Source organism: Pelmatolapia mariae, linkage group LG9 (assembly GCF_036321145.2).
Source record: "Pelmatolapia mariae isolate MD_Pm_ZW linkage group LG9, Pm_UMD_F_2, whole genome shotgun sequence".
Taxonomy (NCBI): domain Eukaryota; kingdom Metazoa; phylum Chordata; class Actinopteri; order Cichliformes; family Cichlidae; genus Pelmatolapia; species Pelmatolapia mariae.
In genome coordinates this window covers 31,575,673-31,719,833 of record NC_086235.1, presented here as the reverse complement: position 1 = coordinate 31,719,833, position 144,161 = coordinate 31,575,673, and the positions used below count along the sequence as shown (strand labels likewise).

Below are 144,161 nucleotides of genomic sequence, written 5' to 3'. Positions count from 1 at the left end.
AGTGCAGGTATTTTTATACCTGCACTGCTGCAGCATGCAGATGATAACCGTTGTAAGAGATGTACTTGAATACCAGTTGCCACAGTAGATCTTCACTGTTAGTGGGCTCATGCATGATCGGGGAGGGGAGGGGGTTAAACTAAGTTCAATGAAAATGACTTATAGAGGAAAATAAACCAAAAAGGTTTTGCTGATGCTATCGCGCTGACCTTTATTACATTAAAACTCAGCATAGATCATTTTTTATTGTTAATGACTGATAACAAATGTTGGGTGAGGTCATGTAATGAAAACTCAGAGGAACTTTGCTGGGACAGAAGGTGACTGAAGTCCAATTCATCAGTTTCTCCTTCCTCTTCCTGAGCTAACAACAAAGCGGTATGGCAAGAGGTCCAAATTTCTTTATAGCAACCACCAAAGTTTTTTGGGGGGTGAGAGCTTCCCTGAGCCACTCAACCTCCAGTCTGATCTTGCTGTTGAGTGTTGTTCTTAGAACCGCCACCCCTGTGTGTGCAAAAGACTGAAATATGCCAGCAGCTCCTTGAGCTTTGAGCTTACACTTGCTTTGATGGCTGCTATTCTTCCTCATAAACTAAAGACTAAAGGCCTTTACACACCAGAATATATAAAATTCATACAAATATGTTGTGTGTTAAAAATATTTTTTGGACCCACCTGTTCTTTATGCAGCTGTTCATACCTACCAGACAGATTTATTTTCTGGGATCATGCTCGGTTTTTTCAATTTTCCTGATTTGTCACATCTGAACAAATGATCTAGTAAGACTAGTCTTGTAGAGCATTTTTGAGGACAAATTTTTTGCAAAATTGCAATGCAATTAATAATATTACACAAATTTGCATCTGACAAATTTGAAATTTCATGGTGTCTTTTTGGCTCGGTGTTTAAAAAAAAAAAAAAAAAAAAAAAAAAGACCTTTAATTACTATTAGGAATTATTAGATCAGGTGCTGTAGGCAGTTTCAGATTTGCTAAACTACCCAACAGACATACAAAACCCTACAAAGTTTACTTTGCCTATATATTCCTTTTTGTCTTGCTTTACTAAGGAAGGAAATGATAGCATCTGATTTTGACTTTCACTCTAAGGCAGTTCAAAAAACAAAACAAAAAAGCCCAACAACAGTGACTGCTCTTTCTTGAGCTATCCAGTGTAGCTAGGCTGAACTAAGTAGGGCTAAAAACCTTTATATTGTGACACAAGCAGCATATTTGGATTGCCTTCATTTCTGGAGGGGTTTGTTTCCATTATGCTTTTCTTCTCCACTGTTCATGTACTCAGTTACAACATAGATTTGAATCTTTAATCCCTCAGGATGCAAACCACAGATGTATTGGATAAGTACAGTATAGAGCAACTCTGCTTAAAGGCTTTAGTTTTCTTTTGGAACACGGGTTCTGATGCTAAAAGTAAAAATGTGTGACATTCATCCAGATTCGGAAAACTACTGATGTTCCCTGCCTCCAGTAACATGTTGCTCCGACACAAAGTTTCATGATATGGAGGCAACCTTCTTGTATATTTCCCAACCTATCAGTCGATGAGTGGTATTCCTAACACTGATACGTGTTTCAGTCCTCATAGCTGACTGTCAGTACTGCCTATGGTTATTTTACTTGTCATTTCTACGTGTCACGTGTCACTGGAATTCCATGGTGTCTGGTCAATACTGCTAGTCTTTTCCTTTGTGTACTTCCCTCTTAGCTCGTTGATCTGATGTATGAGAGATTCAGGGGTATCACTTTCCTTCTAGTGGAGTTAGCCACCTTAAGACCCATTAATGCTGCAATCTTCTTCTGAAATCCAATTTTTTTTTTTTTCCTGCTCAGAGTTCAGTAACTAAATGTAGAACTTGCCCAACTCTCCTATTCCATTACCAGTCTGGATCCAATAGTCTCATACTCTTCAGCAGGAGAGATGACTGCACAGCGTATCAAGCCAAACCAAAAATATGCTTTTGATTTGTAGAAGAGACATTATTCTGCCAGAGAGGCAGGGTTAGCCAGCCTTTCTGACTGCATGTAGTTTGGTCCAGAAACTGTCTACACGAAGGATGGACAGCTCATAAAGTTTTAAGAAATCTCTAGCCTCCCTGTACATTCCCTTCTTTAGAAATACAGGACCTTTCCCTCCATGATTTACATACACGCTACCTGGACTTCAAGACAGGCTTCTTTTCGGGATAACAAATGCATGTTATTGCAACTTTGAACTCAGCAGGCATTTCATTAATGTCTGCAGAGGAAGCACAACACACTACTCAGTGCTATATCCCTACATAGCGGGTCTATCTGGTCACTAACTTCCAAATGTGGGACACTTTATTCCAGCATGGAGCTGATTGGAAACCATATTGGTGACATTGCTCCAAGTGAGTCCACCTCTACTTTTCCATGTCGCTTCGATGGGGAATCCGCTAGGGGGATTCTACTCATTGCCTCTTGGTCCAGATGGTCAAGAGCTCCCAGTGTTCGGCAGGGTAGGCGGCATTCGCCCAGGGGGACTTGTGCCATCTGTTCTGATCCTCCCCTATCTTCTCATATAACTCCAACTCTCTAGGCCTCAACGCAGTGAATGTAAAGACTCAGATAAAGGATAAAGGTCAGATTCCGTCCCATCTAGTATTTTTCCATGGTTGTCTTTATACTGTAACAATATGCCTTTTTTTACCTGTGTCTTATCCTCATTTCTCACCCTCACATCAGCTTCTATTTCTGCTATGTGAGTGTGTGGCAGAGTTAAGTGTGTGCATCCGAAAGGATTCAAACAAGACACAGAGCATCTTTCTGGAGTCATCTTAGCTCCAGGGAATGTGGCGAAACAACCGGATGCTAATGCTGCTCTTTGCCTTTGGGGAATTATGTTTGCCTGAGCTGTAACCTACATTTACTGAGCATTCTTACACATAAGGTAAATGAATCAGGGCTTTATATGAGCACGCACACACAGATACAACAATCATCAATACAAACATTCCAGACGCACACACTCAAACAAGGAGGACTCTGTTTGCTGGAGCGCAAAAGCTAACAAGGTTAGCGAGTAAGCAGGCATCTGAATCTGTAATGAATTTATTTAGTCTGGCTCCAAGGAGCCGTGGGCGTGGGCTAATAAGAGGAAGGGGGTTCTTCTGCAGAGTGTCGTGCATGTGAGGAAAAGAGAAATTTTGCTTTAGAGCTATCATCCTCACATTGTTTTTATTCTGTCCTGCCTACAGTTAAGATAGGTAAGAACAAGAAATGGGAAAATCTGCATTACTGACCTGATAGGTTGATTAGCTCAAGCATATGTAATGTAATATGCATTTGGCTTGATTAAAGAAGGTGGCATTAAACATTAAGAGGAAAGCAAGTGTTGTATTGTAGGTGAAGTGACTTCCAAATCAACAATCTGTGTAGAAAACACACACCTCCACCTCCTCTCCAGCTCCATCCCCTCGTCCCCAGCTCCACATTGAAGACTATGTCTGGGATCTGCTCACCGTCTCCCCCTTGGGGTGGAGCGCCGTCTGACTCGGGTCGTCAGAATCAATTATCCTCAGCTCCCTTTTTCCTCCTCAGCAGCGTTTACATGACTCACATTTTTCAGACCCCATCTAGAGCATCTACTTCCATTCTTTCTTAACAGCGTCCACCCCCATCCACCACCCTGAGGCCCCCCATCCTGTCAGGGCCGAGGAATAATTCCCCTGCTTTTCCAACGCTTTTGGGAGGAAAACGGCACAAGGTGATAAATCTGCAGTGATGTACTGTAGAAAAAAATTAAATGAAGGAGAAGAGAAAGGAAGCCGGGAGGCTCTGTGCTACTGCCTGCCTGCTCAGCACAATGGGGGAAAAAACCACAGGCTTTCGCAGAAGGATGGAGATGGGGAGCAGGATGGGGAGTGGGGGTGGTTAGGTGTGGCAGAGTGAAACAGGACAGTAAAAGAGAGTTACTCACCTTGGACACTGGATGCACGATCCTAAAGGCAGCTGAGTTTGCTCACAGGGTATCATACAGCTGGAAGCCCTCAGCACGCCCCTTGAGCAAGAACTGTAAAAACATCTTTCAACATCAATGCAAAGCAGCATCACCTTAGACATGCTAAGCTCTGCTGCTGAAATAAATACTCAGGTATTACAGGTCTTGTAGAGAAGAAAACAACAGAAATGTGACCTGGGGCTGATATGTGGGAGGGTTTGTGTCCATCAAGATAATCAATACCATGTTATTCTCTAGAGCAGAGCCAAGAAGGGGTTCTGGTGCTCCCTACATTTCTCATATTTAATGCCTGGCTGATTTTAATAGCTTACACTCCTCGTGGGCAGGGGGGGAGGGAGGAGGGGTCTGATATCAGCTGGCATCTGTCGACACCTAAAATACCTCAGAAGCAAACCTGGAGTGTTTACCTGCCCCGATGAGTAACATAAAATACAAACAATGCAAGGTGTAATTGGCACTGATGCGCTTTAAAAGCCCTCCTCCTCCTCCTGCTCTCCAAACACCTGCAGCCCATGAAGCTGGGCGGCCCCCTGGGAAATCACACATTAGCATTTAGCCGTTTCATCTGCTGCACTAATCAGAGCCAAACGTTTCAATAATACAACACAAGAGCTGTTACGCAACCCAAAGAAAGGGTTGAGAGGGAGAGAAGGAGCACTCAGTGAAAAGGTATTTCCAGAGGTTGCGAAGCATTTGGCACCCGAGTCAAGTAGCTGGATAGATCTGGGTGGGGTTTAGGGTTAGCAAGTGACCTAAACTGACCCTCAGAGTTGTTTTTCATGGAATAACAGTGTGTTGTAATCTATGAATTTAACAATTTGCTCAGCTGCTCCAAAAGCAACGGCAGTATGTTAACTACTTCCAACCAATCCCAGGTCGAAGAAGGACCACTGGGCTCTGTAAGGCTGTGATGTGACGCTGTGACATCTTTTCTGTTAGCATGTTAAAGAGGTGATTAACATGTATTATTTATCACCGAGTTTAGCTTCTTATGGCTGATAGAGGGGCTAAAGCAGGGCTGCCACAATACCCTACTTTCATTATACCATTATAACAGCCAAAATAATACACAATAACTATACTGTTCTGTGATTCATAGAAAACCTTTAAAAAAAGAACATTGTTTATTGTCAGTTTTGTGTCTCATTGTGGAGGTAACTTTTTTCTTCGATAGCAGTAGCTAGCTATCCGCCTTTTTCTTCTTTCTCTGTTTTACAGTCAACCATATAATGTTGAAAGCTGGATGACACCCAGTCATTTTTAAACACCTCAGACTTCATGGTCATTGCCTTCTTGATTTTCTGGAGCCAGAGGGCTGCCATATTTAGTGCTAATTTAGCAACTAACGCTAGCAAGCTTGATTAGCAGGCTGCATCCATAAGCTGCAATGCACATTAATGTTAAATAGCAGACTAATAAAAAGTTAGTCTGTTAATTAACTTATTCTGTTTCAACAGTTTCACTCTCTAGTCCAGAGCCCATGTGGATTGACTAACCTTTCAAGCCAACCTCATGAAGACTGGAAATGCAGTTTTACAGCAAAGATTTCACTAGTAACCAACCACCAGCTAACAGTCTTTTCTTGACATACCATCTTGATTCAAATAAATGTAGTGTCAGCATAAAAAATGTAACGTTTTGTATTTGTTGGACAGCCATCTTTTACACTGCCAGGATCTCTTTCTAGTGAGAGAAATTTTGATTTCAGTAACAATTTTATCAATCAAAACAAAACATAACAAACAAAGCATTTTTGCTTGTGAGAAGAATGAAAAACTTGTGTAAAGATAATCCACTGCAAAGGAATTTCTATTTGTTACCCATGGCAACTTAGCAAATGTATTTAAACGTATTATTTTATTAAATAATCACACCCATTCACACCAATTTTTGTAAGCTTAAGTGTTTTCTGTCTAATAGCCCTAAGTTGTTCTTCAGTGGATGCATCAGAAGATATTTGAAATGCTGACTGGAGCAGCCAGGGATCTAACCTTCAGATCTCCTGAGCTACAGCCACCCCAATAACATAAAAAACGCACATGTATTGAATTTCTTATTTGCAGTAATCGCAATAATAGTGGGTAGCACAGTGGTAAGGTGTTTAGCACTGTTGCCTCACAGCAGCAAGGTCCTGGATTCAAATGCAAAACTGTCCAGGGCTTTTTCTTTGTGAGGATTGGATGCTCTCCCCATATCTACTGGGCTTCTTCCAACATGTATTTAGTGGGGTTAGTTGATCCCAATTTGGCTATAGGTGTAAAAGTGTGTGCAAATGGTTAACTGTCTGTTAGCCCTGCAATAGAGCAGTAATTGAATAAGTGGAAGAAGAAAAACTCTTTCTACAGGACTGTCTGTCTGAACCTCTACTAGCTTAACTTTTCAGGTACTCAGTATTTCAGTGCTAGGATTATTACTGCCGTTGGATTATTTTTATTTTTTTAAATGGGCATTAATAAAATAAAGATCGGCACTTCAGTTTTTAAAACGCATTGTCAAAAACTGTACAATTGTGAAACACCCAATTACAAGCCTATCGTGAATATCTAAACAAACTTCATGCTCATGTATCTAACAGAAAACTACAAATATTAGGGGAACTTTTGCTTGTGGGTGGCACAAGAAGATGAGGTCACCTAAGTCATTAGGTGTTATACTCATTGTACTTTGTTCGATCTCACACCACTTTATAAGTTGGAGTTGTTGAGACATTTTTCCCTGGGCTGCCCCCCCACAAAAGAAAGAAAAAAATACTACTGGCAGTTAAGTTTTGGACACATGTTTCTATTCAAGTCATACCTGAACTACACTCAGGCTGTTCTTACTCACAGTAACTGGCAGGTTAGTTCTGCTTGCACCTACTCTGGAACCACCTACCTAACAATTCATCAACTTCATACATTTCCCCCCTTTAGACGCCAACCTCTCTTGCAGTCTGTGCTCCCTTCCTGGAGCTTGGCAGCCTCTGATCAGCCTCTCTGGCCTGCAGCGAGCAGGAAATGACCTATTGTTCTGAGATAATGTGAAATATAATGTTCCCCTGCACTCTTGGAAGGCATTCTGCCCTGACAGCCTCATTGCTGTGGGCAACAGTAGGCGCCAAGTATATGAGCACCTGCCAAACAGAGACGTCCATCAGCGGTGCGGTGATGCTGGTTTACAGCAGAGAGATGAGAGGGGAATCCCCTGGAGACTTGAGGGAAAACAAGCACTTCTCACACAGCCGTTTCACGAAAACTCACCTCCGCCCACTCGATACAACCTGGGAGATTTTCTATCATCTTTTCGAAGCACATGTAAAAAAAAAAAAAAAAAACACCTCTGAGTGCATATGAGGCGATGCAGAAAGTGAGGGTGAAACTAACATGATGAGTGAAAGCTTCTTCATCGCTCCCACTGGAAAGAACCCGAGTCAAACACTTACATCACTGAAGCATCTCGGCTTTGCGGATTCATTCCCTTAAAATCAGTTCATCAATCCCTAAGATAAAAGCTGCAGCAGGCAAGCCAGCAAGAATCACAGTTTGTCAATTCACACCCTGGTAGACACATGTAAGAAATCAGAGGGTTTCCAAACACGACCACACGAGCCATGTTTTGGAGGGGCCTCGCAGCCCAGCTCCTACATGACGAGGCCTTGGGTTTGGTCAGAAACCCTCATTGATCATTACAGTACGCTGTCGAGCTGCACTTTCCCTGCTGTGGAAACAGTGAGGGAGTTTGTTTATTTGAATGCATCACCGGCCAAAAACTCATAAATATCCTTGGCAATGGTGCAGATTAACAAATCAGTCCGCAGAACAAGAACAGCAGAGACAGAGAGAAGGACGATCCGTGTTGTGTAATGGAAACGCAAGATCTAAACACCCGCACGAAGGGGTCCACGAACACAATTTGTCACTCTCTCATATTCCTTATGCAGGTTATTACTGTCATCTTCCCTAAAGTCACGATATTAGCTCAGCTGAAGGATACTATAATTATAGGTCTTGCATTTCAGTTCCTTGTGAAATAATAACTGTATCCAGGAAACTTTATTTAGGACTGCGCTTTAGCAGCCTTCATGACCGAAAGTTCAAAGTCAGTTTCACCTTTCTTCTTCAGAGCCTATTCAGCTGTTGTTTGAGATAACACGTTCTCAGAAACCATGAAGAAATGCTCCTACAACTTAAACATTCTCAAACAGGATTCTCCATGAGGTGAAAGATGTAGAGGGCGGCATATTCAGGTAATAAAAGGGTGTAAATCTGTCAGATTAGTGACAAAATGAGAGTGTGTGGGATTAAGGTAAAGCATGGATGCGGCTTCTTTTTGCTTTATTACTCATCTCACATTCAAGGCATCTTTTTTGGAGGAGGTACGCACCTAAATGGATTAAAGTCACAATTCAGTCCTTGTATAAACAGACATTTAGGCATATATCCTCTTCACTGTATCTTTGTGACTGGATGCTTTGATGTTCAACCAGCCGCCCACTGTGACTTTCTTCCAGCTGCTGAATTGTCTGTTCAGCATAGCTTAGGCTCAGACGTTTGGAGGTGCCTAAGACTGCCACCTATTGTTCTTCCTCTAAAGGCTCTGTGCTTCTGCAGAACTATTGGTAGTGCATTGTTTTTACAGATTAAAAGAGGCTGTCCACGAGGCCTCACAGCTCAGGGTATATGTTTTGTAAAAGTGCTTTTGTTTGACACGACACCTCATATGGGTCTTAAAGTTTTTCTTTTCTTTCTTGTTCCTGGGAGTTTAGGATTTTATGAGTTTCTTATTATATTTTTTTTATTTTGCATACATTACAGGCTCCTGTAAATGTCAAGTTATCTCCAAAATGCAACGTTTGAAAGAAACATTTTTATAAAGATGTAGTTTTCATTTCCACACTGAAAAAAAGGCCATGTTGGATTTACTTGATTCAATAGTGGACATTGGTTGCACACAAATGTTTTGCTTTGGCAGAAACTTAAACAACTGAGTTAAATCAACACAACTTATTCATAGTCGATAAACCTGTGCATTTTGTGTTCATAAAACGTGATTGAAACATGTTTAGATGAAGTAAGTTGAGCTCTTGGAATATTTTAATCCTTCACAATTTTGTCATTTTATTTCAACACTATTCAATAACCTTTACCACAGTACTACTTGATCACTTAAATACTACATGTTGTCTTCATATTACATAATGTTCAACAAAGTCTAGAGTCTGGTTAACATAAAAGTTGAATGGATCTACAACAACTAACATCCTCCTATCTTTATCCTGGTTGCAGGGGGGCTAGGTTACGAGGCAGGGTACACACTGGACAGCTCACCAGTCAATCACATAGAGACAAACAACCATTTGAATTCACGGTGAATCACCAATCAATAATAACTACCTGACTTTTAACTGTAGGAGGACACCAGAATACCCAGAGAGAAACCAGTGCAAACTAGCCATATTGTGGATTTGAACCCAGGACCTTCTTACTGTGAGGCAACAGCGCTAATGACCATGTCACCAATCCAGGGTTGACAAAAGTAGGAAAGCTATGATTTCAAGGCTTGATGCAGAATTTTCTGTACGTTTTTGTCCTTGACAGGTTAAACCACAATAAAAAGCAATAGCATACACGTTGTGTGTGTGTGTGTAGTGACCTGCCTCTTATAACTCTAGTGATTTTCCTGCAGTTTGAAATCTCATGTGATCTTGTTAATTTCATGAGTCCAGCAACTAACCACTCCTACTAGATTGTATCATGTCATCTCAACAAGAACAAATTAAGTTGTTGAATTTCATACAGATCCTACATGATTTCATTCTGTTCAAGATAGAAACATGAAAATTTTGTGTTCAAATTACAAGGTAGACTTTTTTAATGTAACAACCACCCAATTTACTTCTTTCGGTATACCAAAAAAAGTAGAGGCGGCTGTTCGACTTGACTGAGATGGATCCCTTCCTCAAATCACGATCCAAAGCATGCGAGACTGAAATCCCGTGCAGTGTCGCGAGATTTAACATTGCTATATCATTGACTTACTTCAATCGAACATGATATGAACAACTTAATCTACCCGCTCTGCATATTATGTAGTTTCTACACTATATAGTTACACTTAACTTTAAACCATGAGGCAATTGTGTTACATGCACGCAAGATGCTTACATAAATCCAAGAGCTGGCCGATCCCTTTTTTTCAGTGTACCTGTTGCTTGGTCTATACTTGGTCTTTGCTGTGTTTAAAAAATGGTGGGCTCAATTCTTGTGAAGGAGTCACTCTTATGACTCATCTAGTGACGCCACTTCATGGGCTATCAGCGGCATCCAGTCTATTGACGTAACATTTTCAACCCACCTTAGCTTGCTTGGAACCCACACTCAAAAAATGAAACTTGGGTGGTTGTTACATTTACAAGGTTTGAAGTTGTAATTTGAACAAAATAATTTCATGTTTCTATGGTGGACATAATTAAATCATGTAGGATCTGCATAAAATTGGGCAACTTAATTCATTCTTGTTGAGATAACATGATACAATCTAGTAAGAGTGGACTAACAAAATTCACAAGATCACACAAGATTTTAAACCACAGGGGTTATAAGAGGCAGACAGCCACACACACACACAATATGCTGTTGCTATTCATTGTGGTTTAACCTGTCAAAGACAAAAACGTACAGAAAAGTCTGTATAAAGCCTTGTAATCATAACTTTCCTACTTTTTTAAACCTGTATTGACAGCTTGGTGGTGCAGTGGTTAGCACTGTTCCCTCACAGCAAGCTGTTCCTGGGTTCAAATCTGTAACATGGCTAAGTTTGCAGTGGATTCTTTCTGGGTACTCTGGTTTCCTCCCACAGTTTAAAGTCATACAGTTATTAGGGTTAGGTTAACTGGTGTTTAAATTACCCGTGAGTGCAAATGGTTGTCTGTCTCTCTGTTAGTCCTGCGATAGACTGGCAAACTGTTCAGGGTGCATCATGTCTGGGATAGGCCCCAACCTCCCTGCAACCATGGTAAGGGTATTTTTATGTTAACCAGACTCTACACTTTGTTGAACACTCAAAAAAATAACTCTTTAAATCATTGCCTGACCTCACTAATAATAGTGCTTTTGACTTCAAAACGCTTCCACACATTAGGTCTGTATTCTTTCCTTGTCTGATGTCGTGATTTTCTTTTCAACCAAAAGAAAAGTAACTTTCAGGTTATGATATAGTTCAATGTGCATATTTAAATACAAAAGAGGTATTTCACAAATCAGCATTTGGGGTGAAATAAAAATTCAGTTAAATTCAGTTCAGGGTCACAGGTTCTGCACGACATTATAAACAGTAACGAACAAGTTACTGTTCTTGTTCGTTAAAATATACAGAATCTCATCTTTTCCTAACATTAACACAGCGTTTACACCCTCTTACTCCTTGGAAGGCATACAGTTACTCCTACAAGAATGAATGTAAAAAGGGCCCCATGTCTGCACAGTGGAGCGAGTGAAAGCAGAAACAGGCCTATAAAATGGTAAGCAGGCATAAACAACAAAGCTGTGCCTGTCGCTGAGCCTCTCTCAGCCTCACACTGTTAACTCGACTATAATTACTGCACCGTGCAGCAGGCTATCTGAGATTACAGAAGTGAGTTACACCTGATGCCAATGGAAAGTACTCCATACTTTAAATATTTAATCAGCCCCTTCACCGTGAAGCAAATGAGGCGAGGTAAAAGTTGCCGAGTGGTTGGAGGAGAGGAGTGACGGAGGGGGGCTGCCCCGGCTGCATTTTGTGCACATGTGAAATATGAGTGAGTTCACACGAGAATGTGCCAGCACACACACTCACACAGACACACACATAGCTGCACACAGGGGAGTTAAGTATGTCATTACCTTGTGATTTTTCTGTTGATAGATCTTTTGCCAGTCTCTTATTTCAGGGCAACTTGAGCACCTCTAAAGTGAATACGTACAGCATGTGTGCATGTGTAGTAGGTGTGTGAATAAGTGTGTGACTGTGGAGGGTTGGGTTGGGCAGCCTACACACCTGTCCAGGGTCAGAGTTGAGTCTCAGTAGGTCTCAGCTACATCCAGCCGCCAGGCGTGAGGAGACAAAGGAGAAATTCTCCTCCATGTTAAGCCGGTTAGAGCTCAACCTGCTTCAGTTGAGCAACACGGGAAGTGACACAATCGGGCGCTAAACCCTGCATGCCTTGTATGTTCAAGTGACCATGAAATGAACCATCCGCAGAGGTATATTTAAAGCGACACCTGATATGCTCAAAGAGAGAGCCCATCCACGAGGTGCAGCCTGATATTAGCAGTAACTACAAACCGAAGGTATCTGCTTTGTTTATTGGCACAAAAGCCATATTTAATTTATTTTACAGATTTTGAAAGGTGCTGGTTTATGTAGTTGGTACTGGGATAGCCTTCCAAAAGAGCTACTGTCATGTTAAATGTGTGATTTGGATAAATGTGTGCAAATTAATTAAACAGTATATTTTTTGGTCTAATTTAGAAGGAGACTGGTTACTGAGACTGTCCATCGCCAGAAAATGAACAGACAGGTTGTATGTGCAAGCAGCTGTTACAACAAACTATAGTTTCATTCTAAAGTTAAGGGATCTCCAACACTCGCATGTAATGTGTCCTTTGCTGTCATCACCTGTAGGTGGGGTGGAACCCAGGAAAGCTGGAGGGTGGTGCTTTTTAATCATGTCAACATTGTAAAAGAATGTACTTTAACCCAAAACATAATCTTTTCTTAACCTTGTCCAAATCGTCTTTGTGCCTAAAGCACAAGTAAACAGTGATTGAAAGTGAAAGTTAAAGTGAAACCACATGTGACTCAGACTGCAGTTTCCCACCCAAAAAGAGGGTGTTTTTTCTTCATAATCTCTCTGTAAGGCTGCATAGTATCAATTATGGCCTGGATGACATAAAGGAGGTCTGATTTAAGTTTAAAATGAAAATTGGCATTGTGTATGACAGCTGATTGTTTTATCTCCCATAGTTTATCCTAATGGACATCTGGAACACCTAATGTTTGATGGGTGTGTCTTCAACAATATGAGCACTGGACCAGCTGTTGAAAGACTGGTGAAGGGCCATATATTGGATCACTGAGTCACCCCAACCAGAGCCTCATTCTGGTGGAGGTTTCTTCCTGTTAAAAGGGAGTTTTTCCTTCCCACTGTTGCCAAGTGCTTGCTCATAAGAGATTGTTGGGGTCTTCTCTCTGTTATTGTAGAATATTGTACAATATAAAGCGCCTTGAGGATTGTTGTTGTTCATCCATCTGGGAGGGGCTGAGAGTAGAGCTGCTTCTCCTCCACATTGAAAGGAGCCACTTGAGGTGGTTCGGGTATCTAATAAGGATGCCCCCTGGGCACCTCCTGGGTGAGGTGTTCCGGGTCTGTCCCACCGGGAGGAGGCCCCAGGGCAGACCCAGGACACGCTGGAGAGATTATGTCTCTCGGGTGGCCTGGGAACACCTTGGACAAGCTGGAGGAGGTGGCTGGGGAGATTCAGGTCTGGGCTTCTCTGCTTAGGCTGCTGCCCCTGCGACCCGGCCCCGGATAAGCGGAAGATGGATGGATGGATGGAAATATTAATAACAACCTTTGCACTATGTTCCAGTGCAAAGGTTGGTGATCAAACATGTTGCATTGGAATCAAGTTAAATAGAAGTTCAGCCTCACTGCAGTCATTTATCTAGTTATTTCTTGGTACAATTTGGGTGTGTATGTAGGGGTGAAGGTGGAGGTCTTTTTACAACTCCACAACCACTTAAACAGGTGGGTGTGAAGATATTTACATCATGTGTTTCCAAGGTTTACTCCATTTTTCTGTGACGTTCCACAGCGCTCAGTCACGCCAGGGCCGTGCCCACATCATGATTTCATCACACGCTGACATCAACCTTGCACCTCTGTCATCCGAGAGTGATGCGTCCGAGGTCTGACGCCATCTCTGCCGTGTTTACTGGACTGCTCTGTCTGTCAGGATGACATCAGCACAGCTTTGCCTCCCTGAAAATGGTGAGTCAGCCGCTCCTGTCCGCTTGACAGAGAGGAGGGAGAGGAAAAGCAGAAGATGAAGAAGAGGAGGAACAACTAAGATGCAAATATGTGTGCCCTTTAGAAATGCTTTCAAGCTCGGTGAGATTGAACACTGGATGTTTTTCGCTGCACCCTCACTTTGAATTCAGGAGTATTTTAATAATTTAAATAAAGTTGATCAGAATTGAAAATGTGTACAATTAGTCCTTTCCCTCATTCTCTTTCCTGCAAGATAAAGATTACTGTGGCTGATCAAACTAAAGGTAGAAGATCAAAGAGACTGATCCTAGAAAAAGGAGCTCGGCAGGGGACCTCACCACCATAGACAAAAAGGTGATTCCACTTGTTTTTTATCTTAATCAAAGCCCTTTAAGGGAAAGACAGCATTTAGGCAGTTTGTCAGACTGTGTGGTCACATAGAATCGTCTACGAAGGGCTTGTCATTTGGTGGTTTGTAATCCTTGCTGGGCTTTACTTCTCCTGGCCCTTCCCCAGAGAGAATAAGTAGAGATGGCTGGAGGAGAGTGATGCTCTTTAGACGATGGATCTTTTAGAAAGCTGAGCAGGCAGAGCCTGTGATAGATGCTGCTCCCTGGGATAGCAGTGGAACTGATCTTTAGGGAGAGGAGGGAAAGAAAGAATAGGAGGTGAAGAAAAAGAAAAAACAGGCATCTGAAGAGTTTCCTCTCCTGAGATTTTCCTCCGCTGCTTTCAGAAGTGGCTCTGGGTGACGTTGCACTCTTTATTAATGCGTGGCAATTTACTGGGGGGGAGTGAAGTTGCAGGCAACATGATGTCAGGTACAGTATGATCAAAGAAAAAGTCAGTGAGTGTGAACTCGGAAAGGCAGGCTTTTTCTCTCATGCCTTTGCCTCTTTTTCCTTTGTTTTCCTTAACGTTCTTATTTGTGCCAGTGTGTGTGTGTCAGGAGGAAGAAAGGGTTTGTTTCCGTACAGAAACTCTGTATGATTCATGTTTCCTCTGCTTTGATCTGTGAGCTGTGCACAGCCCCAGGATAAACCATTTCAGGTTGTCTAAACAATTTCCAATCACTGTTTCCATATTTAGGTTCTTATAAGGAGGAGAGAAGAGAGGGTCTTGCATGCTAACATACTCCTCTCTGAGCAGCGGAGAGGAGAGGAGAACCTTGTTCTAGCCATTTAGAATGAGGCCAGATGGAACAAACATACATATGGACACACACACACACACACACACACACACACACACACACACACACACACACACACACACACACACACACACACACACACACACACACACACATCTGCAGAGCCATATGCCCTGTGAGGTCAGCTTACTGGTACCCACCTCAAAAGTTCATCTCTTTTTCCAAACACACATCTGCCCCCCATCTCTGTGAAATCAACCCAGGCCCACCCCCGCTTACTCTGCTCACCTTTCCAATTGCCCAACATCCCACTCTGCAAAACAGAACCCTTCAAATCCGAATCCAGCGCTTGATTTAACAAGAAAAAAAAAAATGCTTGTGCATGACATCATTCAGCTGTTCCTCTGGGCAGGACTTCATCCAACTAAATAATCCAGGCCAGCTCCATAAAGCAGGGAGTGCCGCCACATTACCCCAGCCATGAAATATCATGTGGTATTAAGTCACCGTAACTGTCAGCCTTCTTCCTTCCTTTCCCCTGCACTCACACATTAGCATGCACACTTCATTTACTTCAATTCAACTGCCATTTGCTGCATGCAAACTGTAAAGAAATCCAGCAGCACACGCAATTTTTTTCCCTCGTCTTTCTCTGTTTGCAGGACAGTATCAGATGTGCACAAGTACTTGCAGCAGGTGGCTCCACATTAACCCTCGCCCCGTAGTCTGAGGAGCGCAGCAAAAGCACAGTGCAAGGATCTGGTTTCATCCCCCCCTCACCTCACCTCACTCTTCCCTCCATCCCTCTATTCCTGCATCCCTGTGGACTCCCATTATACATGACATCAGAGCCTCTTGACAGCCGTGCACAGCTGTGGCCAGAGTGGAGCTGAGCAACACCCAGGATCCACCCCATCCATGCTGTCCCCAAACATCAGTGGAGCTGATTTAAACCCTTGTTTTCTGACTTTTTGTGTAATCAAAGCAGTTCTTTAACATGTTTTGAAAAACAAAAATGCATTTCAGGTAAATGCTGGCTTTTAAAAGAGTGAGTAAATGGTTGCATTCTGCTTGGCTGAAAACTGCCGATTAGCTAATCCTGCTGTTTTTGGCTGAAGGAGGCTGTCCAGTCTTGAAAGATCAAATTTAACAGTGTAAGCCAATCAGGAACCTTTTTAGTGACCAAAGTAAACTCAGTTGTAACAGGTTTCAAGAGGTTTTAAAAAAAATTCTCATAACAACTTTTCTTTAATTGGATTTGTGGAATTTCACTTCCTGTGTGAAACATTTGTATTTCATCGCAGTGTCTTTTTTCACAACTGCTGAGGAATGCTAACAGGTGCTAGCTCTGCTTTCAATCTGCGTAATGGGACAAAAGAACAACTGGCGTGAGCACCTGTTTTCTACCAGGCTGGGAAACTGGATCTCATTCCCAAATCACACTTGAGAATCAAAAACAAAGCACCTCTATCCCTGGCCTTTTTTTCTTTTGTCGCAGCCCCAAGATAAGTACATACAGTTTTCATCCAGTTAACCCTTTGTGTTCTGTTTGATGGACAGCCTGTTAGCTGTGATGACGAAGACTACAGTTGGCCTCTTCAGGCTGCACCACAGAGACACCCTGTGGAGGCGATGCACAAGTATGTTTAGTAAAATATATTTACAAAGCATATCCAGTTCTCTCTAATTAAGCCACAGCCCCATATTATAAATTATCTTTGATTTTTTTTGTATTGAATTAGAAGAAGGCATCTGTGCTTTGGAAACTGGAATGTTTTGAGTGAATCTTACTTTTTGTTAAATCATGCTGGTCTGCCAGCACCTGAAAAAGATGAAAGATGTTGGTTATAATGCATGAAGTGATGGAAAGATCCCAACATTGAGCTCGTTAGGTGTCAACTTGTGTTATGTAGATATTAGCACCAATACACATCATAAGTCAGTGAACAAGCACTTGGCGACAGTGGCAAGGAAAAACTCCCTCTTAATAGGAAAAGAGCTCCGGCAGAACGATGCTCAGGGAGGGGTAGCCATCTAATGTGACTGATCTGCAGACTATGTAATTTTTATTTCTCAAACCAGCTAGAAAGGTGGATTAGTTCTGCAAAAAGGTCCATTACAGAACTGGTTATGCACTCACTCAGACCAGTGCAAAAAATGGTAACACACTGGTGAACCCTTTGTTTCCAGGCCCTGGCTTTCCTCCTTCTTTCTCTGTGTCTTATAGGTATCATCTGATCCAGCTGTCCTGAGAGGTGCTGCTGATCCACAGTGAAGTCTTCCCCAGGGCTATTCATTTATTTGTCTGCCACCATTTCCATCTTAAAAAACATTGTTTAAACATGGCTGGGGGTTGTGGCCCTTGCTCATGAATGTATACACACAGTGCACATTTATCTATACTAGTACACTGTATACTGTGGGCAGCAGACTGCTGCTTTTACTGTGCAACTTGTGTTTCATGCTTAACTTAAAAAAAGAAAAGAAAAAGGGGTAACAGCTTCAATCACCCTGCAGAGGGAAGTGATGACAAAATTGAGCTGAAGCCACCTGAAAGGCATAAGGTCAGCCATTACCCAGAGCACTCTGCAGAAGACAGCTGTTACAGTTAGTCTGTTTGCACACACACACACACACACACACACACACACAGACTCAGGAAGTCATGATGGCTGGCTGTGTCTTCTACGGGGTCATAGGTGTTTTATGGAGCCATATGGTCGTCGTGGATCACCACCTCCACTCAGGGTTCAGAGGGGCCTCATTTCTCATTAACATTAGATTAGACACATTTAGCAAGCTTTAACCAGACACACCCTACCCTGCTCCCATCCCACTGTCAGTATACAGCGCGCTTTGATTTGACTGCACTATTTATTGTAACGTTCAGAGACTACAGCCAAAAGGAGTGCGTGTCAAACGAGCTTTCAAAAGGCTCGGAGAAAAGCCTTCTTTGCCACCATCCAGGAAATTTGACTTGCTGCAAAGAGAAAGGTAAAGTCTTCCAGAAGATTGATGCAAATGAGACTTAGAAGCTAAAGCTCTTTTGTGTGTGTGTTACTGCCTCTGTGTGATGCGGTGAGAGCTGGCAGAACATGCCCCTCTGAGGTTAGACACGCTACATGGAAAATACCCCTCAAACACCTCCAAAATAATTCAACAGCCTCTCCTTCGTCTCCTTTTCTGCACTATCTTTGATCTCTCCAACCCAAGGCTTCTCCTCTTCCCGATTCATCTGTCTGTACCTGCCTCTTCACGGCACCACCCTCGTGCTGACTCTGTCTCTTTTCACTGAAATTGGATTCAGAGGCTGCTTTATTCAGAGGGATCTACTTCAGCATAAGTCATGCCCCCTTCCTCTACAGGCAATAGCACAGTGAGAGGAGGATAGCAAAGAGAGAGAGTTAGAGAAAGAGAGGCCTCTCCAGGATTGTATCTTCATCAGCATGGTCTGGTGCTGTTGCTGCGGCTCTGTTGGCAATACTGAAAACAAGCTTTGTGAATAAAAATGCACCCTCAGTGCGTTCTTCCATGTCTCCTTACCTTAGGGAGTCTGCGGGGAAAAAAGACACATCGGACAAAAGCATGGGCGCTGTATGTTTCTCTGAGACCTCTTGGGTGGGGTGGGGGGTGTTCCTGATTGGAGATGATTGAGTGGCACCCTTGGGCAAGGCTTTGCATCTCCTGAAGTGGGCCCCATCTCGCCACTTCTCACCTGAGTAAATGGCCTCTTGTCTGCCAGCAGCTCGTGATTACCACCCTTCATCCGAGATGGCGAGGAGAATGGATCGAAGGCAAAGAAGAGGGAGCTGCATGAGAGTGCCTGGAATAATTAAAACCAGAAGGTGCAAAGAGGCATCTGCAGCAGACGTTCCCTCCTTATGACTGGCCTGCCAAAGCCAGACAAGTTTGTTAGCTGTTTTTTTTTTCTTTTCGCAGCAATATAGCAATAAAAATATAGTTATAATGAATGATTCATTTCAATTAAATTTTATTTGTGTAGCGCCAAATCACAACAGCCGCCTTGAGGTTCTTTATATTGTAAGGTAAACACCCTACAACAATAGAGAGGAAAAAGCCAACAATCATATGACCCCCTATGAGCAAGCACTTTGGCAACAGTGGGAAGGACAAACTCCCTTTTAACAGGAAGAAACCTTCAACAGAACCTGGATCAGGGTAAGAGGAGAATGAAGAAGAAACACTCAGTGCATTACAGGAAGCCTAGGCCTATTGCAGCATCGCTAAAGGAGAGTTCAGGGTCACCTGATTCAGTCCGAACTATAAGCTTGATCAAGTAAGCCTGCAGTCTGAAAGCGAAGGGCTCCATTGGGGTGATACAGTATTATGAGGGCTTTAACATTAGGTGACATCTGATTATTCAAGCCATGAATGATATATATATATATATATATATATATATATATATATATATAAATAAAAGCCTCACATCAATTTATTCCCAAAAAGTCATTTTATTTCTCATTACTTATAGGTCTCATGTTAGTATCCATTTGTGTAGGTGTGTGTGTGTGTGTGTGTGTGTGTGTGTGTGTGTGTGTGTGTGTGTGTGTGTGTGTGTGTGTGTGTGTGTGTGTGTGTGTGTGTGTGTGTGTGTGTGGCAGAGAGAGCAGAACTGTGGGGAATCAACCCACACAAAGGCTACAGAGTCACAATTGCAGTCCTCCATCAAGCCAGCAGTGTGTAGACTATGATGACACCATGCAAAGGTAGAATACTTAGTGGTGAAAAAGTTGGCTTGAACAATGATGGGAAGCAGAGTTCACATGCCCAAAGATCAAATAAGCACAGATGTGAAGCACAGATGAGGTCTTCATTGAAGTGAAGAATACTTCTGTCTGTAATTTTTACAATAGAAAAAGCCCCTGAACGTGTCTGGTTGTTGGTGGGAACCCCTGCTGAGTCTAATTTAGATGGTAAATGGTACTTTTCTACACACTTTTTACTACAAGTCTCATTCATATTCATACAAGCACTTTTTTCTATACCCAAGTGCTTTTACAAACACACACACTTCGATGGATGCATAGTGGGCAATTGAGGTTTCAGCATCTTGTCCTGACTGGTGAACCACCAGTTCGTCTTAGTTTTTGATGGATCATTTTTCAGCTTCAACTTATTTTAGGTAGACTCACAAATACATTATGGTTAAGATCTTTAGCTATTTGTTTTTCTTTTCGTGATATTCAAGTCAGAGGACTGTGGAGGTCATTCCAGATACTTCATCTTGTGTTGTTGTGGGAGTAGTTGATGGTGCATTTCAAAGCCTGCTTTGGATCATTTTCGTGTTGCAGAAGCCAACCCTTCTTTTCAGTTTCACTTTCTTGGCTGACTACGTGATGTTCACAGACATTTCCAGATTTTTTGATATGTAGTGCAAGTAGTGAAGGGAAATGTAGGAGTGAAGATATAATCTTTGGAACAGCAAGAAAGTTTGTATCTGCTTGGCAGAAAGGTGGAAAACCCTGAATATGACTGCAGAGGAGCTGCACGAAGGTTCAGCTGACACAGGAGTAGAGGTTCCACTGCGCAGCACTGATGGACCAAGAGGGTCTACATGGAAAAGTTATTACATAGAAATTTTACCTGGTTTTTTGGCTTCTAGCGCCAAATAGTGATCTAAGGGCAAATCTCAAAGTCCACCTTCTGCTATTTCCAGAAACACATGCCCCTGAAGCTTTTGCTGTGTCCCTCACTGTCCCCTGAGTGTCCATGGGTATTAGCAAGTTCAAGTTCAGATTTTTACAAGGTCTTAAGGCTAAACTTGTCATAGAAATAGACATCAAAACTGTTACCTGTTGAAGTTCAGAGTCTGCCTGCTGCAAACTGTTACCTGCTGAAGGAGTCAGACTGCAGCTTCTGTTTCTACTTGTTCATATTTCTAAAGTAGAATTGCCGTGGCGACCGCTTTAAAGTCTCTTTGTGCTGGTTTTCCTGTTTCCTTTGTCCCGTCAGCTTTGTATTGATATATATAAATACTAACCTCGCATGCACATCTTCATGCCATGCAGGCACAGGGAGAACATGCAAAACCCACACAGAGCGCCGCATAAAAACAGTCCAAGTAGGATTAAAACCCAGGACTGTCTTGCTGTGAGGAAGAGTGTATAAAGATGTAGATATGTAGTTGAAGTAACACGAGTAAGAACATTTAGGACCTGTCTAAAATTAATTTAAAGGAGCTCCGCCTAACCTCAAACAACCACTGCTGTTAATGATTTCAGCTGCTTTGTTGCTAACGTTTGGAACAAACTTATTTATGCTAACTGTTGTCGCTGGAAGTGGAGGACAGATGTCGAGGGAATGCAACGGGGAACAAGCTCAGTCGTCACATCCTGTGGATTTTGGCAGACAAAGTATTTTCATGGGGTTTTAGAGCCCAAGCAAACATTTCAGTGTTTGTACCCTCCCCTGGTGGTCTTTTTCTCTACATTTTCAGTCATAGTTGAGCTAATTAGCTTCATGTTTGGCTAGTGCCATCACTGGGTTTATGATGCTGACATCAGGAACGGAGAAGCAATATTTATAACAGTCTGACAATAAAGTTCACCATATAAACAAATGAGAATTCTAGATATACATAAATGTAAATGGCTTAAAAGTGCTGGTTATTGTTTTACAAACAGGTTTGGGTATGTGGAGAAGCCTCAGTGAGGCTGCCTGTTCATGCCTGTTTGGGGTGGTTTTGGCTCGGGAGGTACAGAGTATCTGCTATTTACGAATAGTTGCTCCAGTCTGCATGTGCGAGTGGGCAAGACACTGAACCCTAGGTTGCTTTCTAATGTGGAGTGTGAATGTTAAACATAAACATGTACTGATCAAAAGACAGATGAATTGAGTTTCTTCAGTGTAATAATCTGATCTGTATCTCTCACTTTGTAAGAGCCACTCTAGCCTATGTATAGACAATGTCAACATCATAATGCTTTCATTGGTAAATATGTATTATAAAAATTTCAGTACAGTCTGTGCTGTTCTTTTTCTATGGCTGGATTTTGTCTGACAAACACTTCACAGAAAACCCAACATCACAGTACCCTTGGTGTGTGTTTGCTGCAGACCTTGTATTTATTCCTTTTTGCTTTAAAAATCTACACCTAGGGGTGTCCAAGCATTTGGAGGATTTGTCAGTTTAAAAAAAGAAGAGAAAAAGGAAACAGCACTGTTCTCAGTCAGTATTGCACCCGAGCTCTCAGATTCCCATGTTTTGGCCATCTGACAACAGCTAAAATAAACCTCCAGCTTCCATTTATCTCCTGCAGCACTCACCTAGCTCCCAACTTCCTTCCTCAGTCGTCTAATCACTCGGTGCACTTTGTTCCAAACTCCTGTAGAGATAAGTTATGCAGCAGCTGCTACATTTTAACTTGATAGTCTGCATTCAAAACAGGAAGAAAAAAAAATCTGAAAGACAGCACACACCTGGGCAGGCGTTTCTTTTTAGAGTGCGTCTGAATAAGATCTGTGCTCTGTATAATGGATTCATGGGCTACCTGTGTGTGCTGATAAACTCCAGAACACACAGGAAACGCAGCGGCGGCAGACCGTCAACTCCAACCCGCTCGCAATGCCGACCGGCCTCCATCTGTTGCCACTTTTGAAAAGAGCGGCTGAAAACACGTTTGTGTAATTTGGCATGTTCTTTCAAATGGAAATAATCCGCCTGTTTTTCCTTCCGAGGGGAGGCTCCCCTCTGTCGTGGCTTTCAAGGTAAGATTAAGAGGACGTTTTTATCGTGCAGGATTTAGCTCTCTCTTCCTCTGGTGATTTCACTGCCTTCAGTCTGGCTGTTTGAAACGCACAGGAGGCTTCTGTGAGCGGCACTCCAAGCCCACTATCAACCGGCGAGAAGGGAAGTGCGAATGTAAAAACAATTTTATCTTAAAAAAAGAGAAATGAATAAAATTAGATTGTAAGATTTAATATGAGAATCAGAAGAAAATATAAAGCAGCTCTCAACTTGGTCGGTAACTATTTGTATGTTGTGAAAAGCAGTTGCTGCTAAGAGTGACATGGTACACAAAACTGAATGGAAACACTACATCTATAGCACGGAGACAAATAAAAATGACACAAATACATCCTTCCAGTGTGTATTTGTGTCATTTCAGATACATTCAATTACACAGTTCACCCAGTATTTACACTCAGGTTTGAGGATGCTCTTTATTAAATTCATATACAGTAGATGTACCATTATTATTATTATTATTATTTGGTGTCTTCTAAAGTCTGAAATCATAGCTGTTAAATAATATCTGCCACAGCCTCTCATGCACATGAAATTAATTCTGAGAAACATGTAGTGTTGATCAGCAAGCATTAGTTTCACCTTCTGGCCTGAGAATGGGTCGAACAGATTGGAGATCTGCGACTCTGTCCAAATGACCAGCAGTGCAAACAAGCATGACTCAGATGGAAGCATATGATAAGCGGTCTGATCCTGCTGATGAGGAGACTGGAGGTCAACTTCTGTGTTTTCTATGCATGAAAACCCAGGCAAGGAAACTGCTTTCAACAGTAAGTGAATGTGGCCCTTTTGCTTCTCATTAGAGGCTCACAGTGCTGAGGGCTCATGGGCATTTTTTACTGCTTAACCCTGTTTGAGATGTCTACATGATCAGTGTGATTTTTTTATAACCCCCTTTTAATTAACTGGCACAAAATGTCAGATGTAGCAAAAATTAAAACTCATATGTTGCAAACTGATGTTTAATTTATTGCTTTTAAAAAAATTCTCAGATTATTTCACCTTTCAGGCTTTATGGCATATTAGCCTGCATATAGCACAGTAGGACAAACAAGGATTCACCATAGCCCCACGATGCTGTTTAAGAGTCTGCAACATGCTATAGTTGAGTCTTGCTATATTATTACCTCTGCAGACTCTTTAATTGTTCAGTTCAGTGAATCTGAGCCCAGTTTATGTACCGTTTCACTCAGATCCAGCCCCCTGTTCTCCAAGAGATCTGTATCTGGATATGGATGAGGTAAAACACATGGGATAGTGTGGGATGGTAGCCAGCGTAAATGCAATGTGTGTGTGGCATTAAAAAAAACAAAAAAACAATCTACCCAGCGGGTTCATGAATACAAGCTCACCTCCAGGAAGACTTTGCAGCACTTTTGGCCCAGCATTGAAATCATGATGCGACATTTCCCCCGACAAAGATTCACCTTTAGTTTAAAAAATCAAAAAGAGGGACTGTTTTTTTTTTTCTTTTTGTCCTAATACGTGTACTTTTGTTGTTTGGCCTTGGGACAGAGCTTAACGTTTTGGCCCCTCCGAGTGCATCCAGAGCAACTGATGTAGGAGGGGTCAAATAAACTGCAACTTTATAAAAAAAAAAAATGCTGCAAAAGCACAAAAAACAAAACAGAAGTAGGAAAAAACTCACAAAACACAGGAGACGCGTGTTTTTGACAGAACAGCTGCGTGAGTGACAAAAACCAGAACATGCAGAGGATTGCACTGAGTCATCTGTGTTGTGTAAAATACTGTAGATACGTATTTGCAGTCAGCTGTTTACTATTAGCTTGTCACTTTCTCAGCTGGTCAATCACTTTACAGTCTTTGTGAGCTTTTGTGGCATTTTGTTTTTAATTTCTATTGTGTTTTATTCAACTTCCACTCTATCTTGTGTGAAGCATTTTTCTATTTGCTGCTGTTTTCTTAAGTTGCAGTGCATTTGACCTTTCAGGGCCACCGTACGTACTTGGAAAAAAGAGGCAAAGCATCAAACACTAACCCTCAAAGTTCTAATGCAGGCTACAAACTGGGACGTCAGCTCCCCGTTAGAGTAAACTGACTTTAACTTGTTGTATTTTTTTTTTTCATTTATTTATTCAGAAGTAACCTGTAACTAGTCCTTGTCACATTTGTGCTACAGCAGTGTAATTTTCGTCAGTCGGCATCAAATCATTGGCCAACTGTATCCCTGCCAGTCAGATGGTTTGGAGTGCAGGTGGTGTTCGCTGCTGTCTGCAATCCGCCAGCTGCTGACATTTAGCAGCAAACATCACATGTTAGAATGTTCACACAAATGTAAACACGCACAAGAAAGCATTCAAGCATAGACAAACACGGGCTCTCTGTGTTCCACCTCTGCATCGCAACCACATCACACACTAAAGCCAAGATAAAACTACCGCAAGGATTGTAGTGGAACGGCGCACACTCACGCTATGCTTTTCAGGCTCTTGGAAGAGAACCTGGGCTCCAGCCTAACCCGGTCCGCCGGTTCTGAACATGCTGTTGGAGGAAGACGGAGAAACGGCAACACAACTGGCTGTCATGGCTCCTAGACTGGATGCCCGAGAAGGGGTGATGAAAGGCATCTGAAAGGTATCCAGCGTGCAGCTACACACCAATGGAAGGATGCAAAGTTTTCAGTCAGCCAGTCATGCCTCAGGCGTATTGTTCTGTTTTAGTTCTGTTTTGTAATACACCCAGAGAAAACATAACGTTACTCTGAGTGACGTGTAACTCGTTCACCTCTGTGAGTCAGTTCAATCCTGCTGACCGACGGTGACTAAGGCACAGTAGACTTTATTTATTTACGTTCATGTGTGTTACAAAGAGCTCCGAAAGGTGAAGATGATTGAGAGAATTAGTGGTTGAGACTGTAGCTGGACCTCAAATGATAAATATATTTCAGGGGAATGTTTTGTTTGGTTTAGATGTCTAGGTGTTTTTCTTTTTTTCTTCTCATTTCTAAACCAATACAAAATACTGTTAGGCTTACTTCTTTCTTATTTCTGAGAAAAGCTGATAGTGAAACTGTGCTGGCCTCAACCTGAAACTGCAGATTGGATGAAAATGTATTTCTATCCACTTTGTGTTTTATCTGACACTAGGACATGATAACCATTCAGGTTTCTGTGTGCACTAAGACAACCAGTTCTCCAATGTGCTGCATTGGAGAACTGGTTGTGCAAATTGCAAAACAACATGTTTTCTATCTAAAGCCATCCAGGTTTAGTTCTCCTGTTTCTGCTGTCATTGCTCAGGCCTATGCATTCAATTCAATTTTAGTTACAACAAATCACAGCAAAAGTTGCCTCAAGGCACTTTACATTGTAGGGTAAAGATCCTACAATAATACAAGTCTGTGTATAGGTACAGGTTAGTCCCCAACCTTTTTTGCGCCACGGACCGGTTTATGTCCGACAATATTTTCACGGACCGGCCTTTAAGGTGTCGCAGATAAATACAACAATAAAGGTAAATATAAGTACATAGAGTACATGTTTTCAAAGTGCCATTTAAATACTGGGCAGGATGTTTGCACTGGAATGAGTACACTTCTTAACTATGAACAAAACTTTCACTGGATTGGATTATTAAGGCTTTTATTTATTTCCTAGTTAATTATTCGTCAGGAGATACATTAGCAAGGCCTCGGTACAAAAGTAGCAGTAATTCATTAAGGTTTAAACCCTGGTGGACTCTTACAATTCCCTTCTTTTCCCCTTTATAATTAATGTTTAAAATGTGTTTAATAGGATGCAACTTTAGCTCACTGGTTGAGTGGGTGTCCATGTGCCACATGGCTGAAGTACAGCAGCCAAGGTTTGAGTCTAAAGTGTGGTGCTGGGCTCTGTGTCTTCTACTGCTCTCTCCCTCTCATTCCTGTCTGCTCTTCATTATCAAACAGTAGAATAAAAGGAAAATGCCCCCAAAATAAACTTAACACCAAAGAAACAATACATCATTATTTGGCGCAGCACGGTGGTGCGATTATGAACTGTTGCCTCACAGCAAGAAGGTCCCGAGTTTGATTCCACCACCTGGTGGGGCCTTTCTGTGTGGAGGTTGCATGTTCTCCCCGTGTTTGTGTGGGTTCTCTCCGGGTACTCTGGCTTCCTCCCACAGTCCAAATACATGCAGTTAGTGGGGATAAGTTCATTGGTAATAGGTGCGAATGGTTGTCTGTCTCTATGTCTTAGCCCCGTGACAGACTGGCGACCTGTCCAGAATGTACCCTGCCTCTCGCTCTATGGTAGCTGGGGTAGGATCCAGTCCCCCTGCAACCCTGACGAGGATAACTGGAAGAGGACGGATGGACACCATTATTTGTTTCTCCATTCAAAACGGCCCCATGCTGTTGCTAAATTACACAGGTGTGGGATGTGTTATGCACAAATTTTTGTAATTTTTAAAACTTTAGCTCCATACCCATTAACCATGAGATTATGCAAGAGGGAGTTGTAGTCCTTTGAGAATGAGTCCTACTGATTTTGAAGGCTTTTTTAAAAAAAATGTCCATGAGGCTAACAAAGGTTACTTTGGTGCTTGATTAGCTAAATTAATGCCATTCATCAGGTTGGGAAGATTGTAACTTCTGCCTGTGCTTGTATGAGTTTCCACCCACAGTACAAAAGCATACATCTTAGGTCAACTGGTGAGTCTACATTGAGTGTAGCTAAGGATGTGAGAGTGTGGGGCCATGTGTCTTGATTTCTTAGATCCGTGACGGGCTGGCGACTTGTCGCAGGTGTACTCTGCCTCTCGCTCTATGACAACAGGGACAGACTCCAGCCACCCACACTCTAAGCTGGATAAGCTTTTAAGAAAACTGATTCTTATTAACATTCTGTTCTCATCAACCTCTGCTGTACTTTGTTTTCAGCACTCGCTATAGCAAAATAACTCATTCAACAGGTGCTTCATGTTGGTGTTATCAGCTGTGTCAGCTGGTGTAACTGTACACTCTATCATTGCTTTTGCTTTTTGCTCCTGCCTGCCAAAAAACATGTAACTTGTGAACTTAACAGCCAACAACAAGAGTATGTTAGTCGGCTCAAAGCAAACAGAGCCTGCTCGAAATCACTATTTTAATCCGTTTTTCAGGTTTTCTATCTGTTTCCTGGGAGTTTGCGGAGGCTTTGCAAATACTGGTTGTATCTGCCTGATGTTAGACGACAGCTTCTCAAGTTGAGTGATGGGGGCGGGGTACGGGTGTCTTTAACAAGTGGACACATGCTCAGACGATGTAAACAAGCTTCATGCATACTCGAGTTGTCACACACATATAAGCATGCTCGCACGCTCCTCACCTCTGTTACGGCTCACCTTCTGGTGCCTGCAGGACAGTTGGATGTGAGCCTTCATCTTCATCTAGTAAACATACACTCTCACTGTCGGGATGACATGCTTTCCAAAATGCATGCTGAGTCTGAACGAATGCGCGTGGACCCACAAATGAACGCTCGCGACACCCCACAGACAGGCGTACAAGCGCGCACACGCGCGACCCCCACAGAGGAAGTGAGATTAGCTTTTTTGCTGCTGCTGTAATTCAGTTACCCCTCACTGCCGGAGGCCAAATGGCGAGCAGGGAGTAGGATTCTGCTGTGTCTGTACTTTGTGTGGCTGTCGGCTTGCTTATCCCTGCCATACACAGGTGAGTGTCTTTTTGCATGCCTGTCTACTCAACCCCTCCACATCCCCCCTCCCTGTCTCCACACAGCCTCGACACAACCTGGGTGCCCCCTCGCTGCTAAGCTACCGCCTTAAATCCAGTATTGTGACGGGTAATGTGTGACACGCTTCCCCTTAGGAATATTACCATTGGCATCAGGGTGAAATCTCAAACCCTACAAAAGTGTTTGTATTCATAAAAACACCCTAAAAAGGCTCTATTACTACCTAAATTATCCAACTTTATTTAAAAATTACGACAGAGTCGAGCAAACTGCTTTCCAGTTAACAGACAGCAGTAAAATACAAAAACACATTAATACTATGGAAGCAGTACTGAACAAATTGGGGAAAACATTGTCCTTCTCTGTTAACTCCTTTGTTCTTCAGCTCACTAATGGTTTCTTTTTTTTTAAAGCTTTTTTTTCCCTGTGTGGCTTTCAATCGTATATTAATTCCTTACATGACAACCTCCCGTCAAAGGGTTTACTTTGCATGTCAAACAGAGCCTGATTTTAGAACAGCTAGAGTAGCTTTGCATGATTCCCAGTTCAGAATAATCCTGCCTTATACTGTTCTTTGGTCTAGGCCTTTCAATTTAAATTTAAAACATGCCATTTTAGCTTCTCTCCCTCTGCTTCGCTCTCTAGTTACGCCAGCTTTAATCTTTATTCTGATTGGTAGGGGTTCTGTACTCCCAGTTCTGAACTATTGGTTTGTTCCAGTTCCTGGTCGGAATTTTCATCTGGAAAGCCCCTTCAACTAGGAATTTGTACTCGGAAAGCCAAAAGAAAACCCACCAATCCTGAGTTAACAATTCAATCCAAGATGGGGGCAGTGAATGTAAACAGTAGTAAAATTGTAAAACTCATAATCTATTTGTGACTCACTATAAATAAGCCATAAACAAAGCACTGATCAGGCTCTGTCCATGCATGTGCTACATTGACTTGTTCCTAATATTATAATATGTCCCTGAGACGACCATATTGGGAATATCTCCTGTCTATAACATCACAAAGGTGTATAGTGACACCAGTGAGGAAGTGCAGTATCCTGGATTCTTTCTAATTACGAGTACTGTGAAAGATGTCTGGATGTTTAGAAGTCTGTGGGAAAAGCTCGTGTCTCTTTTGATTCATGATCTCAGTAAACACTTTCCTGATGAGTTTATGGTCTCAATCACTAGTTTCAGTTCCTATTAAACATGATGTTCTTTTGGGAACGATTGTATTCCTGAGCGCTTCGGTGACTTATTTTGGCACATCATTATTTTATCCATTCGGTTGATTAGACCTGTCATTGCTGCTGACCTGTTTCAAATTAACTTTAAAGCATATTAACTTTCTGGCTCCTAATCACACTATACTGGGACTTCTTGATGCCGTGCGAGACTTTAAAAAAAAAAAGAGTAGTTTTATGATCTCAGACAGTGAAAGAAGGGCTGAGAGGGAGAAACTCGGGATGCAACAGTGGAGACAGAATCAAAGAGTGAGTTAATAAGGTGCAAATGAGTGAAGGTTTAAAGAAAAAGATGAAGGCGAAAAAGAGACAGAAACTGATTAGGAGTGGGTCGGAATTCAGCTTGAGAGAGACGAGCACAAAGTCTGAGAAAAAAGAAACTGCTCAGGTCTGACTTATCCATTTTTTAAGACGTAGAGTAAATGAGGCCTAGTTCAGAACAGGGTCTTTTCATATAGGGATTTACAATGTGTAACAGCAATATTAATGTATTGTCATTTTACTGTTTAAGTAAGCTTTGTAGACACAGCAATAAAATGTTGATTTTTTTTTTTTCATCAGCAAGTCAAACTGATCAAATTTCTATGAAGTTACGATAAATAAATTACCCATCAACTTTGAGGTCGGCTGGTCCTTGTGTCCACCTTGATACACCGTAGTAGCCGATGCAAGGGAGGGTTCGGCCACCTGTTATTGTACCCCTACAGCCGTGATCTATGTGGTGTGTTCACTCTCGCCAACTCTGCCCCCAAACAAGCTCAGTAAAAGCTGAAACCTAGTGTATGTTGGCACGGAGGAGGGATTTTTGAGCTGAGATTGTGGTGGCGACACCAACGGGGCCAACCAACAGATCACAGACGAGCGGTGGAGCCAGTGAGCGGCTGGCGTGCCAGAACCAACGTCACTGAGCTGCAATGTTGCAGTGCACACATACCTTGCATGTAGTGAGTCATGAGTGCGCACACGCATGTATTCACATGGTGGGAGGCAGCTGTCTGGCACAGGTTCACCACAATCCGGGGCTCTGCCTCCCCTCCACCGCGGACCCCTTGCCAGGCCAGGCTTGGAAAGAGGTCACATTCTCCAAGGTGTGTCTAAACAGAAATGACATGTGGATGTGCTGGCACGAGACGCCGCTCTCGGCTCTCTACCACCGCATCTCATGCCCCTGCCAGAAAAGCAGCCGTGGTTGTTTTCTTTCCCCCTCTTTTCTCTTCTCTTTTTCTTCTCCCTCCCTGTGAAATGCAGCCCGGTGCCAGAGAAAACAGAATCAGTGTTTGTTTTAATGGTTGTTCCATTCCTCAGGTTTATCCTGACTTAAAAATACCAGTAAAGTCGGGAGCGAGCTTGACAACTGGAATGATGCTTATGTTAATTTGGGTATGCTATTGCTTCTTTTGCCTGAGGAGTTCTCTCTGTCATCTTTCATTAAACAGCTTTTCTACTGACTGACATGTTTGTGGAAATGTATCCCCGTGACTTATTCCCTTCATAACATGACAGCATAGTATTTATGGTATACGATGTATCATCAGATCTTTCTCAGGGCTAACGTCCAATTACACACTGATGGACAGCTCTAATAACAAATGCATGAATTAGTAGAAGGTGTCAAAACACACGTATACACACTGTTTTACAGAAAGAGTAAGATTCAAAAAAAAAAGGGGAAAAAAAGAAGATCTGTTCTGGAGGATGCTGGTGCTGGCCCGATTCCTGATTACTGCAAGCTGTATAATTTGTGAGTGACACCTTCCTGTGAAACAGGATGTCTCCATTTAGACTGAGGTGAGCGGCGCGCATTAAAGATCCCCTCCAGACATCTTTTAAAACATTTAAAAATACTTTGCTTTGAACAATAATCTGTCCGATATGGTATCAGTAGGTGGATGTGTCGCTGGGAGTTTATTTAAGTTGCTTTCTGGATTACGACTGGCTTCCAAGCTAGCTGTGATGTTATAAAATTGGACTTGTACATGCATGTGTTCAGCTCAGACTTGAAGTAAAGTTTTACAGATGCAAATGAAAACAAAAAAATGTAAAGCTTAGATTTTAAAAACTGTCCTTATAGTAAGCGCTGGGTGTGATCATCATGTGTTGTGCTTTTGTCTGTTTGTCTTTGAGGAAGAAACACCATGCTGGATTATTCTTTGGGAAACCACACAAGTGAGCACTCACATTGACGGAGCATGTGCTCTCTGGGCAGTCTTCTAGTTAGACATAACATGATGCCCTATGCCTAATATTTTGTTGGTTCCCCTTTTGTTGCCAAAACAGCCCTGACCCATCGAGGCATGGACTCCACTAGACCCCTGAAGGTGTGCTGTGGTATCTGCACCAAGATGTTTGCGACAGATCCTTTAAGTCCTGTAAGTTGTGAGGTGGGGTCTCCATGTTTGTCCAGCACAGTCCCACAGTTACTTGATTGGGTTGAGATCTGGGGAATTTGGAGCCAAGTCCACACTTCAAACTCATTGTTGTGCTTCTCAAACCAATTCTGAACCCTTTTTGTTTTGCAGCAGGCTGCATTATCCTGCTGGAAGAGGCCACAACCATCAGTGAGTACTGTTTCCATGAAAGGGTGTACATGATTTGCAACAATGCTTCGGCAAGTGGTACGTGTCAAAGTAACATAGATGGCAGGACCCAAGGTTTCCCAGAATCGCCCAAAGCATCACGCTGCCTCTGCCAACTGCCTTCTTCCTGCAGTGCATCCTGAGGCCGGGTGTTCTCCAGTAAGCAACACACCAGAAAAAGAAGAAAGAAAGTGTGATTCGTCAGACCAGGATACCTTCTTTTATTGCTCTGTGGTCCTGTCCTGATGCTCGCATGCACATTGTTGGTCATTTTTAGTGGAAGAAGGGGGTCAGCATGGGCACCCTGACTGGTCTGCAGCTATGCAGCCCCCTACACAACAAACTGTGATGCACAGTGTATTCTGACACTTTTCTAAGGGCAACTAAACCTCCTGTGTGGCTTTGAATTATAAATGGGAAGAGTCCCATAATATAACCACAACATTACAGGACACTGCGATGTCAGTGCATCTCAAAGAAGGACAGTATTTGATGCAGTAGGTCAGTGATTAATAAAGAAATATTTTTTTTAAAAAACAAGATAACATGACTAATGTGTTTGAAAACGGTTTCATGCTTGCACATTTAGCAGACTTGAGCGATGTTTCAGTGCTTCACTGGTAAAATAAAGTCAAATATATGAAATATTTAAAAATAAGCTCTGGTATAGTTTCGTAAAATTCCTGAAAAGAATCCAAAAACAGCTGCCTTTTGATTTCAGGGGCTTGATGTTCTTCAATTTCAATTTCAATTTGATTCAATTTTATTTTAAAAACACCAAATAAATAAAGGTGCTTTATATTTTAAGGTAAAGACCCTACAACCATAGAGTGACAACCCCAACAATGAGATTACCCTCTATGTCCAACTCCAGGCCTCGAGGGGCCGATGTCCTGCAGGTTTTAGATCTCACCCTGGGACTGAATCAAATGATTTGTTCATTACCAGGCCTCTGGAGAACTTCAAGACATGTTGATGAGGTAATTTAACCATTTAAATCAGATGTGTTGGATCAAGGACATATCTAAAACCTGCAGGACACTGGCCCTCGGGGCCTGGAGTTGGACACCCCTGCTCTATAGGCAACCACTTGGCGACAGTGGGAAGGAAAAACTCCCTTTTAACAGGAAGAAACCTCTGAGAGGACTAGACTCAGAGAGGGGCAACTATCTGCCATGAGCAGTTGGGAGTGATGGGCTGTGGAAGCTGGAAAAGAGCCAGAGAAAAATAATAACCAATGATTAAATGCAGAGTGGTGGTAGAGAGTGAAAAGAAAAGAGTCCTGGCATAAGGGAGGAGTCAGGGTCACCTGATCCTCCTCTAATAATAGGAATGTTTAAAGCCTAATCTTAAAAGCAGGATGTTAGATATTATCAATATTAATATTGTGATATTCATATAAATCATTAATATCATTAAATATGGGATATTTATGGAAATTAGAAGTGGCATGAACCAAAACAGTAAAGCTGTAATCCTGACAATCAAAATAATGAGCTGAAAAAATGTATCCATCGTTAACAGATTTTTTGAAAACGAGACATACAAAAACTCTTGCAGGTTTAAAAATCTAACACCAACAGAGTTTAATGTGTTTCTGGATAAAATATTCCTGCTTTGAGATTTTAAAATGGTAAAAAATGTCAGGAATATCAAGTCAACCTCAAATTTGGAAGCCTAAAAGAAGCAATCCTGCTTTTCAGGGAACAAATTAACTGCTTCGAGAAAAAACATTCAGTACAATTAAAATAAGTAACATCTTAATTCGAAGTCGCTCAAGTCCAACGCTGCTGCTGTGCTTTCCCTGCTGATAAGCTTTTTAAAGCTGACAGCGCAGGATCACAGCTATCTGGTGAATGGAAATGCGATGAAAGCTACCCACACTCAGCGGATTGCTTTGGCTTGCATCATTCTGCATCCCTGGCTGAATTAGTGCTTACTAGGTGGTAATAAAACAACTCTAAGCTGCAACATTGAGTTCAGGTCGAAAATGGCACAGTACAGTGCGCTGTGAAACTACACTTCTAAGTCTGAGGCGTGTCCGCCGGTCCGGGCCAGGACCTGAGTGGGTGTCGGGTTTGTCGCAGAGCTGATTAAACTCAAACGTCCTGTTTTTGATCGACTGCCGCCCTGGAAGAGAGCGTGGAACATCACCTGGATCTAGTTTGCACTGACAAATCAAACCCATTTGTGGTGGGTGGGCAGGGAGTTAACCAAAACAGGGACTTTAATCATTTTTATGTATGGTAGGAGTTTATAGGTTTTAAATATACATTTATGTGTTCTGGCCCTTATAACTGAGGATAAATCACAGCAGTGATCAGGCTGTGGAAAGGACACAGACACACACTGAACACAGCAGGCACGCTGAGCTCAACACAAAGAACAGGGATGAGGTCCCTGGGGACAACATGGAAGTGGACAGGATCAGGTTTGCAATGGACTTACAGTATGTGTTTCAGAGGATTGCAATGCACGCACAAACTGAAAGGTGAGATGTCATTTGATGCCAGACTATAAATATGATGCAGTTTTTATAGGCAGTATGGTAACATTAAATAGCGCGTGATTGCTAGTTTAATCAGAACATGATGGAATAAACTCTGTAGAGCAGTTATGGATTTAAAGATTTCATTTGGCAGCTGCACAGTCACTGAATTAGTTTTTAAATACACAGTCATATTGTTTATCTGTTTGGGACAGCTGTACTGTCCACCTGCAGATTATCCCCTGAGTCCATTAGCTGTATGTATGGACCCGAGACAGAGAAGCTGCACATTTGTGAGGTTGTGTCAGTATCTCATAATAACCGCACCATTAAAAGTGCACCCTGATGAGACCCAAAAACCAAACATTCAAGCATCACCAGCCCCATCAAGATCACCTGAGTCACTGGAACACAAACATTATAACAAAGAGCGTTGATGAGATGATGAGAACTCGTGAGCCCAGAATCCCTAGTCTGGAAAACAATAGTAAAGACCAATAAGCCGAGAACATCAGTGTGCTGTGTGAGAAACATGTATGAAAGTCTGCACGGAGATCTAGTGTCCACCAGCACAGCATCACAGATGTTGTAAGGACACCCAGAGAGAAGGGCCCAGAACACTGCAGAAGCCGAGGGACACCGAACAGACCCGAAGCCCAAGCGGGGCACCGGCCAGCACGACCCAGGCGCCACAGCCCACCCCCAAAGGCCTCAGACCCCGACCAATCTTGGAAGCGAGAGGCACCCACCCCAACCCAGTGAGCTGGGTGAAGGGACGGGGCAGTGGGCACGGAGGGAATGCATCACACAGGCCAACACAATACATGGGAGGCAGATCAAGGAAAAGAGAAGGGAAGGGCGGGGAGCCAGAGTGCCAAGTCAGAAAGAACTGGCAGGATCTGGCAGTCTCCCCTGACATATCCTGCATTAATCCAGCCCCGCCCGGGTGGTCGACGCAGCCCCCACCCCCAGGACTCACACCAAGCCGGACCAACCCAAAAGCTGTTTTTTAGTTTTTTTAAAAATTGGATAAATATATATTTAAATCATGTATGTTATCCAGCTTCCTGATTGGGGACATCTATAAATTCTTAAAGTTAATTAAGTACATTTTCCTCATGCCTGATTGGTGTGAGCCCCACCTATTAGTGCACCTATAAGAGGTTTAGTGAGTTGCATTAAAATTGATGGCAGGTGGAACAGGAGAAAACGAGCCAGTCACAGATAGTCCGACCACCATCCCAGCCTACCCTCACCACTTACAGTGAGTCGTATTCTGCTCTGCATCAGTACAGTTATGACTCGTATGTGTCAGTGCACTAGTGCTGTGGATTAAAAGAAGCGAGACAGGTGAGGTCAAACCAACCCGTTGAGAGATACTGAAGAAGAGGCAGAGTCATCAACCCCCCACCCTCCCGCAGACCCACAGATCCGGCACCCAGAGGAGTCTCTAGCCCACCCCCACCAGCAGAAGAAAGAGGGCAGCCCAGAGCATCCACCCGGGAATCTCCAGAGAGACAGAAAGTAACCGATGAATTATGACCGGCGGTGCGGCGGGCTCCTACATCTCCTGCAGTAGTTGCGGTCACAGAGGCGAGGCAGAGGAAAGCAACCAGAAAGGGGTGGAGCTACAGAGAAATCAGGGAGGGGGTGAAAACAAGCCCACCAGACCCACGGCTGGGCCCGTACGTGCAAACTACAGTCGGCCAAATCAAACGTAATAAATTTTTTAAGGAGGCAGATACTCTTTTCACTAATATTTCTTCAATTGGGATTATCCAACCAGTGATTAATGCTAAGTGATTGTTTAATTTTCTAATTAATAAGTATTATTTTCTTGGCAATGGCTGAAGCAGTGAGTGTGGGTTTAGCTTGTTTGGTTGGAAGACTAATTGCGGTTCTCTCACTGAGGAAGCACAAATGATGAGATAGAGGAAAGCTTTTGAGTTGTTTCAAGCCACGGGTGAACACACTCATGGCTCACAGACATATGTGTCTGTAAGGTGGTAGAGAATATTTAAGCTGTCTAATCCAAATCTTTGGAACAGATTAGAGGCTGACATGAACTTTTTATCATGAAAGATGTGATGAAGACGTGAGATTCCTTTCTGCTCCCATGTTGTAAAGTGAAGTGTTGCTCTGTTAAACTGAAAATCTGGATTGTCCCACATAAGAGAGAAAGCACAGGGTTCCATTAAGGAACTGTATCCACACAATGGCTAAAAAAGGAATTAGGTTACTACGTTTGTCCTGGAATACTAACTCTAAATAGTTCACCGAGTCATTCACTTTGTTTTTTCTGTAGTCGTATCACCAAAAAGTTCACATAAAGCTCTCTGGTACAGGAAAAAGTCTGTGTAAAACTCACATTCACCCACTAACTCTACAATTATGTCATCAACCTGTCTTTTCAGGAAAATTTTGGCCTTTTAAATTTCAATTTTATTTAATTTGAAACGATGCACCTTCTGTTTTCTTCACCACTTACGGTCATCACAGTGGAGCTATTTAGCCACGATCTTCAACTAGGCCATCACAGATAAATGGTTTAACTGTTCTGACTGTGAGGCTAGTGTAGTAGCCTCACAGTGTAGTGTCCACTCTATGGACAAAGACTTAACCCTTTTTTAACATTTAAAAAAACATGTTAATTATCTTCCTGTTTCATTATGTGATGTATGGCAAAGTTATTTTCAAAGGACCTGGACTGTTTTTTTTTTGGTAAATAAAGGCCATGACCTGCTGAGCAGGTGCATAAAAGAAGTGTACAGACTTCATAAGACACAAACGCTAACCTGCTGGTGGCAAAGCTGAGGGATGACATGTCCTCGGAGTAGAAGTGGCTGACCAATCAACTGCCAGCAGCATGGCTAAAGTCATCCAGAGAATGATATGAAACCTGCATTGCGGACTGCATTCTTTCTGCCAAAACATAACATTTTATTTTGAGTCCCTGGACAGAGAAAGTTTGGAGCAGCTTTGGAGGACAGGTGTAGGTCAAACATTTTATCAGTCAGATCAGACCGCCAGTCTGTCGATGTCCTCCTCCTCTGACTGATTTTGTTCAGCTGTTCACTACTCAAAGTAAGTCCTTATTAGCCTCTTTTATTAAATGCTAATTACGCTTCAGACATCAGCCAGATGTTTGCACACTGCAGCTCTCGTGCTCTCCAGATAGCAGCTGTATGTGTGTGTTTGCGTGTGTGTGTGTGTGTGAGAGAGAGAGAGAGAAGGTGGGATATTAAATGAGTCTCTTAGTCACCTGAGATTGAACTGTGCCATAACAGTGATGGAAATGTGCTGTTAGGGGCCTCAGAGCTTTCAGCTTGTCTCCTCATCACTCTGCAGCGTGGCTGAGGACTTGGACAGGGATTACACACTTCAATATTTGGAGATGAACTAAAGAGAAGAGTGAGGTGTTTTTGTTTCCCCAGCTTTGGGGTTTGGAGAGCCCAACACTGAGGCAGCGAGTCCTGAGGCTGAGTCACTCGCTCCCCTTGGTTACACTGCTTTGTGTTTGTGTTTGGGTCCCTGTTTGTCTCAAATTACACACCTGACCCCCTCCCCCCCACCCCTTCCCTTCAAAAAAGAAAAAATTTCTGACCAGCACGTGTTTTCTTTATGACACAAGCAACCTCTTCCTGCTGCGTAAATCCAAAAATCCACCTCTGGCTTACAAGTGTAGCAGAAAATAACTTGTGCAGTGAGCTGCTGAACAGAAAGCAGGCACAGCCATTGTGTATGTCAGTGGAACTGAGCTGGAATTTTGCGAACTCCCCTTCACTAAACTCTACCACCACCCAGCATGCAGCCAGCTCTGCTTTCATCATCACCCACCTGGTTAGCAGCACCCACCCCCGCCCCTTCAACCATCAACTAGTCTGCTCTCCACAGCAGGCTGCCAGGCCCGGGGCTGGGCCACAGGATGGAGAGGCTGCGGATGGAGGAGCAGGAGGAGGATGGGAGTGTGTTTGTTGGTGCTGATTAGAGGATCAGATCTCTAATGATGCCAAGTGGTGGTGGTGGTGGGAGGGCAGTCTCTTGACTCCGGTCCAAAGGCTTTCGATTTGAAGGTGTGCTGAACACTTGGAAAAGCGCACACACGAATACACGTAATGACGAAGAGCGTGGTAGGGGAGCGGCTTTAAAAAGATACTTTTGATTGATTGGCAGATTCTTCACGCAGCAGCTACACTTCTTTACCCTGGGAATAAGTTGACCTAGACTTGTGCTTTGAGCCTTCAATTGCAGAGGGAAAAGAAATTATACACAGGATGTAGCATACACAAGCTGGAGCCACATAAGAGGGAAATGAATGCCAACATCTCACCAAGCACCACGTAAGTTGTTTTTTTGGGTTAAATCTGGAGTCAGCCAGTCATCAACCTTTATTCTACCCAAAAACTGATTTTTGAATTTTGATATATAATGTAGAGCATGAGAAGTGCAAATGAGTCATCCATGACTTGTTATAACAGCAAACAAAAGTGTGTAGCTGTAGAGCAGCCAAATCTATATGCCACACAATGTGACGCGAACAAATCACCTAGGTACTGTTATACATGTGCTGGTGGTCAGAAAGTAGAGGTTAATATGTAGAAGGTGGTTGGCAGTAGTGGAGGTACAGGTTGGTAGAGGTCAATCCCTGGCTGCTCCAGTGTGCATGCCAAAGTATCCTTGGGCAGGAAACTGAGCCCCAAGTTGCATCCATCGGTGTGCGAGTGCAAGCTAAAGCTCTGAGGTGTAGAGTTAAAAAGGACCTAAGTGAATGAGGCGTATGAACCATGTGTTTTGGTACAAACCAGCCAAGTGTCCCAAGTAGCTGGCATCCTGCACTTCAACAATACTGAAGACAGACAGAAAGAAAAAGCTGATCCTCTCCACAAAATCAAACCATTTAACTACTCACCTCACCTCTAAAATGGTCATCCACATGGTCCCAGTGGGGAAGTGGATGGTTGTCAACAAAAAAAAAGAAATGAAAGAAAGATAAGGAATATCGGCTACCAATGAATATGGGCTAGCTGGCTCTGACGGTGTCCCACTCAGACCACTGAGCCACCAAATGTGGAAGAAAGTAGCAATCTTGCCTCCTGCCTGGCTTTAGTCAACTGGTGCACAAGTGTCAACTTCAACAGGGACTTCATTACACTGTTACTGTTTGTGGCAACAGATGGGCAATGCTGAAATGAAGAAAGAAGGACGTGGTTCTTTAGAGCAAAAGATTGCTGATTGGAGAAACCAATCTGCACATTGTGAAATGGTATCATAACCACTCAGTGACTCCTCTAAGGAACTACTTTGGAGTACCGAGTCAGTGATGCTGAGAGGTGGGACAGCAAGCAAAGGGTAATCACCTGGTTTCCCTGCCCTGCTGTGATTAGGTGGTGGGGATCTGCTTGATTCCTTGATTGCACTGTGGCTGATATTCCACTTGCTGGATATGACCGTTGTGATAGAGGGGCTGATAATACACTACCCCCTTGGTAATTTCTCACACTTGAATGTTTCAGATCATCAAAATAATTGTATTATTAGACAAAAATAACCCAAGAAATACAAATTGCAGTTTTTAAATCATGATTTCATTTGTTAAGGGGAAAAAATATCAAAATTTAATAACTTTTTGTGTAACCCTGTTAATCACAGTTAATTCATAACTTAATATATCAACATGGACCCCAAAGCTCCCAAAAAGTACCCCTCACCCCCAAACGGTTGTGGCAGATGGCTACCCCTGAGCCTGGTTCTGCTGGAGGCTTCTTCCTGTTAAAAGGGAGTTTTCCCTTCCCACTGTCACCAAAGTGCTTGCTATTAGGAGGGTCATCTGACCATTTAAGTTTTGTCTGTATTATTCTAAGGGCTTTACATTACAATATAAAGCACCCTGAGGCAACTGTTGTTGAGATTTGGCACTACATAGAGAAAACTGAACTGAAAAAAATGTAACCAAATAGAGCATAATGTATCGCAGAATATATGGTCACATCCTACCTAGCAAAAACTCACTGAAAAACACTTATAATGTTGATGTGGGCATTTACACCCAGATGTTCTTAAAAACTTTGTGAACTCCTGATGTAAATAATGACTTTTGGTAAACAAGAAAACTTAATGGGGGAATCTTCAAATGAAGGACTTCAGTTATGTAAAGTCCTTGTTCACACACTTCCTCCAGGAAATTGTGACGCGTATTTAGGCCCGATTCAGTTTTGTCAGTCTCTTCAATTCATCTTCCAAGTAGCTGATATTGCTGAACAGCTGAATTTACTCTTTCATTAATACTATAAAGTGTGCAGTAGGGGAGCAGTGAGTATTTCAGAATAAAACTTGTCAAGTCTCTTCTTTTTTAGAAAGATTTTCACCATCAAACTGAAAAAAACAAGCTTATTATTACCCACATATGCCTGTCTGTGTCTGATGTCCCATCTATTACTCAGAACGTGTGCAGAGGAAGTCTAAACCTGTGGAATGAAGTCTAAACTCCTGTAGATCTCATAATGTGGTGTGCGGTCCCCTTCTTTCTTCTCCTCCAGCTGTGGAGCCTCAGGTAGTACAGAGCCTCCATCCAAGCCTTTAAAAGAGATTGTCCAGGTCTGGACAGGAGACAGGGAATGGACAGGAGACAGGGAAGAGACGCAATGAGTGAGGGCGACCTGAGGCACGTGGCTACGCTCCACATTATATAAATCCACAGCACTTTTATGGGCTCCATCAGGGTTGAGATCTAAATCTGGGTTAACAAGCAGAGCTTACCGCTAAGAGCCCAGGGCACGAGAAAAGAGAGAAAAAGTCTCCTGTCTGAAACTCATTTCCCATAAATCATCTCGGCTCACACTCTTTGAAGTGGCTTTCTTAGAGTTTGGACAGGAAGTGTCGGGCTTAGGGGTTTTTTTCCAACCCAAAGACAGAGAGGAGAGGAATGAGGAAAGGAAAGGCAAGGAAAGGAAAAACAAGAGAGGAGATGAGAGGAGGAACACATATGTGCTGTGATGCTCAGAGCAAGTAGTAATCCACACATAAATAGAAACGCCGCGCAGCATGCAGAAGAATATGTGCTAAGCCCGGTTTGGACTCTCATTGTTTGCTGCTTGTCATCTTCTGTGGATGCAGGAGAGGAGGAGGAGAGGGGAGGAGTGGCGCGGTGTAGGCTCCCTGCCAAATGCAAATATTGTGGAATAAATGGCGGTAAAGCTCAACCGTTGCCACTTTGCACCTAAGCCTGTGTTGAATTAACACCGTTATCATAAACAAAACATTATGTTAACGCGGCAGCGGGCTGAGCATCGACAGATGGGTAAGAGCATTAGGGAGATACCCGCCAAAGGGTGCTTTTCACCCCCTGTTTGGGCTATTACAATTCACAGGCGAGTCATGGCTGCAAAAGCGCCCATGGCATATGGCCCAGTAAATATTGACTGATATTTTAATTACCCTCTGCATAATCTAATAATTAATCACAAACATTACAGTTTCACCTTTACCCGGTGCCGCTTTTAAACAGGCACAGTCACTTTCTGTGGATTAAGAGTTTTTCATATTTTTAATATGGCAGCATGGAGCAACACTCTCTCCTAATGAAATGCCTTCCGGTGCTTTCATTGAATATGTTTTTCTCAGCAAATGTTTCTCTCATCATCTAATCAAATGTTTTCTTTTCTATCACAGTCTACATCTGAACACATATTTGTGGATTTTAGGGCACATTTTACAAATCTGACTGGCTTTCACATGCTTGAAAATAATATTCCCCCGAATTGTATATCCAGGCTGGAGAGACTGGAATTGGACCCAGGACCCAACCTGTGGACCTTCTTCAAAGCGGCCTAAAAGGGAAGCAAACCAGCTCCTAATGACAGACTGCATTATGTTGATGAACCCCAAAGAGAGCCTCCATTGCTTTGCAAGTCTATTAGAGAGAGCTCTACATTTCTGCCTTTTCTGTACTGAACCGCAACAGGTTTCAGGTCATGACTGCAGACTGTATATAAAAGATGGAAGTAGCACCCATTGATTTTGCAATTCCACATTTAAAAAAGTCAACACTACCACCATGATTTTATTATTACTGTCTTTTCAACGCTGGAGTTTATTTAAATAAATCCTGCATGTGTATCCTGCAGTCTGGAGACTGACTTGCGTTTAGAGCCAGGGCCAAGTGGCCACCTGAGGAACTGCACAGATGTAGCTGCAGATCTGCATCTTGGACAATTAGCAAAATGTAGGCTCATTTAAAGGCTGGCACAACATTTGAGCGTATTATTTTATGAAAGTAATATTTTCTTTGTAACTGCAGAGATGCATAAAGTTGAAAACAACAGTTTTTTTAAACAGATATTTCTTGTTTTCTGAAACAAGCACACAAGCTTACTCTATCTACACTGCTGCGAAACAGTCTTTGGCCCACCTTAAAACATAAATTAATTGCCATTAATCACTTCTTTTCTGTTGAATCAATAAATATAACTTTTTGTGATAGCTTAAATCATCATTTAGAAAAGAACATTTTCTATTTACTCAGGCTATTTTGGATTAATATTAAAATTTGAAGGAATGCTTTTTCCCAGCACTGTTAGACAGCATTGCCCTCTGGGTAAAACGCTGCCTATGAAATGTGCTCAAAATCCCCAGACTTAGCAGCAGGGTTTTTTTTTATTGAGTTTACTGTGACACATAAATGTTTAACGGGGCTTTTGGAACATTTCAGTCCAAATGAAAACATTTAACACACGTCACAGGAAGCTGATGAATGATGATGTAAGGTGGGAAAATGTTCTAGTGCAGAAAATCATCAGGAGGCAAGAAAAGTCTAAATATTTGGCCAATCAGGAAAGAGAAAATACAGGAGTTTCAAACACTGACACTGCACTCGTTTTTCCGCAGTACAACAGGAGCATCTGAGTGTGCTGCATTCATGTCTTGCATTCTGTAAAGGGGTCGTATGCAAAGAAAAGCTGGTGGAGCTAAGCTCAGAAACTGGGCTTGGAGTCAAAAAACGAGATAAAACACACTCGTGCACACACACACACACACACACACACCTGCAGGGTTCACAGCAGCATCCCACTGTCTTCCTGGAGACACAGAGGGGAGGGATGTGGAGGAGCGGGTGGGTGGATATGCACCGGGTCGCCACATCAAACTCCTCGCAGGCCAGAGGAGTTCAGAGCAGGCATGTGTAACACAACGATCCAGCATCCAGCAACTTAGCATGCAAGAGAGGGCGAGCAGATGAAAACCAGCGAGAAGCACACAGAGCCTTGCCAATCTTTTCGGAGAAGGCGGCAGCTTCTTCTTCTTCTTCTCCTCGCTCTTGTTGCTGTTTCTAGGCAGGCTGTTAAAACATTGAGTAACACATTTGAGCAACAGTTGGATGGGTGGAAACCTGCTGTGTATATTGTTCTACTGTGATTGCATGAAATTCCCCTCTAATTGCTCTTGTTCCTCCACACAGGCCAACAGCTGATATTGAGAACATCTGAGAGCTCTTAGTGTAAATGTGTGTGTGTGTGTGTGTGTGTGTGTGTGTGTGTGTGTGTGTGTGTGTGTGTGTGTGTGTGTGTGTGTTAATGTGTAGAGTTGGAGGACAGCCTGGAAAATTAGGCAGCGATGTTTGACAGGTTGGACGGCTGATTGTAGCTTTCACCTGCGACTCGGTGTAGGTGGGCATAGAGGGGTCCATAAAGCTGCCATATGGAGACCATACAGACCAAAAGTGACAGGAGCCTCTGACAGACGTGCCCCTGACTTCATTTAAAGACATACATCTGATCTTTTTCTTCTGAACAATGCTGTGCTGAGGATTATCATCTTCGTAGTTTTGGAACGTTTCCTCTTAATTTGCCTTTGGAAGCTGAAAAAAGTAAAAGCCTGAAAAGAAACGCAAAGACTTAGTTTGGCATGAGGGTGGTGCGGTGGTTAGTGCTGCACCACCCACAGAAAGCAGGTCCTGGGTTTGAGTCCCCCATCTGGTCTCTGTGTAGAACGACATAGAGTTTGACAACTCTAAATCATCTCTCTCTGCGACAGGCTAGAACCGTTCCAGGTCGCCCTCTGTGTCAGGATAGGGTCCGTCCACCCCCCCCCCCCCAAAGACCCTGAACTGGATAAGAGTTACAAAAAATATAATGCATAATTTTTTCCCTCCTGTTTCTAATAATCTTCCATTGTGCGCATGACATAATCTATGTTAAATGTTCCTCTGTGTCGAGTTGTCATTGTGTAAGCAGCTCTATTTAGGTGAAAGTAGCATCACCAGACTGCAAACAATACTGGTTTAGGATTCTGAGGCAGAACCTTCAGAATCTTTAGCTTCAGTGTCCTCAGTCAGTCTCAGCCCTCTAATAATATTAACAGAAACTAAGGTGACAACACTAATTTAGGGCTGGCTGTGGCTCGGGAGGTAGAGCAGGTCACTTGCTAAACTGAAGGTTGGTGATTTGATCCTTGGCTGCTCTCTGATGTGTTCATCAGAGCAGGAAAGTTAGATAGAAAGCACTCAGGTGTAGGAAAAAAGTGCTCAGTAAGACTAGAGCTATATGCAAGCACATTACATGATGTAGCACAAGACCATTTTGCTTCCATTTAAACTCAAACTGTGACAGCTGACTGAACCTTCAGCAACAGCTGAGGCCAAAGAGCATTAGGAACGCCTCACTCTGTTGTTAGAAAACTATAAAATGGCAGAAAAACTGTCTGAAAGGAAGAAATAATAACTTCAATTGCCGTCCTCTGATCAGACAAATGACTGGACGAGCCACAGCTGGCTTTAAAACTTCGGGAACCTCTTCTTTAACTCCTTTCTATAATATTTAAGCACACCCAAGTCTTCAGTCGTGTGTCATATTTTTCTTTTTGCATTTTGCATCAAAGGTCCTGTAACTACACATGTCCAAAAAATAAACTAATAATAATGGGGATTCAGAAGAAAAAGAAGCATAAAAAAGCAGCATTCCAAATTCATGTTTTTAATGATAATACTCTGCTTGTTTCTCTCAAAGTGGAGCTTTCCTCAGAACACTCTTTGACACGTCCATCCATCCATTCGCTGCTACTTATCCTTTTCAGGGTCACGGGGAGTGCTGGAGTTTATCCCAGCTGTCACAGGGCACACCCTGGACAGGTTGCCAGTCTAACACACAGGGACAGACAACCATTCACTCACTTTCACACCTATGGGTAATTTAGATTTTTCAATTAACCTATCCCCACTAACTGCATGTCTAACCCACACAAACACGGGGAGAACATGCAAATTCCACACAGAGAGACCGCGGCCTGATGGTGGAATTGAACTCAGGACCTTCTTGCTGTGAGGCAAGAGTGCTAACCAGCGTGAACTGTGTAATGAAGGATGTCTGAATTTCAGGGCCCTGCTGCCTCTCTGGGATGCATGAATAGGATGGAGTCACCATTAATGTTAACAGTGGCACCTTTGCTTACCCAGCCATGACGAGAGCGCTGTGAAAAAGACCTGTGAGGTACTTTTAGTCAGCTTTTGTTCTGCTTCGTGTTTCAGTGCATGCTGACGCAGACAGAGGTGACAGCTGACACGCTCGCCTTAAGATCTCTGGTAAAATATGACAAGTGCATCCTCCACTTTTACTGACTTTAAACAGAAAGTATACAGAAGATATAAATTATTTTCCCTTTATTTGAAAAAAGAAGCCTTGCAATGAGAAAAGACCTGACTTTGTGCTTCTTTCCCATTTTAATAATCATGTGCTGAGTGCGACTCCCCGAGGTTCACTTTTTGTGCACTATGAGAGGAGTCTGCAGACCCCAGAGTTTCTGTACTCATAGAAACTTGTATTTCACTGCCCTCTGCTGGTTGATTAAGAAGGGTTGACACTCTGGTCTCACACAGTCCAACACCACTCTGAGTTTTGATTTAAGAGTCTTAGCTTGGTATTCATGACACTTTTGAGACCTCTTCTGAAAGAAGACATGACACCAGAGGTCAGTTAATAAACAATAATATTTAACAGAAACAATTCATTTTTCTTTGAAAATATTCCTTTTGAAATTTACTATTTAATGATGGCGGAAGTGGGTCCTTGGTTCAAATCCACCTACTGGCTGGGATTTGTCTGTGTTCTCTCTGGCTTCCTCCCATAGATGTGTATTTAGTGAACTTGGTGCTTTTACATTGTGGATAGGTGTAAATGGTAAATGGACTGATTCTTATATAGCGCTTTTCTACTCTCCCAGAATACTCAAAGCGCTGTATACAACATGCCACATTCACCCAATCACACCCATTCTCACAAGCACTTTCTCTGTACTTAGGGCTTTCTAACTACATTCACACACATTCATACTCCGATGGATGCATCGGAGAGCAACTTGGGGTTAGTATCTTGCCCAAGGATACTTGACATGCAGACTGGAGGAGCCAAGGATCGAACCACCAGTTGTCTCTGTGTTAGCCCTGTGTCACATCGGAAACCTGTCCAGTGTGTTCCCCACCGTTCATCCTATGGCAGCTGGATCAGGCTTCACCTGACACAGACTATACGCAGTCCTGTGAAAAAGTAATTTCCAAAGATCATAGTAATTTGATCTTTTTTTTAACAAGCAATAAGTGGTAATCACTGTGATGAAATCAGTTCACTATAACAATCAAATGATGGAAACTAGTTGGAACTAAACTGACTTCTCAGCTAAAATGCTTTTATTTATTTTTTTTTAAATCACAGTTTACTGAAAATGCATGAAGGAAGGTCCTCTTTGTTCAAACAGAGAGGCTGTGAGCTTCAGAGAAAGCATGGAAACAAGCTGCACCCAGCAGGTGAGAAGCTCCATAGAGCAGGTACTCCTCACATGACCACTGGTCAGTGCTGGGCCCAGATACAGGCATGAATCGATGCCCAGCTTTAAATCCAAAAACTGCAGATGCACAGACACCACCTTATGAAGAGGTAGAGGTGGTAATTCTAGATTAGCAGTCAGCTTCTATTGGCTCCCAGGGCACCATCATCCTGTGGGATGTTTGTACTCCCACTGAGCCAAAACTCAGGTCCAGTGCCCCACACCCTCACTCCATCCCTACCACCATCACCACACAAAAGTGTAAGAGCTCTCCCTGTGATGTCAGTGAACCTCATGGGAGTAGGTCAGATCTTACATAGACAAATGGATAAATCAGAACTTTAATGTTTACGCGAGACAAATCATTTTCACTATCAAAGAAGGACATGGTCACTGCGACATCAGCCGCATGAGTTGAGGATCACTCCAAAAACACACAAGAGTTTGACAGGAAACTGGAGTGTATGTAGTATGTGTGTTTGGTCAGCTGAAAAAGATGAAAGAAAAATGAAAAAACCCAGAATGTTCAGATATCAAACTTTCCAGGTTTATTTCTAGAATACATCTTTATATCACAAAACAGTCTCCAAAATGCAGACTAGAATCTGTATATAAACTGTACACAAAAGCAAGGCACTATACACTGAAAGAATTAAAAATCAAACATTTCATCATCATTCTTTTTTTGCTTTTAATCAAGTCTCTATCTGTCCCACAGTAATTATACCGTCATTCATATCAAGAGCTTCATTTGATCAGTAAACAGCAAACGGTGATCTGTACAGCTGGAACATGAGACGCAAACCTCTGCAACATTTATTATACACTTTATTTTGTTAGGTTTTCAATATCTGTTGAGATTTTCCTTTTTTAAAAAAAATTCTACATGGATTTAATATAAATATAATTTATTTTTAATGCACAAACATACATAGCAGAGCGTATCATGTGGAGGGAGTTCAGCAGGCTGACAGACCTGCCGACACCAACATGGCTGCAAGGCTGACAGTGTAAGGTGCTCCTGCTCAAAGTACACAAGTACATACATTAACAGAGTGGGAATTTACATGACTGCCATTAAAACATGCATCCACTCACAATCCTCTCCTACAACCAAAACACTGGAGTATCTTTTCCCCACACATCCACAGCTCCTCTCATCCATCCTCATCTGCTCAAGGGTCAACTCAGAAGAGGCAGCCCCACCCTTGGAGTCTGAGTTTTCTCTGATGACATCAGCAGCGCCCAGTTTTTCATCATTCAGAAAAGTCCTTTGGCTTTCTTCAAGTTCATCTGCTTCCAGCCGGGCAGAGCGCCGAACTCCTCTTTGCTCATCTCCAGGGCTCTCTGTGGGATCAGTCACACTCAGAATCAAACAGACACGACGCTCTGCTGCACACACTGATCGCAAACTCAAAGTACTCAGTCCTGTTGCCTGCACTCTGAGTGACAAACATCTGAACACATTCATGCATCAGTGAAGTTAAAGACACATTCGAGTTTCCAAAGTGCTCACATCTCCAGGATTCAGTTCACACGCGTGTGAGTTGTGAGTGAACAGCCTGTAACCAAACATGCTATAGTAGAAACACGGTGTTAGAAAGGAGAGAAAATAGGTGATAATGCTGAACAAGGAGTGAACATCCCAAATCAGACAACTCACCTTCCCATAAGCCCCCACACCCTGGAGGATGGAATCAGTGAAATAGGTAAGTTCATGAAGGGACAAAAGGAGCAAGACATGACACCATTAAAGACAAATAGAAGAAGTTGGAGAGTGAGAAGGAATGAAAGGAGGAATAAACAAGAGAAAATCCTTAAAAAACAAACAGAAGTGAGAAGTAACGTTTGACTCATACATTGACTTTTTTCAAACAGCTGGACAAACTACACACTGGCTGCAAAGATGCATGACCTCCGCTGAGAGTCACAGATAAGGAAAAGACAAACAGAGAGGATAAGATGGAGAATCAAAAGGTGCAACAGCAGTACTCATGCTCTGGGAAAGGTTGCTAACATTCTGGGTCATTAAACCAAACCAATGACTTGAAAGACAATTTCCCTGAAGTGCTGACTGAGCTGCAAAATTAGGGGGCGATCCTGTCTTGGTTCACCACAACAAGCAACTACTTAATGTACTGTATGCAGCACTTCAGTAGAGGTTGTACTACTTTTTGTTGCCTATGTATGAATGAACTTAAAACAACTTAAAAACAAACAAACTGAGGTTCCTTCCTGGTGCTTCCTCACCTCCTATGACAGATTTTCTGGAACATTCAAAGGCAGCTCCTGAGCGCCTTCCCTAAGTGCCTGTCTTGTGCTGTCTTGCAGTGTTTTACAGTAGTGAATACTAACATTAGCCAGAGTATTCTAAAACTACAGACTACAGTCGATGTAGTCAATCTATGTTGTGACCGGCACAACAGAGTCCAGAGAAACTCTATGAGGACACAAACTTATGTGGCTTCAGAGCGGTTAGCTCGTAATGCCCAAGTTACCAGGTAAATTAATGCTGACCATCATTAGATGGAGGGAAGCTCGAGCTAACAAAGCCCTTCTGGCCAAATTTAAAAGTGGAGGGCTGACATCGGCAAGTTATTTGATTCATGGTGGTGACCTAAATCGATCCAAGGCTGTTGTTCTTCTGACTGAAATAAGCCAACTCTAACTCACAAGCCAACACAGACCAACTTTACAAAAAAAGGTTGTTGTCAGCTTAGTTGGAAAATGTTTTCTTAGAGACTTTTTGACAAGTCATTCATCAGTTCTAAAACGAAGCAACCTTTAAAATAAAATCACAGGCTCTTCACACTGGACATTCTTACCTGGAAGTCTTCATCAGACAAGTAGACCTCCAGGCGGAGGGGATCCACTCCCTCAGGCAGCGGCCGTGCTAGGAGATCTGCCAGTGGATATGTGGTCTTACAGAGCCGGGCCAACACATCCTCCACCAGAATAATCTGATGATAAATTTCTGCCTCCTAGAAACCAAAACAATACAACATAATTTTTTTGAGCTGATATCCAGACGGACCTGTATGCGAGTCTTTGACTTGTGCACTATTTATTTGTGCTTCATATGTTGATATTAGTACGTTTGGTCCACGCACCCTCTCAGTGATCTCAGCGATGTCCTCTCTGTGCTCCCAGCTGGGGAACATGTTTGTGAAGGTGAGTGGCTCCAGACCAGCGTGGATCAAATATGCTTTGGGAGGCTTCTTCTCATTCTTTTCTGAGGAGAAAAAGCAAGAAATGCATTTTAAAACAAGCAAACATCCTTCATTAACATCCAAGATTTCATTTATTTATCTGGGTTCCAAGATCCTGGGGCTGGTTTAGCAAAAATGTCCACAACTACTGGATGGATTTTATATTTATTAGGAAGAAAGTGGAATACCTCTGCAGTACTGCAGAACTGTCTCCATGGCACACTTCCTGTCCGAGTCCCAGCGCATTCGGGCAGAGCCAGTGCTTTCACTGTCCTGAGGCCACCAGCCCTGCCACAGGTACACCTCATGGTGGTTGTCCACCAGGAACAGAGCTGATAAATAAGTGGGGAAAAAAAACAAGACGATCACATCTGGTATGCATCATTATCAGATTTTCAAGTGTTCAGTTAAGTGGTCGTTTTTGTTCAGTGTAGCGCTGGACATGACTGATGGATTTGTCCTAACAGTTGAAAACCTAGACAGAAATCCTTCCTGCTGGTTCTGGTGAAAACTCTCACCACACACTGAAGTTGTCATTCCTAGCATTCATTTCAATGTGTCATTATGGGATGTGCCTCAATCTGTACCCCTTCACAAGCATTTATGTCCTCATGCAACTCTTGATTGGCTGGTGATTGCAATGACCATGTTGGACAGAACCATCCACCAACTAACCTTTAATAGCGTGCGCTACTACGCTGTTATTATTCAAACAACTCTTCTTGTTTTGGATCATCTCCCAACTGAGGGCTAAACAGGCTAGTTAGCTTAACTCTCTACAGACAGCTGCATGGTAAGGTAGTTTTAAAATGCCAGGTATCACATACAGTCCTCCTTGTTATCACTCCAGCTAGCAGTGACGGAACCCTCTTTCCTCTGGGCTCAACTGTGCGTTGGAACAAAGTATCGAGTAAAGACACCAGGGCTGCTTCTTTTGCTTGAAAAGTCTCCAGTGATGGGACGTTTCTGCTCCAAGTGTAGCCTCAAGCAATGCTGAGGTCTGGGCCCTTACTGCTACTACTGAGATAAGCTTTTCTGGCAAAAACAAACAGCAACTAGAAAGCGAAAATTTCAGAAGAAATTTTAAGTGTGCCTATGCCGCTGGTAAACAGTGTAGTTTGCCATTCATACAGCTACAGAGAGCAAAACTCAGCAGAGCAGCCATTCTCCACCATGAACTATGGTAAAAACAAACACCGCTCGCACCTCACAGATGACAGCTTACAATTTTGGGTAAAGATGAAGTGACTTTGTACAGCCCCGATTTGCAGACGCTGTGCACATAGTTTCATGAGCAGAAGTCCCATTGTACCACGGCAGACCCGACAATGTTTGCATGAACACGCTTTGAAGCATTACGTTATGGACCACTTTTCACACATGGTTGGTGTACCCACACAGCCGGCTGTAGCTTTTCAACTCACAGCCTGACACACACCCAAAAAACAGCCGAGAGAGCACAGACTACGCCAGAGAGGCGTGATTGCAGATGCCGCTCAGGTGGGTCCACCTCCCCTGCAGCGGCACTGCAGACCACGCCCCGCCACACACATCAATCACGTAAAATAAATATTTATGCACTTTTGCATTCACTTTTTGTTTTTTGTTATTTTTACACAGTGTTCTGAATGATTAACAATGGTCTACAGCCAATCTTGTGTATTATTATACAAACTTTGGTTGTAAGATGCCCTACCTGGCCCCCTGGCAAAAGCTTTGCTAGATCCGCCCCTGCACAGTTACCAGCTGTCAGCTAAATAAAAAAGGAGCTTGGTGTTTATTTCTCTCAGAAACAGTTCATAACTTCCCTTCAACTCATTCATGTCACCTAAAAAAAAGGTAAACCTGTTTCTCCATCACCAGTTCAGCTCTGATGATTCGGTAAGGTCATCTCCTGGTTTCCACCAAACTACACCTAAACTCGGTTTATATCTGACCCAAATAGAGTGCAGTTCATAACTTCTTACCTGAAATTCAGTTCACCTCACGCTCTGACCGGCAGCCGTCTGCTTCTCCTGCCTTCGGTTTCCCTGATCCACGATCTACCACCGGTTGATCGGCGGTCGCCTCGCCGCCTCGTTCCCTGCATGCTCTGTCTGACACACACCGGTGGATAGCTGCCCTCGGTTGTAGCTCCGCGTCAGCGACCACCAAACAACTCAGTTATTTTTTCCACATCGACCAGCATCTGGACAATCCACCGCCTTTCACTGTTTGTACCGTTACTAAAAAAAACCCCTCATCGGCTCATAAAAACGAAAAATAAGTCCAGCTATGACCCTGAGTCAAAAAGACAGCCAGTTAGCTAGCTAGCTGTCTAGCTCTTTGCAGGCACCGAAACCATCAGAGCTAATATGGGATGTCTTGGTAACACGAGCACATATTTGAAGTTTACATCTGGCCAATCCACCACCTTTCACTGTTTATACCGTTACTAAAATGAATAAATAAATAAATCATTTATTTATTTAAAATAAGTCCAGCTGTGACCACGAGACTTTACGAAGGACCGGGTGTGAAACCAGAGTAAGCCGCTCTCACTGTCATCCAGGCCGGCTGTAGCTTGTTAGCAAAGCCGCGCTAGCCACACTAGCCAGCTAGCCTCAAGCAGAAACGACATCGTCAGAACATTGTCGCTAATATGGGATGTTTTGACAAAATGAGCAGATATTTGAAGTTTACACACCTATATTCTCGCCTGAAAATATCTTAAAAGTTTATTTTGTGACCTAGAAACAGTATTAAGAGGAAAATAAAAACTAAGTGATGGCCGCCATTGTTTGACTCGGCAGAGGCGTGCTATGAATTGTGGGATATTGAGTTTTCCACCAAGCATTACCGTAACTTTTGAATGATTTGCGCAACCTTAAAAATTCCAATGGCTCCTGAAAGCAGCGACGCTGTGCGCACCGTTGATATTGTCATCATTACGGTAATCCAAATAAGGGTAGACAGGCCGTACTACTCCCGGCATACCACTAGAGAGAGCCAACACACCACAAATGAAGTTTGAAATTTGTATCAGTGGGACCAAAAGATGGAGCCAACACACCACAAATGAAGTCTGTTTCTATGGCGCCAAAAGAAGAATCTTTCTAAATTTGCACTAAAATATTAATATTTAAAAAACTATAAAAGTCATAAACACCAAAAGTGTATACCATACTAGTCCAGCTCCAGCCGCACAAAATGATCTAACATATGTAACCCTATTGTCAAAACTGTTTGGCAGAGAAGCGCGGGAAAATTTTCACTAAAATATTAATATTTAAAAAACTATAATAGTCATAAACACCAAAAGTCATAGCACACCATTCCTGATCCAGCCGCACAAAATGAGGTAACATATATGAAGCTTGTCTCAAAACTGCGAGGCGAGATTCGCTGCAAAATTTCAGGCGGAAACTGAAGAATAATAATAATAATAATAATAATAATAATAATAAATCCGACGAATAGTAATATGTGTGCCTCTTGGCATAGGCACACATAATAATAATAATAATAATAATAATAATAAATCCGACGAATAGTAATATGTGTGCCTCTTGGCATAGGCACACATAATAACTAGAAAGCGAAAATTTCAGAAGAAATTTTAAGTGTGCCTATGCCGCTGGTAAACAGTGTAGTTTGCCATTCATACAGCTACAGAGAGCAAAACTCAGCAGAGCAGCCATTCTCCACCATGAACTATGGTAAAAACAAACACCGCTCGCACCTCACAGATGACAGCTTACAATTTTGGGTAAAGATGAAGTGACTTTGTACAGCCCCGATTTGCAGACGCTGTGCACATAGTTTCATGAGCAGAAGTCCCATTGTACCACGGCAGACCCGACAATGTTTGCATGAACACGCTTTGAAGCATTACGTTATGGACCACTTTTCACACATGGTTGGTGTACCCACACAGCCGGCTGTAGCTTTTCAACTCACAGCCTGACACACACCCAAAAAACAGCCGAGAGAGCACAGACTACGCCAGAGAGGCGTGATTGCAGATGCCGCTCAGGTGGGTCCACCTCCCCTGCAGCGGCACTGCAGACCACGCCCCGCCACACACATCAATCACGTAAAATAAATATTTATGCACTTTTGCATTCACTTTTTGTTTTTTGTTATTTTTACACAGTGTTCTGAATGATTAACAATGGTCTACAGCCAATCTTGTGTATTATTATACAAACTTTGGTTGTAAGATGCCCTACCTGGCCCCCTGGCAAAAGCTTTGCTAGATCCGCCCCTGCACAGTTACCAGCTGTCAGCTAAATAAAAAAGGAGCTTGGTGTTTATTTCTCTCAGAAACAGTTCATAACTTCCCTTCAACTCATTCATGTCACCTAAAAAAAAGGTAAACCTGTTTCTCCATCACCAGTTCAGCTCTGATGATTCGGTAAGGTCATCTCCTGGTTTCCACCAAACTACACCTAAACTCGGTTTATATCTGACCCAAATAGAGTGCAGTTCATAACTTCTTACCTGAAATTCAGTTCACCTCACGCTCTGACCGGCAGCCGTCTGCTTCTCCTGCCTTCGGTTTCCCTGATCCACGATCTACCACCGGTTGATCGGCGGTCGCCTCGCCGCCTCGTTCCCTGCATGCTCTGTCTGACACACACCGGTGGATAGCTGCCCTCGGTTGTAGCTCCGCGTCAGCGACCACCAAACAACTCAGTTATTTTTTCCACATCGACCAGCATCTGGACAATCCACCGCCTTTCACTGTTTGTACCGTTACTAAAAAAAACCCCTCATCGGCTCATAAAAACGAAAAATAAGTCCAGCTATGACCCTGAGTCAAAAAGACAGCCAGTTAGCTAGCTAGCTGTCTAGCTCTTTGCAGGCACCGAAACCATCAGAGCTAATATGGGATGTCTTGGTAACACGAGCACATATTTGAAGTTTACATCTGGCCAATCCACCACCTTTCACTGTTTATACCGTTACTAAAATGAATAAATAAATAAATCATTTATTTATTTAAAATAAGTCCAGCTGTGACCACGAGACTTTACGAAGGACCGGGTGTGAAACCAGAGTAAGCCGCTCTCACTGTCATCCAGGCCGGCTGTAGCTTGTTAGCAAAGCCGCGCTAGCCACACTAGCCAGCTAGCCTCAAGCAGAAACGACATCGTCAGAACATTGTCGCTAATATGGGATGTTTTGACAAAATGAGCAGATATTTGAAGTTTACACACCTATATTCTCGCCTGAAAATATCTTAAAAGTTTATTTTGTGACCTAGAAACAGTATTAAGAGGAAAATAAAAACTAAGTGATGGCCGCCATTGTTTGACTCGGCAGAGGCGTGCTATGAATTGTGGGATATTGAGTTTTCCACCAAGCATTACCGTAACTTTTGAATGATTTGCGCAACCTTAAAAATTCCAATGGCTCCTGAAAGCAGCGACGCTGTGCGCACCGTTGATATTGTCATCATTACGGTAATCCAAATAAGGGTAGACAGGCCGTACTACTCCCGGCATACCACTAGAGAGAGCCAACACACCACAAATGAAGTTTGAAATTTGTATCAGTGGGACCAAAAGATGGAGCCAACACACCACAAATGAAGTCTGTTTCTATGGCGCCAAAAGAAGAATCTTTCTAAATTTGCACTAAAATATTAATATTTAAAAAACTATAAAAGTCATAAACACCAAAAGTGTATACCATACTAGTCCAGCTCCAGCCGCACAAAATGATCTAACATATGTAACCCTATTGTCAAAACTGTTTGGCAGAGAAGCGCGGGAAAATTTTCACTAAAATATTAATATTTAAAAAACTATAATAGTCATAAACACCAAAAGTCATAGCACACCATTCCTGATCCAGCCGCACAAAATGAGGTAACATATATGAAGCTTGTCTCAAAACTGCGAGGCGAGATTCGCTGCAAAATTTCAGGCGGAAACTGAAGAATAATAATAATAATAATAATAATAATAATAATAATAATAATAAATCCGACGAATAGTAATATGTGTGCCTCTTGGCATAGGCACACATAATAATAATAATAATAAATCCGACGAATAGTAATATGTGTGCCTCTTGGCATAGGCACACATAATAATACACAGAGAACCCCAACAAGAAGACAACCTCCTTTGAGCAAGCCAAGCCATCTGCTGTAACCAACTGGAGGTGAGGGGAGGAGGACAGGAAAAAAGATACAAAAAAGACAAAAGAAGTGCTTACCCTGAATAATGACTGCATAGCAGTGCAAGCTACTTAATGGTAGTTTGTTCTGCCCGACATGGTTATTGTGGTCACCAACCAATCAGCAGCCAATTATAAGATAAATGGTTTATGTGAACCATGCAAGGAGTCGCACCCCATAGTGAGGGATCTCATGCATGTCATTCTGAGAACTGGAGTTATGGAAGTAACTTTAAGTTATAGGGAAGTGATTCTGGCAGGATACCCAGACATTACAAACATTTAATCTCTCCTTAATCACACAGCCCTTTGAGATTCTACTTCTTTTTCAGTTATTAAAAATATTTGGTCTTCTCTGCTGAGTTTAGCTGAATTTCTAAAGCTGTTTTCATATTAAAAAAACTTTATCAACCATGTCCAAAGTGGGCCCTTACTTGTAGCACTCTGGATGCAGCTGATGACATCAGCAAACTTAAAATCCTGAGCACGAGATGACTGTCACATCCCTCAATAGACAAATAAATTTAGAAAGTTGTTGTTCAGCCTGAAAATCTGTTTCAAGAAAACTCTGGACTTGTGTTAAGAGATTAAAGCTGCTTCAAAATGAGTGCAGACACCGTGTGTGTCTACTGTACCTGGTTGGGAAGCTGCATACAGGTCCTCCTGTAGGAAGGGCATGGAGTTGACCTGCTTGGGGTCTCTGGCGGGATAGAGAAACTCCACAGCTGCAAACTCTCCTGAACTGCTGCTCAGCTGGTACAGATGAGGTGTGAAATTAAACCTGCCTGGATCTGAGGGTCAGAGGGAGAAACAGACAATGAAATGACAAATTTACAGCTGAAATAAAATAAATTATAATTAATAAGTACAGTTACTTAAGTGCTGTGTGTTTGTTGTATACTGTACTAATACACAGAGCTTAAATATGTTTTTTCTACCACATTCTAAAATCTGAATTATATAAACAGCTGTGAAATCACAGCAATTCATGTGGGGGTTTTTTTAATACCTGGATAAATTCAATTTTTGTTTACAAATATATTGGTCAAAAAATAAATGCATAAAACGAATACTTTGAAATCACATCAGATTTGATCATATCCCGATACAACCTAGGTTACGTATTAGGAACAAAAGGATGTCACATCCTTTGATGGAAACGAAAATTACAATATCAACCTACACACAGCTGAAATCAAAGACAGCCTGAAAATGAAAGTGAAAAAATGATGCAGCAAGCCTGTCCATTTAGCTGAAATTTCATTGGAGCAACTCAAAAATAGTACTCAGTAGTTTGTATGACTCCTACATGCTAGTATGCATGCCTGACAACGTTGGAGCATGTGGCTAATAAGACAATGGATGGTGTCCTGGGGGATCTCCTCCCAGATCTGGCCCAGGCTCTCACTGAGCTCCTGGACAGTCTGAGGTTCAACCTGGTGGCGTCAGATAGACCACAACATAATGTCCCACAGATGTTCTATTGGATTTAGCTCAGGCGAGCATGGGGGCCAGTCAATGTGTCAATTCCTTTATCCTCCAGGAACTGCCTGCATACTCTCACCACATGAGGCCCAGGACTACCTGCACCAGCGCAGGGTCTGACAATGGGTCCAAGAATCTCATCCTGATACTTAGTAGCAGTCAGGGTGCCGTTGCCATTTTGTTACCGTTTTATGGTATCATGTGACAGGAAGATGATTTCATTGCCACAATAAATGTCATGTTTAACAATATTATCCGTATTCTCCATCAGAACAGGACAATAAAGAAGCAATATTATGTGAGGCTGCAGTGTTTGGACTTGCAGGCACAGATGAAAGAAATAAGTCCATGGATCTGCACTAAGTGTTTAGCTTGTGATATTTTCTTAACATAAAGATGACTTCTAGTTTTTATTATTAAATGGCCTGTATTTGTATAGCGCTTTACTAGTCCCTAAGGACCCCAAAGCGCTTTACACGTTCAGTTTTTTACAGTTACACGTTTTTTACACGTTCAGTTATTACAACATGACATGCATTTTTGGAGGTATGATGTAAAATAATTCTGCCCTCTCACACAAATTAAATTCTTCCCAAAGCTTCCCAGATCTGGATCCGTATTATCTGTACACATTATTTTGTCTTTATACTTTTCTAAGTATTAAAACTGCTATAGATGATCAAGATTTACGCTTGACTGCTGAAATTACTCTTTTTTTTTGGTCGTACTAAGTAATAAAACTCTTCACTTAATTAAAAACACTAAAAATATCTCTCAGGGGAATAACCTCTGAGCAGATATGATATTTACTAGTTCAGTGAAGATGAATATTGAGTTCATGTGCTCAGTAATTCCAGGAACAGGATATTTCTGACAAAACACAAAATCAGCACTTTTGCCTTTAATAATTTATTTACTGATGTTTTAGAGGTCCCTTAGAAGTAATCAGGAACAAATTTTGGGCTTAAAAGACTGAAAATCTAATCTCTGCTGTCGTGAGTTGAAAAAGCATTATATATTATAATGCTAGTCTGCATTATTTTATGCTAAAGTGTGATTTAAAATCCTGCTTTGAACACTGACCACCACAGCTTAAGCTTAGAATATCATATTTACTAGTGATACTATTCAGAAATGCCTGAAATTACTGAAGTACTTTCACTACAATTGTGAATGCAGGACTTTTACTTGGAAAGGAGAATTTTGACAAGTGTTCCCACCTTGCAGCATGCAGTCGTAGGCTTTCCTGTCCCGCCTCCCGAGGGCTTCCCAGAAGCCCGTGGGCTCTGCTCCCTCATCACATTCCTGGATGGTGACCTTGCTGCTGCTGTGAAGGCCGGCTTCCAGAGGACAACTGCAAAAAACCAGAGTGTGTCAGACTACGGGGTCACAACTGAACTCCTGACAAGAGGAAAACAGAGGTTTGCACTCACTGTTCTTTGATCTTATTGGCAGCAGTGCGTGCCACATCCCGCGTGTGCAACTGAGACTTGCAGCCATGCCACAGGTAGATGAGGGCCTGGCTGACGCTCAGCAGCACCATAGAGACTCTTGAGCGCAGGCTGCTGCAGTGACAGGCGACCTCCAGCAGATGGCCCTCTACCTCCACCTCCCCACGCACACAGTACAGACGCCAATCATCTGAGACAAAGAGGGCAGACGAACAGAAGTGAAGGAGATGGCCAAGTTATTTGGAGGTGTTTAAAACGAAGAAATTAAAAAGCTGTCCACTATAGTAGGCTTACTCTGCGAATTTTCCTCCTCCTCTTCCCTCTTTCCTGAGTGGATGACCATCCCTCCCTTGAAGCACTGCAGGAAACATGGAGGCTCCTTTCCCTGCTGGACTTGAACCTAAACAAAAAAAAAAAAAAGATGTCAAAGCAATCATACTCACACAAAATGAAACTGTAGACTAAGAAAGGCAGGAAACAAATTTCTATTCCATGCAAACTTGGTCTTTCAGACACTCTTGTTGTACCTGTGCTCCACGCTCTTCATCCAGCTCCACCGTCATGAGTGCTGATGTTCCTTTCTCGCTGACGGTGGAGTTGCGGCCCTGCCAGAAGAAGTAGCAGCACTTCTCCTTCCCCGCTCCTGTCGTCTTCAGCTGCTCCGGGTTCTGTCTCTTCCCAACTGTAAGGGAGACATTCATCTGAGGTCTGTGTTTGCACACGGCCACAAAACCACGATTCATGAACATACATGCTGCCCCTCAGCGTCCTAGTAGACGCACCTGTGATATAAATGTGAAAATCCTAGGTCCTCTGACCTTGAGGGTAAAGTCATCAGGATTCAAACTCGCCTGAGAATTTTAGTAGATCCATCTACGGTATGAATTTAAAAAAAAATCCTGTTCGAGTTATGAAGATCCGAAATGATTGTCATCTCTTCTGAGCTGATGAGAGGTTTTTGTATCTGCAGGCATGAAACTGATGCACAATGAACAAATGAGCTCTCTAATAAATCGATAAATGTCTGATCTGCTTCGAACTTGGCAAGTTTTCTGCAGAGTCTAATTTTAGGTCATTCGGGTAATGTGTGGTCTCAATCTTTTCAATGTTGCTAGGCAATAACCACAAAGAATATAGAAGATTATGTAACAGAATAACAAATCAAATTTAAATGTCTGTTTCTGTATCGATTTTCAGTCAATGCCCTTTTCCAAAACTCTTTGACAGAGACCTGGTGCTCGTGAATCGACATCTGGGGGGAATTCCACAACAGCAATGATACTGCTGGAAGTACAACTTCCAGGAGAACAAAGCTTCTTAAAACCCTGTTCTGAGGCAAAGGCAGCCAAGCAGCCTTTAATCAGATGTGACTGGTGATTTTATACATCTGGTTTTTATGTTTTGGTGGACGTTTAAATTAGAGTTCATTTAGATGCTGCTTCAACATAACCGCTCAAATATGCTTCTGAGGTATTTCAAGAAGGCTGTGCAGCAGTGAGACTGATTTATAGACGTTTGATCAAAGCCAAAGATATCACAAAGTGACTGTCACATAATTCTTCTGATCTTGGAATAGAGTATAGACCATAGTTAGACCCACCTACAAAGCACAGACTGATTGTATGAGAGATTAAGACCATCACCTTTGCTACTGCTTATATTCTGAAAAAGGTCCCCATAAACAAACTAAATCTCATACCATTCTCACATGCTAACAGCATGTTAGTGTGGAATTTTGGATGTAGCTTACAGGATAATATTAGTAATAATATACAAGTAGTATTACAGAATTGACAGAACAGAATTTGAGTATTGGGAAAACAGTAGTGTACCACCATGGCACCAGACACAGCACTACTCAATTAAAACACAGCAGACAGGTCCAGCATAACCACTGATTTTCTGTGGCTGCGTCTAAAACTGATCACAGCAGTGGTGAAACCAACTATTTCTTTCCTCCTTGTACTCTCCCCCTCTTGTATTCTAACAAGCATTTAGTTTGTCTAATCTGTAACATAAAACTGGAGTTTGTGGTATTCTGCTTCGCAAGTCAAGAGCAGCGGCAGAAGCTGAGCCAGCTTCACTGAATCTGCAGACATTTGGCTGCGTGGTACAAAACTGATTTCACCAACAGTCCTCTCCAAAGGTGCATTTTGGTATTCTTGGAAGTACTCGGAGTGAGTCAGAGAGGATGTGCTATGTGGTTAAATTGGCCTAGATCTGCAGTAACAGACATAAAATCAAGGATCCTGTGGTTCTGTGGTTTAGGTAAATTGGAAATAAATGTATTAGTATTGTAGTCAATACTACAACTCACTCAATAAGACAGGGTTAGGGTTAGGGTTAGAAAAAGCAAAACATTATGTGCAAACTCTGCATACAAATGAAGAAATTATAATAAACATGACAGATATACTGTCTCCATCACTCCATCTGCTGGCCGGTTTGAATGATTGACTCTTCTAAACACATCCCTGCACAAGTGGTAGATTGGACACAATAAGGGACTTAGCTAGCCCACAATTGTTACTCCCTCTGCAAGCCACTTTGTTACCCACCTCCACCTTGGCATCTCCATCTCGTGCTATCAATGTCTGCTGTCATTGTTCTGTTCAGTGAGGGTCTGCTGATCTCTGAACTCATACCACTAAATGTTACTGCAGAGGCAATAATGAGTCTGTTTTGACTAAAGTCGTCCTTTAGGAATGCAGTTCATCAACTACTGCAAAATTACAAGGTTTACATGAAGGTGTAATCTATGTGCTCAGTACGCACCAGCAGTGCTGACCATGTATTTCCACTTCACTACATAGGTGTCACCCTCGTGGAACTGGCCAATGCTCTGGCGCGGCAGGCGGCTGTAGTCGAACTCCAGGATGTGCCACACCTCCACTGCCAGAGTGCTGATCTCGTAGCTGCGCCACTCCTCTGCCTCCACCAGGCCGTAGCCCCGGCCCACATTGAAGCCATCCAGGATGGTGCAGACGGGTGTCTGATGGAGGGTCAGCATCAGTGAGGCATTGCATGCACTGAGCTGATCAATGGTGGGCTGCTCCTGGTGAGGATTGAAGTAGAAGAAAGAAATAAGTGTGCTGAATCTGCTGAAGCATGTAACTCCCACAAAAACAAAGAATGAGGACGTTGGTAGAATAAAGTGTTTGCTGATACCTTTTGATCAGTACTGTGATCGCTGCTGTTTTTTGTAGGACTGGGAGTTTTCCTGGAGTCGCTCCAGTCCAGGAACTTTTCTTTGAACAGGGTGGTTTCATTGTGTTGAGTCAGTCTGCCAAACACTGCCCAGTCAGGGCGACCCTGGCCTTTTCTACATGTGAAGCGGACACAATGTATAGATGATGCATTATTATTAAAACCAGTGAAGATGCCTGGAACACACTCCTGCAATGTCGGTTAATTTCTGAAGCGTTACTTAGACCAGAAAGTAAAATTGGACGACAAAGAGAAAACATGACCGTCTCTTTCAGGTTATCTGATATCAGTGTATTCTTTAACCTCCTAGGACCTGGCGTCCACATATGTGGACATCACATTTTGGGTTATTTAGACCAAAATACTCAATTTTGCTCTACATGGGCCTGATAGAACAATGTCCTTGTAAGTGGCTATCAAAATTTTAAACAAATATCCTCATATGTGGCTCTTATTTTTCTTACAAACAAAAATGAGGTAAAAAAAAAAAAAATCTGGTAATTCTTTGTTTTTACATTCATCGGACCCCAATATGCCCAAATATCAAAGAGAAATTAAAAATGCATGCCGTGGAAGAGTTCAGGTCTTAGGAGGTTAAAGATCTCTGCACAAAGGGCAAAAACACCATGTGTATGCAGGCTTCCTGTGATTGACATTCTCATTATCTGTACATAACCATGCATCTAAGCTGTAGTATGTGTTTCCATACTTGGGTATGAGTGGGTTACACTCTCCTGGGTCCAGTGGGTTGATGTCACAGTTTGTATAGTCAAAGGTGCCATTCCACAAGTGCTTCGCCAGCTGGAAAGCCACCTTCCTCTGCGCCAAAGTCACTTCCTTCCCGTGCCAAATGTACATCTCACTGCCAAAGTCAAAAACCAGAACCTGCAGAAAACAGAGACGGTGGTGTTTTCTCCAGAGCATTTATATCAGCACTAGAGGGAGCCAAAAGTTATTTTAAATCTTACATGCTTGCATATGATTTTAAAACTTTATTTTAGATTTGAGATGGATTTACAGTTTGCAACAGTTTTAACTTAATTTGTCTCACCTCCTTAGGATTGAGCAGACAACAGCGAGGCATCTTGGCCCAAAAATCATCATCTGGGACCAGTTTGTCATCCATCAGGCGATAAATGCAGTTGGTCTCCACAATGGCGCCCTCGTACAGCTCATCTTCATCTGGCGTTCCTGCAGCTGCAAGAGCAAACACGGAGGCATTGGATTTCATTTTATTGAAACAGTTTCTTGGAGTTTTTTACATTTGAATCCTTACACTGATAACTCGACTGCCCCCCCAGGATCTTCCAGAACTCCTTGACAGCATGGTTTATTGTGTTAATGCCCTCTTCAATGACTTGGACATAGTTGGCTCGACAACCCAAATCTCTTTTGCTCTGGATGAAATTGGCCAACTCTGAAGCCTGAAAGACACACACACACACACACACACACACACACACACACACACACACACACACACACACACACACACACACACACACAGTCATAAAAAACACAAAACAAAAAAGTAGAAACACTTCCATCTCATTTCTAGTCAAAATTATCTCATTACACTTAAAATAAGACAAAATCAGCTACAAAGCAACATTCCAGTAAGATATACAGTGGCTTGCAAAAGTATTCGGCCCCCTTGAACTTTTCCACATTTTGTCACATTACAGCCACAAACATGAATCAATTTTCTTGGAATTCCACATGAAAGACCAATACAAAGTGGTGTACACGTGAGAAGTGGAACGAAAATCATACATGATTCCAAACATTTTTTACAAATAAATAACTGAAAAGTGGGGAGTGCGTAATTATTCAGCCCCCTTTGGTCTGAGTGCAGTCAGTTGCCCATTGACATTGCCTGATGAGTGCTAATGACTAAATAGAGTGCACCTGTGTGTAATCTAATGTCAGTACAAATACAGCTGCTCTGTGACGGCCTCAGAGGTTGTCTAAGAGAATATTGGGAGCAGCAACACCATGAAGTCCAAAGAACACACCAGACAGGTCAGGGATAAAGTTATTGAGAAATTTAAAGCAGGCTTAGGCTACAAAAAGATTTCCCAAACCTTGAACATCCCACGGAGCACTGTTCAAGCCATCATTCAGAAATGGAAGGAGTATGGCACAACTGTAAACCTACCAAGACAAGGCCGTCCACCTAAACTCACAGGCTGAACAAGGAGAGCGCTGATCAGAAATGCAGCCAAGAGGCCCATGGTGACTCTGGACGAGCTGCAGAGATCTATAGCTCAGGTGGGGGAATCTGTCCATAGGACAACTATTAGTTGTGCACTGCACAAAGTTGGCCTTTATGAAAGAGTGGCAAGAAGAAAGCCATTGTTAACGGAAAACCATAAGAAGTCCCATTTGCAGTTTGCCACAAGCCATGTGGGGGACACAGCAAACATGTGGAAGAAGGTGCTCTGGTCAGATGAGACCAAAATGGAACTTTTTGGCCAAAATGCAAAACGCTATGTGTGGCGGAAAACTAACACTGCACATCACTCTGAACACACCATCCCCACTGTCAAATATGGTGGTGGCAGCATCATGCTCTGGGGGTGCTTCTCTTCAGCAGGGACAGGGAAGATGGTCAGAGTTGATGGGAAGATGGATGGAGCCAAATACAGGGCACTCTTGGAAGAAAACCTCTTGGAGTCTGCAAAAGACTTGAGACTGGGGCGGAGGTTCACCTTCCAGCAGGACAACGACCCTGAACATAAAGCCAGGGCAACAATGGAATGGTTTAAAACAAAACATATCCATGTGTTAGAATGGCCCAGTCAAAGTCCAGATCTAAATCCGATCGAGAATCTGTGGCAAGATCTGAAAACTGCTGTTCACAAACGCTGTCCATCTAATCTGACTGAGCTGGAGCTGTTTTGCAAAGGAGAATGGGCAAGGATTTCAGTCTCTAGATGTGCAAAGCTGGTAGAGACATACCCTAAAAGACTGGCAGCTGTAATTGCAGCAAAAGGTGCTTCTACAAAGTATTGACTCAGGGGGCTGAATAATTACGCACACCCCACTTTTCAGTTATTTATTTGTAAAAAATGTTTGGAATCATGTATGATTTTTGTTCCACTTCTCAAGTGTACACCACTTTGTATTGGTCTTTCACGTGGAATTCCAAGAAAATTGATTCATGTTTGTGGCTGTAATGTGACAAAATGTGGGAAAGTTCAAGGGGGCCGAATACTTTTGCAAGGCACTGTAGGAACTTGTTTCAAGACAGTGAATCTTGAGAAAAACTAGAGAATTTTCACTTGTTCCATTGGCAGATTTTTTTCACTTATTTCAAGGTAAAATATCTTGTATTAACACACGAAATAACTGTTAGAATATAAAGTACCAAAGTTCATGACGTGAACTAGAATGACCCCATGAAAGCTGTGGACACTGGCTCACAACAGTCCTTTGTGTCAGATTTAGGTCACTAGTTTATTCAGCTAAAAGGTCATCAGAACACACACACACCTTCCTGAGCTATGCCACTGTTGCTTCCTCCTAACACTGTTTACATCCTGCACTTGAAGCCCGTCCCACATGCAGCAGTGAGACTCTTATACCACATGATTTTAGTTCTTAGAGGGCTGTAAATTCCCAAACAGCAAGTATACTGTACTCAAATCTAAGCATACCAACAATAAGCCGTTTTGTAATCACTGTTTTGCAGCGCTCTGAGTTGTAACCCACCTTGCTCTTCTCAATGACATTGGCAAACTCTCCGATCCAGATGAAGCAGTGTTGTGGCGTGATGAGCAGGAAACAGTCGCCGCTATTCAGGGAGGATGCTCGCGGCTCCACCAGTCGGGTCTGGATGTGCCGGCGGCCTGGTTTCACACAGACAGGTAGTCTGATTGTCACACTATTGTACTTGCAGTAACAGGGCAAGCATCTGCGAGTCTCACCACTTCACCAAGTATGTTATCTACATTAACTTCTAATTGTCCTTATGCAAATAAATAAGGGCAGCAAAACAAATATTTGTTAGAGTTTTATGATTTTAGGACGCTTTTGGCTTATAAGAAACTAGCAATGCTTAAGCATACCTGTCTACCAACCATCAGGTTGGGACAGCTAACCTCCAAACAAAACAGTAACCCCAGTGTTGAGGATTTACTCTGAATTACAGACAGCAGGCTTTAGAGGAGTGGATCAGCCTGGGGCAGTGTGAGGCACCCCGGGGAGAATGATTTGGAACCACAGCTGTCACCAACAGACATAAGGAGGAGATGCACAGACACCAGGAATAGACCAACTCTCATCTCCAGTTTTAGATATCCTCTGGTCCTCTGGAAAGGACACCCTTGAAGAAGCATCCTCCAGAGCTTTGTGTGAACTGGTTTTTGTTTTTCTGTTCCTTAAACGATTAATTGTAGCAGCTGCTAAAGACTCACTGACTGCAATTTAAAAATACTGAGCACACACAGTTTATTAACTTGTTATTCGGTACTACAAATTATTGCCTTGAATTTTTTTCCACTCTACACTAGCTGCACTGTTTTTATTTTATTTTATTATTTTTCTTTGGCCAAATAACATTCAGCAGGCAGCACAGAGTTAAATGTGGGATTAATGGAAATAAACCTGCATGAGTGCTAAGCCTAAAATGTGAACCTGAATTAAAACAATGCAGAATCACAGCACATTAATCAAAGAATTTCTGAAAAACTGCAAAAGCCGAAGAGCTATTGTCCTCGCTTTTAACAAAATTATGTAAGTATGGTGCGGTGGACTGAATAAAATGAGAAGTAGAAGTATTCCTGTTGTGAGGGTAGGTGTTTCTGTACATTTAGTGCAGTGTTTCCAGTATCTTTAACTGACCTTTGACCTGCAACAGCATTAGTTTCTTGTAAGGCACAGCGCTGTTGTTGGACATCTGCTCTGAGATGTTGACGCTGCGCAGGTTGACACTGCTGAAGTTCTCCTTGCTGGCCAGACCGGCGAGAGCCACTTCAGAGAAGCCAGAGTTCTTATTCACTGCAGGAAAAAGAGCAGAGCACAGAGAACTGACATTAGACTGCAAGAAATACACACAACAATTTTAATTTATTACTCTTCATTCTTATACAGCAAAGACACATCCACCCAGTACACACAGTCATGACCACAAAGCTCTACTGTGTCTCACTACAGCAGGTACTAAAGGTTTAATGCTATGAGAGGAGGTGAAGGAGGAAGTTACACATCAAAGAGTGTGGGTTCTTTGTCTTCACAGTCAAAACAAGCTGCTGAGCACGTGCAGCTCGTAAACAAAGCTGACTTTTCCGAGGACTGCTCGGCACAATAACAGGAAAGGGACACGCATGCAGGTCTGCTCACATCCCAAAGCGGTGTGCGTGGGTTCATTCAAAGCAGGTGGAGAAGCTTTTAGAGTGCATGATACAAGTGAGCCTTTCTATATGAGAGTGATGCTATATTGCCCTCTTTTTCCATAGAAACACTGACTCAATTGGTCAATACATCTCTCTGTCAATATAAGGGGCAAGATATTTGCATTTGCTGATAACATGAATGCACACATCACAGGGAAGAAGAGAGAAGAGATTTTTGGCCTCTTTGTGCATCTGTCAATTTCACCAGTCTCCCACAACACGGCACAGTTTGACACTTAAAGTAGGAATGGCAGTGTCAAATGCGCCTGGCAACAACCGCAGGAATGATAAATTACAACAACCTGTTGGTGCTTGGACAAATAGAGCATCGTCAAGGAGACTGTATATTATTTTAAACAGCTGCTCCTCATCCATCCTCACTCACTCTTCTCAGCCTTCATCCTTTTGCTCTCCAGCAGGCCGATGTTGAGCCTCTGCTCCGTGTACTCGTGTCTGATGTCCTCCCTGGCAGCCAGCATCTTCAGAGGGTTCCTGGATGACTGGACGTTACGTGCTGGGCGCACCGCCCGCTTGTGCTGTACCATCTCTGAGGTCAGTCTGCAGAGAGGTCAGCGGTAAAGGGTCACAGTTAACAGGAACAAGTCTCACCCTCAGTGATGAGTCAAAACTACATCAGGCATCGAGAGCTTACTTTGGCACCTGGGGACCGAAGATGGCATCAAAGTCGTCATCTATCTCCAGCTTGTTGGTGATGGAAGGGAGTTCCTCCACTTGGCGGTAGAACTTGGAAAAAGTTTCATCTTCGAGGGTCATCACTTCCTTTACCTTCTTTTCCGTCACTGTGATGGTTGCTTCTGGCAGTCCAGACACTGAGGACAGACAGAAAGAGGCGACTCTTTAAAAACCACAAAAATACAGATTCTTTTTGACAGAAAATGGAAATTATTCACTTTCTTTGTGACTTTTAACTGGTGTTTTAACTAGCCCCACTAATAACAACCAACCATTCTGTGTGAGGGCTTTATCTAACACATAATTACACAAATTGACTTTCATTTATCTTAGGTGTCTAACATGATGCTATGGACACAGTCCGCAGTACATGGTTTAGCTGTGGCCTACTGTCTTCTATTACAGGTAGCATGCTGACCTGCACTGGATGAATATGGATCAGATTGTCACACAAGCCCACTCAGAAACATCTGAGTGAAAAGATCAAAATTTACCTGGTTCTTCAAAATTTAAAAAGAACAGTTTTGCAGCAGCTCCTGAAAAGAAAACCAACTGCTCCATGTCAAATGTTGCTTTTGTAGAAAATAGTTTGATATCACTTGCACCGTCTAATGATATCAAGAAAAGATAGTTTCTGCAGCTATCAGCTTCCATACCTACATGTAAGCATGCACCATTAATGCTCATGTGTCTGTGAAGGACTCACTTTTATTGTTGAGCTTGCCCAGGAATGACTCCAATTTATCCAGCTTCATGTCTGACTCCAGGTTCAGATCTGGCATGGCCTTGATTTCTGCACACACACACACGCACACATGACAGAGCCAACAAAGTGTTTGATTTTAGGTGAAAAGGAAAGCGACGTGAGGTTCTGCTCGTACATGTCACGACTGTTGTTTCTGTTGACTGAATAATGAGTATGATGGAAAGTTACAGTCACAATGTCGTGAATCTAAACATGGTCACAAGCACTTCCAAGGCCACTGAATGTGAACTCTTCAGCACCTCAGACTCATGCACATTAATCCAGGTGACTGCCTTCCCCTGGGCTACGTTCTATTAGGCTTTACAAGCCAATAGAAGTCTCACAGCAACACAAGTCACATTAGTGTTGGTGATATTGGTGGTTTGGATGAGCAGCGTGATAAATGGCAAAAAAGACAAAAAGAGTAAACCTTCAGTATCAGACATCTGTTCCATGTCTTTGGAAAGAAAAGCAAAAACAGAATAACACAAAAGTATACATTTAGCACCTATGCAACATGAGCTCAGAGGCTAACGAGGTAACAAAGTCGTGTCATTAATTTAAATCAGATTTAAGCAATGGCTGAACCTTTAAAGTCCTGAAAAACCCCCCTGAAACCATCTGTTAACATGAAAGCAGGGTGACATGCTCTAACAGGGAAACACAGAAATGAAGTGCAACTGACCATCCTGTGGTTTAGAGATGGCAATGTTGCCATTCTTGGGTTTGGATGGCACAGGATTCTGAAGAGCAGCAGGGGAGGCCAGACCTGCAGGAACAGAGACGTACATATACATGTGATGACTCAGGTACAATCTGAAGGGGAAGGGCTATTTGTGACTTTAATAAAAACACAAATTCATTTGTTTTCATAGTCTCACAGGCAGATGCAGTACTATCAGTTTGTAGGTTCACACAGAAAGCAACAGGTGTGGGTGTCTTTGCATGTGTTGTATGTTACAGAGCTCTGGAATAATAAGCAGGAATAGTTAATGAAACTGTCCATCGTTTGCCACGTCAGGGTAAGTGCACAGCTAATGCGGAAAACTCCAACCATTAAATCATTTTCTGCTTCAGCGAAGGCCTTGGAGCAGCTACTCTGGCCTGATGGAGGGAAAACGAGAGTCATTCTCCCAAAGCTGCTAGCTGTGGAGCAAGCTTTTTTTAAGCATTCAGGACACAGATCTGAGGCTGACGTTAACTCTTTATTGCTCTGCAGCAGTGCATAACGAGCACAGGTATGCCAGTGGAAAGCGAGTGTGTTTTGCCCTCTGACCTTTCTTCACCATTCGTGCAGCTACAGTGAACTGGGTCGAGTCATTGGCAGCTCCGTGGCCTTTGGACTTCCAGGCTTCCTCTCGGGTCACGATCAGCTGCTTCCTCTCCTCAATGGACATGTGAGCCTCGATCCTCTGAGACTCCATCTCTGCCTCTGCTAACCTCTGAGAAAAGAGGGAGGACAAGTCAGTGTCAAGTGTAAGAGAACACTTCTCAGGTGCCTTACTGCATTCATTTGTAATGTGCGATGCATTCCAGGGAGCATTTTGTGAATGGGTAACCCATCACATCCCTGCATTTATTTAAATGTCCTTCATAAAAGTGCTTGCTATACAAACTCAAAGCCCACAGGACAAATATGGCCCTTTACAAATTGTCATGTGGCCACAAAATCTTTTTAGACTATTTATAAATTTTACCCTGCTTAGCTGAAGCTGCACAACGATCATTAAGCACCACATTTGGTGTCACACGCCAAATTAAACAGCGTTTCCTGTACTTTCATGGAAGTAAACAGACTGTTGATAACAAGGTCAGAAAGTCTCCAGAGGCGTGGGAGACCAAATGCTTCTTGGCATCGACCCACGGATCCATTTGCTGAGATATAAACTCAGTTTATCAAAGAACGGCCTCTAATTCTATTCTGCACGCCAGCAGAGGTTTGGAGTCGTAGAGGCGCTGCAGAAAGCTACTGAACTGTAACGCAAAATACGTGTTGGATCCAAATGGCAATGAAGAAGGACGAAAACTGCAGAGAAGCTGCAGTTTATTCACAGCTTTCAGGCATTTATGCACAGAAACTTGATGCCAGAAGATTCGGCTGTACAGTGCAGCTAACTAGCTCTGTTAAAGCTGTAATGTAAAGACGATGATTTTATAAACACCTCCAGTCTCCTAGTAGCTGTAATATTCAGGCTTTTTATTAACGCTGTGGTCAGCAGGGCTGTGAGGTGAGGAAGCGAGGTTGTTGGGCTAAATGGCACGGCCATTAAGATAACTTTTTATGGACTTCTTAATGCCTGGATGTGGGTTTTATCTGGACAAAAATCAACATTTTGGGGAAATGCCAGATGTGATTCTCATTTTCGAGTGTGGCCTTTGAGTTTGACACCCCTGTTCAAACTGCACTCATCACTAAAATCTACCCATCAAAATGGACACAGTACTGCATCTTTTGCAGAGTCCCTGTGTTTAAATGTTTCTCACATTCATAAACAACAAAGTGCCCAAATACACAAAGAATACACACAGAGAAAATGAGAAAATCTTTGCCTCACACAGCGCTAAAGTCATTCACCTCTATTTGAACAATATTAAGAAATGACACATGACTGTGTGGGTGTTTAAAGTAACTCGTGACAGTAAAATGGAAGAAGTCTATTGAATATAGCAGACTGCAACTCATGGTGCCGATCGTGACTGGAGCTTTGATTGCTGTGTTTGTGTGGAGGCTGCCAGCGGTGAGTGGGAGGGGGAGGAATTGCCCAGAAAGCCGTGTATAGCTTCGAAAGGGTCACCTTTCGTCTCCAGGGGTGTTTTTCATCCACCTGCACAGGTCTGCGAGATCTGATGGCCTTCACAACCAGAGGGATGGATGAGGAAGGTAAGAAAAGATGAGGATTATGGATGAAAAGACGGAAGAAAAGATCCAAGCTCTGCACAAGCACGAGAAGCTGCAGGGGCTGCCATGCTGGCCCTGTGCTGATAACGATGTGTGACTTATATCAATATCAGTGTGCTAGTGCCTGAATGGTTTTGCCTCCCATACACCACAGTGGATTTTAAATCAAAAAAGTGCAGACTTCAGCTCTAATTCACTAATTACCAGGTCATTAATTAACCATTAAGGACATTTTTATACAGTGTCAGTTTTTCAGAAACTCAAAAGTAAATGGTGGTGTACAGAGGCAAAAATTAAAAAAATTCCACCACTGTCCAAATATTTATGAACCTGAGAATAGAAGGAACACATTAATAGTGCATATTAACCACAGTGATGTGGCTAAGGAGCAAAGTTGTAGAGTAGGGTTTGTAATGTGTGAGTTTAGTGAAGCAGGTGTGTGAGCAAGTACAACAAGCAATGCAAGGCAGCAAGACCTGTTGACACGTCCTACCTGGCTGGCTGATTCAGTTGCATTGTAAGGAGGCTCAGGAGGAGTAGAGAAAGTAGCAGCAAACACTGGCTCCTATGGAAGCCACAGAAATAGGAAATGTACACATACACATGAAGGGGATGATCAGGAGTATAGCAGCTGCAGGGGTGTCGCTGGGATTTTAGAAACACTGGCATCATGCGAAACAAGGCTTTAATGTATCAGTTTTCTAGTTACATGTAGTGTGAGACTCTTTGCAAAAACAACTGTACAATGAACTCTGCAGCTCTGGAGATTTTTCAACGGGTTTCAGGAAATAACAAGTTGTGTCACAGATGAGGCATTGGGATGATCTCAGTTTGGGGTTAGAGGCTCCAAACTTACAACAGAAAGTTTTCATTCCAGAGTGTGGTGACCAACAAGGGAGGGGCTGATGAGGAGCTTGACTTGCATTAGTAAGTAAAGGTCAGGGTATTCTAGCCTGTGTCATATTCAGGGGAGTGTAACAATAAAAACAAAAAAGATAATCTAATTTAAAGTGCAGTTCAGTTACTTTGCAGAAACCTTGTTTTGCTGTAACATTACAACAAAATGCAACAGCAGTTATTTTGACTCAAACCTGTCAGGTATGTCATCTACCACTACCATTCATTCAGTCTGGTTCAAGTGTTGCGGGTGAGCATTGTATATAAGACAAAATGATCTCATTTGGTTGAATGGTTCTCATTAATTACCAAAACGCTGTTGCCTCAGTAGTGTTTCCACAAGACGTACAGCTGCCTGCTCTACTCTGTATGCGCATGTGCACAATCATGCTCGCTTAGCTGGTTAACTTCACAGTGAGGGTTTAAAAAAGATTCACAATATGGTTCTCATGGACATTTTGTTTACTTTTTCCACTGATGTACCATAAGCTGAATTTAAAGAATTATGTCATGTTTGTGTTTTTAGAATTTAAACATTTCCCCGTTAGTGGTTATTGATGGTTTTCCTCACTTTCAATCATTTATATTCTTTCTTGTTACTTGTATCCACCAATGTAACAAACACATTGTGCAAACAATACACATTAATAATAAATTAATAAAAAATCCCTGCAGCCACATTAATATTACCAAGGACATGCCCAGCCACAGCCCTGAACCACTGGAACAGAGATGAAACTGGAAGCAGATTGAAGCACGCCAAACTGACTCTTGAGATTTTAGACCAACTTTCAGACAAATCTTACGCCACAAGAAAGATTTGTCATAAATGTGAGTCGATTAGAGAAGCAGAGGTTGCGTGCCAAAGTCAATATGATAAATGGGAAATTTTAAACTCAATTAAATTAGATTCATAGTGTAAGACAGAACAGGAAATTCTAACACAATTATAAATCTGAAACCTGATGAGCAGTGGTGGGATGAGGAACACAGCATAATTACAACAATCAGAATGATTATTAATACAATTTGTCTTTAAGACACACCCACACGGAGTTCCACCACCAGTACCACCACAAACAGACACACACAAATGTAGCTCTGTGTGTTCCACCAAGGCTAAGAGTTTTCAACAGGAAACAAAGTTAAAGATGGAAAAATGAAAACTAAATGCATTTGACAAATACGTGCACACACGTTTGGTTTCTGCACGGGCCTTACCCAAAGCTGGTCGGACACAGCAAACTCGTCAATCATCATCATCGCTTCATCATCCTACAGACGAGCAGCCAAAGAAAAAGGGACAGTTCCCAGCATTCATTTCACACACAGGCCAAAGCACATTACTCCCGCTCCCTGCGAGTCTTTACAGATTCTATACTCCAGGTATGACATTTATCACATGGGCGAATGGTTAATTTCTAGATAAATATCAAGTTTGTAGTATGTAAAGTAAAAAGAAAAAGTCCATCAAAAAGCAAAGTTGTCCAAACAGCCTTTATTCTGTTCTACTTGCTGTTTTTCTGTGACTCGGTTCTGTATCTGCTTTATCTGTAGTTTTGCACTTCTTCGATTCAAAACAGGAAACCTGATGAATCATATCTACTCGCTCGGATGAATTGGAGGATGGAAACAAGATGAAAAACATCAACTGCCCTTCCCCTTGACCTGGACCCAGCCATCACTTCAAATTGATTAGGTCTTGAAAGATTTCCCTGATTTGATTAAGACGACATATCTTTAAAAAAAACAAAACAAACAAACAAAAAAAAAAATAGAAAAAGCTCCTCAATCAGTGTCTGATTGCACACGATGAATCAAAGCTACGTAGGTAAAGTACTTCCTGACCTTAAATAAACTAACCCAAAATGAAAATATGTATGTGTAAAGCTGTCGAGCTGAGCAAACCTTGATAAGCTGCTGGAAACAAAAACAGCTGTGCCACGGCAGCTGAATATGTCTAAACAGAGAGGTTTGTGTCCTGTGCCTGACCTAACCCTTCCTTCAAAAATAGAAACGCAGTCAACATGCAGAGGAAAGAAATCAGGTTTATTTTTTTATTTAAAAAAAGAAAAAGTAAAGGACATGCAAACAGAGACAAACAGAAGAGTGAAAGTTTACATGTAACATGCAGTTAGACAGAAACAAAGGCCTAGCATGACTAAACACAGAGGCTACATTTTACAGTTCAGTTAGTACAACACTCACATGTAGCTGACAGTTTGAATACTTTTCAACTCTCAGAGAAAAGTTAAAAACTCTACAAAGTGCTCTCAGCTTTTCTCTGGAGGGGAAAACCATCTCAGTATGTGAGTCATTCAGGCAACAAATAGGATTCAAATCCAACTTAATTAAGCTTCTTTAATCTTCATAACAAGTATAAAACATACATGAGACAAAACTTCAAAATTTGGAAGTCAAAGGCTGCAAATACTGATGTTCAACCATGTGTTCCAAGTTTTTATGAGTGACTGGCTACTGTTTCCAAGATGTTCAAGTTTTTTTTACATTCTACATTTACCCTTCAAATGAGATTTAATCATGACTGATTAATTTTCATGTTTGTTCTATTAATATTTTATCTTCATACTGCAAAATAAAACTCTTAAACAGCAGGATTATTCTATGTCAGCTCCCCCCAAAACTTATTTAGAGACTTGAGAGGATGTTATGACTTACAAAAATATCCATTTCAAGTACCAGGTATACTATCACAAGTACAGTTATGTATAGTTTATTACATAGCTAAATGTAGTAATTATTAATACATTAATTTAGCCCCGCACGAATGAATCAGAATTAAGTGAATAGCTTAGGATGAGTGGCCCTATGAATATTATAGCCTGCGTGCTTTCACTTTTGCTACTCCAGAAATGATTCATCACAACGCAAAACTGCATTTGTGATTGTCAGCCTTGGGATTATATTACTATTATATAAATAGGGTTTCACTATCTATTAGAAATCTGATAAGCTAAAATGTTGGGATAATGTAAAAGTTACCCAAGTATTTGAACTGCGTGCATTTAATTTCACTGCATTTATGCATTTTCGGCCTAAAATCAAATTGGATTTTAAAGGTTTGACGTATGAAAAAAAAATTAGTATCCTAAAAAGAAAGGAAAGAAAAGAAAAAAATGTTCATGATTGAATAGTGGCAGCCGCAGGCTTCCATATTTAGGAAATAAAAACAGCATGCCCCATGAAGTATTGTGTGACTGATCCAGACACCACAGTATGTATTCTACTGCCAGGATGGAAGACATGCAGATTATCTCTTGATACAGTCCAAGAACAAAAACATGCAACAGCTGCTTGAGACAGAACAGAGAAAAGAAAAAGATCAAAAGACACAGACACGGACAAAAACACGACCTCTCTGTTTAGAGATATTGAAAATTGTTACCATGTTCCTTGTAGCTCTGTTCTACAGAAGTGATTGTTTAAAGGGTATCAGTCTTTGATCAGATTTTTCTTTCTGTACACGTCAGCAATAGAAGATCGAGAACACCTACTGAGCAGCATGATCTCAGAGGCTGACACAGGAAATACTTGCTTTCATAATGCGACACAGTCGATCAAATCAAATTAACCAACTCACTGCATCACTTCTGCATTCAGGTCTCGTGGACATAAAGTAGCAGAGTCAGTCATGAATGCATGCTGCTATGACTACGTGCAAAAACATGAGCGATACAAGGGACAACCTCAGGCTTCTCTGTTGAAGTGCTAATTCAGCAGTGAGTGCTCACGTCAGGTGGTTACCTTCTTGAAGCTCTGCTCCACCTCCCAGAGTTGAGCGTTCTGCTCTGCTGCAGCAATCTTCACCACATCCTGCTTCTTATTGATCCTGTTCCTCCAGTCCTCCTCGCCACTCTTCTTTAACAAGGCGACTCTGAGTGGGGAAGGGGAGAGGATCATGGGCTGTAGCATACAAATAATGTTTTTCAGTTGAGTTTTTTGTAGTTAGAGGACACGTTTCAAAACAAAAAACCGCAACAAATCCTTATTTTGGCTAGGCTTTCAAATTTAATCCAGAGCATTTATGGAAAACTTGAGCAATTTGTTTAATAGGTGAGTTTTATGAAGATGATTTTGAGACACTTTGTCAAATGTGACATGACAAACTGTATGTTAAGGATGGCACAAAAACAACTACACGCTGTGGTTTTAATGAAGAGCCACTGAGTTTGCAGCTGCAGGCAGCCTCTTTATTTCCACATGTGCCGAAGAAACACAAAACCTTACTTCCCCAGAGCTTTTAGCCCAACCTGTCACAACAGTAAAGCCAACAAAAAGCAGCCATGCTCCTGTACATTTATGAATGAGAAGACAGCAGACATTAAACAGAGGCAGCGAGCATGTCGTTTAGGAGCTGCAGAAGTAAACAGTGTACAGACAGAGCAATGACAGCTCTGATCCAATTACACATAAACATTGATTAGAGAAGCCAGTCAGTGTAACAGGAGCTGGGAAAGCAACTCAAACCTCAACCCTGAATTTTTCATCTTTTTAATAAGGAAAACTGGGATTAGGTTTAAAGTACTCGACAAGTCTAAAAACCTAAACGTGAGCAAGAACAGATGTTCAATTATTGAACTCTCATCTGTGAGCTGGGGCAGACAGGACCAATATAGGCAAGAGGTCAGGGTCCTGGCTGTGCCCCACCTGCCCTCCATCACAAGCACCCCTCTGTGACCCAGCGAGGAAATGTCCTGTTCTGCCCCCAGGGCTACACAGCAAATGCAAAAACAGGATGAAAGCGGCACTCAGTCCAACTTGCAAGCTGTATCTGGGATACAGACCCTTGCTCCAGAGAAATGCTTTGAACGTGGGAACGACACAAATTAGTCAAGACATGGTCAAAGAGTCAGATTTACGAGACGCACAATAACTGGTACAGACTCCACAGGCTTTAACACCAGTTTACATGCAACTTTATTATATCAACAGTCAGTTTAGAGCATGATTAGTGTCCTATGTCTGCCAGTCAACTAGCACGAACAGCTCAATTATCCCAGTATGACATAACAGGACTTATGTAAGGATTTGCTCAGGAATCCAATACTCAGCTTTAGTTTTGTTATATAACAACAATGAAATGTAATGAAACTCATTCAATAGAAAAAAAAAATCTATAATTTCTTTATCATAGCCAGCATTTTGCTTCTGTTAATACTCCAGACTTCATCCCAGGAAGCTCAACAGTAAAGACTAAGAAAAAAAACCCTCTAATACCCTAAAAACTCCTCCCTCTTTGCCCTCATGATGTAATTTTCAGTCATCACATTTTATCCATTCTTAATTTAAAAGTAAAAGAGCTGATCACAAATGTGCTACGACTGATGACCATTCATGAATAATGAAACCATTGGTCCTAAGTCATTTAGCATTTTTATGCACCGAAGCCCGTTTTCAGTGACCACGGCATTTTGTCTCGAAATAAATGTCTTTTCTTTAAAAAACAAAGACATTTAAACTTATTTTTATTGTTAATGAATAAAAAAAAATAACATGTAGCTAGCAGATCAAACCGTGATTTCTTTTGCTTTGCTCTTGTAGGATTAATTTACCGAGAAACAGGTAAATGGTATTCTGCAATACGTGAATATGGTCAGACATGCAGTAAATATATATTAAATCCTATCCTAGCACACTTCAATGCTCACCTCTCTTTGATGGACATGTGTCGGGCCATCATCCTGTCACTCAGTTCGTCTCCCTGCTCAGGTTGAACCGGGCCAGCAGGGTGTGCGTTGCTGTCTGTGTGCGGGTCTGTTGCTTCGGGGAAGCCAGACGCTGCTCTGGATGTTACCACAGTGGATTCCAGCGGGTCTGTGAGTGTGAGCACACAGAAATAGTGAGAGGAGAGGGGGAGAGAAAATAAATAAATAAATAAAAATCAGTAACTCAGCAGCAACTCCATAAACATTAACTGTGACCGCTTGTATGATCTTTTGAGGAAAATACATTAACTAAGAATCGCTGTGTAGGGTGTAAACCCTTTAACATAACAGTCATCAGAGGTGTCACAGTGCAGACTCAGCATCTCAAAGCAGCATCGCAGCAATCATCTTTCATGCTCACCGAAATAATCCCATCCACCTCGTGAGAAGCAGCAAAGACACTTTTCACAGCTTTAAACATCTCTGTAATCAAATAACCCACACTGGAGACTCAGGTCAACGCACTATTCCTTCCCCCTGCCCCGAAACAAGTTCCACAGTTCCAGTTTGACTGATTTCTATTTTCTGACAAGCCACGTGCTGACACAGAGACAGTGAATGGCCCGGTGTTACTGCAGTGCTCAGATACAAAGGAAGCCTGAAAACCACAGTCTGAACTCAACATTTTCACTCAGACACACAGGAAGTGGGGTTGGATTAGAACTTGTTGACGGAAACTGATACCAACTGTTAGCAGAGTTTGCTCTTTAAATATTTAAAACCTATTTTAGTCTTCTGATTAGCTTCACTTTTTTCATTTATTTTATTTCTGTTAAACTCCAGTGTTCTACCCAGAAACACTAACTCTGCATGCTAACCAAAATAAGCTTCCCATTTAACACCAAATTAAGTTGCAGGTGCACCTTACTAACCAAGATAACAACCTATTGCTAGCTTTAACCTACAAGTCCAAAGCACTACCCTCTGATCCAAATATTTCCAGTTACTAAAAAAAGGAAATATGCATCTATCCATTCATCCATCCTCTTCTCCTCTTCAGGGTCTATAACACATATCGCTGTTGAATGCTAATATAGACAAGTTACAGTTATCATTCTCCCCAAATCTTAATGTAAACTTGGCAAGTTTATAAACTTCAGTAAAGACAGAACAAACAGCAGAGTAGTTCAGGCAATAAAAAGCAGACTGATACTTTTGAGCTCCTCCTCCTGCTGTTTTCTTACCTCCGCTGGTGGCCCTGCTCTTCTGGCTTTGCTCCTGGCTGTCCTGGAGCCTGTGGCGCTCTGAGCTCCACAGCACTTCCTCTTCTATCGCTCTGTCCGGCCGCTGCTGCAGCTGCTCCTCCTCTGCTTCTTCCTCCTCTTCTCTCCTTTCTCTTCCACTCTGGGGCTGGGGCAGTGCGGTCTGCCTGACTGCTCTCTCAGGAGACGGCAACTTCCTCTTCCCCCCTCCAAGATCAATCTGGTCTTCCCCTTGGGGCAAAATGTGATGCCTATGGTGATCTGAGGATCCCTGGGACCCCCCGACTGGGCCGTCTGGTTGGCGAGGGGGCAGAGACCTGTCAGAGCTGGGATAGGTGGGCTCCACGCAGGCTGCCGTGGATATGTGGATGTCTCCGGCGTGGTCACTGGACACCGTCCTGCCTGCTCTGAGTGCAGAGGAAGACGAGGAAGATAGGTGGTGTCCAAACCGAGAGCCTGTGCCGTTTTGAAGCTGTGTAATGCAGACAGACAAAGAAGTGGGTCAGTTTGCTACAGAGGCTGAGAAACGGCTCGGGCAAAGTGCACACACAAACAATCGAGAGAATAACGCTGACTAATCACAGTCTGCCTGACTCAGTGCACTTCCTGGGCATCACACAGCAGCCTCTCTTAATGGTCAGCCCACATCACAAAGCCATGCCAGCAGCCGCCGACGCACAACGCATGACAAACACTTTCAGTTTATAACAACTAGGTTCATAATCCATAGAGGAGAACTAACCTGGCACTTCTGCTGAGGAACAAATGACAAGCAACAGAAAGCAGCCATGTCAAGGAAACTTGCAACATGTATCCATCCATTAACTCGCTTTTGCTTCAAATTTCTCTCTCATACTTCCCCCACAATCAAACTTTCAACCCCTGTGGCTGTAGATGGGAGTTGAACTGCTTTTGGTTTCCCTCTTCTTTGTCACAGAGACATATTTTAAAGCCCGCAGACTCGCTGATATGTGTGCTTCATCCATCCACGCCTCTTTATTGAACTGGGGATGATGACTCGGAGCTTTATCACAAGCTGGGCCATGCAACGTACATTCAGAATGAAATCACACCAATGTGGAGATGAGCCAAAAAAGAAAAAAGCCACACAGAGCGTGTTGTTCACAGAAATGGACGGTCATTTCTGAGAAGAGTGCTCCCGCTGTGTCAGCCTCCACTGATGCAGGCAAGTGGTGGTCGGTGACTGTTCAGAGGAAGCTTACTTGTAGGTCTTCTACCAGACTGTCACACAGCTCCTGCTCATCCCTGAGGTCTACGTCTGAGAGCTCCTGGAGCAGAAACACCAGCATGCTGCAGTTCTTGTTTCATGGATTTTCTACTTTAGTAGCAGGAGTTTAATTATAACCCCTGCAAACCCACTGACTAACAGATAACATGTCATCATTGCAACTTCTCAATTTTTCCACCTTTAAATGTTTTTTTCCCTTTTCCATATATCATCACTTCAGTGCTCTCACATTTCTTCAATTTTCAATGAACACTAGAATAATTCTGTCATATGATTCCATCCATGCCCACTTGAAACTCTGTTAACATTCATTACCCTTAAACAGCAATCTGCTCCCAGAGCTGGACAGCAGCTGTTTAGTTACATCATTTATATTCATTAACAGAATTTTCACTTTTCCTCTTGTTTTTAAAATGTGTTCTCTAAAAATATTAATTCACGTACTCTGTGCATAAGACACTGGATTGACCGAGTAAGTCATGACACATTATTACTACATTTATACTCCATCTTTGTATTGTGTTCCCCCCTGTAAATACCTCTATTGCTCCTGCTGAGGATTTTTTGCTCTTTCCTCATTTGATTTCCCTGCAAACTCTTTCTTTACATGTGTATTATGTGATTTACCAAGCACTAACATTGAGAGTGAATGTGTACAGTAAGAAACTAAAGTTAAGAGGTCTTCTCCCAGTGAACCGAAGCACTGGAGAAACAGACCTTGCTGCTTCCCCACCTGTTCCATATCTCCCAGTGTGATGGGCTGTGTCTGGTAGCGAGCGTTGGCCCTCCGCTGCCGCGTGTCCCCTCTTGTGTGGGTGACCCTGGTTGGGGGCTGAGCCAGCCGGTTGAACAGCGCCATCTTTTCAGCCAGGCTGAGGGTGCAGAGGTCAGGCTCCTCCTGAGTCTCGCTCTGCTTTGTATCTTTTTCTTTTAGTGATGACGTCTGCGTCGGGCCCCGGATCTCCTTGGTATCCTGCGCCCGCTGGGCCTCCCTCACTTGCTCATGGGCAACAGCACTTTGCTGTGAGGATGCCTGCAGGCTGAGGAGGGGAGAAGACATCCAAGAGACAAAGAGGGAGAAGAAAACGGAGACTTCTGTAAGCTTGTGGGGAGTTCATGCAAGCCAGCGAGTGGCATGTCACAGAGAGGATTGCAGGTCTGTGTGCATTTTCTGACAGCCAATAAAAGTTGCCAACACAGAGCTAAAAAGGTTTGCTACACATGCAGGGTGAGTCATGCTCACCAAGCAGTGAGTTAAAATCCCAGAGGTCCTATCTTAGCAATTAATTCATGTAGTTTCCCCCGATCACACATGAGGGCACCAAACCTTAAAACTGTGCATTAGAACTTTACCAGCAACTCAATCCTATAGGTTTAAAACACAGTGAACGAAGAAAAATTGCATAGCAGCCAAGACTCAAACGTGTTAGTCAAACACCGCACTTCGATGTGAGCATACATATCTGTGCACACACGTCTGCTGTGTACCTGTATGGTGGGACAGTGCTGTAAACTAGGGTGGGGCTAGGGACGCGTGCTACGGCAGCGTGAGCGGACACCATTTGTGGCACGTGAGATGGGGCGCTGCAGTGGTCAAGGACAGGGACACAGTCATACACACACAGAGGACAGAGAAGACAGGAAGGTGCAAACATGAAGACTAGGATGGTGGTTAAAGTTTCATGTAGATGTGAGGACAGTGAAAAAGTCAGAGGCACAGCTTTCTTTAAGAAACAATTTCATGCAGAAAGAAAAGTTTAAATCTACAAAAACTGGTAACACCCTGGAATAAAAAGTCTTAGTTGCTGATATGGTCTTACTTATTCTTCATACATTTACACTAAAGTGCGACCCAAATATAATGAAGGCGAGTGGAATTTCACAGCAGTGCTTACAGTATGGAAAAATTCTTTACTTCATTTTCACAGCAAGGTCTCTCTGCAGATGGATGCCTACACACAAGTGCACAGTTGAGTTTGTTCCGCTTTGATAATCTAGGAGAACTTCCCTTTAGAGCACTTTTCGAATAGAACAGATGTGCATGTATTTACTTTAATGCACTTAAAGATTTTACACCTCTGATTTATTGACCTGATATGTGCTGTCAGGAACACACAGATCTGTAGATGGAGTCTTAGTGGTCATTCCCCGGCCACAGCTTGTGACAAAAAGGGGAGGAGGGTTGAGGTTTTGCTATTATAGCCCCGGAACTATGCAATTCTCATCATACTGAGCGATTAAAATTTTTGCTCCTTTTAGATAGTCTCCAGAAACATTTCTTTGTGAAAGGTTTTGAAAATGTTTCACATGTGGGTTTTTATTCTCATTACTTTAATTTTTATTACTATAATGGTACTCATTTTCAAGTAAAAAGTCATAAGGTTCTTAGTAAAAGGACCAGACGTACTTTTTTCTTGTGTCACATTTGAACTCACCATGGGCTCATTTTCAAGCTTACATTTATTTAGTCATTCTTCCTAATAGAACTACAGTCAGGTCCATAAATATTGGGACATCGACACAACTCTAACATTTTTGGCTCTATACACCACCACAATGGATTCCAAATGAAACGAACAAGACATGCTTTAACTGCAGACTGTCAGCTTTTATTTGAGGGTATTTACATCCAAATCAGGTGAACAGTATAGGAATTATGACAGTTTGTATATGTGCCTCCCACTTCTTAAGGGACCAAAAGTAATGGGACAATTGGCTTCTCAGCTGTTCCATGGCCAGGTGTGTGTTATTCCCTCATTACCCCAATTACAATGAACAAATAAAAGGTCCAGAGTTCATTTCAAGTGTGCTGTTTGCTTTTTGAACCTGTTGCTGTCAACTGCCAGGATGAGATCCAAAGAGCTGTCACTACCAGTGAAGCAAGCCATCATTAGGCTGAAAAAAACAAAACAAACCCATCAGAGAGATTGCAAAAACATCAGGCGTGGCCAAAACAACTGTTTAGAACATTCCCAAAAAGAAGGAACGCACTGGTGAGCTCAGCAACACCAAAAGACTAGGAAGACCACGGGACACAACTGTGGTGGATGACCAAAGAATCCTTTCCCTGGTGAAGAAAACCCTTCACAACAGTTGGCCAGATCAAGAACACTCTCTAGGAGGCAGGTGTATGTGCGTCAGAGTCAACAATCAAGAGAAGACTCCACCAGTGTGAATACAGAGGGTTCACCACAAGATGTAAACCTTTGGTGAGCCCCAAAAACAGGCAGGCCAGATTAGAGTTTGCCAAACGACATCTGAAAAAGCCGTCGCAGTTCTGGAACAACATCCTATGGACAGATGAGACCAACATCAACTTGTACCAGAGTGATGGGAAGAGAAGAGTATGGAGAAGGAAAGGAACTGCTCATGATCCTAAGCATACCACCTCATCAGTGAAGCATTGTGGTGGAAGTGTCATGGCGTGGGCATGTATGGCTGCCAGTGGAACTGGTTCTCTTGTATTTATTGATGATGTGACTGCTGACAAAAGCAGCACAATGAATTCTGAAGTGTTTCGGGCAATATTATCTGCTCATATTCAGACAAATGCTTCAAAACTCATTGGACGGCGCTTCACAGTGCAGGTGGACAACGACCCAAAGCATACTGCAAAAGCAACCAAAGAGTTTTTGAAGGGAAAGAAGTGGACTGTTTTGCAATGGCCAAGTCAATCACCTGACCTGAATCCGATTGAGCATGTATTTCACTTGCTGAAGACAAAACTGAAGGGAAAATGCCCCAAGAACAAGCAGGAACTGAAGAGTGTTGCAGTAGAGGCCTGGCAGAGCATCACCAGGGATGAAACCCGGCGTCTGGTGATGTCTATGTGTTCCAGACTTCAGGCTGTGATTGACTGTAAAGGATTTGCAACCAAGTATTAAAAAATGAATGTTTGATTTATGGTTCTTATTCTGTCCCATTACTTTTGGTCCCTCAAGAAGTGGGAGGCACATTTGCAAACTGTTGTAATTCCTACACCGTTCACCTGATTTGGATGTAAATACCCTCAAATAAAAGCTGACAGTCTGCAGTTAAAGCATGTCTTGTTCGTTTCATTTGGAATCCATTGTGGTGGTGTATAGAGCCAAAAATGTTAGAATTGTGTCGATGTCCCAATATTTATGGACCTGACTGTATATAATTATACAATTTCTCTTTGCCTATCAAGAAAATAAGTTACCCTATTATTGTTAGAGGTGTCTTTCACATTACATAGCATCAAACAAGGTGACAGAGCCTTACGTGGCTGCGATGACTACTTCCTCAGTTGTGACTGGCTGAGTTCTGGATCGATCTTGTGTCCGTCTTAGTCTCCTGTCCACAGCGGCATTCCTGGACCGCAGTTTAGGAGCTCCGCCATCGACGCTCTTCTCCAGTTCCTGGATGGAGATAATTAGGGTAAACATTGGTCATCTTTAGAAATGAACAGCTGATTAAACAAACTGTACAGACCTCCTCTGGTCCTTAGCAGATCTTGCAACTAAATAAATAAATAAAAATTTTAAAAGCAAAATGAAGAAGCAAAACTACCTGCACCTTACTGCTTCCATATGAAATAAGAGCTACATCTGAGACTCTACAGGCTGAGAAATGAACAGGCTTAGGATTGAAGCAACACTGTGAAGAGGACAGAGACACAATTCTTCCACAAAAATGTGAGAGCCTGACGCAATCATACAGAAAAGGCTTCCTTCAACTTCTTCCTGCTAAAAGTGATTCTAGAACCTGCTGGATTATGGCACAAATCATTTCAGGAATAATGCTGGCTCAGTTGTGACTCACATCTGCAATCAAAATTTCTAAATCCTCAAAGTAAGAGGAGGACAGGAAATTGAAATCAGAATACTTTATTAATCCCAGAGTCCGCAATCGTACCCATAACTGGAATGAAGTTTTTCCTCAGCTTGGAAGCTCGTACTCAGACAATATAAGATGGCCAACAGGCTGAAGTCAAAACTCACCCTGAAGAGAGAGCGCTTAGCTGCGACGCTCAGCTTGGCCCGTTCATCTAGCTTCTCTTCATCAGCTGCAACAAAGGAAAAAAAAGTTAGAGTTAGAAACCAACTCTAACTACATAAATTCTGCTTCACAGTTCTCTGTATCATCTATACTTTGTTTTACGTTTTTTTTTTTAATCTTAATATTTTATTGTTTTATGCTACCATAGACACTCTGTAAAACACTACTTAAAATTTCTGCCAAAGACACTAAAACACCAAATTATATTGCCAGAAAGAGCAAATAAGTTTTGTGATGTGATTATTTACATATATTTCTATTCATACACTAATGATTCTATTAAGTGTACACTTTGAGTACACAAAATAAAAACAAGGGTTTCAACAAATGTCCTTAAAACCATGGGGTACAACTTTACAGAAACAACAGAGACACTTAATTTCTCCATGAACACCAACACATTCCAGGCTTCTTGCATATGTAACCCTCATTTCCTCCTCAGTCAACAATATCCTCCTCTTCCATAGCTGTCACTCAGTCCTTTGCCACCACTTCACCCCAATAACAGCTCTGCATGGCTACGAATCTGTGAGTTTTATTGACTGTACACGGTCTCTTGTTGCGAACTCAGTGCTAGTTCGACCCTGTACAGTATGTACAACGCCTTAGCATTATACTTATAATATCGCATTAAACTGCCATCATGTAAGGACATTTCAAAGGCAGACAATTTGAACAAACTCGTTAAGCTAGTATTAGCTTAATTAGCTAGCTTGCGCTAGTTTAAAATGTACCAACAGTGGTTATTTCAACTGACTGTAGTCACTAGTCGCTGATTAAAGATCCTACTTTAGTCTACATATTTACTAAATTATAGGTCAATAAAAAAAAAAGAATGTTATGCAGTAACACTGACATTATTATAATATGCAAAAAACTGAAGTCACTTTAAAAGAAACTGAACACTTTAGCACTCTAGCTAGCTTTGGATAAAAATGGTAACAGAAGAGCATCTTAAGATGATAAAGGTACATTTATGCTCTATAAACCTTTCCCAATAATCTAATTATTTAACACACAGAAGTATGACAACTATTGTGTGATACCAATCAATCGTTATTAACACCATCTGGCTTAATGGCAGGGAAAAAACAAACAAACCACTAAACCTGTCACTGGAGTCACTCAGGAGACTATAAAAAGATGGACAGGTGTGAGGCTTTATTCTCTGCAAGACACATGCCATGACATCATCAAACAGCTATCCCTTTGACGCTGTAGTGCTGAGCTCTGGCCTACATAATACTCGCCAAAGCATCCCGACCAAGTCATGTTTATAAGAAGCAGATGAGCTGGCTCTGCCCTAAGCGGGGCCACAGTGATGTTATGCTACTGTGAGCACCATTAATGACTCTGTAAACTCCACTTCAAAATATCATGCTTTCCCATAAAATAAAGACGACCTAAAAAAAACACAGATTTAAGTCACCAGGCCTCCATACTTGTGTCTATTACTGAAGCCACTGAAAACTCATTCTGTTCACTTATAGATGAGTGCAGCTGTAAATAATCAGTAATGCTGTTTTCATAGTTAGTCACTGACCACTGAACTGCAGATACTATTAGATGAAACTATGCAGTTATGATACAGAGCAGATATAAATGGAAAGGCAGTTGAACTAAAGTATGAATGTAACTGCATTCTTTTTCCACCCTCATGATCTCAGCAGCCATCCAAAGAATTATAAAAGAAACTGTGCTGTATCAGTCTGTGGCATGACAATGTGTAGCGTTTAAGTTGGCTCTCATGTAAAATTAACCAAGAAAACCCTGAAACTGAAACAATGTCCATGTGATTCAGCATTTCCACATGGACGTCTACAGAAATATTAGATGTGGTTATTTTAGTTCATGAGCTTTACTTTTGTTGTATGATATCTATACCAGAGTAGAAAATAAGATGCAATGAGCCTTGCATTCTATCTACTTATTATTATACCTACTTACTGTTACTGTATTCTGAAAATCTAAATCTGAGGTTAGTGAGAAAAACTACTTACCTTCAGTAGAAGCAAAGTCTGAACTCACACAAGACCTTCAAAAGCACAAAAAGAAAAAGGTGATCAGTTCGAAGCATATGTATAACAATAAAAAAGGTGAGTAAATCAGACGGTGGCGAGTGGTTAGAGACAGGAAGGCTAGCGGCGTGCTGAGAAAAGCAGTAGTTTGTGGTATGCTGGAAATGTGACAGCTCGCGTTAGAATTGAAAAATGGAGAGAAAGCAGACCGAGCTAGAGAATTAGACAGCATTACAGAAGTCTGCTCTGATCCATGGTCTCGGGACTTGATTACTGACAAAGGCCAATTCATGCGTCCTCACTGTGGTCACATGTGATGACCACTGCCAATCAGAGGGACCTTTGGCCTTTAAGCTTCCTTGTTTGCTAATGTCGTTAGAATGAAAATCAAGGAGAGGGAGGGTGTTTAGGTCTGTATATGTGAGCATTATTCTCACTGGCCTGTTTCACTGTGGTGATATTGATATGAGTATGGTACCTGGGTAGAGACTAATATATATTTGATTACAGGTCACCCGAACATGACTAAAATCAACATTTCGTTGCATTCCAAATTAAACAAAGTTGTGATTTCTTTTAACATGCATGCGTTTCACACTCAGCCGTGCATTCTTGAATCCAGAGCAGTACCTATCAGTCTCATGGCGCTCAGCAGAAGTGATGGGCTGTGTCCTAAACCTCTCAGAGGTCTTTCTACTCTCCCCAGGATAGATATACTGCCGGGGCCTGCGCCCCCTGTCCCTTTCCCCTCTCCATGGGGCCTCGTAGCCCGTCAGTGCCCTGCACTCCTCCATTTCACTGGAGGGGCCATTCAGGGAGAGGGATCAACAGACAGAAAACCCAAAGGAAAGAGAGAATACAGAGTTGTCAGGGAGAAATAGAGAGGGACATGGTGCAAAATAAAACTGTTTAAAAGCAGAGGTGCTGAACATTCAACCACACCTCTGGTTTTTAAAATCGAGCCTATGAGCAAGCCCATGCAGATTTTTTAATAGTTTAAACACACACACACACACACACACACACACACACACACACACACACACACACACACGAGCCCCAGGCAGTATCCAAACAACTCACAGTGCCATTAAAGTAGAGACAAACACTGTACTGCAGGAAGATTAGTGTTAGGAAATTAATGCATGTATGCCATGTCTACAGATTAAATGAACCACTGTGCTTGGGATGTTAGCATCACACCAGATGTAGCTGCTTGTTAGTCGTTGAGTAGCCAGATGATGTTAGGTAATAAGCGTCAGAGTGACAGCAGCCAGCCAGCGAGTACAGGCCATGCAGCATTTTACCACCTACAGCTCATTCCTGCGGCTAGTTGGAGGAGTGGTGGTGCTCTCCATGTAGGAATGTCTGAGCTGTGCAACAGACACCCTGGTGTCCTGGTGACTCTCTCCATTACTCAAACTTTCTCCTTCTCTGACCTCCTGGGGTTCCTTGGTTTGGTGTTGCAAGGTCCTCTGATTGGGTCCTCGCTGATTTCCAGCATCAGACACGGATCGGCTCAGAGCTGTGGTGGAGCTGGAACTTCCTGGCCCTGTGTGAGATGTTCTGGGCTCAATGTGGGTCGCAGCCGGTCTTTTGTGGGCACGATCAGCGTTTTCCCGCTCTCTGGGTCGGCGCTCTGCCGCCTGCAGACAGGTGGTATACTCTGCTTCCTCCCATCTAGGTCTGCCTCCAAGTCCCCCTCTAACAGGTTCCTCTGCCTCAGCCTCTCTTTGCATCCTGTACACGACCAGCTCCTCCTCACCTCGCCCTCTCCATGGCTCTTCAGTGCTCCTCTCTCTGCGCCGGATCTGTGAAGGCAAGACTGCTTTTCTGCTCCTCAGAAGGCCCTCTGCCTTGACCGCCTCAGCCTCACCAGCTTCTTCCTCTTCCACCTGCTGTTGCTGCTGTCCAGTTCTGGATGTAGGACCAGAAGTCATGGACAAATAACTGGGGTAATTGCCAACTTCTTGCCCTCCCTGTGGACCGGCCCGGCTGTGCTGAACTTGTGGATGATGGTGGGAGTAGGCCTGCTGTGGGCCTAGTGGGTCTGCGTGGTAGCGTGTAGAAGCCGGGGGCTGGTGCTGAAATTGTCTGCGGTACACTAGGCCTTCTGTAACATTTCCGAACTCTGGGCTCTTCTGGCGGCCCTCCTCCCTGACAAGCCTCTCCCTAACTCTGATTCTTCAGGGAGACAAAGGACTGGTTAACATTTGGAAAACATCAATAGGCAAAGCATAGCTCTCATAGAAGCTCAGAAAGATGACTTTGATTGTGATCCTTTGTGTGTCAGCCTTTGAGCACTAAAGGAGGAGCTCAGCCTCTTGTTTGACATTAGGGCTGGACACTGACAAAGCATGCAGGGTCAAGATTTTATATTTGGATGTAAGATCAGTATAAATACTGTCTCAGATGTTTAGTCTTCCTGAACCAAATATTTCATAAAACCATAAACATACCATACAAGCCGGATTAAAACTAACATACATCTTTGCCTGATATGAACTGGTTTAGAATTATTTCCAGGCTCTCTCTCACACTGGCAATAATGGTTAAATTCTTACTAAGATCTGATTCTTGAAGAAAGTATTCAAAAACAAAACAAAACAAAAAAAACAAAACACCCACAACTCACAAATCCAGTCACCAACAGCATAATTGTTAAAAAGGCAATACTGTACTAGCATTTGTCATTGTTGATATAATATGATCCATCACACAGCTGTTACCAAATGGGGTTTAAGCTAAACACAGCAAAAGGTGAGTGAGAAATGAAGTTATGGTTGGAAGCCAAGGGGACTGGAGCTGGTGACAATGAGGATGAGGATGACTGTTCAGCAGACGTCCAAAGCTCAAAAGCAGAGATTATTAAACATTCGCCTGCCGGTCAACTCAGGACCCTAAATGAGTAAATGCAGCATCATCACAGAAATGTATAATAATAATAATAATAATATTTAAAAAACTGGAGCCCTGTAATGAGCTGCTGTTTAAAAAGCACAGCTCATAAGGGTTGGTGCATTTTGGTTAAGTCCAGATGAATGGGAACATGGTAGATGATAACTGGGGGTGAGAAACAACCAGCCTTGGTCTACCTTGAAGGCCAGTTGATGAGGGAGTGGGTGTCGCCTTCAGCATCAGTCTGGAGGAACCAATCAGTACTAAGTTTCGTCTTTGCACTGCACCAAGAGAAACCCAATGGGAAACGTGATTGACTGGGCAGTTGGGTCTGAATTCAGTGTTGAGGTCTTTTTCTTGAAGCATATAAGCCGAGACAAAACTATATTACACACTCCACTGACTTCACATTAAGACTGACTGAAGAGACACTGAGTTTAGCAATCAGCACAATCCCAAGAACACAAGTTTAACTCCCACACGATACATTTAATTGCCACAGTAAAAATATGAATAATAAGTCTCATATTTAAGGTTTGTTGAATTATGACCAATGGTCAGACAGTGCAGTTATATTACATCAGATCTTATTACATAGATAGCATCTACAGATCAGTGTTATCAACGAATGAGTGTATCTGGAGAGAGGGCTCTTTAAATGTACGCCTCTGTAGCTGAGGTTTTATCTGCAGAAGCAGATATTCAGGGGAAATGCCATCTCACTCCACCAGAGCCAGATGAGTCATGCTGGCCCTCTGATGCTGAGTAAAGGCAAACAGTGTGAATTTTTCACTAAGCACAGATCAGAGTTCAGCAGAAATGGAAAAAATGTTGATCAGTTATAAATACATTAAGAGATCAACTGAAGAATGAAGGGAGGAAACAAAAATCAGTTTGTGAAGCAAATCTCTTTTTTAGGGATACAAGAACCTGAATTTAAGACCTCACTACACAAAACAAAGTCATATCTGTTAGCCTTGGATTCAAGTGGGGAAACAGACCTGACGCAGGTCATGAGGTCAAAAGGTTTTACTTGAGTAACTGGAGATTACAAATTACAGATAGTCTTCTGACTGGACCAATCAGTTGGCTCTTCGTCAACTATAACAAGGCTCATGTCTCTGTGTGGAAACATTTCAACTCCTAAGCAAATCGATAGTTGCAACAGAATTAATTTTGACCAGCTGACTGAATATTTAGAAACCTTAGACAGTCTACTGAATAAACTGCTAGCTTCCAGTACTGACACTTGTGGTTCTGTAAGAATAATAAGATATCATCTGCATATAACTTATTGTGATTTATTGTAGATTATACACCTTTGATGAGGCTATTCTGTTGGACTGCTGCAGCGAGCGCCATTTGTGAAGCAAAGATGTTAAAATCCTTAAGATATCCACTTTATTGTACAGCACTTAGGAAACACTACAACTTGGAATTTTGATACTATTACAAAAATAACAAACTAAACTAAATTGTTAGTGGATAATCAGTGCAGCTCTGCACTTAGTTTGCAGAGTTGTGGCTTGGGTGGTAGAGTGGGTCTACAAACTGAAGGGTCACTTGATCCCACGCTCTTCCAAATCCAGAATGCATGAGACTTGCAGTAGAAACTCTCATTTGTTGAGCTTGAGTGCTCAACTTTGTGGAAAGGCACTATATAAGTACCGTTACAGTTAATTGTTGTTGTCTTTTTTTAAAAATCACCTCAAGTGATTATTTTCTGTCACCAGTTCCAGAAAGTTTCAATGCTGATAAAGGAGAGAAAAATGATCGTGCTGGAATAAAAGTGCATCAAGCTTTTGCTAATGATGACATTTGGGTTGCTCTGAACATTTCACTACAAGAGCTAAAACGTAGCATTTCATGTTAGTCTCCCACACACCCAATGAAAAAGGAGAGCGGAGACACTCCTATTTGCTTGTTTCTCCTCAGGGTTCACTGGTCTTGATCAGACCCAGCTGTGGGTCAGAGATGTAGCTGTGGAGTCACACTGAGCTGCCCAGTAACACAACACCCTCCCTGCACCATGGACACACACACAACCTGGCCAAGCTTTGAAACCTGAGAGGGAAACTGAGGAAAAGAAAGAGGGGGCGATGCAGAGGGGAACACAGATGGATTGGGAATAATGTCCCGGACGGATGTAGAAGCAAGGAATGCACCTTCATATGTTTGTTTGCAGTGGAACAGTGCAGGGCTGGAGCCTGGTCATGATCTGGGTTGGGCAAGAAACAGGGGTGCATACACTGATTCTCTCTTTTCCAGCAGTTATGGAGCTGAAACAACTCTTAGTACGTCCCTTCTAAAGAGCTGCTAGCTCAGGTGTTTTAATATTTGGGTGTCATTTTTGTCCTTTTAGCCACCATTTAAACATACAATTAAAGGATGGACTCACAATGACAGTGTTATCCATTCCTCCCTTTAGGCAAATGCAGTGTATCATTTCGGTGCACATGCTAAAGTACTATCCACAACTTAGTAAGAGATCCTCTGTGAATCTGAAAAATACCCCAATTTGCTCTTCAAGACATCCACCTGAAATCTCTAGAATAAACATACAGCACAGAACAGCACAGGCAGACTAATCTGCCCAGTTGTAGGTGACTGTGGGAGCTGGTCTGTTCCAGAACGAGCTCGGATTGCATGACCTTGTATCAAACAAGAGTCCTGCCAAGAGAACGACCTTGGACATGTGGAACGAACAGAGCAACAGTGACAGACATAGATGGAGAGATGGATAACACTGTCACAGTGAGTCCATCCTTTAAACACAATGCAGTGTGAACAGCTGGTAAAGTTCTGGTTCTGGTTCAAACCCTATGTTTGTATGTGAAGGGAATCTTGGGAGCTTAATGCAGAAAAAGCCTCCCGAAACAAGGGACAATTTATGTATAAAGTAAAATATGAAACCCCCCAAAAATCTGGAGTCACTTAGAAAACTCAGGGTTGTCCATTTTCAACCAAATCAAACATAAAAAAATAAAAAGGTTTGCTACAACAATGTGTCTTCCTCCCTTCACAAATCACAACAAGCTAATCTCCCGCATACAATTTAACAATGGTGTCTCAGTTACCAGCAGAAAAACATGGATACATCTATGTTTCTGCAAATGCAGTGACGTCTGACCTTTTTATTCCATGTTGTGTTGAGAGTGTTGCTGTGTTAGAGGTAGTACTGCACACTTTGGTATAAAATTTGATCTTTGCTTTTTTTCAAAAACAAAAACAGTTAAAGTAAATAAAACAAAAGATCTACCCCCAACAAAAACAAAGATGAGATCAAAACACTCACCCCTGTCTGCTGAGGACGTTCTGGGCCTGCTGCTCAATGAATAGGTCACCAGGAGACGCACCATGTTTAGGCGAGGAGAGGGAGGGGTGCCTGCCTTGCTTGGGTGAACTGGGTGGTATGCCGGTCACTGTGTAGTCTTTTGCAGGCACTTTAGCAGAGGAGGACGATGATGTCACATCCATGTATGAAGAGGAGGATGGAGGCTCAGGCGGAGCGGCCCTGCGCTGATTCTCCAGGTTCATCAGCCTCTCCCTCTCTGAGAACAACTCCACCCTGGTGTGACCAATATCACAGCCTGGGTCCGGGTAGCCGTGTGGCGGAGCTGAACGGCCTGCCCTCGGGCTAGTAGCTAAGGTACTGGTGTAAGCACTTAGGGTGATATCTCTGCCTTCCTCTCCCACCAGCTCCCCTCTATTACGTCTCTCTGAGCAGTCTGACTCTTTGTGAGAGTGGGGGTAGCGGGAGTGATGGTCCAAGTCGGGTTCCTGATCCAAAGAGATGCCGTAGCGTTCGGCCAGCTGCCGGCGCCGCTCTGCCTTGTAGCGGGCGATGCGTTCAGCCTTGGACTCCAACTCAGGAACACCTTTGGTCGGACCCGAAATGTGAACTGGCTCAGTGTGGATGAAGGACTGAGGCTCAGGCCTGCATCGAGCTCTGGACTGGCGCTCTGGAGCCATCAACTGCATTTCTGGGCTTTCAAATCCCTCCATGCCATAACGCTGAACTGTAACTGGTGCAAGAATAAACAAGTCATGTCTTTGTTGTATAGAAAGAGACACGATAGTCTATAGTACTGTTCTTGTCTCACCAGCACAGGGGTCAGAGGCCCTAGTGTATCGTGGAGTGTCCTCCTCCAGAAGCCTGTTGGCCACCAAGGTAGGCAGCAGAGACGGATGTACTTCACCCTCTATACCCTCCAACCGCCGAGCAATGCGCTCCTTTCTAAGCACAGAAAGAAAGGGAAGAGTCATCTTTACAGATTATTATCCTATTTAGTATTATCTTTATTACTGCAGCATATTTATAGATGCATCATTATCTCACCTGTTCATTTCCAAGTCACTTGTGCTTGTGGTAATGCCCTCAAATAGTTTCCTCAATTCAGAGACTTAACAAAAATAAATAAGCAATAAAATCAGTACAGAATAAGCAGATCTAATTAAATGTTTAATTGGTCTAAGACGACAAATTTTGGATAGATTTTGGCTCACAGGAAATATTTGTAGACATGCTTTGGTAATGTGTAATATGAAAACATACCACTGAGCTCACATATACATATTATCATAAAATCTTAGTTTGATTAAATCATTGATGTTATATGTTTAATGTTTCTGAATCATTTCCAAAATACTATTTTCCACTAATCGACACAGAAAATCTCACAATGTAGAAGCAAAACCAACTTACAATTTATGTTATTTTAAAAAAACAAACAAAAAACTCCCAAAAAACATTAATAAACCCTCCTGAGACCACTGGTTTAAAAGCCCTTATGAACTCTGATGCGTCTTACTTCTATCATGACATGACAAAAGAATTTCCCTCGGGATAAATAAAGTTGTTCTTATTCTTATTCTTATCAGTGGTCCAATCAGCTGGTTTGGGTCTACCCGTGAATCAATGAAATTACAAAAGCACACCCACCCGTCTATATATAGACTATACAAGTCAATGTCAGCATAAAAACCAACAGAATCGTCTGCATCTTATAAGACAGGATTGCAACAAGGCACAAAAACAGGAAAATTTCTAAAAGGGGGAAAAAATTCTCAGCCCATCAACGATAAAAGCTGGGAAGCACCTAAATCTGGCTGCCCAGACTTTGGTTATTTAAAATCTTACCAGAATCTATAGCAACAACAATATAACAATTACCAAACACCAATGATCCCCATCTAATGGAGCAGAATGGCAGAAACCTCCAAAACAAAGGTTTGCCAAGTTTCAAGGATCGTTCTCAGGAAAGCTTCTGACATTTCACCATTTCACTTCACCATTTCTGACAGAGATACTTCAGCCAAGCCAAAAACGTCTGCCTTTCATTTATTTACATAAAAAAAAAGAAAAAACAAAGTTTTGACTTTGTCACTGCAGAGCATTGTATTGTAAGAACTGCAGAGTAGAATGAAGCCGATCTGTGGAGTGATGGGTTCACCAAAGAAACAGCTGACTGTAATTATTGTAATTATTTGTCACAACATAAAAAGATGGATCCATCCACCCACTTCTGCTCCTCTAATCCAGGATCACTGCTGTTTCTCTGTACTTTATTTTTAAGAAAAGGTATATTTCAAATATTCAACACGTATTCTCTAGTGAATGAAGAAAAATCAGAAAATCATATTCAAAATGTTTACTTTTGATTTGATTACTTACTATGTTACAAGAGTCCACAGAGTTGATACATATATGAGTCAGAGTTTATAAACAGCTAATCAAAATGGTCTTCAAACTGTTATGTGCACATTCCAGTGTGAACCACTACAGGATCTTTATTGGAACTTACATTTTGCATTAAATAAACCCTGTCAAGAAAACAAGTGCAGCATAATAACAGCAGTTCATACGTAACATTTTGCAAAGCTGGGCCTTGTAGAAAAACTGGTTTTACGCAAATCTTGACTTAATTCCAACCTGGCAAACAGGCTGCTGTTACACAACAGCAACTCTGAAAAACTGTGGGAACATTGACAACGTCAGGGTCATTTTCAGCAAGAAATAAATAAAAAAAAAAAAAAGTAAAAAAATAAATAAATAAATAAAAATCATTCACTCACCTTTGGGGAGATTGGCCAAGAGACTAACATCTATATCCTTGGCGCTTTTGGCTGGGTCGTCCTTTTCGTCACAGGAGAATTCTTTCTGGAAGCTGAGAGGTGCAGAAAAAAATACCAACTCTTATTGAAACAGGGCTGAGCTGTGGGAAACTGGATTTGTTTATAGACCTACAATGTAAGCAGTTGTGAGGGGCTCACTGAATCAATCTGAATTTGATCAAACACTTGTCCAAATCGCTGAACTATTTGCTAGAAGCGTGGTCGGTTTGAGAGGTGGTCAAGAATCTAGTCAATCAGCCGGTGGATTACGGATGAAGCTACAAAAGTATGCAATTAATCATCCGAACTGTGCATTTGGAAGTGAGACTGTAAATTTCATCAACCTCTCCATCTCCAAATATTTATCTAGACATTAGACATTTCTGACCCGTTAACACCCCGAGCCTCGCAGATATGCAGCAAATTTCTCTCTCTCAAAAAAAAACAAAACAAAAAACCCCAAAACAACATATTGAAGTCATTTATGGATTTGATTCAAAACCACAAATTTGCAATATAGCTATAAAAGAGCTGGCAGCAGATTACTGCTGTGAGGAAACAGTCAAGAACTGGGAAAACCCAACTCGCTTGAACTCTGTGGCTGCTGTAAAGGACAAAAACCACGGAGTTGTGAACACCCTGATACACACGTGCATCGTGGATCCTTTCTCATCACAACACAGGAACATCTCTTTTCATCACTACTTCTTCATCTTTAGATATGCTCACCATGCATGCACAGTGCTTTCAAAACAAAGCCATGTGAAAATATTTTGGCACCAGATTTTGGGCATCGATGTGCAGTCTTATAAGTGTTGTGAAGGAAACTTCACAGATTAGAGTGTTAATAAGGAGGCCTGATGGTGTATTTGACAAACAGCCAACAACATTATTGAGCACAATCCTGCAAAGTTAGTTCCCCACCCATCTGAAGTACTGTCTTACTAAAATAATTTGCATTAAAGAGAATATTTTTTAATGTGATTCATGTATGAGGAAGAGAACACAGGTCTGTATATGTGGAGCTCTGATCATAGAAAGAGAGAGAAAAGAGAGGAGAGGGACACAGGAGAGACCACTGCGAAGGCTGCTTCTTAGTTCTAGAATGAAAAGAAAATAACGTCTCCAAGAGAGCCAGAGCCACTTTGTTTATGTGCAGCAGTCTGTATCAGCAAGTGCGTGTATTGATGAACAAGTAAAGCAGTGTTGTGCAATGTCATTGTTCCTATTCTTTATTGTATAGCATGGGAAGAGTAAGCAAACAAAACATGGAAAAAGGAAAAAGATTATCCCGGTTGTGAGGTTGACTTACGGTGCTGGACTTTTAGTGAGAGGAACCCCTGATAACGGACAAGGTGCAACTCTTACAGTTCACTGTACATTACCATCAGCAATTCTGCAGTATTCAAAGTCACTACTCTGCATACAGCACTGTGCCTTGAGCTAAATTCTTCACTCTTTCTCGAGGTCTTTTAAAGTGTTTCTTTGCACTTTGGTTTGCTTTTTCACTCATTTTCAGCCCAGTCCTTCTACACGACCATCCCAAAGGAATGCTTGTTTGAGCCATTTAACACTGACCTAAGAATCATTCGAGCATAAAATGGGACCCAACTTAAGGGATAACCAGTGTTGGGTCTACAGATAACAGACAACTTAAAGAACGAGCTTAAATTATTTATTTAGACAATTTGTTACCATTAGCCTGTGGCAAAAACTCATCATTCTTTTTAATTTCGTGACCTGAATCTATGAAAATGTTCATGATAGCACAAGCATAAAATAGTATTTTTGCAGGAACAAGGTGAGAGCTATTGGCTGAACACTTGACATATCCTAGCATGGCGTTGGTATGCCCATTAAAAAAACGAAAAAGAAAATAAATCCAGCAAAGACCTAACACAGGACCTGAGAGATGCATCTGGCCCTTTGGTTGATCCACTTCACTGTTCAGTGAAACCTCAGGCATGGCTGTCAACAAACGCTCTTAAGGAAGGGAAACAGGAAGAAAAGGCTGAGGTATGCCAAACTATACAAGGACTGGATTGAAAACCTGCGGCAACTGATGAATACAAATTTGAAATTTTAGGTCAAAATCTTTGTCAGTATGGAAGAAGTACAACAGTATCGATACAGCTACCTATAAAACTCAGAGTCTGTCATGGTTTGCGGCTGGATTTCAACCAGTGCTTGTTGGACAAAGGAATTTCATCCACCATGAAGTACTAGGTGTTTGATTAGAAATGGCTTCAATTTTCAGCATTACAATGATCCGAAACACATGACATACCTGACACAAACACAAGGAAACACTATCAGTCATGGATTTGAGCTCCCCTGCAGGAGCATGATGCCTGTTTGCTACATTTGTAAGTAGCACCTTTACTTTTTAAAGGTCTTTTTGCACATCTTACCTCAATGCTCTCTTCTGTAGCAATCTGGGATTGCTTAGTTTAATGGGGTTCTCACTCCCAATTCCTGTGGACAGAAGAAAAGAGTAACATTTATTCATGTTCTACTGTCCATTAATTTCACTTTGAACCCGGGGTTGTGTCTTCAGATGAACAGATGATCAGAGCAGCTTAGGCATGTTAACGTGAAGCAGCTCTCTCTGCAGCTCCTTGGCACAGGACCACATTAATTAAGAGGCCTTCCACAGAGAAAACGAACGATGTGGAAAACAATCTACCTGCTCCACTGAATCATATCACACAATAAGTAGTCTATGTTAGTTAAACGCCACACACACACACACACACACACACACACACACACACACACACACACACACACACACACACCCCAAGCCCTCCATCCCAAGAAACACCAGACAGACACATAAATCATTGTTGCATTCATATTCAGACACACTGTCTCCTTCTTAAGCATCAGTCTATGTGTTGTGCATGAGGTCATACATCAGAGTGTTTGACGGCCTGTGTACAGTGCAGTTTCACCACTAGGGATGGGTATCGTTTAGGTTTTATCCGATACCGGTGCCAAACCGGTACTTTTGAAACGGTGCCGGTGCTTAAACGGTGCTCAAACCGGTGCTTAAAGAATGGAGAACACAAAATTGGTCCAAAAACCTCTCATGTTCAGCTGTTTTTTTGTTTTTTTTTTGTAAAAAGATAACAATGTTAGCCTTTTCTGCAGCTATAGGGCATATATGGTATCACTCTTGGTTGGAAGCAGTGCTTAATCAATGGAAAAAACACAAACTTTGTCCAAAAACCTCTCATGTTCAGCTGTTTTTTTTGTTTTTTTTTGTAAAAAGATAACAATGTTAGCCTTTTCTTCAGCTATAGGGCATATATGGTATCACTCTTGGCTGGAAGCAGTGCTTAAACAATGGAAAAAAAACACAAACTTTGTCCAAAAACCTCTCATGTTTAACTGTTTTCCACTTTTTCTTTGGTCATTTTAGCCTTTTTGGCCAGGGTGAAGGGAGTATCTGCCATCAAACAAGAAGACAGCCGCATGTAACTACGACGGTGTTTGCTAGTTCACCTTATGTGCATTAATGTAATAACATGGTTAGCCTACTCAACGTAAATTACACACGAACAACATTAAGCTACTCACGCAGAGAAGAACGGCTGCTGCTGCCATCATCATCCTCATCATTTCTGCTACACTGGCAGGGCTAGGGGCCAGGACTCTACTCTTCGGGTTTTTGGGGGATGTTGCTAACTCCAGGTCCGATAACAGGCACCACACCCGCAGTAGATGTGCCGGTGTGAGTTCTCACAGCAAGCTATCAAACACGGCGCATTTCTCGGCTTTAAAAAAAAACGCTATGCGTCGCCAGGTGTTTCATCGGATTCGAGGTGTTACCTCCTTTGACAGTATCACAGTACCAGCTTAAAGCACTTGTTGCAGGCTGCTGAGTTTGCATCTTTTGCTGTGAAGTACAGCCAGACTTTGACCGCTTCGCCTTGGGCATTTTTAATCTGTAGCTCTGCTCTAAAAGAACATACGTACCTGGACCCGCCTACTATCCTCGGAAACGTAAAATGATTGGCTAGAATTGGCTCAGGAAAAAAAAGCACCGAAATAAAGCACCGAAATGTGCGCTGCTTTTCGGTCTGGTTACTACCGTTTATGTCAGAACACCGGTACCCATCCCTATTCACCACACATCAAAGTTGCAGTGCAGATGGGATCATTGTCACTGGGTAGCATTTCTACACTGCACCCTCCAGGAATACAGAGAGCACAGATAGTTTCGTCAGCCCTCAGAAGCATACTGTGTGATATAACCTAATTACATACACAATCCAACTTTCTACAGTCTGGTGTGTATTAGGAAGAAAAATCAAGTCGACAAACACGGGAACAATGTGGTATAAACGTCTGCCTACAGAGAAATACAGCCTCAGTACCCCCCATCCCACCAAAATGGGGCATTAGTGGGTATTAAACATCACAACAGTCTCATGAGGAACCCAAGTTGTGCAACACATCCCTGTAAGGAACATCTATGCTTGCTATTTGCTCTAAACCTCAAACGTGCGGTTCTGGCTGCACTTGGACCTCTGAGTAGCCAGAGCTGTGCAATTTTGGGAGAAACATGTGGTCCCACTTCCATCCCCTCTGAGTTCACCTCAAGGTCAACCCCCCCCCCCCCCCCCCCCCCCCCCATTAAACATGCCCACTGCTCCACCCAAACCCCTAACATCTCCCCAGTGGCTACCCACCCCAAACTAACCCCCGCCCCTCCTTTCCCCATTCCAGATCTGTTAGTCCCTGTTAAAGATGTTTGGGTTGATGCTTTCAATCCCTCCTACTTAAGCAAAACATCATCTGAGACATTTGAGAAGAAAGGAGGCCTATTTGGAGAAGGTGGTGTGCGGGTATGGGTTTAGGGGTAGTTGAGTATTGTTTCAGCTGGATGGAATAGGGCTGCTGAAACAGTGAGCCTTGAATGATAATCTTACTCATCAGAGTTGACTGCATTTTCTTTTGACCAGAGTCCAAAAGATTAAGTCAACATCATTCAAGCAGGTATCAAGTCTCTTTACTGATCACACATAAAATCTGTTTCTAACTTCATCTAAGTTGCAATTAAGCTTGTATAATCTTTGGCAGTAACAGACTTTTGAACATCTAATTTTTGAGACCAGCAAAAGGTTGAGGAAGCTATCATTTCTTGATATTTCTGTGATATCATCTCAGACAGATTAAGGTCAGGACTAGGCCATTTTTTTTCTTAATTTAGTTGTGCTCTTTGGGTCAAAGTGTTTTCATCATTCCATTTTTTCCCCGAGATTCAGATCTAGAACTGATATCCTGGTTTTCTCCTGTAAAAAGCTGAATCCATTGCTCCCTCATGACTACGATGCTCCCTCCAGCGTGCTTCACACTTGTGAAACGGTAAGGCATTCATGTTCGGTGGTTTTCTCCTTTCAAACAGTATTTTTTTAAAGCTTAGCTATATGTCTAATTCATCTTGTATATGTTTTTTGGTATGCACCAATAACACTATTATTCAGTATTTTTTAAATTACAGTTGTTGAGATTTCCATTAGCAATCGAAAATGAGACAGTCCTGAATTAAGCTTCTCACAACTTTGAGTTAAAGCTATAAATAAATGCAATAGAGAGTTATCTGCACAATGGAATGACCACTATACGCGATATTGATGATACATGAAGCAGTATCACTTAACATGTGGATGACTTTACAAATGTAGCCTTCTTTAAACAAGTAGTGTTGAATATTAGACTGCTGTACTGGAGGGCAGCCTTCCAGCTCTGGTCCAGATGCCAAACTAAACATGTGACCGAGTTGGGCTCAACTGTCACAGTTAGGTTCCAAAACTCTTCAATAAGTGAAGGCTATGTTGAGCTCCACACACCACAGCTAACAGCCATGGTGGAGACAATCGAGGTGAAGTGAAAGACAACATTTTTCCAGAGCTAACAATTACAACTCCTCGTAATTTAAGTGAAATCGAAACCTTTGTTATTGGTAAAAAGCCAATGTGTGTCTTATATCCCACTGCTTGTTCAAGAAGCATAAATAACGAAAGAAAGTGATCATTTACCCTTTCTCCACAACTAATGCTATGTTTTACATAACCATACTAAATTGATACAAATTGTTGGGTGTCTTAATACAGACTACCAAGCCACAGCAACCACAAGATTACTTTAAAAACATCCACAATATTGTATCGCCATTTCATCTTTCTGTACTGTGATACCCACATGGAGCCATGAATGCCAAGTTAAAGGAGGTGAAGTCTGATGAAATCTAAAGATGTCTAATGCTGTTAATTTAATGAGTAAACTGGAAATACATGAGAATAAAGGAGTTAATTTACTAACATTTGGATAAGAAATAATAATAAAAAAATAATCAGACTTGTTCGAAGGCATTTTTGAGGCTCAAAATGTGGTTTTAGTGCCAGGGCTACAGTTGGGTTATGGTTAGGTATAAGGTAAGGGTTAGGCATTAAATTTTCATGGCTAGAGTTAGGGTAAGCAGCTAGAGAAAGCATTGTCAATTAGATGTCCTCACTAAGATATAAAAACGTGTGTGTGTGTGTGTGTGTGTGTGTGTGTGTGTGTGTGTGTGTGTGTTATGAACCACACCGGTTTCAGTACTCGTCCACCTTACCCCAATTGTTCTTGGCATCATTCATGCTTTTCAGATGTCTATAATGTAAGTGGTCAGTGGATTTAAATGTTTAGGAATAACAAAGCTGAAAAATATCTTAATTTCCATTTAAATTATAGTGTGAAACAAAAACAGATGTAAAGTTTAACTAGCTGCTTTTGCAAAAAATAACCCGCGCCTTCTTACCCTTGGGGGCAGCAGTCTTATGCTATTGTGAAGTCTCAGACTTAATTCTTCACAAACCAGACCTGTACTCCTTTTACACCTCATATACTCTATATGTTGTGGCATGTGGTCCATCAGGGGTGACACCACCCTCCACCACCACCCCCACGGTTCCCAGAAAGGGCCTCAATTCATTCGTCATTCCAGACACAGGCATAAAAACCTCCACAAAGATCACAGATGTCGCACAGCCTTTGATGCTGGTTGTAATCTACAGAAACACTATGGCTGCTATAGCCGCAAGGGAATACGCCAGGAATTCCTCAGCACTGTGCCCCGTGTGTGTCGACGAGGCTGTAAAGGCAGCTTGATGCTGATAAAACATGAGGATAAAATCATTTCACGATTCAGTGGAGTGTCATTGAGGTTCTGAAGTGTACAAGCCTTTTATGTGATGGTATCAAAGGTTGAAGTCCAAAGATTGTTGTATAACACTGTCTGTTAACAAAGAAGCTAAGCTAACTTTGGGAAGGCTCTGATAAACTTGACAGTAACATGAGGCTAAAGCTCCATGTCTTAACCCACAATACACCCAGTGTGGCAGCCAAAGAGGCATCAGTGGCTGACCATATGTCTAATTTACGATCCAGGATTAACTTTGATTCCTGGGATTACAGCAGGCCCAAAAGTAACCACCCTTTATCTGTATGAATTACATCACACCTGAAGTGCCTGACATTTAAGTCTCAACACCCCCCACCAATTTTCCAGTTGCCCACTGATTCTGTGTGCTGGGAGGCTCAAGCTGCAACTAAAGCCTCCACACTAACAGGAGCTTAAGAATTAAGGCATTGAGGGAAAAAAAACAAAAAACAAAACAGATGGAGAGACAGAAATTAGGGGAGGCCACTGCTACCAAACAGTGTTCTAAGCACAGGGTTGCCACAATAAGCCAATTAGGTCTTAAACACTAGTATTAATGACTATAAAAGCAGTTCAGCTGCAAAGTCTGAATGAAAGCGTACTTCTACAACCTAAACTCCTCAAACAAGCTTCAAAGCACATCCTCCTCCGAACAACACAAGACTATTCTGCATGCTCACATAAAAGCCTTACACTGAGGGCCACCTGCTGCAGATTCACATCCATCTTAACACAGACAAGCAGATCTAAACACTCAGGTGTCAGTTAGAAAATATAATGAGATGCACTCAGACAAACACAGGTATCAACTAGTGGCCAATCAGTGGGTGTATAAACAGGGGTGAAGGAAAGAATGCAAAAACTGTAACGTAGACCTCAACTTTGATAATATTAATCTGTGATGCCACATTGTCTCTAATGCTGAGTACTGACAGGTACAAACATGTCAGTACTTCTCACATGTTTGTACCTGTCAGGACTTCAGCCATATACACAATATGACATTTATATATTACAAAGACATGAATAATTGGGTCATTTAGAGCAGCAGACCAAGCTTTGCGTTCTATTCAAACCTTTCGAATTCAAAATTGTTGATTAATGAGTGACATGAAATCATTCATTGCTGCTAAAGTTTGTCTTTAAATACCATCGTTCTGCAGTTTAAAGTCAATGATACAAGTTTTAAGGAGGTTGTTGTTTTGAAATGGCGTTTTGCGACATATTTGCTGGCTTTTCACTGAATGCTGTTCTTGTCCAGTTCACAAATTTCATCTGAAAGAGCTAACCTTAAACAAGAAACTCAAGTTCTGAAGCAAAAATTTTAACAAAATTTTTGCCAGCAGTGAAGTTGCAGTGTGCCCTCTGTTGGTCAACCTATGCAATGACCCTTTCATTTTTCAGCTTTTATAAATGACAATACTGACAGATCAGACACTACTAGCTTCTCTGACAATTCGCTGTTATAAATGAAGGACATGTGTAGTGAAAAAATTTAGTCAAATAAATTGTGTCAAGTACAAAAATATGTTAAAAGTAGATATTTCTGCAACACCCCATTTCTTGCTTAAAAATAGTTACTTTGTCCTGATTACCAGGTTCTCCTTTTTTCCTTGCACATGGAGACCGTCTTTAACAGCTTACTGAGCTCAGCTATTCACTGCTCTCTGATGACACAGCGCTTAAGTGCTGCGCAACAGATCATATCCATACAGCATCTCTGTGTCTATCTCTATATCTATCTATATATCTATATCCATCTCTATCTATCTCTCTGTCTATATTTCTCCATAGCTATCTCTGTATCTAGACTGAAAAAAACAAAAAAAAACAAAACTACTGAATACTTCTAATGACCCAAATGTTCCAAAGTCAGTAAATTTTGTTTAATTCAGTGCAAAACCATATACACCTTCACAACACATCCATAAAACTACTTTTTCAAACGTCCAAGTAGCTATGGAGCCTTGAAATAGCTTCCTACATAAAACAGCCCCCTGCAGTATTAAGAATCCCTTATCTTTACATAGTGTCCTTGGAGGCTACAGCTGCAGTGCAAGGACAGCTGGCTGGAAAGCAGGACAGTGAGCAGAGAGGAAGGGAGTCTGCGGTTTGTTGCCTGCCAACTTCTACGAGCTTCGAGTCCCAACAGCCCAAACCAGAGTAACCTGTCCCCAAGCTCTCTGCCTGAGCTACAAAATCTGAGCTGTAGAGCCCTAAGTCACTGCACTTACCTTGGCTGCAGAACTTGACGTGACTCAGGTAATTCGAGATCCATGGATTCCGGTACATTTTGGCAACAGAGTCAGGTGAGAGTTTAAGACAGAAAAGAAGTGAAAGACACAGGAAGACAGAACAGCTGACCGAGAAGTGATGCAGCTACAAAAGTACTCCGTCAGTGCTCCGGGACAGGCAGAGAGGGAGGGAGAGGGGAGTCAGGTACTATTAGAGAGAAGCAGGATAGAGGGAGGGAGGGGGAGAGAGAAAGATGTCCCAGCCGCAGTACCAGCATAAGCAGTGGTGGTCCTGACAGGCAAACAGAGGAGTGATCAAGCTTTTGCTGCACTACACCTCTTCTCAGATTCACTCCTCTGCTCTGGCTCCTCTCACCAACCAATGTGGGCTAACCGGTGCCCGCTATAACAACAACCTGCAGGTCTAAAAGCTGCTCAGCATGGGCTAAGCTCATTAGCCAAGGGAGCAAAATTAGGCCCCTTCTCTACTGCAGACTGGAGCAAAGTGTCCTGCATGCTTCAGAGTGAGCCTCAGAGAAGAGAAAGAGAGAGAGAGAGAAAAAAAAAGAAACTGTGCATGCACGAGAGAGAGAGATAGTTATGCGAGTCCCACGAGAGCACTGCCTTCCCTTGGCTCACACACTCGAGTGGGATGCCAAAGAAACCGGTGCAGAGCGTCAGAAAAGGGAGGGAAGAGAAATCGTGCGGGGTCTGGAGAACGAGAGTGGAAATAATGAGGGCAGGAAGAGAAGACGAGAAAGTTCAAATGACCCTCTCAGTCTGATGAGAAATTCCAGTCATCTCTCAGCAGGGACAAAATAAAAGGAACAGCATGGAGCTAGGCAGAAAAAAAAAGCTGGGAAGGGCAAAGAGAAGGTACGAAAGAAAGAGCGAAACAAAGTCAGGAAAAGAACGAAGGAGCGTGCGAACTGTAATGGGGGAAACAGAAATGTGTCTGCTTGTGACTAATGTTACCATTACACCAACAGTTTGCTTCCTCCTAGAACAACTAATAAGAGGTGCAAGGGGAAGAGAACTAGGTTGATTTATTGATATCCCCACAATTCTCCTTTTAACACACTAATCAAACGTGTTTGTGTGACTCAAGCCCACATAAACCAATGTTACACAGTGAGTCATGGCATGTAGAAACCCATTCTATTCTATTGTATGAATATGCTTTACGTGATTGCCAAGAACAAGACAAATGTGCTTGCACACTCACCTCATCTATACGTCAATGTGACAACGACATGCTTATCACTGTAGTGAGAGGGCACTACAGGGAGGCTGGCACAGTGCCTGATGGTGCCTTTAAGAAGATACTGTGGGGGAAAAAAGTGATGCATCTTATCTTTCTGCAGCACACAGAGAGAAAGCTGTCAGCGCCAAACACACAGCAGTCAACATAAAGCAGATCTTTTGGATGGAACCAGCCACAAATGTCAGTTTCTCAATTCAGTGGCTGAAAGGTGTCAAAGGGGGGGAAAAAATAAAAACCACCTTCTTTAAAATATATGCATCTCAATGGAGCTCTTTTAAACTTCCTGCAAATCTAAACTAGGTTATTGGACTGTATCGAAAGCACAAACATGCATCCAGGATATCACATCATAACATTTGTCAAAGAACATAAATCAGCCTTTTTCCACCACCTTGGACTATAAAGGTGTGCTAAGATGTAACAGGACTGACTGACGATGGTGTGTAAACTGTAGAGGTGGCATGTCTGGATCCCTCTCCAGGATGAGCTCATCTGGCTCAGCGTGTGAGTGGCGCACATGCACACATCCATCACAGAGCTGCCAGTTCACACCGTAGCTGAGTGGGTGGAGGAAGCGCTACCTGCACGCAACGCTCAAAGTGTTACTTTCAATGTAAGTGGTTTCGCAGACTGACAGACACCTGACAACTGATGCAGTGTATTCATAAAATGAATGAATTTGCATATAAGTGAATTTTACTTAAGGAGATAAAGGAGCTAGAGGACACCGATATTATCAGCCAAAGCTGGCTGTTAGCTGATCTTTAGCTACTGATATTCACAACTGCTGATAAATGGGAATTTTAAAATGCAAGAAACACCCATCGACAATATTATGAGTGTTGTTGTTTAACTAGAGGCCACTCTGCAACTTCCCTGTTCAAGTGAGATTTCAGGTCCTAAGTTTCAATGAACCCTCAGGTTTCTGCCTTTTACATATCAGTGGGCCTTTCATGCACTCTCAAAGCTTCGACATGGAATGACCAAAAAGACCTACTACTTTCAATAACAGGGTATGAAGGCTGGAGATATACTTTAGATAAACTTTGCAATGATTTGTGCTGAAAAACAAATTATTTAACCATTAATGGTCTAAGGATGTGCTGAGGATGTTTTTTTTCCCCTTTTGAAAAGGTTATCAGAAGAATAAGTTAACAGAAGCATCGTCTTTTAGTCTGAAAGTCTCATCCACTCACCATGGGTCTGCTTACAGCATCAGGCAGTTATCCGTTTCCATCCACCATTCAGTGTTTACAAATGCGTGCAACCAAAGCCTGCTTAAATCTGATTAATCACCAATATCACTCAATATTGTCCTTGCCTACAGTCTCTGTATGTTCATATCCGTTTACAGAAGTTAAGGTCAGAGGATTTTAATAATTAACCAAAATCCTCTTTAAGAAACTTCTCAATAAATTGTTGAAAACGTGCAGAAATTAATTTAATTTGCACTTTTAATTTAAGTCAACCAGCCTCTTTAATTATGTGCATTTAGCCATTTGTCTTGCCGTTAATGTCAACATATCAACCCCCCTCCCCCAAAAAAGAAAAAAAAAACAAAACCACATACACACCACCCACACATATTTCTAAATGTGTGTGGCAACTGTACTAATGAAGAAGAAAAACTTTTACCTCCCATCTGGATGTCTGCCTTGTACGTAATGTTTGATTTTGACTCATCGGCTTTAGGAATGACATCAGTTCAACAAAACCACTAGACTGTTTCTGCCCTGTTATTACCAATCATGAGTCTTCACTGCCAAGGATGGGCAAGACTTTACAGGTTGCTGCAATGATGCACTGTTCTTGTTTTCTTCGTCTTTGTGGTGGATAATCAGATTTTACTTGGCAGGATTACAGGATGACGCAGTACTGTATAAACAAGCGCACACAAAATAATTTTAAAAGAAAAAGATTTTTAAAAACTATTTCATCAAATATGGGGAATGTGAACAGAGTATTGTTTAATACTTCAAACAAATCAGATGACCTAAGCCTGCTACTGATTACCTAATTTAAAAATCAATGTGTTTAAGCTTAATTTCACTGTGTTTACTGATGTAAACATTACTGATGATGTACTAATGTTATAATGAAACACAGAAAACAATTCCCATTTACTCTCCTTAGAAACTCTGTGGGAACCAGCTTGCGTTTGCTCCTGTAAATGCTCACATGCAGACTATAAACCAGCCTAAAACACGTAAACGAATGGTTGAATAGAGACCATAAACTGGAACAAATGGCAGTGAACATAGAAATTTAAGACATCTTTGCTGTCACACAGAAAAACATTGACGCCCATGATGAGGGTATGTAAATTTCTGACTACAACTGTGTTTTTATTGAACGAGAGCTTTTTGAGGAAACCACTAAAGTATCAAAACTCATCTATTAAATGAGAAGTGAGAATTTGTTCTGATGGTCAAAGCTTAGGGATGATGGGTTTATGCCAAAATAAGCATGCATTCAGTGTGAGTGCAAAGCTTTTGTTATGGTCAGAGATTGTGACAGCTCAATACCGACGCTTGGGATGATAGTAAATAATTCACAGTATTTTTTTTCTTTAAGAGCAAGTATTAAAATAAGTTGAATTGTCACATGCAGTCATTCTGCTAGTTTGCGTTCAATTAAAGCCTAAGCAACAAAAACAGAAAACAACTAAATTGTCAGCTAATCAATTCATAGCTTAAGCCATGAAGACAAATGAAATGTAACTAGTATGAAAAGAAAAGCAGCTTAACTGTTAAAGTTATGAAAGTATTATTTCAGATGAAGCTGCGTTACCCAAGATACTTTAAATATGTACTACAAACAGTGTCATTTGGTACGTAAGCAGTCGGTTGTTAAAATGCGAGGATGTATGGGTAGGTTAAGGTTAGGGCTGCTCGATTATGGCAAAAATGATAATCAGGATTATTTTCACTGAAATTGAGATCTCGATTATTTGACGATATTTATTTAACAATAACAATGTATTGAATAATGGCTTTAAAGATGTCAAAAAATAATATAAAATAGTGTGCAAATACTGATAACAGTGCAAATGTTTGAAATATAAAAAAATAAATGAAAAATGTAAACATCTATGTTTAGTGAACTTCAAAATACTGCATAATACTGGTTGTTCACTGTGTTAATTGAGCAGTGGTCTTTGGCGAGGAAAACGTTACCGCGTTTGTTATCTCCTTGTGTCTCTGGGAGCTGGTGGGATATTTAGTCGCGTTGTACAGGGTAGCGTGAATGGAGGTCTGTGAGGATGAAGCAGGTGTTGTCAAGAGTTTTTCTCTATGTTCCTTCATTGTTTGATCGTATGTCACTTTATGAGCGGTCTTCAAATGATTGAATAAATTTGTAGTGTTGCTCTGTGGTGCAGCTACGACACCGTAGCAAAGTTTCCACACTATGTCTACTTGATCCACGTCTGACTCCGCGAACCCATAATGTTTCCACACCACTTAAGTCGTTTTACCTCTCTTTTCAACCAACGGCATTCTTTCTTCAGCAGCCATTATCGTCTCCTCACCAAATAACTTCTGCTTAGCTTTCCTAGCTTTCCGAGCTTCCCTCGGGTCCTCTTAATTGTTGTGACGCGTGTTCGAAACGCAGAGAGTTGCGCTCGATTTGCCACACGGAGCAGCGCGAGAGGAGGAGCTAATAATCGGCTAAGTCATTTTTAATGATCGTTGAAAGCCCAGATCGTAATCACAATTAAAATTCAATTAATTGAGCAGCCCTAGTTAAGGTGTTAAACACTGTGAGAAAGAGACTTTACGTTTTTGAAGTTTAGCATGACTGAGAGTGATGAAGAAGTTTGTGCTTAATATCATAATAGCAGAGACACACCTCACCACTCATTCCCCAGATGTTCACATTCAAGGTGGACGTTGCTTCAGTCTGGACAAGCTCACATGTGCAGCCAGTCATGGGGTCATTATTAGATAAACACTTCCAGATAGGACATGTTTGCACTTAGAATGACCCCCTGTGTGGAGAGGCATCCCAACGTGTCTGCGAGGAGAGAAGTGCCTAATGGCTGCATCACATTCCCGGTTGGAAAACCTCTCTAAAGACAGAGAATGTGGAGAAAGAGGGAAAGGAGCGAGCTTTTCCAAGGCACTCTCTTTCTCTGGGCTCTTTTGCAGCGCTCCTAGAAATAAAGTCCAGATTTATAGCATCCCCGAGGAAAGATATCCGTTTTGTCTGGCCAGAGAGCGGTGCACGGTTCCAGTGCATGTGGCCATGCTGTCTCTGCAGATACATAACAGAGCTCAAACCCCGGCATCACAGTCATAAATTCCATATAGGGGGGCTGCCGAATGAAAGGTAAAGATATTCATATGCACACGTGAAGGGAGTTAGAGGAGGGGAGGCTGAGGCTAAAACTCCATTTGCCATGTTGTTAAATGTCTTTTACTGGGCATGATGGGTTTTCAGTATGAAGCAAACAGATTCTTCTAGGTGCCCTTTGACCTTCAAATAGTGTGTTAAGACAGAAGGTTTTTGCAACATGTCACTGACAACTCGATCTCAATATAGAGCGATTACTTTAAAAAGAGGTTTGGTTCTTCTCCCAGTCTGGATGCTGAATTTATTGGAGGTTTTTGAACTTATGACTACTTTAATTTGGACCATTTTAAATGATCACACTCATGAACTGATGCCAATATCCCCATCTCCATGATCACTAATTTTTTGTTCTTATAAATGTAACCCCACAGTGATTCTGGGTCTGCTGACCCTTCTTAGAACAGCTCTGTATCTAAAATAAAACACCAAAACCACCCAAATATGATAAAACAAGGTTTTAAGTCTTATCTTCAACTAAAACACAGGAGTGCCTAGAAATGTTATATTTTTTAATATATATGAAAGACACAGCTACTGTCCCATCATGGTTTCTGGACTCATTTTGCATCATTAACATTAGCCTCATGTCAGTTTTATGGAGAAGTAGGGCTGTGCCATTTCATAGCATCTGCACACATTTCTATGCAATATGAAAATGTCACATTGTTAGGTCATTGCTACAGAAATGTCTTGCATCCAAGTTCCATAGTATGAGCAAGGAGACAAGCTGAGCATGTTTGAGTGTGAGAGCGCCATGTCCCCTCTGTTTATGATTTACTTCCTAAAAAGGGAGGTGCTTGAACAACCTTCAACAAGGTATAGTATTTTCAACATATGCACATATTTAAAAAATAATAATCGTGATGCAACTTTGAAGCTAGGCCGTCTACCCCATCCAGAAGTGAAAATAATTAGACCGGATGGTGGCATACCAATTTATCATCCAATGCTAGCACACTTGGTTAGCAAGCTACATTCATAAATTGTATAGAAGTGACAACTGCTCCCTAAAGGTGGGTGGGTTGTGTGAAATAAAAGGACTGAACTGAAGAACCATTTCTAAACATTTTTCACCCAATAAAAAAGCCCAACAATTGTATTCCTATTAAAAGGGGTAGTGTTAACATAAGTTGGCTAGCTGACTCAAATATGAAACTTTATGGGATGCCTGAGCTCTGAAAAGCCATTCAGGTCAGATATAGCAGACCTCAAACTTCAAAAGACGTTCCTGGACAAGATCTTAAAACCTCGTTATCAACTTGCTTTCTGAACGGTCTTTGAAACTTTACAGTTATACTGAAAATAGATCCTGCAATGCTGACCTTCTCTGGCAATAGTCCTCCATTAACCCCCAGAAAACCCCCCACAAACACCTCAGCATAGCTTTCCCAGAATAACACAGATAAGAGGTCTTAAGCAGACTTCATTGTCTCTGAAGTGCTCCAGCAACTCAACTCTAGGCCGAACACAGAGCTAAAACATGAGCTATACTAATGCTCTAATATTGTATTACTTTTTAGAGGGACGGAGGTGGAAAAGAATTTAATTACCTGAATTTCCCATAAAGCCATTAGAAAAATGCCATCCCTTATTTTTGTTAATCTTGTTTATTTTTTCCTCTCCATTTTGGTTTTTAATTATCTTTGTGCAAACAAACAAACAAACAAACAAACAAACAAACAAACAAATAAATAAATAAAAAGGTGAGTGAAAAAGAAATACTTAGTGCATCATGGGTAGCCCCCAGGAGCCTTGACCCATTGCAGTGTAACTCAGGGAGGTTTTGGGGTCACCTGATCCAGCCCTAACTATAAGCTTTATCAAAAAGGAAAGTTTAAAGTCTAATCTTAAAAGTAGAGATAGTGTCTGTCTCTCGAATCCAAACTGAGAGCTTGCTCTATAGAAGAGGGGCCTGAAAGCTGAAGGCTCTGCCTCCCATTGTACTTTTCCATGCCATAGGAATTACATGTACGGCAGCAGTCTGAGAGCAAAGTGCTCTACTGGGGTGATACGGTAAGATAAGGCCTGATCATTTAAGACCTTATATGCGAGGAGAAGGCTTTTAGATTTAATTCTGATTTTTAACAAGGAGCCAATGTAGAGAAGCCAGTATAGAAATATGAAAATATGCTCTCTCTTTCTGCCAATACCAAACCACAGACCTGCAAATAAATGTGACCAAGCTTATCTGAAGTCTACTTTGAATAAATTATCCAGAGAATAACATAACTAAAAAAAAAACAACAAATTTTGATGAATTATTTCCTCCCGTGATTAGGTACCTAAAATATTAACAGTCAGTGGACAAGACGCTTTCCATACCTGTAACTGCAATTAGGATTAATATGTAATTATATAAGCCATCTGTTCCTCAATGATTATGTGACCCACGAGGCATGTGATGCACCTGCAAAACTGAAACACAAGTCTAAACTACCCAATTCCAACTGAGCCCTGGGGAAACATCTATACCCAAGTCAGCGTGCGTACACACGTACACGCGTCCGCACACACAGCTTTGAGCTCTTAAATAAACACGTGTGTGCTTCAGAGTGATAAACACTGCACATCTGGTGAGAGGAGAGAGCGCTACAGAACCAAGATTCTTTATCAACTCTGCTTGCCAGAGAATTTGTTTCCACCCTCAAGCGCCACGGACACCTTCCCAGGAACTGTCATCCTGGAGGATGGGAACGCTTAAGGGTATGGATAGAGATACTGGAGGAAAGCTCATGTCTCGACCCAGAGTGAGGTGAGCCAGCAGAGTGGAGGCTGCCACTGGTAAAGGGAACCAAATGTGGCTACAATGATCAGTGCCTGGCAAGATGCAATTATTTCCAGAGTTAAGAGCTGGGAACTCAGTGAACTATGGGCTTGGTAGTCCAGCTCTGCTATGTCCGAATAAACATTATCAATGGCACAGGTACTCAGCTAAGAGCACTGAAATACCTAAATAAACTCAACTATTTTGCTAAATAGTCTCTTCTAACAGTGATCGTCATGTCTTGGCCAGCAAAAGCAGACGTGGCAAGTCAGCCCCCGTGTTTGACTTCTACATGCTGATTAAAAAAAAGAACAACGCTTTACCTTGAAAGCATTTCAAGCACGGATGCAAAAGTCCCAACTTTTTCCAGATTCATTAAGATTGGCAGATACATGAAGCATAAAGGTATCTGCCAATACCAAGTGCAGATCCAATAGTAGGGTTACATTCATTTTTATATCTCTGAGGAAGAGAATCGATCTAACTTTTTATAACAGAATGTAAAAAATAAATACATCCAAAAAATATATACCATTACTGGAATTTATTAGAAAATGTTAGAGAGTAACAGGGTTAAGTTAAAGTTAAATGAAGACTAGGGCTGCACGATTTTGCATAAAATGAGAATCACGATTTTTTTGCTTAGAATTGAGATCACGATTCTCTCACGATTTTCTTTTCCAATATAAATATTTATTGCACTTATTAACTGCACATCAACTTCGTAACAGTTGAAACTGAACATAAAACAATAAATAAACATAAAAACAATAAATGCCTCACATTTTGTGGTTGCCGCAAAATGTTGTACTGCTTGAAATTCCGTCTCCACCGTTGCTGGACACTGGGTGTATAGAGCAGGTAGTGCAACAATAGAAAAATAGTTGCGGGACGGCACTGTGTAGCGTTTGTCTAGGGTGTTGATCATTTTCCTAAATCCCTCGTTTTGCACAGTGTTGATATATCTTTGGTCAGGTGATAAGTAATAGCCTCCGTAATTTCTTTGTGCCTGCGGGAGTGCGACGTGTATAGGGAAGCGCTGTATAAGGTTCCTGTTATTGATGTTTGGGTGGCTGACCGGGACGAATTTTCTCCTGTCACTTTCTCGTCATCCCTGACGTGTTCTCCGTTGTTTTTTCCCTGCCAATTTGAGCATCACGGCACAGCTTCTGTATCACGTGGTATAAGGCTCCGCCCTTGTCATTTGTTGAGCAGGAAGAGGGAGCGCTTGTTTTCATGCAGATTACGTCCCGGATCATGCGGTACAATCGTCGTCGTCTCTTTTTTAATTTTTTTTTTTAATTGTTGTCATTTGGAAATGAGATCGCACATAAGTATGAATCGAGATCGCGATTTTCTAACGATTAATCGTGCAGCCCTAATGAAGACGTAAAAAAAACAAAAAACAACCCCCCCCCCCCCCCCCCCCCCCCCCAAAAAAAAAAAAAAAAACATGTCTGAGGTTTTCATCAACTTGCTTGACAACAGCTTGCAGTCCAGTTAAAAACTATTGCAAACATTCAAAGAAAAGTTATTGCACATGTCAAATATTTCCGCTGGTCCTTTGCTACAAACTTCCTGCATTCCTCCATTATTTGTTAGCTTCCCTCCATTATGTGTTAGCTTCCCTGCTAGCAACCTGCACACTTTTGGAGTAAACAGAGAATATGACTAACAGAGTCCAGCTCCACTGACTGGCTCAATCAGTGGGCTCACTGATCCAATCATATGAGCCAGGATCGCACAGATATCGGATCAATCCGTCCCTAGTTTACAGAACATAGGGAATTATGTCTTCTCTTAGTTTCAAACCTGATGATTCCAGTTTTTCAACATTCACATCATTTTAAGATGAGTTCTTGAGCTTCATTAACATATAGACTTGTGGATAGACTGTCAATACAGTGCTGGCAGTACATTCTCATAGAGTTAGTTCACCCTCACTTTACATCAGCTACATCTCATCTACTAAATCCAACACCACAGCTCAATGCTGCAGCTAACACTTCATGTTTCAAGATAATCCAGGCAGACTTCATGCAAGAAAACTAGCCAAAATGGGACATGGATTCAATGACACAATCTGATTTGAACATTTGAACCACACATGACTGCAACAAAAATCACAAATAACTATGCTTTCAGCTGGAGCACAAGTCCAAAACCAAAAGTTGGGGTCAGTGCCAAGGACAAATACTTGCTCCTACATGCTATTACTTGTGCTCCATAAATCACCATTCATAAGATATCAGACCCAGAGCTTGTGGTTTTAAAATAAAAGAAAAGCTGTCATGTAGGAGTAAAAATAAACAAGAGTCACCACATGGGATCACAAAGACTAATAAGCCTCCTGCAAGACTCTGGCTGCTACATAAAGAATGGTGTATATGCGTCTAAGTGGCTTCACAGCAAAAAAACAAAAAACAAAAAACAAGCTTTCGGCACCACCCAACTTTCTAATCTCTCCAAATTATGCATATTGTCCTTAGTATATATATATATTTTAAGTTTTCCCTTTCTGAAGTATCTGTGGCTTGTTAAATTTTCTATATACTTACTTACAAAAAGTCCAGGATTCCAGAACCTTGTGAGATGTTACAGAGACATGGTTAAAAAAAATGCTAGCATAAACACAAATCCAGAGGACTTTCTCCAAATGACTGTACCAAATTTCAATCCTTTGTACCATAGACAATATAAAAACATGGACTAGGCTCGTGGTTCCACAAAGTGAAGCCAGTGCCGAAGTGCCTTCAATAAGCATTCTTATAAAGACCAGTAGGGGGCGACTGCTCTGGTTACAAAAAGAATTCGGGTTGTACAGTCTGTGGATCCCTCACTCTGTGAGCCCAGCAAACACTTCCCTGATGATTTTATGGGCTCAATCACTAGTTTAAGGTCATACTGAAGGAAGGTCAGTTAGTAAATTTTGGTCATTGGAGTCAGAAAGGAGGATTAACGCCCCGGTAAGTCTTCACTAACCAACTGGTGCTAAGCCCATCCTTTAGATGCAATCTATGCTTTTTGATTATCCAGTGTTTGACTAAAACATTAAAAAGGTAGAAATACTTTTTGTGCTGTGCCAACACAGCTTTGTTACTTGGACACATTAGCACAGTGCCAATTCAGTGTTTAAAAAGTTTTTAATGTCACAGAAAGATCAGAAGGAGCTATAACCAAGCCACAGGAAGCCAGTGTACTCCTAGTGGCATTTTACACAATTTTATGATCACTTACCTTAAAAATAATTAGTGGCTAACAAACAATGGAAAGGTAAAGCTATGACCTGTGAAGCCACGTGTCATGCTGATCCAGTGGTTTGAAAAAGGCAAAGTATGTCAAACGAAGGAACCTTACAAGGTTGAAAGCTGATCTGTAATGACAGAACAGTAAACAAAACAAAGCTTAAGCTATTCTAAGTACTATTTAATACATCAGTCCTGTGGTTTAGTGAACCCCGGCTAATGACAAGAGGATGTCCAGGCTAAAATAAAGCTGTGAACAACACTGTGAAGATTGTTCAGTCAGACAGTAACCCTTCATAAAGGCTCGTCCTGTTCCTTAAATAAAGGTCCAAGTCAAATTTATCATGTCCTCTGATAGAACAGCACAGGACCTAACTATCCATCCTGACAGATAAACCAGCCATCAGATCCTGAACTCAAGTCGCTGGAAGGAAATGATAGACAATCACACTGCCTCAAGTTCTCCAGATGACAGAACACATACATTAATACTCTCACACACACACACACACACGCACACACACGCTTCCTGGATTAGGTGCTTTGGATCTCAGCCAATGAAAGTCTGACATCACGACAAACAGCTGAGAAAAGTAAATGACAGTCAACCACTGACAATGTGTAACCAAAGACGGTCACAACATCACCGCTCTGCTTTCCCTTCTTCCTCAAAGTCGGAAATCAGATCAGACCTCAGCCAATTAAGTGACTGTGAACCAGGGCTCGTGTATTTTTGGAGCAGAGGTAAAAATAACTCCCTTTGCTCTGGGTTTTCTGACTAAATGATGTATACAGGAGTGTTTGTATATGAAGTCTGAATATTTCATTCCAAACAGTTTGGGTGTTTTCTTTATTTTGTTTTTTTTTCTCCATGAAAATTATTTTTAAGAAATACTTCCTCACACACCACCTGCAGGCAGTTTGACTGTAGCTGGCTCAAGTACACTGCTAAAGCTCCTCATGAGTAATAATTAAAGATGGGGTTTGTATAAATGGAAAAGCTTGTGTAAAATGTTTTGTGTGTGTTGCCCTGTTAGGCAGGGCTCTATTTCTGTCTGTGTGTCCTGACGGAGCGAGAGCAGGTGCAGCACAATGAGCAACTGTAGTCTCCCCAACCAGTCACTCACCACTGAATGAATCACACATGGAGGAGCTCACCAGCCCCCCAGATTCCAAATCTCACTCAGGCCATTCGTTTGCTTGAAACGTACATGGATAAAAATCACTGAATAACTCCCACCTGACATATTTTCCACAAAAATCATAGATAAAATATTCAACAAGTCACTGTTAAAAGTAGGCATGTATAGACTGGTGCAATTTAAAGCTGTTCAAGTTGAGAAACATTCAAACACACCGGTTTATTATTAAAGCCTCTGTATTATAATCTAAAATGTATTTTAACGACACCACTTAAAAATGACATTTTAGAACAGCAAGTCTGAAAAAATATGGTGTTGATAGGAAACAATCTAAAAATCATCTAATATTTGGCTGCACTATTAAAATCATTAAAAAAAAAAAAAAAGTAACTTAAGCACAGTATTTCACTAGCCGTAGAGAACATACCTTGATAATGTAGGTAATCAAAGAGCCAATGATCCTTAGTAAGTGTTTCTGGTGGATACAGAAGACTTTCCAGGATATTGGGGTCTAGCAGTTCTAAGCCCTGTGGAAGGTCAGCGCTCTGGAGGCTTGTGGGATAGGACTACTGGGACATAAAGATAGACTGACAGGCCCACAGGCCCAGATACCCCCCACCCACCTTCTATCTACAAGCCTCCTTTAGGGACGCATGTGCGGTGGCCAGATCTACAGCAGGCGTGAACTCGAGAGGTGGGTAGGAGGGTGACAAATTTAGAACGGTGCTTTCCCAGTCCAACAGCGGCAGGCCAGATCAATCAAATGATGAAAATCACAAGTACTAGTCATGAGGCCAATTAAACCGAGGACAGTGGGAAGTCAAATCAAAGGAAAACGCTGCACTCAAAATCTGGAATCGAAATTTACATTTATAAACTCGGGATGAATTTAGGAACTTAAAAAAGTTCATAGTTGTAGTAAGGACTGATTTGACCATCCCAAACCTGAATTTCCTTTTTTAAAAAAAAAAAAAAAAAAAAAACCTAAACAAAAACAATATATTACTTACGCATTTTCCATCACACTTTTTCGTGTTGTATAACCTCAATTCTTAGATTTCAGGTTATGGACTGCTGTCATGACACTCCTCTAAAGTTTATTGATAAAATTTTGAATTCATTGCTCACTGTGAAAACAAAGCAGCTGCTTTATAAACTTTATAAATAAAGGACTATATAAATAAAAGGCCATTTACCATTTTAGAGTTACTGAGTGTGCTTTGCAGTTTATCTTTGCTTCTATTAAACTTCTTTAAGGTCAGATGCAATCTTTGCAGGAACTGAATTCAATCTGTTCCCTTTGAATAATGTGGTTCATGCATGGTTCACAACAACTAGTCTGTCTTCAGAAGAACAGATTTTGAGTCTTTATGAGAAAGGGCATCTTTACAACCCTCATCACTTTAACTGGAACATCCAACTCCAAGTAGTTTTTGGAGAAATTGTAAGCAAGTATTCTTTTGAGCGTAAAGAAAAAGAAAAAAGATTAATGCAGTAAGTGCTCACACACACTGTATTTTCTTATGGTAACTAAGATAAGACCCAAGTTTAAAAAAATAAATAAAAACCTGACAGAAACTCTGGAGTTATTAGCCAAATTAGTTTGTGACTTTGATAATCATCAGTTATCTATGCAGAAATTTGCTGATTCCAAAACATTCCCACTTAATCGTACTATTAATAATAGTTAATAGTACCACTCCTCTTACAGACAGTATAGTACTGCAGAGGTCAAGAAAACTGTATGGAATAGTTGGGAGTTGTTCTTCCATGCTTGCGCCTTGGACATAAAATTAACTTGCTTTTAATGGAAGGTGTCTAAAAATAAAGTCATTGGCAAAACTGGTTTAAGAACTTTGACATTGAGGTTCTGACAGCACTCAATCTCCCTAAAATAGACCTCTGCTGGTCTCTTGGATCAATTTCAGCTGTCAGGCCAGTAATCCTTCCAGTGTACACAAACTAAACAGACAAATGCATTTGCATTTTGTCTGTCTCGCACAAAAAGCTCAGGTCATCTTACTGGTCTCCAAACACATAAACCATGGGCTTAGTAATGAGCTTAGGTCTGTAAATAGTCTGTTCAAGAAGCAGAGAAAGCTTCATCTTTCTATTACACCTTCCTCTCAGTCTGTCCACTCTTTGGACAGACTGAGAGGAAGGAAGGAACTCAAAGACTCAAAGATAAGGGTGGGGGCTCTGCAATGGACAACGTGACAGGCAGCCTCATGTAGTAGGTAGGCAGAGAAAACATTACATGTCTTTTGTTTTTTTTTAATAATAATAATAATAATAATAATAATAATAACAACAACAACTATTACTATACATATTTTGGAGTACAGAATCAGAGACAAATACTTCCACTGTGGTTTGAAGCTTTACAGCAAACAGCACCATCTAGTGCTGGTCATGTAGCATAACCACAGTATAAATACAGGCCTCAGTAGCTTTCTAATTCCTGACATCACCTCATTCTCCAGAATTTCTGGCTTGTTTATGTCTGTGTGAAAAGGTAAACCGTAAAAGTAATTCAAAGTTTTTTCAGCTGGTATAAAAAGCAGCTGTGGGCACAGGGCCAAGCTTTGAGCTTCTGTAGTATTGTGCTCTGAGCTTTGAGAGCGATGGGGTTCAGCTGCTCCAGAGCTAATTAGCAGAGCAAAGCAGTTGGAGAAACATTAGCTCTTCCAAAGCCAGCAGAGAACTGTGGGAGCAAATGTGATTTCAATTTAGCCCCTTGTTAAGTCAGAACTGAATGCTGATTGCAAACATGCCCCGACCACACTGAACTGTCAGCAAAACAGAAAAATCAGGGCAAAAAGCACTCCACTCCTGTTTTTCCATAAACAGTTGCAGACAGACCCACAACAATGCCCCAGGATGCAGAAAAACTGGAACTATGAGTACTATTAAACCCTCTCCTCTCATTGGCTGATGTCCTTTGATGAGGATCAGCCATGCAGGCAGTCTGAGCATACTCAGCAGCTCCTGTTTTAAAGGAAAATTCTGTACCACATTAAAGCCTGTGAAGTGGATGGTTACTGAGATACAACAGAGCATGCCACTGTGTCTATACAACCCACCCAGCAGCATGGGATGACATCCACGTAGAGCACTGTGCATGAAAAAGCCACTTAAAGAGAACCATAATGAATGTTTTAGCAAAGAGCTGGGGGGGGGGGGGGGGGGGGGGGGGGGGGGGGGGGGGGGGGCAAGACAGACAGAAAAGCAAATAAAGATATTCCCTTTTTTAAAAACAGATCCATATCAGTTTTAACTCTAAGCCCCAACACTCAAAGTCATTCAAAAGATTATTGATTTGTAAAACCGCTTTTTGCAGATGATGTGGTTCTACTGATTTGATCAGGTGGTGACCTCCAGCTTGGACTGGAGCAGTTTGTGGCCGAGTGTGAAGTCAGGGGGGGGGGGATCAGCACATTCAAATCCAAGACCATGATTCTCAGCTGGAAGAGGGTAGAGTGTCTACTCTGGGTCAAAGACAAGTTACTGTCCTACATGAGTGACTTTAGGTATCTTGGGGTCTTGTCCACAAGTCCGCAAGACTGACAGATTGGGGCAGCTGAACAGATCTGTTGTGGTGAAGAGAGCCGAGCATAAAATAAATTAACATTCCTACTCTCACCTATAATCCCGAGCTATGGATAGTGACCAAAAGAATGAGGTTGCGGATACAAGCGGCGGAAAGGAGTTTCCTTCCAAGAGTGGCTGGGCTCTGCCTTACAGATAGGAGCTCAGTCATTCAAGTGGGACTTTGAGCACAGTAGCTCCTCCACATCGAAAGGAGCCAGTTGAAGTGGTTTGGGCATCAAGCCTTCTGGACGCCTTTTAGGTGAGGTATTGTGGGCATGTCCTACCATGTTACAGCTGTAGAAATAAGATGTTTTGTGTTGTTGCCAGTTGAATTTCTCAGTTGCTCCTGTTACCCTTGTTATTAAGAGCAAAGCTCTGACCCATGCTAAGCTCAAGAAATATCCTGTCTCAATGTGATGCTGAAAAACAAATTCTCTAATGCATTCATTACTTCTATATAACATTGATGAAGGGCATTTCTTCTTGTCATAGATCATTTTGCAGAATCCCTGTAGCAGGTTTTATGTACAAAACCAAAGCATTAAGCGAAAATATGTGTTTAAATAAACCTGGATGATCGTTTAAATCTTTAGGAGAAGAGTTGCATGGAGATAACATGTAAACAGTCACAAGAAATAAACCGCAAATAAATAAAGTAACTAAAGAATCAACTGTTTTCCATGACTGAATATCATTCGGACTTTAAGGAAAGAAAAGTCACTGTCTCACTTTTGTAATGAGCAAATATAACAAGTCAATAAAATGAGAACAACCAGCAAAAGCTGGATCTCCCAAATGTTTGCTAATTTTCCAGAAAAGTGACAAGTTTCAAAATCTATTTTAAGCTAGACGTCTAGCTTTTAAATACATAATGTCCAGTGAATTCATCTAAAACATTAACTGAATAAAAAGTACACCAAATATTTTGCAACCAAATGCTCCGTCTACAAAAATTAAGTGGGTGGACATGTACTATTCACATGTTCAGTAACTCAGCAAAACTTCAAACCTCACCTCGATTTTGCTGCTTGTTTATGCCCATTAGAGCCCAGCTTGAACCTTCATTCAACACAGCTCTGTTCTCTCAAACTACACAGTAAGCATCCAGATGAGTCGGCACACTCAAAGTTTCTTTCTCTTGTTAAACAGTTCAGCCTCTACTTTCAGCTTCTAGTGCAATGTGCATTAGGTCCAGACCTTCCATGAGCACCTTATACTGCAGCACAAGATTTCAAGGTGTCACTCAGTGGCCATAAATAGACAGTCAAAGAGCTGATAAGAGCTTCAAAGAGGGCAGATAAAGGAGTTAGAGGGTCAAACAAAAAGGAAAAAAGTGTGGGTAAAAAAAAGATGTGTCTGATTAAAAGTTAAAATTGCAAAGAAAAGCAAAGAGATGACCATAAAAAGATGCATTTTTCCCCCAAAGCTGTATTTACACAGCAGACATCTTATCTTGACAGCACCCGTCGATGACAGTTCCAGGCCCTCTGCTCCCTCTGTGTCTATCAGCTGTACTCCAGTCTTCTCTCCCCATCTCGCCTTCATCATCCTACACTGCCACTGACCTACATGTCTACTCGGCAGCAGCAGAAATGACATTACACTAAACAGACCCCTCTTTCACCAAAGCCTGCCGCTTGGGCCCCCAGTTAGACTAACAGGCTTTCAAAGGACATTAATGGGCGGATATGTCCAACACAAGAGCAATCATACCGCTCAAATGGGACAAAAATGAGAAAAGAGAGCAGCTAAAACTAGTAAATGATTGGCCAGAGCATGATGAGTGGGCTGTACCTTTCATAGCTCCCCTGCTTCCAGTTTTTCTTTATGAACAGATTGTCTCCAGGAAAAATATCCACAGTCAGAAGAAAACGAAAGAAGCAGGACAGAGAGAGTGTCAGACTGTCAGAAGGTTAGGACTGGACGGACTAGTGTGGAATCAAATGGTGGCTCACCAGTAACCACAGCTTACAAATCAAAACAGGGTGGGTTTTTGGCGGTGACAAGTGCTGGCCTGTTTAGGCAGCAACAGTTAGCAAATAAGCGAGACTTCTGGGAAGGGATCACTATGAAACCAGTCAGGGGAAGTACAACCAGGAGTGTGTCTGACCGCGGTCACTAACATCATGCTGGTGATGAACAGAAATGGGAATCTGTCCTAATGACCAAGTCACCCGGCAAAGATAGGAAGGGGAGGAATCCCTTTCCATTCCTTCCAGCGGCCCTGATGACTCAAACAGGGGAACAATAAACCAGAAAAAGCAACAGCTCAGAGGCCGCTACTTTCCCATATGGCCGCAGCCCAACAGCCATAAGCAACAAACGCAGGCACAAGCAGGATTCAGGTTCTACATTACATGTTGTGACAGTATTTAGCAGGTCTAAAAATATGAATCTTAATAATCTTCAATCTTTAGTTACTAACTAAGCTAACTACATAAAGCCAATAAGTGAGACCTGAATAGACTTTTTGCTTTCAAAGAAGTTTCTGAAGTTTTGAGATTTACTACCATTTTACAGCTTATGAAAAGCAATTATGGAAGCAAAGGTTATGGAAGCTTCAGCTCTGCCTTAGATTCCCAAATACTTTTTATGAAGACTTTTATAAGCTGTTGCCTACTTGGAAAATCAGCAGAATAACCTAAACCCACGTTATCTTAGGATGAGTGAAAACCCTGTGTTGTTGGTCCTCTGGATGCCACCAAACCACCTTATGACGCAAGGACTCAAAAGATCTGCTGTGAAAAAAGTAATAACCAGAGAGCCTCAGAAACAGAGTACTGAATTTTAAATATGATTACAAGCATCTTTTACATTATCCTGAACTTTTTTCTTTTTTTTTTAAATCTGTAGAAGTGAAAAATAAAAACAAAATATCGCTTCTTCCATAAGTGTAGCTGTCAGTTTAAAGAGGATGGTGTTAGTAATCATGAAAGTCTTAAAAAGTTAGCAATCAGCAGACATAAACGAACATTTGTTATTTGCACCTTTGGTTTGGTCTTCAATGCAGTGTCATCTGTCTATGTTAAGGTTCAATGCTCCACTTTCACTGGGCGGAGAACAGAGGGTTTAGCAGCTGCCTGCTGCTTGGAACAGAAAGTGAACCAAACAGCGAGCAACAAGAGCAGCAAACCCAAATAAATCTGACTTAAGAGCATTAAGGGAGAATTATTATTGTGAAAAAAAGTGCTGTAACCATCTCAGACTAAGCTGACCAACAGCCCAAGTAAAGACTGGTTTAGGGTAATCAAACAACAAGAGTGTGTAGATGTGGAAAGGAAAACAAATAAAACTGTAATTTTTAAAATCTACTACTGCTGCTGATTCTTATAGCTTATGGTTTTCAACATAACCAGCAGGAAATGCATCATTAGATTAATATGGATAAACAAGTATCACTGGTGTGTTCAGAAGTCTTCAGCAGCTCTGCAATTGTGCATCAAGGTTACAAATACAGCCACGTGGCCATGCCATCTCAGGCATCCTGCACAAATGCTTTCCTATAAAAGGAAAGTAAGCTTCAGTGTGGCAGTAGACCAAGGACAATGATGAGCGGCACCAGGTGTAGGTGTGCGTTCCTGTATGTCTGTCAGCCTGTGGCACTTAGTGATGACTCCGTCTTTAAGTCATCACCTACTTCTGATCAGCCCTAACTGCCTAGACGTGACAGGGTGGAGGAGGGGTGATGATGGGAGCACCTGGAAGCACCTGGTAACATCACACATCATGACCTCACTCAGCTGCGTCTGGTCTCTCGTTTCTCGGCCAAACCAATCCATTTATTGGATGATTAAACCATGTGGAGCTCCAGATGGATGGGGTGCTCCTCCATAACAGTCAGTCAGACATGACTAAGTATAACTAATTTCAAATATTTGAACTGACACAACTGACATGACCTAACTGCAACCTCTTTCTTGTTTCAGGCCTGCTGTCATAGAGAGTATCCTGTTTCAGCATGAGTCATATTTATCTCACACAGCACTGTGAGCTACAAGTGTCACACACACATACACACAGATTTTATATATGTGAGAAAGAGAGAGAAGTTAAATTGATGGGTGAATGCCAAAAAAAAAGAAAAAAAGTTTCGTAATAAGAATGTACAGTAGACACATAACATACACATACTCCTAATTTATGGAGAGAACCATGTGGGTGGATTTGGAGAGAGTGTTTATTTGTACTAGAGGTGGGTCCGTGTATGTATGGAGACTGAAGGAACTCAGGAAAACGAGGAGTAAATTATGGTTTAAGCAAACAGCAGGAAGCTGTAACAAACCTGTCAGCAAAGACTCCTCTGCTACTCAAATATGCACAGATTCAGGTTTACAAGGCCAACTCCACAATGTTTCTTCCAGTTCACAGAACAACTTCATCCAAAGGCTTAAACCAAAAGGTTTTGTTTCAGAAAGAGAGGGGGAAAATAATGTATATCTCCACCAAACCAGACAAGCTGCAAAACACAGTGAATGTCAAGACCAATGGGCAACCTCCGGAGCTGAAACATGAAGTGAATCCAGTAGGCACTCAAAATCTGAGTCATTCCCCATAAGCTTCCATGTTAAACGTCCAGCTGTAAGGCATCATCATAGCCACATTGACTGACAGGTGCACTGGAGCCAGACACCCAGTCTCTGAAAAGGCCACATCCACGATTAAACTGTATGTGCACAAACACTGTTAAAGCCTTTTTTCAGTTGATTATTTGACTAATATTATGGCTGTGTCCTATGGAAAGCTCCAGAAACTTAAGTTCTGTTGACTGAAGTCCAGTGTTTTATTAATGTGTTAGTTAGCACTAAGAATTCCATGTGTCTGTGTATTCTTCCTTTACACTTTATGAATAAGACTTACTAACCAAGCTAGCTATTGTTAGCTGTTACGTTAGCACTTTACCTTATATGGATGAGAATGTAATATCTGACTGAAAAAAAACATGCCAGCAGCCAATATAAAAAGATAGGAAGGAAGGAAGGAATCCATCCACCCTCTTCCGCTTATCCAGGGCCGGGTCACGGGGGCAGCAGCCTAAGCAAAGAAGCCCAGACCCTCTCCCTCAGGCCACCTCCTCCAGCTCATCAGGTAAATCGAGAGCTTCACTTTTTCGCTCAGCTTTCTCTTCACCACAACAGACTGGTAAAGCGTTCACATCACTGCAGCTGCAGCACCAATCCATCTGTCAATCTCCCGCTCCCTTCTCACCTCACCTGCGAACAAGACCCTGAGATACTTAAACTCCTCCACTTGGGGCAGTAACTTGTCCCAGACCTGGAATGGGCACTCCACCCTTTTCCGACTGAGGATCATGGCCTGCTGATTCTCACTCGGCTGCAAACAGTTCGAGCTAGAGGCCGTCACCTGATGAAGCCATATCATCCATGAAAAGCAGAGACGAGATTCTGAGACCACCCAAGTGAAAGCCTTCTGCCACTTGGCTATGCCAGGAAATTCTGTCTATAAAAATTATGGGTGACAAAGGGCAGCCTGGGAGTAGCCCCCCAGGAACAAGTCTGACTTACTAGATAGGACCCATATTTTATACTGTATATAGTCAAGATTGATAATAAAAATGACACCCTTCATTAGACATGTGTGAGAAAATTCACCACAATTAGCCTCTAAGTGGTGCAAAAGATTGCAACAAGAAGGTTCTGGATTCAAACCCACTGGTCGACTAGAGCCTCTGTGTGTGAAGTCTGCAAGTCCTCCCTGCTTGTATCCATGTACTCCGACTTCCTCCCACAGACTAAAGGCATGCACATGTTAAGTTAATTGTTCATTCTAAATTGGCCGTAGGTGTGAATAGAAGCGCGCGTGGTTTATCTGTTTTAGCTGTGCAATAGTCTGGCCCATCTCTTGGCCTACAATAAAGGAGGTAGGCTCTAATCCCTCCACAACCTTGAACTGGATAAGTGGGAGAAAATGAATGAGTGACTGGTTGGATAATAAGCACAGGGTTTTAAAGCGTTACACGTGTTTTCTTAGCCTCTGAAAAACTCTGGATTGTTACTGCAGATCTCAGGTTAAAGCCAGGTTCACTTTCTGTGGGAAGGAAGGTTGTAATCTGAAGATTCCCACCTTTAAAACTTGCCAGCATTCAAATTCCAGCTGTCTGAATATATAAACATTAACCAAATAAAACTACACAAGTGATCAAAATGGAACACCAACTGTTCCTTTACTGCCGCTTTACTGCCGAGTTCGGTTTAAAAATTACCCATTTACTCTGACGCAATTTGTTTTCTAAGACCTCTGGCAGCATACACTGTAAACTTTTTAAAAGTTCTCTTTAAATGATTTTCAAATTGATATTCATAATAAAATATTGTACAATTAATAACTTTGACCTTTTCTCCAATTACACTAGATTACAGGACCACTGATCACTCTTAAGAAAAAAAGAACTGCAATATATTTGATTATTTGTAACAACAAAAATAAAACATTGGTGTGACTCAATGAGGGTCTCTATATAAGCACTCAGTGTCACATTTAGGCCTCTTAAGCCCGTGTGTGTGTGTGTGTGTGTGTATTTGGCAACATACTACCCTATTATGGCAACACAACAGCTGCTGAGGTCCAATCTTTGTAACATCTACAAAGACGCACAACATAAACAGCAGAAAGTTTGGCCATTAATGGCAGTGACGATGCTAGCTAATTAATAATAAAATATTGAATTATCAGTGTAAACTACCTAGATAACTGCTTTGGAAGAACCAATAAGAAACTATAAGCTCTGCCTACCCTCACACAACCATGATTGCTACAACAGCAGGACGAGACACTATAAATCCAAACTGGTTGATGTGATTTAAATCCTACAGGTATCCATGTGGATAGGAGAGAACGTCAGCTGCCCAGAGGAGGAACTGTTTGTATGTGCTAGGCTCCCCTCAGAGGTACAAAGCAATGGGGAGAAACAGACACGAGGCCAGCCAGAAGCCAACAATAAAAACCGAACAGGCTGCCAGGGCCAGTTCCTCCAGGTTGTTAAAGACTAGCAGAGAAATATGAAGCTTTTCAGCAACCCATTCTTCTTCTTCACCTTTAACTCAGCTTCAGTAAAATGAGCAATGAGAAAACAGGCAACAATGAGAAAAGAGCCTCAGTGTTGCAAGTCTTTGAGCAGGTTGTGTCATTGGGGCCATTAAATGAGCTTGCTGCATTTCTTCATTGCTATGCTGATGATATACAGATTTATTTAAACATTACTGACGATCTTGCTATGTCTTTTCACTATTTTTGTGAATGCATGCGTGAGGTTAAAGATTCGTTCAAGAGTAATTCTCTTGTCCTGAACCAAAAGAAAACTGAGTTTGTGGTGTTCGATAGTAAAATCCCCCGCGACCAATTGTGTGCTGCTCTGATGCCTTTTGCTAGCTCCCCTTCTGATTATGGAAGTAATTTGGGCATATTACTGGATAGCTCGTTTAAATTTGACAAGCAAGTGTCTGCCGTAGTGAGGTCTAGTTTTAATCAGCTGCGCCTCATTTCTAAGGCTAAGCGCTATATTCCGCATAATGACCTGGAAAACTTATTCACGCATTCGTGACTTCCAGGTTGGACTACTGCAACTCTCTTTACATTGGCCTGTCCTCCTCTTAGGTTACACACTCCTGTCAGAGCACTTAGATCTGCTACCCAACTTCTTCTGGAGCAACCTCGTTCTCGGCTGAAGTCTCGGGGCGACCGTGCGTTTGCTGTAGCTGCCCCAGTCTTATGGAACAATCTTCCTGTTGCTATCCGGGCGTCTGACTCTATGCCATTGCTTAAATCACGGCTGAAGACTTATTTATTTAATCTTGCTTTTCCACCTAGCTAATATTTGGTGTGCGTTGATACATTTTTATCCATTATGCTTTGTTAACTACTTTTATGTATTATGATTGTCATGGTTTTATAATGATACGTGCCAGGTCCTTTCTCTTTTCCCTCCCATCTCCTTTTTCCCATTTTATTTTATTTTATTTTATTATTTTTTTTGTCAAGCGCCTTGGTTTTTTAGTGTGCTTTATAAATAAAGTTTATCATTATTATTATTATTATTATTATTATTATCATCATCATTATTATTATTATTATTATTATTATTCATTTCAGAGAAATCTGAAGTAGTCCAAGGTGTAAATAAATCTGGTCAGTTTCTAGAAACTTCTATAAACAAAAGGGCCGACCCAAATACCATTCTCGGAGCTTTAGAGCTTAAGTGGTAATCAATGGCAAATAAAGCCGGCAAGTGCCAGCAAGAGAACAAATCAGGTCAGATTTTCTAAATGCAGCAAATATGAACAAAACCATGAAGAAAGGCTATGGTGGGATTTCAGCTGTTTTTACATGCAAAATGATGTCTCAGAGAAAAAGTTAGACGCAGCACAAGGGTTCTCATCCTCCCCACACCACCACAATGTGCACTGATCACATGCTGCTCTGCCTCACTGCTCATTCATCCAATTAAAACAGCAGAGAAACAGCAGAGGGAGGCAAAGATGGCTCCTGTGCAAGAAGAGCAAGATGTCATTGTAAAGCAACATTGTAAAACCCTCTTTATGGGTATAAAGAGGATCTATCCAGTGACAAAAGCATCAAGGTGGCAACAGTGAACTAAAGCAGTGAGGAAGAGGGATGTTAGGGAAACAAACTGAGCTGGTTTTTATTTTGATATTTAAAAAACATAAAATATTTTGTCTTTTACAATAAATTAGAGCCAGGAATACGACACAGTATTATAACAATACTTCACTGACGATACATTATTGTGACTTTTAACATCTTGCGGTACTGTGGTTGAGTATTTTAATAATATATACTGCAATTTTTCACCTTTTGCATCTACAAATATCAATTTTATCCAGTGAGATCAGTTTTTGAATTTTCTAGCTGCAAAAGAGGCTGTCAAACACACCAATACTGCCACTAAAACCTGCAGTAAGACAGACTGCCAGCTATTAAACGGGGTCAGGCTGGCAATTACATGCAATCCGTTTGTGATAGGACAGCAATTACTTGTGAAAAAAAATAAAAATAAAATCAAACATCTGCAGTTGTATACATAGACAGAAATTCATATTTAACCATTACATTTGGTCTTAGTCTCTGCACTATAGGAATATAACCAGAATATAACGAGCTGGCAGCCAGTTAAGCTGTGCTCGTTAACAAAGACACATTCAGACTGACGGCAAACTGTCTGCATTTATAAATTAAACAGCAATTATTTGCATTTCCAGGGCATTTTAATTTGTTTTAAAAAAAAAATCTAAATACACAATATAATATTGCCACAAAATAACCCTTAATGAATTATTTTTGCATAGATAAATTATCTAAAAACAAAAGTTCTGGCAACTTTAAAAAACACAGCATAATTAATGTGAATACAAATATTTCAAAGGACTTTACCGATCTCAGCTTTTTTCCCCATTATATCATAAACATAACCCAGACTCTGATTAAACATTACTTAATATTAAGTACATGGTTGCAGACTACATCAAAAACTGGAAGCTCATTAAAAGGAAGAGAGTTTGAGAGGAAAATATCAACTGATGGAAAATTGGAAACATAACATAACAGCAGGCAGCAGTGAGGAGTTGTCTATTGTATGCACAGCCAGGGCCCAACGTTCATTCGCCTCATTATCGCTGCACATTATTATGTCCCTGACAAATGGTTACCAATAACTGGTCAGCCAAACACACAGAGGTTCATGCATGGGTGATCGCAGGAAATATAGGACATGATTGTCCTCTTCTTTCTTTCTATTGTACAAAACATTCAAAGTTTCAGAGAGGAGTCGCTTTTTACAAGAGCTGCAAATGGACCCAACTTAAATACTTACAGGATGAATACGTAAGAGTTCAGTTTTCTTCCTCTACCGTCCACACCTCTCAATGCCACTTGATCCTGAAACAACAAATCATTAAATCAGTCACTAGGCATGCTGGAAATTTCAACTTTATATCAGAGCAAGTACAGAGAACAAATACAAATTAACATTGTGTTCTGTTCTTGTGACTGCACGGACGTAAATGAAAACAAGTAGTATAGCTTCATATTTATAACAAAGTGTGAAAATATCTGGTTATTCTCCACAACATAACAGGTCATAGTGCTGTGGACAAGAGAAAAAGTATGAATTTGAAGAGATGAACTGATGAACTATTACAAAAGCTACTGACATGCCTGTGCAACACTGTCTCCATGACCTACATCAGCCAATATGGAGGAACAGGCTTCGGTGCCTGACAGCACTTAATGACAGCATCTCAGCAGTTTCCAGTACACAATGGGTAATGCCATGAAATTTACGGTGTTTCAAGATTTGTCAGGATCAAAGCAGACACCGTCCAGCCTGAACAGCCCAATGCATTCTTCCTTTTAATGGTTTTGAGAAGGCCATTTATGCTTTCATCGTATCAAGACAAGATTCCTGCAGTTTTGTTGTTGTTTAGTTTTTTTTAAATGCTTGATTAAATGAAGCACTTTCAGCATTGCATTCAGATCAAACTGCCACAGCTGGACTTCTGATTAGTAGACATGAACGCAGGTTGCAGTCATTTTTACTTTAGAAAGTTCCTAATTGAGTGATGAGGCACGGTTGAGTGGCAGCAAAAATGAAAGCTAAATATTAAGGAAATGTGCTTCAGTAGTTCCTTTATTATTACCTCCATTAGTAAACAGTCAACAGAAGTGAGGAGGGACACAGATCACCAAGTTATTTTCTGCTGCACTTCCCATCTTATCTGATAAAATATATCCAAATATTATCAAGTGAACAACGTTTTATTCCCACAAACAAACGATAAGTGTCTAAGAGGCACTTTTTGTAGTTGATCTTTAGGACACTGTAGTTTCAACAGGGCAGACATACATCATCATAGGGCTGTTCGATATAACGATATATATCGGATGACGATATAAAAACGTCTATCGTTTCATTTTACGCTATCGTTTGTTTCGTGGTGTCGCAAAATAAACTGTTTACGGCAATATTTTTCATCATTTTGATGGTCACTGTAGTGGCTATATTAATTTCTTAAAGTTCTCTCTTTCTCTTATAATTAATATAACCACACTACGGACGGACAAGCACTTGTTTTTATGCGTTGTCGTTAGCAACAACGACGGTAAAACCACGGCGTGTCCGCTTGTTTATTTTTCCACATAAACCTTTCACAATAAAGCTCAAGATCCTGTTGAGACTTTTCAAAATAAACTGAATCACGTGAAAGATGCAGAGTATTTACGGATGAGAAGCAAAAAAGAGCCGTCAGGTGCTAAAAAAATAAACCTTAGACTCAAACGTTAGAACAGGCTTTTCCCCGCAGCACGCTGTGTAATAAATACTCACAAAGAAAACAGCGGCCGTTAAAACTTATGTCTAAAAATGTATAGTTTCACACATCAGTTAAAACACTCGACTCCAGGTACATGACGCCCAGCTGGAAACACTTCACGCAAGTCGAGCTGCCCGAGGTTCACAGAATTTACAGAAAATGTTGCATTTTTGTGATTTATATCGTTATCGGACGATAGATGTCTTAATATCGGGATATGAGATTTTGGTCATATCGCACAGCCCTACATCATCACTATCTGCCATTACACTGTAAAGCAGTCTAACGTGAGTGCACGCTGCATCATTTTTGGACTATTAAACTGCAAATACTGACACAGCTTCCCTCAGGTTATCCATCCATTTTTAACTCAGCCACACTTTCGGCTTAGCTTTGCTGTCCAGCAGTTTTTAATAGTTGCGAGCTTTCAGACTGGCTCTTACAGCCCACTGGGATTCTCAGTTCTGGAACTCTGGACCATCCTCGCCCTCCAGATCAGGTCGTCCACCCCTCTCCATTATTCAACGTAACTTCTTAGAATGGTTTAAATGATGCCTTTAATCAAACATTTGCAGCACTTTGGTCAATTTGTGTTTTGCATGAATTTGCTAAATGCACTAAAAACTGACTCTAACACTTCATCCTCCCAAACCATTTACATTTCCACCCAATAAAGGCGGCCATGCTCATTTTTTTTCTTGCTCAACGCTCTACATTTGTTACTTGGCGACAGACAGGGTGTGGGTACTGTAATGAGAGCCAGCTTTTAGAACTGATTTTTATGACGAGAGAAATTAACCAGACTACAAGATAAAGCAGGAGAGGGACACCAAAGACTCTGCAGTACAGTTCACTTACTTGGTACACACCTGAGGCTCTTACATTTGCAGGTCTGGGGAATTTCTAGCACGCAGAGGGAAACTCTGGGTTACTTACAAGCTTGTTTTCAAAGAGCACTGATGTGGAACATAATACGAGTGCAGACCCAAAAGGTCACTCACAGACTTTTTCTTTTTGGGTTTTCTGTGCAGTTTGTTCCCAAGATCCAGTTCACAGAAACACTAAAAAAGCAAAAACGTCCACTCCCGATCGTTTGATGAGGACAATCAGAGGGTATTGCTTTTGGTTTTGTTTTTCAAACACCACTGTATTTAACTAGAAACCAACTCAGACCCACAACGTTTTTATGAATATTTATGAGAGTTTGGGAGGTTGATTTACTGGTACTGAGGTTAAAGAGGTGGGGATGTTTGGAGGATTGTAGATCTATAAATCATTGCTGTTTTGCATATTTTCCTCTTTGACGTCATGGCAACCGAGCCCACCCGAAACAGATTTCCACATCAGCTAATCAACAGACACTGATAGACAAATGCATAAGGTCCATCCATGCTACAGGTGGAGCCTCATTTCATTGCCAATACTGAGCCATGTCTCCCAGCAGGAGAGTCATTGAGCATCTGCTTTCAATGGAGGGGGGTGGTGGGATCTGTGGGAGGCAGTGGTCCATCAGACCCAACTGAAGTCTCAGCCCCAGCTCTCTGAACTGGGGCCCCCAAAACAATGACGCAACACCCAACAGGCTTATGTAACTAACCTCCTCCAGCAGCTTCTCACTCTGAAACACAGAAGGTGGAGACCCTGGGAACACTCCACTGTAATTGAGAGCACACATGCGCTTGTGCTTGCATACAATGACCCAGAGGAGGGTTCTTCTCAACCACATCTCCTTTGGAGCCCAGTCATACCAGCTGTTTGGAAATTAAAACTTAGCCTAAAAGCAAGTTCACATAGGTCATCATTTCCACTTAACTGTGTAAATAAATAAAGCTGCACTGCAAAAACTAGTTCTCATGCTAGAGCTCAGTTATTATGAGGAGGAAAAATGAGCAAAGCAAGGTACACTGCCCTTCCAAAATGCCTACATGACCCAACTGAGCTTGGAAAGCATGTATAACAATATGATCACTGGCAGAGCAAACAGCTGTGAGGAGAAAATCACACCATCCTCCTGATCAGCATCAAGAGTCAAACATAGCTGTGCCACAAGTAAACCACATTGGAGAAGAGAAGATGGCGTAACTTGAGCTGATAACTCGTTAGGCTGCAATAACCACTCCCAAACATCTGCAAGTCTGATGGGAGGGGAATGGGTTTGGGATTTTAAAAAAAAAAGAAAAGAAAAGAAAAAGAAGGAATTTCACGATCAAGATAACAATAACAGAAACGTAGTCAAGGCTGCAATTAGCACAAACTTGGAAAGTCAGTAGGAAAGGCATGGTTGTGAACATAAAACACTGTTTATGCCAGAGATTGACCACAAGTCAAGAGTCAAAGCTTGAAAGGACCATCATCATCAGTCCATCCAACCCAAACTCTTCCCCACGCATACTCAGTTCCACGGCTTTTACTTCCTCCTTTGTTTCCGACATAACTATGGCCACTAGAGGGTGAAGTGACAACCAAACATAAATATAGGTCATCATAAAGCTGTTCAAACACGCATTCTAGTAATTGTTTCGCTCTTTTTAATATTAGTCATGAATATCACACAAACTTTTTTTTTAAGAAATTAGGATTACCAATAAAAAAGTTAAAACATTGTGACCTTTCCAGCAGATGATGTTTACATTGTTCAAGGTTTTCAGACTGGATGCTGTTTATCCCATACACACAACACCACAGACTTCACTAGCTAAAACAAATGGATCATGGATTTAGAACAACTGGTGTAATACAGCTGCGTGAAATCTTAGAGGATGGGTAAAAAAACAAAACAAACAATAGATCAGGCTTGTGAAACTCACAGTCCACACATGTAGGTAAAATCTAGGCCAAATTGGGGTGTACACTCACTCAGATCTAACCTAGATGTAATGTTTAACACCACTGGCCTACATCATTGGCCAGCAGCGGCTCGCCAAAGGGTGCATTTTATCCCCCTGGATGGATTTGCAAAGTGTTACCACTGCAGTAAAGTTATAAATATTTCCAATTTTTCAAAAGAAAAAAACCCCCCACTTCTATAGCTGGTGTAGTGAGGTCAGCACTATTAACATGGAATAGAAAAGACTGCAAAACTAAAAAGATTTCTAAATCTTTAAAATTTGTTTGACTAATTAAAAAAAAGACTAGTTTAGATCCAGGATAGACTCCATGCAGAGGATTTATGCCTTTGCAGATCCACTCCAATATCTAAATTGGAAATATATTCTGTATTAATTGTACAATGACTTCTTCAAATAATTGAACAAATAGTTCAACACATACAATATTACCCAACAACAATAATAAAAGTTAAACTCCAACATCTTATGGTGACAAGAGTCACCTGAATAGCAGTCTGAGGTGGAGACAGGACCCATGCATTAACACCTTGTTTACACAGCTAATCACCACAGATTATTATTAAGTCCTCCAACAGGTTGGAGGCTTAATCATCACCACCGTGATCACTCATTGATATGAGTCTCTCTAAAAGTCTCTGGATAATAATCACTAGCTACACATGCCCAGGTATCGTCACCAGCGATCAAGAGTTCTTTCTCCTTATATTTTTAGGACATTGTTTCTTTTGCAGGCTTAAGGCAAGGGGCCCTGAAGGCCAAGCTTTTAAGTGGCCTTAGAGCCACTTTAACAGAAGCATGTACAAAAGCTATGAGCCACCACTTATACGTAAGACTATGAAGCCAGTGTCCCAAAAAAACAGCAACAAAACTGAAATGGATCTTACTTTCTTCAAGCTACACATCAATATGTAGACAGGGCAACATGAACAAAGGGAAAAGCTTCCTGTTCAGGGCCATGACAAACTCTTTTGTTGTTTAAAAGGATCCACAAAAGGTCACATTAAATGTGATCCACAGAGGGAGGGAAGCGCCAAAATTTGGCACAGGGAAAGCTCAAAATTCACACCTCAGTCTACAGTCAGTCCACTCTGTGGCTATTAGAGTAAGCACAGGGTTGTCACGATCCCTCTGCGTTTGCTGATCTCACATCAGTTTGGTGAAGGGGAATTGCTGCTAATTAACTTCCCTATGCACTTCCAACAGTGAAAACAGAACACAGAAGTAGCCTTCCTAATTACCTGCAGGTTATTTATTTTGGCAGACTCCTAGCAGCAGACTATGGGCCAAAGAAGAAGGAAAGGATAAAATACACTTGGACGCTACTCTGTGTATGCATGTGGGTGTGGGTTTGTCTAAAGTGTGTAATATAATTTGACTAAATGTGCATTTATCCAAGTGTGTAAGCACATTTGTCACTACCCTGCAGTCCAATGATGGATGACTCTAGCACTGTTTAGAAGAGAAAATGTTTCTTTTTCCATTTCTCTAAATGTAAGCACATACATGCTGCATGAAAGTCAGGGATGTACTGGTTGGTGCAAAACCTAAAGGTCCATCCAGCAGGCTATGTACAAGTTACCAACACAGAAGTATACGAGTTTTCAACGCAGCTTGGCTTTGCTGTCCTTCCATACAGAAGTGTCGGCCTCCCTAAGACCTGCAGCGGTCTTAGGTGTCATAGTACATGGTAACATAAAAGAAAAATGTCTACTGTGACATAAGCTTCGGGTCTTTAGTTTCACTAGCTGTCTAAACCAAGCCTCATTGCCGTCCTGTAATGATGTGTGGATGGTGACGCCTAATATAAGCAGCCTCCTCCACCTGTAGAGAGGATGGGCTCACCTGGATGTACGTACCGCGGGCGAGCCAGTGTTTCAAGGCTCACGTGATAAATGCCATACCGCTTTATGTTTGAAATACACCCACATTTAAATGCATCATATAAAGAGCCATAATAATAACTAAAGCACCGACGCTCAAGAACTGATATCAAACGTTAGCTCCAATCGCGTCTTGATACAAGTTATCGCGCTGACAGCCTTCAAACTTTTTAAACTCCACTTATTCCTCAGCTCTTGAAAAAACAACCAAGTTCAAACGATGTTTTAATTTCCTCGTCGAGCTAGAAAGCCGCACGAGCTCAGTTTACACGCACAAACACTCAGTCGCATTCACTTACCGACGCTGTCCCGGGTGGAAGAGCTTGTTTCTAAAGGGCTGTGAGAGCACCACCAAACGCAAACTCTGTTAATATCCCGCAGACACACACGCTCACAAGCACGCGCACAGACTGTCACTCACACGCATAAATCCGCCGCCCTCTGCAAACGCCTTCACTTCAAGCCCACTGCATCTACAAGGAGAGCTGCCGGCAGGAGATTTTCAAAATAAAAGCTTAATTGAAATAGTTGAAACTAGGAAAAACCAACACTGGCCAACCAAACATACACTTATAACAAAGCGTCTGTTTGCTTACATGTTTTAGTTCTTCTAAAACAGTTCTTCTTCTGAACATTATCGTGATTTGATTGGCGTTTAGGTGTTTTACTCAAATATTTTGTTGATAGGAACCATAAAAGGCAGACTGTAGCACCGCTTTTACGCAGCAGTTTAAAGCAATTATTGCCTGAAATATGTTTTCAAGTAATTTGAAAACGTCTCGGGACGTGAAAAAAAGGGTTTTAGTGGTTTAGTAGTTTTGTGGGCATTCATTTAATTCTGATAACTGCTGAATTTGAATAGAATTTTCTATATATAAGATACAAATTTTCATATTTGTATTTTTTCAATTAGTTGTGTCTGTGTACTTGTGTGTACGTGTGTCTCTGTTAATAGATTTAAACCGTATCTCACAGGGTGGGGGGGTCATATCCAGAGACTGCAGGTGGAATTTAGCTACTAGCTAAATCTGGTACAAAGCATCTTTTCACTTGTGTAATAAATGTATTTTGTACATGAAATAAATAAGCAACAAACAAAAAATATTTATTTCTTGACTTCTATTTTCTTTTGTATTTGTTTTCACTGTTATACTGTCACTTAAAAGCCATTAGTTACCTACAAACAGATAAAAGACATATAAAAATGATGTGTCATCATACATGAAGTGGGACAAATGTGCATCACATTTCAGCTCCCTTTGTGAGAAGGGAACAAATGTCATGTTACCCCTCTAAAAGTGAAAACTGAGAAATGGGCATCAAAAGCAGTCAGTTCAGTTTATTATTTTCATATGACTCACAGCTGATTTTGATTTTCAAAAGTGATCCCACCTCTTAGCACAACGGTATAAACAATGCATTTTGGACTTTATTCTGAAGGCAACATCCCATTAGCGCTGAACTCAGTATCTTGGTTAAGCTCTACAGTATGACTTGACTCTGAATATTCTTTTTCAAACAGCACATTTACTTTTCTCTTCAGAATCAATGTGAAAGTGCATGCCATCTGTCGCTGGTGCGCCTGTGTTTAAAAGTGAAGCCGCTACTTCCTCCTCATTCTCCAGGAAGTATTGCTTGGCCTGTATGCCAGCAATCTCTCTAATACACACACATGCACAGAAACACAAAGCAAAGCACTTAAGAGATCAAAGGACAATCAATTCCCATTTTGCTCTAATGGCAGAGTTTACCATCCACATGTCCCCTCCATTAAAAACAAGCCCAGATCAACATTCAGCGTGACCACAGTTTGAGCAGCTCCTATCTCTGTGACTCCATCCTTTAACAGCCTTGTAAAATGCAAAGTGCTGAAGGTGAATAGGTCTGTGTGGTTTTTTTTTACTTGCTGTCACTGAAAGAGAGGATACATTATTTGGAGGTTTAAAGTGTTCCATCAGATGTGAGTTGCTGAGGTGGAAAGATAACCATGTGACTTTGTTTGACTGACTTGTCACCTCTGCTCTTTGTTCGCGTTGCCTCCTTTGAATGGTCTGCGCAGCAGCAGGTTTTGAGGCAGGTTGCTAAGGGAAACAGGCCAATGGCAAACAAATGATCCCCAACCGCAGTCAGAATTGTTGATGAGCCTGTAGTAAACATGAAACTCTCCAGCAGCCATATGGAAAACACTGAGAGAGCGGGGTGGACCTGCTGGTTGCAGTGTAGGATAATATTCCCAGTTATGCAGAATTGTGGTTGCAGTTCTCTGTCTTATTGTTGCAGTTATGTGCTAACCATGAAAGAGAAAAGATTCTTTGTTTACAAAGGAGGACTCATACATAAAGCTTCTGTTGATGCTGAAACGCTACCAAAGATGTTTCACGCTGCTGAAAAGGATTACAGTTATGATGTTCAATGGAGCATTCCATAAATGCCACCAGCTATATAAAAGCTGTAAATCAGACACACAGAAGACAGACAGATGCAGCAAAGGCTGCCAAGTGACCTTCTGCTGTCACTGCTGATATCAGATGATTTCTTAGTTCTCTCTGATTAGAAACAGGTTGCTTTCAGTTAACACTGGATGGATCTGAACACAAGGCATCTGATACAGTTTTTTTGTGTGTTTTTTTTTTTAAAAGGCTTCTTATGTTGAAATCTGTTCCAGTGGGTCCCAACAGGTGGTGAATCAAGATGAATGCCATGGTGTGCTCCTATGGCACCTTGCTCAAAGTGCCAGGACCTGCAGCTCCTAAAATTGTGCTCATGTTAAAGCATCCAGTGTGAGGGCAAACGTGGACATTTTTAAAACCGTTTTGGTCTCTGGCTCATTCTTCAGTTCACGAAAGACATCAGCTTGTGTGAATTTTTACATTAACGGCTTTCAATAATGAGGAGAAATGTCATTCTTAGTGAGAGTCCAAGTGGATCCAGTTTTGTCTTCCCTGGAGTTCAGTTGTACTAAAAGACAGTTAAAGAGTTTACTGTTCAGTTCGAAGGGTGACTTTCTGCATTGGCCAGATTATGTAATGGACATTCAAGACACATGCTCAGGGGCTCACACATAGTCTGGGACTCATCCAAGAGGCAAAAGGGGAAAAGAAGCAAAGAAAATCTTGGGTCTATATTTGTTATTTCACATATTTCACCTGCCCCTTCCTGCCCTGCAATGCTGAGGTTAGTAGTTTCTCTCAAACTCATCTAGCTACCGCTGACTGACTACTTCCAAAAAGCATGAACCAGGTAGAAATGAGGTTAGCCAAGGATGAATGCGAAACCTTATTGAAAACTGGCTTTTTAAAATCCATTCAATTCAGATAAAGACATGAAGCAGTTAACGTTAAACTTGCTGAGACAAGACAACATGTGAGCTAATCTAGAGGTCAGCTGTAACAACAGCTCACAGTCAGCCCAAACTCTGGCCGGACCGAAATGAAGACAGTCATCAGTACTGCCCTTCGCAAAAAAAGAAAAACAAGTGTAGAGGAAGTTTATTTGCCTTTATTATTATTTTTATTTCTTTTTTCATTTTCCTGACAAAAATAAATAAAAGTGTTCCTTTTTTGAAGTGGACAGATAACAAAAGAGTCGTTTTTATCATGAGCGTGAGTTACATATGAGTACGGTACAAGAGGTGCTTAAAAAAGGAAAAAAGGAAAGGAGGACAACAACAACTGTGTTGTGTGTGTGTGTGTTTGAGTGTGTGTGAGTGTGTGTGTGTGTGTGTGTGTGTGTGTGTGTGTGTGTGTGTGTGTGTGTGTGTGTGAGAGAAAGAGGGAGAGGACACATTGAACATATTAATATTACAGTATCATCCACATAAAAACTATTAGGAAACAGTTTATTCATATTAAATAATTTAAAGCTTTTAGTGAAGCTGTGATATTTATTTATTCAGTAAGGCAAGTCTGTGTACGTGCACCTGTTCCTATATGATTTCTCTAATTATGAATACCTGATAATTAAAACAGGTTGACTAGGGTCCATCACGCAGTTGTGCAAATGGTTATGTAACTTAATAAGCTGGACATGCTTCATGCTGACTATGCCTTATTTCTAATATCTTGTTCAGAAGATATAATATATTTTGTCTGGTTAAATGGCCCCTGTGTCAAATTAGGTTAGTAATAAATTTAAATTCTTTGCAAGACTCAGCAAAGACAGAGTATTTATACCCAGTACC

At 41.7% G+C, this 144,161-nt stretch overlaps 1 protein-coding gene across 10 annotated transcripts; it reads right to left on the bottom strand.

The window, feature by feature from the left end:
- Positions 1 to 48,260: 48,260 nt before the first annotated feature.
- On the bottom strand, positions 48,261 to 108,362 carry svila (supervillin a). Of its 10 annotated transcripts, XM_063484173.1 has the most exons (40): positions 107,552 to 108,362; positions 100,519 to 100,582; positions 98,069 to 98,160; positions 96,333 to 96,396; positions 96,097 to 96,230; positions 95,289 to 96,018; positions 90,410 to 91,279; positions 89,726 to 89,893; positions 89,078 to 89,112; positions 87,020 to 87,084; positions 86,301 to 86,437; positions 82,789 to 83,095; positions 80,789 to 81,278; positions 79,548 to 79,713; positions 77,644 to 77,773; positions 75,100 to 75,153; positions 73,475 to 73,546; positions 72,878 to 72,934; positions 71,359 to 71,524; positions 70,768 to 70,851; positions 70,044 to 70,130; positions 69,297 to 69,474; positions 69,030 to 69,202; positions 68,094 to 68,249; positions 66,963 to 67,099; positions 64,525 to 64,672; positions 64,300 to 64,445; positions 63,958 to 64,133; positions 63,210 to 63,363; positions 62,817 to 63,096; positions 60,569 to 60,723; positions 60,336 to 60,441; positions 60,024 to 60,231; positions 59,811 to 59,944; positions 57,741 to 57,896; positions 51,126 to 51,269; positions 50,839 to 50,960; positions 50,554 to 50,709; positions 49,392 to 49,412; positions 48,261 to 49,075 (listed from the first exon to the last, which is right to left on the bottom strand). In XM_063484173.1, exons 1-40 carry the CDS (start codon positions 107,607 to 107,609, stop codon positions 48,989 to 48,991), a joined length of 6,867 nt encoding a protein of 2,288 aa, XP_063340243.1. In that variant the 5' UTR covers positions 107,610 to 108,362; the 3' UTR covers positions 48,261 to 48,988. The 10 variants fall into 10 exon arrangements, with proteins under 10 accessions (XP_063340243.1, XP_063340247.1, XP_063340246.1 ...); XM_063484177.1 differs by lacking the exon at positions 72,878 to 72,934 and having other exon boundaries at positions 107,552 to 108,360; XM_063484176.1 differs by lacking the exon at positions 75,100 to 75,153 and having other exon boundaries at positions 107,552 to 108,360.
- Between the last annotated feature and the right edge of the window lie 35,799 nt (positions 108,363 to 144,161).

Coding starts and splice junctions, on each gene's coding strand:
- svila (XM_063484173.1), bottom strand. CDS start 107,609: ATGTACCGGAATCCATGGATCTCGAATTACCTGAGTCACGTCAAGTTC. Junction 89,113..89,725: donor GAGCGCCATGAGACTGATAG/GTACTGCTCTGG, acceptor GTGCTTTTGAAG/GTCTTGTGTGAGTTCAGACT. Junction 60,442..60,568: donor ATGAAGAGCGTGGAGCACAG/GTACAACAAGAG, acceptor TTTTTTGTTTAG/GTTCAAGTCCAGCAGGGAAA.